At 41.8% G+C, this 144,179-nt stretch overlaps 1 protein-coding gene across 6 annotated transcripts; it reads left to right on the top strand.

Moving 5' to 3' along the window:
• The first annotated feature begins 47,773 nt into the window (after positions 1-47,773).
• On the top strand, positions 47,774-133,271 carry LOC143843704 (heparan sulfate glucosamine 3-O-sulfotransferase 1-like). 6 transcript variants are annotated; one of them, XM_077350211.1, is made up of 6 exons: positions 47,774-48,412; positions 105,413-105,538; positions 120,787-120,940; positions 122,528-122,559; positions 124,923-125,069; positions 131,060-133,271. In XM_077350211.1, the coding sequence occupies exon 6, from the start codon at positions 131,186-131,188 to the stop codon at positions 132,113-132,115; it is 930 nt and encodes a 309-aa protein (XP_077206326.1). In that variant the 5' UTR covers positions 47,774-48,412; positions 105,413-105,538; positions 120,787-120,940; positions 122,528-122,559; positions 124,923-125,069; positions 131,060-131,185; the 3' UTR covers positions 132,116-133,271. The 6 variants fall into 6 exon arrangements, with proteins under 6 accessions (XP_077206326.1, XP_077206325.1, XP_077206327.1 ...); XM_077350210.1 differs by lacking the exon at positions 120,787-120,940; XM_077350212.1 differs by lacking the exons at positions 120,787-120,940; positions 122,528-122,559.
• The last annotated feature ends 10,908 nt before the right edge of the window (positions 133,272-144,179 follow it).

Raw genomic sequence — 144,179 nt, 5'->3', positions numbered from 1 at the left:
AATTTGACCCTTACAAAAATTCAAAAAATGGAACTTTGCCAAAAGTGCATAGGACATGAATTATGGAGACATTCACACACACACAAATAATACTTCAATATAAACAAATGCTCTGCTTATTTCCATTGACTTTAGCATATAAGCAATGGTGATCTGTAGCTCGCACAGCTTGTGACTATTAGCAGTTTTTCAGCTTTAATTGTGCTCACTGTTGTATGAAAAAGCTTCCTATCCTTAGTTAATTGAGAGCAATTAGACAGGACAAACAGCATGTATGTCTGCATAGCACAAAGCTCTGGGTAATGAGTTTACAGGTACACTTCCAAATACTGTAGTCCTGGGCTTTTTTAAATCACACAGCAGAGACATTCTTCTGCAAGTGTTTGCTTTGTTGGAAGCTAGCTATGCTTCAGACACTAAGAATTTTTTTTTCTGTGTGTGGAAAAGATACTAATGCATATTTCAGCCTTTAATGCATTTTCAACTAGTCTGGAGCTTTGAAACTATTTGAAACACCTCTAAGTAATTCACTTTTATGAATCCGAGCCTTTGACTGCTGTGATCCATAATTGGTGCACCTCAGCATGATGTACAGCCTAGAAATATACATAACGCGGAGTCATACCTTCTTTCACAATATGGAATGTCAGAAGGAAGCTCTTAGAGATGTTGGAAGGATGTCAATTTCAGCCAGTTGGCAAGTTCAGCTCAGCCCTTCTAGTCAGTCGAGAATAGCACAATTCAAGGACCACCTGCCATGTTAGAAGCAGATTACAAGTTTGGGCTCCTGTGCTCAACACATGAATTAAAAATGCGCTCCAAAATCTTTTGAGGCATCCCAGAGGATTCTGTGGCATCCTTAATAGTTTTCTCAGGAAGACAGTCTTGCCAAAAGCAGTGGGAGAACTCAGTGGGAGAGGGGAATATCTATGTATGCGGAAGACAGGTTATTAAAATGACCTCAGAAGGCTGTCGGAACCTGGAAAGAGAACTATGCATAGGTTTTTGACATGCTCAGCAATAGTCCATTTACTTGGCATATTATGGGACAGGGAATATTGGAACAGTTCTATGCCACTTGAACTTCTCAGCCCCAGATGGTCCTCGTGACTGAATGCTGTCAGCAAATGCAACTAAAGGAAGCGGGTCAATTCTGGAAATATATATGCCTGTAGTTTTCAACCTGCACTAGTACAAGTTGTCTAGCAACAACAAACTCCACTGAAAGGCAGCTTACCCACATACAGATATTCGACTTTACATAGCCACAAGAAGTGTTGTGTTGGTGTGCTTTAAGGTGTACTTTCTGTCCCATTGGATAATGATGAAGTCAATGGAAGGATTCCTTGGCATGTAAGTCAAGATTATATCCGTTCCGTTTGAACAATATTCAGCGTGGATTCAACAAGCCCCCTTGTGGGTATATCCTCTAAGTTCATGCACTCCAAAGAGGAGCTGTTCCATCCCTTTCAGAGCCAATCCATGTGTGGGGTTCTCACCCTATGTGTCACATGCTCCACCAACAGGTGCCCCCTGCCATCAGTTTTTTCCCCACTGTCACAAGGAAGGAAGCTTCTAGCATGTTCCACTGATTTTCTTCATTGTCATTGTAGATGAAAAAACACACCTTCCTACCCTTCTGCCTGCTGTGAGCTCTCACAATACTTACTGTGCCATGGAAGGGGGCTCATGGTTGCTTAGCAGGAACTGAGGGAAGGAGCACCTATTCACAGCGTGTGATGGATCCTGTGCATGCATTGGCTCCAAAAGGAGTGGGGATCCCTCTCGTTGGAATTTCTGAGTTAGAAAGAAATTGTTCCACGGCCAGCCTTGGCAAGTGCAGTCCCAATGTGCACCAAAGACCTCGATGAACAACAGTTACAGATAAGCAGCTCTGTTTTCAATGCAAAATTCACACCATCCTTAATTACCATGCTATCATTGATGTTATTTTTGAAACAAAACAGGCTTTGTTTCGGAACGAATAATTATATGTAAAAAAATAGGAGGGGATCAAGGATGTTGATGGATATTACAAGTTAATTCCCCATCCACTTTCCCTGTCAATGATGCTTCAGTTTTGCCTCCCCAGACCCCCACCCCAATTTCTGCCTGCTTGAAACTCTGCCAGTGTAAAGCACCGCACATCCACGAATGCTGTTTTTATACTACCAATAATGTTTGGACATTTTCCAGGTTACACTGATGCAAAGAACTCTTGTTTATATAAGCAACATTACCTTACTTACTTGACACTTGGAAAAACGTGTTAGATAAAGTCTGACTCTCATGTTTACTGACAACAATCAGAGAGAGCTAGAAATTTCTTCAGTGTCATTCAGAAAAAAATTGTGTCATATCTTGCAAATTGCTGATTGAGATCTGAAGAGCAGGAATTGAGATCTATTTCCTGTAATTCCCCATATGAAACGTTCAGCAGAATGCATTTTTGCCTCCTATAGTTCATGACAGAGCCTCTTGTGGTGCAGAGTGGTAAGCAGCAGAAATGCTGTCTGAAGTGATGTCCATGAGGTTGGGAGTTCGATCCCAGCAGCCGGCCCAAAGTTGACTCAGCCTTCCATCTTTCCGAGGTTGGTAAAATGAGTACCCAGCTTGCTGGGGGGTAAAACGGCAAGGCCACCCTGTATTGAGGGTGCCATGAATTGGCCACCCTGTATTGAGGGTGCACTGGCAAGGCCACCCTGTATTGAGTCTGCCATGAAAACGCTAGAGGGTGTCACCCCAAGGGTCAGACATGATTTGGTGCTTGCACAGGGGATACCTTTACCTTTATAGTTCATGACATCATTCACATGTTATCTCCTGAGTGGCCTTTTTTAAAACAAGCCCTCCATGATATTATGTCTTTTCTAAGGACAGGTGTCTTCACGTCACCTGTAGAGCAGAGACTCTTCTTGCTCATCCAGTCATGATTTCCATATTCAAGGGTAGAATTCTAGTATTCTGCTTTCCTGATTCTCACTTCAGTGTACTCTTTGGACTGGTTGTCTTTGCTTCTATTTTGGGAATGGCCTAAAATGGAGGATTTTTAAAATATATGTTATTTTTGGCACCCTGATGTTAATAACATTTCAGGTTGCATAGAAAGACAATTCACCTTAGAAATTTGGTATGTTATGCTATTTTTGTTCTTTCTATAATAAAACACTATTGTTCTGATAAAACCATGCTTATTATTTTAAAAGTAGTTCATTGTCGTATCAAACAGTTGTATTGGGATCATACAATAAGGGCCTGCCTGGATTATACTCTTTTGTGTAATGGATTTTTGCCAATATTTACAAAAGTAATTCCAGGCCTTGGGTAGGATGAACAGGGTGGTTCCAGCTTTTACAACTAGCCTTATCCATAACCCGTGTTTGTACTGGAGTGATTATGTTGATGCTAATAAATATGGTTAATGGCTAAAGTGTGAGAGGTCAACAGTGTGATGTAGTGGTTAAGAGCTGTGGTCTCTAATCTGGAGAGCTGGGTTTGCTTCCCCACTCTTCCACATGCAGCCAGCTGGGTGACCTTGGGCCAGCCAGTTCTCTCAGAGCTCTCTCAGTCTCACTTACCTCACAGAGTGTCTGTTATGGGGAGGGGAAGGGAAGGTGCTTTGAGACTGCTTTGGGTAGTGAAAAGCAGGGTGTAAACACCAAACTCTCCTCCTTTTTCTTCTAAATTCTCCTAATTGGTCTGACCACCCTAAATCCCATGTATAACTTAGAAATAAGGAATGAAATTATATTGGTTGATAGAAAGTGCCATCAAGTCACAGCTGACTTACGGTGACCCTCTTTGCTACAGTGTTCAAAGCACAAGACATGAGAGGTAGTTTGCCATTGCCTTGTGTCTGTGTAGCAGCCCTGGGTTTCCTTGGTGGTCACGTGTCCTAGTCCTAACCAGTGGCCACCCTACTTAGCTTCAGAAAATCTGATAATACTGGGCTATCTTGGGCCATCTGGGCAAAACCGTAGCAATAATTATACCCAAATTATACCAACGTACGCATTATGATCCACATTGCTTTGGACAAATGAAATGACTGAAGCAGCTTTCGGTGCAAGTTTCTTCCTCAGGATACCCCTCTGGCAGAACATCACTTACATAGGCCAGCAATTTTTCTTTCCTAAATATTAGGCCATATATTTAATGTATGATTAGATCTGAAGCAGAGGGAAAGGGCATGTCAGAGGATACTGAAAAATGTCTTAATTTCTTATGGTACCCGCCGATCTATCCTGAGGCAGAAGGTGGGAGGATCTTTTGCATCCATCTGTTCTGCAGGGAGGTTATGAATTTGCTCTGCATAACTCATCTAGCACAAGAGAAATCATTGAAAAGAAGCTCCCAGAAATTCTCTGTGACAAACCTCCAGATGACAAAAAGAATATTATTCTTTTCTCTGCTCTAGTATAGCCCCAGTCCTGATGCAGCTGTGAAATACCTGCATCGCCGACTAGTATGAGATAGACTCTGTCATCCAATGTATTCCCAAGAATTAATCCAAAATAAGGCTATAATAAGGCAGGTGTCCAAATCACTAGTTCTTACACAACACACTGGTCTTCGCTAGGAGAAAAGAATAAAGTCCCTCTTCCAATCTGAGGTTTGCTTTATTTTCATAGCTGAATTGTCAATTTATACATGATTTGGGGAAACCCGAAATGATTTTGATCCTTATCAGAGTTCAACATATGTTAACATTAACCTGGCAGCCTAATCTTAATGTTTTAACCAGAATCAAGGGATCTGGTTTTGAAGACAGATGCAAAGCAATGTTTGCTACGTATGAAGCATTCCAGCAACAATGGCTAAGCAGTGCTAATTATGCTGTGTTTTTTGTCTCACTGAGCAAGGAGGAGCACAGAAACTTGCAAGTGCACCTATTGAGGCAGCTGAATTCATAAATTTGGGTATCTGCAGCCAAGCACCAGGGTTATGCTGGCAATTTGGGAACAGTGGAGATTCTTCTCCCCCTGAGTATGGTTGTGCTATAGATCAGGCTTCCCAACCATATTCTGCATGATAGCCCCACTGTTGGGGTTTCTTGAAGGCTGAAGAATGTTTCAGAGGTTTCCCAATAGAAAAAAAAACTGAGAAAGGCTGCTATAGACCATTGCCCAACTGGAAGTGCTGTTTGCTATGTACAGAGACAGTGAAAGAGAGTTGGAGGGATCTGGAGTTGGTTCTTGAAATAAACCAAACACCTTGCATAACTTTCTTCCATGTGGAATTAAGGCTACAGATTAACTCATTGTTGTTTCTATTGGGTTCCAAGGAAAACACGTTACTAAATATAATCTCCTTTTCCCATCCACTTCAGATGGATTTCTGAGTGGTAGCACAGCTGACTCAGAATCCTTTATGATAAATTGCAGGCCGGTAAAGAAAATGCCCCCCATGTTTATGTGGTAAGGAAGATACTCTCTGAAATGTAGGCACAACCCTGACAGCCAGAATTGGCATCAGCAGAATCTCTTGCATTTTACTGTTTGAAGATGGGTGTGGGGTGGAAGAACCTGCTTTGTTACAGCTTCTGAAGCAGTAGACAAAAAGTGCTCAAGATGGCTTTATATATATTGGCAGCATGTAGTAAAGAGGGATTGCCTGTCTCTCCACTCTTTCAGAGAGGAATAGCCTGTCTCTCTCACTTCATTGGTGATCTCCAATCCAAGTACAAAGCTGCTTAGCTTCTAAGGCTGGACAAGATCCAACAAGACTATTATATGGGCACAGGGAGATCTAACTGCACTGGAAGTTGAATGAGGTTTTCTTGACTTCTCAGGAGGTGGTTGGAATGGAGGAATAATTCTGAACATGCCTTACCACTCTGGTGCTAAAAACAGTTTTCTTCCAACCTGGCTCCAATACCAGAAGTCAGCCGAGCCATGTGAAAAATGTTAAAAGAACTAAAGTAATATTTATGGTGGGGCAAAATTTAGCTTTGACACCTGCCTGATTTTTTTGCAAATGAGCTAGAGATTGCATGCTATGGTGACTTTATATGAAATAAACGGATGTCAGTACTGGGAGCTCAGAAATGTGATCGTCATCATTGATCTCTCGCATAAAAATTCTTTCTTGGTCAGAGATCTCTGGTATCTCATCAGATTGGAATGGGTTTTCACGGGCAGGTGAAACTTGCCTCAACCTCTGCTACCAACCTCTTTCCATAATGACAGACCACATGCAAGCATTGTTTCAGCGTCTCCCTGCCTTGAAAATGTTTTGCCATATCTATTTTATGGCCCTGACCTGGATATCCCAGGCTAACCTGATCTCATTGGATCTCAAAAGCTAGGTAGAGTCAGTCCTGGTCAGTATTTGCATGGGAAACCACCAAGGAATTCCAGGGTCACAATGCAGAGGGAGGCAATGGTCAAATCACTTCTGTTAAGCTCTTGCCTTGAAAATCCTAGTAGGTCACCATAAGCTGGCTGTGACTTTATGGCACTTTATACACACATAATTATCACTCAGAGAGACAGATTGGTGTAGTGGTTAGGAGTGCGGACTTCTAATCTGGCATGCCGGGTTCGATTCTGCACTCCCCAACATGCAGCCAGCTAGGAGACCTTGGGCTCCCCACAGCACTGATAAAGCTGTTCTGACTGAGCAATGATATCAGGGCTCTCTCAGCCTCACCCACATCACAGGGTGTCTGTTGAGGGGAGAGGAAAGGAAGGCGACTGTAAGCCGCTTTGAGACTCCTTCGGGTAAAGAAAAGTGGCATATAAGAACCAACTCTTCTTCTTCACAGGAGAGAGTATGCAGTATGGCTAGCTTCTGGATCTGATTTCTCAAGTCTCTAAAATATGTGAGATAATGGGGGTGGGCTATGAGTGCTTTAATTTGTTGCCATCTCTTGCTTGATTTGATTTGGCAGCTATCAGAGATGAAATTTTATAAGCAATCCACCATTACCAAATATTTTTGCACTCTAATTACCAGATATTAATGTGTATCAGTATTGACTAGTATCACATACTGCATGTCAGTTATCAAATGCAGAAAAATCCTAAATACTACTATATGTCTGTATTTCATGGTTGTGGGATTAAACACTATTGAATGTCAAGCTCTGATTTCAAATGTTTGCTGAAGGTGGGAGGCTACTCGGCATCAACATGGGCAAAGAAGAGTTTTTGGAAGGACATTTCTTTCCACGCCCACTGCAATTTTATCTTGTACAGTGTGCACTGTTCTCACCACATGTACCACCCCATAGAATGATGTTTGCAGACTTTATGCACTTATCAGTAATATATCATGGCAGGGAAGAAAACCTGTTAGGACAATATGGTTTATTTATATTCCTGAAGTGCACTGTTGTGAAATTGTACCTTTCTGTGTTTATTTCTGGATAGGTAGGTGAGAAGCTAGAGGTGTTTGCCAGTGACAGCTTTTATCCAGGAACTGGATAAGATCTTGTTAAGGTCTTTCCCTTCAAAGATCTTGAATTGGATTTTTGATAAAAGATCACGCCAGTCAAATGTGCAACAAAGTAAATGAAACGGTGTTATTTATACGCAGCTTCTTAATGCCAGTTGGGTGATGAAGTAGCAGCAGTCATACAAACATGATGTGCTAAATGTCAGTGTTTTAATTTTGCATTCGAACAAGCTGGTATTTCAGCGACATAATGCGACACTGAAATTCATGTCAATTGCCTATAACCAGCATGACTTAACCGGAGGAAAAAATTTGTAATCTTGCTTCACTTTTCCAGCATTTTATTTAGGATGCAGTTCTACTGTCCATTTATGCTTGAATGTATCTTGCTAACAAATTGCACTTTTGTCAGAGCATTTCAGTGCAGGACTACAACTATAGGTATTCTAAAGCAGGGGTAGTCAACCTGCTTTAGGTTGACTACAGGTTGCCTACCCCTGTTCTAAAGTACCCAGTGTGGGCACATCCAAAACATTCTTACATATCCATAGTGATATCAAATGTTTTCATGAAACTTCATTATAAAAAAAAACATTTCTCCCAATTTTGGGGAAACAAATGGGACAAAATATTAGAGGATGGATATGACATTTTTCTCCTAAAAATAAATAAGTCCACAATTTGGAACATTTATGGCCCTAGATTAAGTTTCATTGTGAATCCATCAGCATGCATATAGCTATATTATTCTGCCTCAGAACATTGGTCTGTGAAGATCACCGTTACTCCTGTTCACAAATTACATTGAACTCACATGTAACGTTGCATGTTCATGTGTTTGCCTGCTTGTAAGAAAATCAACACGCTTTCACCGCATATGTGAAACCAAAGAACAGCACCTGGATAAATCTGAAGTTTAAATCACATGATGAGTTGTAGTTGCAAGAACCCGCTATTGCAGGGGTAGCCAAACTGTGGCTCTCCAGATGTCCATGGACTACAATTACCATGAGTGCCTGGCAATGCCATATTGGATATCTGGAGAGCCACCCCTGCACTATTGATATGTGAGAAAGCTTTCTTCTAACTTCCAGAGGAAAAAGAACATTTGCATTTAATATTTACAAATTTTGAATTAATATATCTCTGATTACGTTTCCACAATATTCTAGACAGTAAGCCTACTCAAGTCTACTGAGAAGTACTTCTTATATGAGTCAATAAGTCTTACTCCCTGGAACATGTTCATGGGATAACTATCTAGATCAAGCTGATCAAAGCAGCAATGCATCATTGTTTCCAGGCTAGCAGTCTGGGAAAACTTTAATATTTAACTGGAAATTGCATCTAACACTGACCTTTAAAAACCCCCATAAAGCTAGCTACTTTTTGCTGCAGTTTCGGAATGAATTGGCCTCAAAAATAAGATGTTACAGTGGATTTTGTTCCTGGACAAAGTAATCAAAAGTCAGTCAGACATATGCTCTGTGTAGCTTCTCTGAATCTGTTTAATACAATAGCTGCTCATTTTGTACACTCTGTAGCAAAGGTATGTAATGTGGATGCATCCTCATAACTCTCATCCCCAGCCCTAAATGCACAGGATCATAGAATATGCTTGTATTTACTGTGTTTGCACCCCTGTGTAAACAATGAGAAACATCAAAGCACAAATAGATTCAGCACAACATACCAATCCCAAATAATCCAAACCAATATTTAATAATAAACTCTATTTCAAGTATGACAGATGGTACAAGTGGGAAGAGCCATGGAAAACCTATGGTTATTGTTTCCCTTGCTTCAAATAGCCATTTAAAAAGCACTTTCTGGTTGTGGGTGAAATGTTTGAAAAGTAATTAGTATTTTAAAAGATGATTATTTACACATCAGGGTCGCTTTAAAAAGAAACATTGTTGTCTTAATGATGAAAAACATGTTCCTTTTTTATTTCTTTAAAGAATCCTTCTCCCATCAGGGAACTCAAGCAAGTATGATCAGGGTTACTAGGAGGTCTCACGTTCAGACCCAAGTTCTCAGGTAGACCTGCTTGAATTCATCTAGTTTCTTATGGGCTATCAGGTTATACTCTAGCTCAGAGGAGGATTGACTTTGTATTTCTGGAAGCTATTTATTTTTTTCAATAGCTTTGGAAGTTACCAGTCCCAAAAATGGCAGCTCAGTGGGTGGAACCAGTCTCAAAATGGCAGCTTGTCCAAAAATTACTGTGTTTCATAGCAGGTCTGTAGTACTCAGGGAAGAAAAACTTTCCATTGCTATTTTGTCAAAGCAACACTCATTTTATTCTGCCCTGCAGGGAAATATATACAGCTACCTCTATGATTTCCCTGGAAAAAATAAATAGAAACTTTGGGGAGGGGAAACGAATCAGTAGTACCCTCCTTTCACTTCCAGAACAAGGGAAGATATGTGAGCCACATATAAGATTGCCAGGAGAAAAAATATGTCCTGCTTCTTTACTAGAGACTTAGGCTGAATCTGCACAGAGCTTTTATTGCAACCTCAGGTTGATTCAGTCCTTGCCATCTACACAGAATGCGACTTCCGTTTTGATTTTGGGTGATTTAAATTTTTCATCTGCAACAAGCATATTTGAGCCGGAGTGACCCTACCTTTTCCCTGCAATATCCAGGAGTTGTTTTAACCCTCTATATTTGAAAAATCAGCATGAGTAAAGGTTCAGCTGTCTGTTTCCCATTAAATAACTTGTTGCTAGGCCTGCAATGGTTTTTGTCTCTTTCATAATATTAGTGCAGTAAAGGGAAAGTTTCTTCCAGTTACAGGTGTCCTGTAATCCAGTGGTCCGTCCATGGATCAGTCGGTACTAGGCCGTGGCTTGTCCTCGTCCCCGGCTGCTGCCTTAGGGGCTGCCCTGCCACTCTGCTGCCGGCTCACCTTTGGTGCTCTCCATCAGCTGCCATGGCTGGAGTTTCCCCACGGCGTGGCACTACACAGCTGCTGCTGGCAGCGCCCCCAGCAGGCAGCGGGAAGTCAGGGGCACCAGTGGGAAAGCAAGTGGAGCAGGGGCTCAGGCAGCGGTGGTGACATCCCTCGGAAAAAGACTACCTCCCCCCCCCGGGCCTCAGTAAAATTGTCAAGCGTTGACCCATCCCCGGTGATAAAAAGGTTGGGGACCACTGCTGTAATCCATTGCTTAAAGATTCCTAAAGAGCTCTGCTATTCTGAATTCTCCAAGCGGAAAAATCTTGGCTTGGCAAACTTTTCTGAATTTGCAAAGTGTGTTAGCTGATCGCGTTTTATCTACCTCTGGAGTATATTGTTTCTTTAGCTGGCACTTGTTTGCTTTTGTCAAAAATCTCTATGTTGTGCTTGACTACATTGACAACAACTTTATTTTATAGCCTCAGTATTGACATGGTGTGTGGAACCTTGCTTCTCTGTGTAATCTTGGTGAGTAACAAACAGATTATGGCTACCCTGCAAAGATTTGCCTTGTAAAGCTTTTTGATTTTTGTCCTTATCGTTCATTCCCACTTGAATGTAATGATACACAAGCTGCATGGGGTATGAAACAGTGTGCTTCTGTGAGTGAGTACTTTTCCTTTTGCTAAAATGTGCAAAACAAGAGCAAGTAATTTAGAATAGGAATAGTTAACAAACCCCCCCAAAATACATCTGTAATATTTTATTTTTAGTTGGAGGCAGGCAATCTATTTGAAAGAAAATTGAAGGTGGCATGATAGAAGCATCAGTTTTCCCTTACATACAAACTCAAGTCAACACAACAGACTCTGGTCCTCCCCTAAGATGGGGGAGGGAAGGTTTGACTCAACCACAATTTTTGCTGCCTGCCAAAATGTATGGGTCTTGGATAAAGGCCATCTAGAAAGGCATTTCCTGAAACCTGAGACATGGAACCTAAGAATTTATTTGAAATGTTAGGACTTCTTGTTGGAAGATCCTGAAATGGAAGTTTGTGAAATACAGAGAGAAGAGAGTCTATGAACTTTATCTTTGGCTGAAATTGAAAATTGAAAATAATGATTTAAAATATAGAAGATAGCTAGATAGGATGATGAAGTCCATTCCAGGTTGTTTGCTATGTAAATTTCAAAAGCACTGGAAAATGTCTGCTATTTTTAATGCCAATACTGTATGGCCCTTTGTATTGTATAATTCAGGAGGTGACATAATGCAGATTGCCTGAGATGCAGGTCATTAAAACTATTGTTTATATGTAAAATTTTCAGAGCAGAATTGCTTGGCCTCCGGGAGAAACTTCATTCCATGGAATTATGTAGAAAGGTTTCAGTCTTAAGAACACATTGCGGGGAATAATCCCTCTTGAATAAAATGGAACTTATTTCTAACCAGACCAATGATCAAAAAGCTATGTTATGTGTAGTTCTATGATACTTTCACCAAATGGTTTGTTTTTAATGGAAAGAAGCCAGGAGGCTATTGTTTAAAGGACAAACCTGGGTGTAAACTGCATGGGGCTTTTATTCCAACCCCAGATCGATTCAGTCCCTGCCCTCTACACAGAATGCAATTTCTGTTTGGATTTGGGGCGATTTAAAATTTCCTTCTGCAGCAAAAAGGATTGATCCGGAGTGACCCTACGTTTATTGTGCGATATCTTAGAGTGCTTTTAAACCTCAATATTTAAAGGCTGTTTTGAATCTGGGCTCTCCTCCGTGGTAGAGGACCCATGATTGGCCACAGGTGGTCATGTGACAAGCTCCTCTCCCCCCCCCCCCCCCACTTCAAGAAAAGAAAGAAAGAGGCTTGGCTTTCTCCCCCCTTCTGAACTACCCTAACCACATGCAGGAGACTTTCCTGTTTCAATGGGGGGGGGGGGGGAAGAGAGGAAGATCCGAGTTCAAAGCAATCTGAATTCAACAGGATTGACAATGGAATAAACAAAGTAAGTGCAGACTCTGCCCTGGTGTAGGGTATATTACTATTTCTCCCTTAAACCGTTTCCTATTTCAAATTGCCCTCCTGAAACTCTTTATTTCTACTGGGAAAATATGATGTGTACTTCATACAGTGCCAGCAGAGTTATGGGGGGGGGGGTTAAGTACTTGAAAAGGTGGGGGGGCACACAAGAATGGCAGCAGCAGTTATGAGTTAAGCCTATAGTTGCCAGCACGTCTAGTTTGGCCCTAGTGCCATCTGACCTCAGTGGACTTGCTCTTTGTCATGGAGTGGGGCAGAATTAACCACCGTTTTGTTCCCTGTTTCCCTGTTGCTGCCACTACTTCAGGTTAAATCCAACCCCTCTCTCACACATGGGTTGCCTGAGTACAACCTCACAGGAATGCAGCATACCAAGTAGCCAGGCAGAGGGGGTAAGAACTTGTGCAGACTTTCTCAAGTTAAAAAACCTTTATTTCTGCAAACAAAGGCTACTACAAAAAGGACAGGAACTTGGTGTACTAAGCAAACTAAACCAAAGGGAAGTTACTAAGGCACTTACAAGCCATGGTAGAGAGAAGGAGCTGAGTTTTTATACCCCATTTTTTTTACTGCCCATGAGCGTCTCAAAGTGGCTTACAGGTGTCTTCCCATGGCAGACTTTCTGTGAGAGCTCTAAGAGAACTGTAACTGGCTCAAGATCACCCAGCTGGCTGCTTGTGGAAGAGCGGGAAATCAAACCCCGTTCTTCAGATTAGATGCCACCGCTTTTAACCACAACACCAATCTGGCTCTCTGATCTTTGGTAGTTGTAGGGGCATGTCACCATTTCTGGGGTTCCTTAAAGCCTGATAAATATTTAGGGGGGTCCTCCATGGTCAAAGGGTTGAAAAAGCTGCTCTAAACAGAGGAACAGCTCTCCTTTTCAGACCCTGTCCCATGTGTGCTTGGGGGCATTCATCCAGTCTAGGTGCCAAGCCAGCATCTGGGCTCAAGCCTGCCAAACCTGGACCCTCCAATCAAGAGGCTAGAGTAGGGATAGTCAACCTGTGGTTCTCCAGATGTCCATGGACTACAATTCCCATGAGCCCCTGCCAGCAAACGCTGGCAGGGGCTCATGGGAATTGTAGTCCATGGACATCTGGAGGACCACAGGTTGACTACCCCTGGGCTAGAGCATTTTCTCTCTCAGTTCTTAGGTATAGTGACTTCAACAGGAACATCCCTGTGCTGGTCTCCCATGTAAGTGGCAAACCCAAAGTCTGCATTTTGATAAAAACAACCAGTACAGAAAAAGAATAATAGATCTACTCATAACGTGTCATTCTGGAGAAGTTGTTGTTTTAACTTTCCTTGCTAAGTAGCTTCTGTTTCCTTAATTAACTTAATTACATTGGTGTATACACCAGTGGCTGAATTTATATAGAGTTGACCTTGCTTGGTTCTTAGCAGGAAACAATTCTGTGATTTAAAAATGGGCAAATTGTTTAAGGAAATCGTTTTTTATTGGCAGCCGCAGCTGGTCGTTTTAAAGGCAATCACAGTACCCAACAGATCAAGTAGGTTATTCCCAAAATGGAACTCACCTTAAAATTGGATTCTGGCTCTGTGGTATAAAAGCCTGTTCTCCATTTTAGCCTACAAATTTACACTTTCACGAACACCACCAATGTCCTAACGCAGTATGACTGCATATTTTTAGCGAGGGAGGAAAAAACAAACTTTTCATGGACAGAAAATGTGTGTTTAATTAGGTGCTAATGAATGCTGAAACAGATACATTATTCCCTTACCTGAGGTTAACATTCCTACCTTTTCTCATCTATTTGTTTTAATTTGCTGCAGTTTTAAAATAGATATAACTTTTGTATGATCCTCTTTCAAGTTGTCTGTTTTATAACTATAGATAACCCTTTGGAATATGAGTGGGCTAGAAAGCTCAGAATACCATCAAGGCATGCATTACAGGTAAGGGACAAAAGATACTGCTACCTTGTAGCAATTGAAAAGGGTGAGATTGTGACATTAATGTATTGTTTATATACTGTATATATTATTATTTATGGGAAAGGAAGAGTAGATTTCCCCCAGATGTGTTGTCAAGAAAAGGAGGCTCATCTTAACATCCACATACCCAAGTTGCAAAAGTCATTTACTAAAAAACTTTCTTTGTGCGTAATCTTTTTTTTTAAAGGTGTCATCTTACATTTATCTTATCTTTAGGGTAACTCAGCAGCATAACAGCAATAGAACGTCTACTACAACATATGCACAAGAATTTATAAGTCCTTCCTGGAAAAAAAACTGAAGGTCAAAACTGAAATGTAGAAGGTGGTTTCCTGTGTTGGAAGGCAGTTGGTGTTGTAGGTTTTTGAAGTATCATGTGATCAGGATTTTACTCTGAGTTTTTGAGCGTTTTAACTAGGAGAACCAGTTTGGTGTAGTAGTTAGGAGCAATGGCTTCTAATCTGGAGAGCCTGGTTTGACTCTGCATGCAGCCACCTAGGTGACTTTGGGCTAGTCACAGTGCTGTTAGAGCTGTTCTTCCGTAGCAGTTCTATCAGAGCTCTCTCAGCCCCACCTACTTCACACAGTGTCTGTTATGGGGAGAGGAAGGAAAGGAGATTATAAGCCACTTTGAGACTTCTTTGGGTAGTGAAAAGCAGGGTATAAAAACCAACTGTTCTTCCTTTCCTTTGGGTAATGAAAAGCAAGGTATAAAAATCAACTCTTCTAGGAGAAAATGGCAGAGCTTCCTCAAACTGTTCTTCCTCTATACTGTATCAAATGACAATATTTCTGTGTTGATGTTTCCAAAACATGATAGTGGTTGTATTAGCACAGTGGTTCTCAGCCTGGGAGTTGGGACCCCTTTGAGGGTTGAACAACGCACGTTCACAGGGGTTGTGGCAAGGCAAGCTGCTTGGATGAGGGGGTGCCATCCATACAACAGCCTTGCGGAGTAGGTCGAGATAGAGCGTTCATCTGTCTGGAGCAGTGGAAAAGAGTGAGATCAGCATGGTGGGACAAGAGGCATAAATGAACTGAGAAACCCTGGGGAAAAAAACAATTTATATACAATCATGAACAATGGATCTTCACACCATTAGTCAGTTGCGATTTAATTTCTGTGAAAGAACACTAATCATAGAATCATAGAATCATAGAGTTGGAAGGGCCCATAGAGGCCATCTAGTCCAACCCCCTGCTCAATGCAGGATTAGCCCAAAGCATCCTAAAGCATCCAAGAAAAGTATGTATCCAACCTTTGCTTGAAGACTGCCAGTGAGGGGGAGCTCACCACCTCCTTAGGCAGCCTATTCCACTGCTGAACTATTCTGACTGTGAACATTTTTTTCCTGGTATCTAGCCTATATCGTTGTACTTGTAGTTTAAACCCATTACTGCGTGTCCTCTCCTCTGCAGCCAGCAGAAACAGCATCCTGCCCTCCTCCAAGTGACAACCTTTCAAACTGAAAGAGTATTACATACACTTGCATAATTTTATGGTTGGGGGTCACCACAACATGAGGAACTGTATTAAAGGGTCGCGGCATTAGGGTTGCGGGAGGTTGAGAACCACTGTGTTAACAAGTGTGGGCTCCACTATGCTGATGTAACTTATGATCCAGGAATTTTACTTCCAGGGAGCGGAAAAAAAGCATGCAGGCCTTATAGGCACAATGCATTGAAACTGGGTACTGTTCAGGACCCCTTCTCATTTGACATTATGTGTGAGAAGAAATGAGCTATATGTTTGCTTTCAAACAGTGACAATTTGCAGGCTCATAGGGCACCTCCTTCCAGAATATATTATTTCTCACCTTTTTTCAAAAGAGCTCAGGTTGATGTACATGACTGGAGCAATTCCAGTTTTTCCTTACAACAATTCCATGAGCTATCTTGGGATAACTGGCCACAGTCACAGAGAAAACTTTATGAGCCAGGCAGGGATTTGAACCTAGGTCTTTCTGGATCAGTCCAAAACTATCTAATACAACACACTGACTTTCCTAGGATGTTCACACTTTTATGGCCTAGAGAAGCTGGATACAATAGCCTTCAACCTCTCACTTGAATCTCAAGACAGAAGCTTGGGGAGATTCATGCCCAGTTCCTATGAAATATTCCAGAACAAGAGTTGAATACATATAATCATTGGCCCTGATGAGCATGAAACTGCCCTTCATCATCCTAGTAAAAAAGAAAGTTGGATCTTACTATGTGCTAACCTTGATTTCAAGTACAGAAATCGTGGATTTGATCAAACGTGGTTGTCTGTATTTACCTCAGATGTGCAAACTGCATCCATTTACAGACAAATCCCGGAAACTGCAAGCCCAGTATTAAAACTCTCATTACAATGGTGTGTAGGTTAATAAATTAGTATATTGGGAGATGGGGTTTCACTTCCCAGTTGGAACTAACACTGTCAGAACAGAAATTAATGGAGATAGTTAACTGTGACTGAGTAAAATAATTTTGTTTTATGCAAGCATTCTGGGAATGTACCCTTGATCTCTGAAGTACTGCACAATCTATTCAACCCCATGTAAGAAAATTTCTCTCATACACACAGATGGAGCAGCTGATATATTAAACAAACTGAGGGAACAGTAGCAGTGGAATTATAATGCAAGGCTTAAATAACAGATTACCATATGAAAATGCAGCTACAAAGAACAAGATGGTAATGTATATGACATGTAATTTCTGCTACTTCAGATTGTTAATGAAAAATTAATTAGGAGAATTATTATCACCCCACAGCAAATTTGAGAAAGTCTTCCAATGTGAAAATAGAAGGAGAATGCCCTCTCAAGATTATTCGATATTCCCCAGATTGAAATATAATAGAAGGTAAGAGGGGGGTAGCAAGCAGGAGGGCCTTTTCTGTGGTGGCCCTCAGACTTTGGAACCATCTCCCGCTGATGATTTGCCAGGTGCCTACTTTAGTTTTTGGCACCTGGTGAAAACACACCTCTTCACCCAGGCCTTTGACCTCTAGCTGTCCTGCCAGGATGTGATGGAAGGAGGGTGGGGGTGGGAGAGTTATGTTTTCAAATATTTTAAATTATTTTATTCTGTATTGTTGTGACCCACCCTGGGACCTTTGGATGAAGATGCGAGATATAAATTACTAAATAAATAAAATTTAAAAAATGTAATTTCAGAACTTGGAAACTAATATGAATAGAATGCTCTTAGACAGTCTTTGAAAGAAGTTGATTTCTGGCAATAAGTCCATGTCTTAGTGACCTATGAGACGTCCATGTGGCATGGAGGCTGAGCTGTGAATATGGAAGTCTTTCAGAAAATCTTATTACAATCTCACACAGAGTTACTTCAGCTTAATCAAAGGACAAACTGGAGTAAATGTGCACATGACTGCACAACCCTGTGGTTTAGATACAGTGGTGCACAAACAGAAGTGTAAACAGGCTTAGAGCAGCTCGGCTTCCACAAGATCTTGTGTAACACCGATCACGTTCCCCCCTCTATATTATAGTGCCCCAAAATTAGTCATTCAAGATCTTGCACAAGGAGAAATGTGAATGGGGAATACATAAAATAACAAAAGTCTTTCCTCACCCTTTTTGCATTTTCACGCGCAAGAGCTCTAGTACAAGTGGAAATTTTCCATCAGATCCAACCCAATTTCTCAACTCGATTAACTTTCTAAAGCACTAGATAAATAGCTGAGCCCCGCATTTCCAGTGTAGAAATAAACCTGGGGCTACTAAATGTTTTCTATTTTTTTTCTGAATTGCCACTGGACAGCAAGTAAAATGAAGGCACTGATGCAAAAGACAGAACAGAAGCTAGACAGAACACAGGATAGAGGCTGAAATCTTAGATCTGTAGTAGTAGTCAGGCTTGGTAATTCCAGAAGCACAAATCAGCATAGTCAGGCTAGATGGGTCTAAAAAGGAAGAAAATCTATTTGAAAGGTATAATTAAAGTGAGTACTGTTAGTCACTCCATCTTGCTTTTAAAATCAAAGTATTATTCAGAAATAGCAGAGAACACCCCAATGGAGGGGAGTATAATGTAGTATACAAGATGTTGGACTAGTATCTGGGGCACTCAGGTTTGAATCCCTTGTATGACATGGAGGTACGGTTGCCAAACCCTCCTGTGGAGGCAAGAGTCCTCCAGAGTGAGCTGGAAGTGACCTGAATGGGGGCCACCGGGTGCTAACTTCCTCTGGCAACCCCAATTTCATGGCTATGAGCCCCTTGCATCCCAGCCGAGTATGCCACGCTCGTTTTAGAGCCGGTCTCTTACTGAGACCCCCAGCCTCAGGGAGTCCTGTACACAAACTGGACTCCCTGCCAACAGACTCTTTTCCATGCCCTAAACCAGGGGTAGTCAACCTGTGGTCCTCCAGATGTCCATGGACTACAATTCCCATGAGATCCTGCCAGCGTTTGCTGGCAGGGTCTCATGGGAATTGTAGTCCATGGACATCTGGAGGACCACAGGTTGACTACCCCTGCCCTAAACCACAGCTATGATGATAATAAACCATCAAATAATAACAGAAACATTAAGAATGCAAAACCAAGGTGGGTAGTAGGGAAGCTGTCCTTTTGGCAGCTTGCAAGGAGAGGGTGAGCCTCGCACACATGGCGCCTTAAATAGACGCCCCGTGAACCCACCCTCAATGCATGTAGCCATGTGCCCTGGGCTCCAGGGCGCACATGCCAAAGCCAACATCTTTTAATGAGACGCCCACCCTGGCATCAATTGGTGGCTGTGGCTTAGTCTCGCCTGCTCCTTCTTTAAGCAGTTAATAAAAATACCAATAAAAGAATAATAGGGTATGTGGTACTGTATCTCTTTTCATAGGCCTTGTTATCTTTTGTGCTCAACTGCTATTATCTGCTAACCTACATTTTTTCCATTCATCTGTACCAAAATCTCAGCAACTATTTGCTTATAAGTGGCATATCTTTAATATTTAAGCACTTTCAGCAAATCTTTGAGACAATTATCTCATAATGAGCAGCCTACATGCTAGCAAGCTAGTCTACAGTACTCACAAATGCATGAAAATATTAACCTTTAACAGGTGTGTGGGGGGGGAGGCTACACAATCAACATACCCAGACCACATACAATGACTGAATGCGTTATATTTACAGAAATGTCCTTTATAAAGGGGACTGCTGCTAGAAAAAGTAGCAAGGAATTGCAGCAAGGAACTTGTGATGCTTCTGACAGTAATACAAAAAGCCATGCTTTTTATAATGTGGCTCAGGACACAAATGGGTGTAACCTTAAGTGTAACTAGAAAATTCTGCTACCTGAGCGGTATTTCCAGATTTTCATCCAACAAACCAAGGCATCTTGTGATATTTTGATCCATTTGTATATGAAAAAGGCATTGTGCATGCACACACACACAATTTATGTGGCCTTAAATCCAGAAAATACAGTATTTGAGAGCACTAAGATTTTAAATAAGGAGATCATAGATTGAAGATTGCAGACCTCAAAATATTTTTGAATGTTGGGTTTTCTTCTGATGAAAATAAAAACATCTGGGAGAATTGTAAGATGGTTATGGTAAGTATACCACTGAGTGATATGTGGGAGCTCCTAAAACAATGTGATCTCAGCTGACTGCGAAAGAGCAATTCAAAAAGATCTTGGAAGAAGAACAGCTTTTTTTTGTATCATGCTTTTTACTACCCAAAGGAGTCTTAAAGCGCCCTACAATTGCCTCTCCTTCCTCTCCGCACAACAGACACCCTGTGAGGTAGATGGGGTTGAGAGTGCTCTCAAAGAACTGTGATCGGCCCATGTGGAAGAGTGGAGAATCAAGCCCCATTCTCCAGATTAGAGTCTACCACTCTTAACCACTACACCAAGCTGGCTCTCTGGGGAAATTTATAGGGAAAATGCTGAAGCCTGATCAATTTGCAAGGGGGTGGGTGACCTAGAAATATCATTCTCCTGCTTGTGTTGTCTGGCAATTGATCAGAAGCAGCTTTAGATGATCAGAATTGTGTTTCAGGTCTGTAAGAGTCAATATATTCAGTTCAATGAAATAACTGTCCGTTTTCTAGGAACTGAAGCCACAGTAAAGGTATATAATGGAGAAGCTTAGCTCCATGAATAGATGTATGGGGACTAGTTACAGAAAGGCTTATTGATGTTGTGAGAAAGTTCACAGGTAAGGCTCCTTTGAACTGTTGAGCAGACAGCCATAGCTGTGATCTGATAAATCCTACCCTTTAATGCAGAAATCTCAGAATAAAGCCCAAGGGAAGAGGATACTGGCATAAAAAGTATTTCTGGTTCAGATGTATAAACACAAGTTTAAGAGAGAGAGAGAGAAAAATATTCAAAAATCCTGAGGAAACCTAAAATGATTATTACCGATTTTCCTAGGGCCCGATAGCATTGAATTGCCTGAGAATATCTGAAGCACAAATTGTTGGAAAAAGGAACAGTTTAGTGGCAAACAGGTGTTCAGATGAGATAAAAGTTCCATTCCCTTTAGTACTTATGGTACCTTAGTAGCACCTTTACCACAAGAATACCCTTGAAAGCAGCACTTTCATTGTTGCAGTTAAAGAAATAAAGTTCCTTCACTCATGATTCCTGATTGGATGTGTTTCTGCAACAGTGGGAGCCGAATAGATACCCCAATATTGTAGGTTAACAAGGTAGATGTAAACCACTGACACGAGATGCCAGTTGACCTAAGGTCTAAAAGTTGGGTGGAAATGCAGCTGAAACTACTGGGAACCAAGATAGACTATATAGGAGGAAGATTGTTGGGGTGAGCATGGCAGTCATGACAAAATAATTTTTTATTATATTATAATATAATATTTATTATTATATTATACTAGCAAGAAAGCCCATTGCAACCAGGAATGCAATGGGCGCTAGGACCCAGGGGACACCAGGAGGTGCTTTTTTTTTTCTGCTGCGTGGAGCTGTGAAAGGCTCCTACAGGGTTTTTTTTTCTGCTGCTTGGATCTGCGAAAGGCTCCTACAGGGTTTTTTTTTCTGCTGCTTGGAGCTGTGAAAGGCTCCTGCAGGGTTTTTTTTTTCTGCTAGCTCTCGTGGGCGTGCCGGCTTGGAGCTCCTACAGGGGTTTTTTTTCCTGCTGCTTGGAGCTGGGAAAGGCTCCTTCAGGGTTTTGTTTTCTGCTGCTTGGATCTGCGAAAGGCTCCTACAGGGTTTTTTTTTCTGCTGCTTGGATCTGCGAAAGGCTCCTACAGGGTTTTTTTTTCTGCTGCTTGGAGCTGTGAAAGGCTCCTACAGGGTTTTTTTTTCTGCTGCTTGGAGCTGTGAAAGGCTCCTGCAGGGTTTTTTTTTTCTGCTAGCTCTCGTGGGTGTGCCGGCTTGGAGCTCCTACAGGGGTTTTTTTTCCTGCTGCTTGGAGCTGGGAAAGGCTCCTTCAGGGTTTTGTTTTCTGCTGCTTGGATCTGCGAAAGGCTCCTACAGGGTTTTTTTTTCTGCTGCTTGGAGCTGTGAAAGGCTCCTGCAGGGTTTTTTTTTTCTGCTAGCTCTCGTGGGCGTGCCGGCTTGGAGCTCCTACAGGGGTTTTTTTTCCTGCTGCTTGGAGCTGTGAAAGGCTCCTGCAGGGTTTTTTTTTTCTGCTAGCTCTCGTGGGCGTGCCGGCTTGGAGCTCCTACAGGGGTTTTTTTTTCTGCTGCTTGGAGCTGGGAAAGGCTCCTTCAGGGTTTTTTTTTCTGCTGCTTGGATCTGCGAAAGGCTCCTACAGGGTTAATTTTTTTCTGCTGCCTCTCGTCGGCGCACCGGCTTGGAGCTCCTACAGGGGTTTTTTTTTCTGCTGCCTCTCGTCGCGCTAGCGGCGAAAGGCTCCTCCGGGGGTGTTTCTTTTTTTTCTGCAGCTTCTCGGCGGCTGGAGTCTTGTGTTGTGTTTGCGGCGGGGGCTTCCTTGGGGCCGGCCTGACGCGGTGAGAGACGCTTCGCGCCTCTCACCGCGTCAGGCCGGGAGCAACTGCGAGCCGCGCTGAGCGCGGCTCGCAGTTGCTGGGGCTGGGAATCGGAGGGACCAATCGGCAGGCGCTTCGCGCCTGCCGTTTGGTCCCTCCGGTTGTCTGTCATGAGGAAGGGTCCAATCCGGACCCTTCCTCATCACGGACACATCCCGCCCCAGAACCCCTTACTGTTTTATTTAGTCCGTGGCGCCCGCGGCGCCACGGGCGGTGTACAGATGGCGCCCGCGGCGCCACGGGCGGTGTACAGATATACTGCCCTCTCCTGAGGCTCAGTGCGGTGTACATGGAATTGGAATAAAAACAGTACGGATAACATGATAAATTGACCAGTAATGAAAGATTCATAGCATGAGAACAGTAACATAATGGAACAAACATAGTGAGAACATCCAATTTTAACTGTAACATACTGACGGTCCTGTAGGATGGACATGTCGGTGGTGGTTCTCATAGGAGGGGGGCTCAGGGGCCAATGGGAAGTGATTGAATTCAGGTTGACCTCAACCAAAAGCCTGGCAGAAGAGCTCCCTTTTGCAGGCCCTATGGAACTGTTTAAGCTCTGCTCAGGCTCTGATCTAATCCAGGTGCTCATTACACCAAGTGGGGGCCAGGGTGGAGAAAGGTTTGGCCCTGGTTGAGGTCAAACAAGCTTCCCTGGGGCCGGGGATCACTAGGCAGTTGGTAGTAACAGAGTGTAAGGCTCTCTGAGGGGTGTAGGCAGAGAGGCGATCCATTAGATACACTGGGCCCAGACTGCAGAGGGCCTTAAAGGTAATTACCAGAACCTTAAGCCTGATCCAAAATTCAACTGGAAGCCAGTGTAGATTTTGCAGGATGGGCTGAATGTGGGACCTCCATGGTATTGCTGTGAGAACTCTGGCCGCAGTGTTCTGAACCAGTTGAAGTTTCTGGATCTTTAACGGGTCAAGAAGACAAAAGGCCTGGATGAATAGGCAGAAGCTTGCAGTGTCAGTATTTTTGAGATGCAGTCGGTGGAAAATGGAGAGGACAAGTCCTTTCAGTAATTCATCGGAAGCATCGAAATTCCTAAGGAACATTGGTACGCAGACAAAAATGCAGGGCAAGGTTGGGTTCTATAGTTTTAAGAGCTTGAATCATATACACTGAATGTATTGTTCAAATGAAGTCTGCCGACATTTACATTTATTTATGCCTTCTGAAATAAAAATATCACAGATGAAATATAAAACAAATGTCAAACATATGGATATCAATTCAAAGAACAGGAAGCATATAGGACCACAATCCAACCCAGAGTTAGATACACTTTCATTCTTTGAAATCTATGAGCTTAATAGGGTTCACTCTTGTTGGATGGTGGCCATAAAACCAGGACGGAGTCCCACTAAATCATGTAACTAGTGAAGATGTCCTTATGGATTTGTAATTGGCTAAAAAAGAAGCTGAGAGTAGGAATAAGCTAACAACTCTCTCAGTTGAGGGATGTCAGTACTGGGGGCTTACAATGCTATTTAACCAGTTCTTAAATTATCCCACACGAGTGCATAGTGAAGTAGGGAAATTTCCATATGGCACAACTTTATTCTCCTGGTATTTAATATCTACATGAAATCACCAAGAACCAGCACAGAAGAGTTCAGGAATTAAGTGTCAGTGTCAGAATGCTTATGAAACACAATTTTAGTTTACTATTTCTCCTGAATCAGGTGAGGATTATTTGAACTGGTGTTAATAATTGGGTGGATGATGAAGACTAATAAAATGAATCTCAGTCTGGATGAGACTGAGTTGCTATTGGTCACTAATGGGGCCAATTAAGGAAGGAGGGATCAAATGTAACAAAAGGCATTTCTCCTCCCTTGAATCCAGGGTGGGTTATGCATGTAAGGGTTTTCATTGAAGCCAGCATGCTGACCCTTTTAAATCATCTTTATTTAAAATGGTTGTGTTTTTCTATAAGGATTATGCCTTGAGTAGAGAGTGTGTGAGTATGTGTGTGTGTGAACTTCCTCTATTGTGCTAGATGCTCATTGGCAGGCCATGGTCAGCTGCAATGTCACATGACCACCATTCTGACAGGGCCTCGTGGAAATTGTAGTTCATGGACACAGAGACCTCAACAAGAAATTTCTGTCAAGGTACACAGCTTTTTGAAAACACTATAACCTTGCTTCCTCAGAGGTACGCTGTGCCTTGTAGAGTGGATTGAAATGCTTGCAAATGCCTCTGAAGAAAACACTGAAATTAAGTGCTGAAATTAAGAACGGTGCATAGAGGTATTAAAGAGAAATGCCTCTTTGGAAATAGAAAAAGAAGAATCAATGGCTATATCTAGAAAAATGAATTTCGGAAAAAGAAATCGTATTCGCAATAACAGTGCTAGTTGGGAGTCTGTCCGGCCCAAAGTCACACAGCAAGTTTCCATGGCAGTGTGGGAATTTGAACATGGGTCTTCCGTTTCCTGCTCCAACATTCTAACCACTAGATCAGGCTGGCTCCATGCCACATTCCCACTACTATGTGTGCATAAGTTCCCCTGTAATCAACAGAACGTACATGTCAATACAAGAGCACAGTTTAAGAGAATGTGTTCTAACAAGGAAACTCTCAAGAAAGAGTGCTGCAGTTTTCACAGTAGAAGGGTTAGAAGGTTCACCTGGGAACATTTAAAAGGAAAGTATTCCCCAACAGTGTAATGGGTAGAATAAAGTGAATCAAGTCATTATTTTACATTTCACTAGATTCCTGTGTCTGCCGGCCTCCTATTTGTTTTTGAACAAAAGGCAATTGATTTTGCATATTTTTATATAAAACTTGCATTGACTTCACTGGGAATTCATACACACATACAGAAAAATCTATGCAGCCTTCTAGGTTACATAGATTTCCCCTCCATGCATGAAAGAATGTTGCAGTTTTTCAACCACAAAAAAAAGTACATTCTTTTGTAGAGAATTTTAGGAAGTTATCTGCTGAGGGAAGCTGGGAGCCACCAGCCAAGCAAACAAAACCATAGTATATGCAACCTATTGAGCACATCTGCCTGCTGAAAAAAAACAGGAAATTTTCACACATCATGTTGCCCAATAGATCTTTTAAACACTGGTTATTACCAGCAATAGCAAGGCGATTGATTAGAGCTTTGGGCACTGGAGGTTGTCAGAAGAATTTTGTCTCTTGTTGGGAAAATTCACAGCACCTGCCTCTGGCAACCGTTGTTGCCAGACTCAGAATTGTGAAACATGGAATACTGAATTTGAATATTAAGCAAATTGCATTTGCAGACAGTGGCAAACTTCTCACATGTTTTCAGAAACTTCCCTTCTGCTGATTATCTGTCATATGCTTAATCATAGGATCATAGAATCATAGAGTTGGAAGGTACCTCATGGGTCACCTAGTCCAACCCCCTGCAAATGCAGGACACTCACAACCCTTTCAATCATCCACTGAAACCTGCGACTGCCTTGAGCCTTCACGGAATCAGGCTCTCCGTCAGATGGCTATCCAGCCTCTGTTTAAAAATTTCCAAAGATGGAGAACCCACCACCTCCCGAGGAAGCCTGTTCCATTGAGAAACCACTTTAACTGTCAAGAACTTCTTCTGGATGTTTAGATGGAATCTCTTTTGCTTTAATTTCAACCCATTAGTTCTGGTCCATCCCTCAGGGACAAGAGAGAACAACTCTGCCCCATCCTCTATATGGCAGCCTTTTAAATACTTGAAGATGGTTATCAAATTCCCTCTCAGTCATCTCCTCTCCAGGCTAAACAGACCAAGCTCCCCCAACCTTTCTTCATACATCTTGGTCTCCAAACCCCTTACCGTCTTTGTTGCCCTCCTCTGGACATGCGCCAGTTTGTCTACATGGCTGCATGGTATTGGAACAAACATGAAGCTGAATCAGACCACTGACATATCAAGGTCAATATTGCCTATTCAGATTGGTAGCAGCTCTTCCGGGTCTCAGACAGAGATGTGTCACATCATCTATTTCTTGGTCTTTTTTAACTGTGGGGATGCTGAAGATTGTACCTGTATGTAAAGCAGATGCTCCATCACTAAGCCAAAGCCTCTCCTAATTTGTTTCCTTTATATGTGTTGAACTGATGTGAAGTGAGTAGATATAGATAGCCTCAGATGAAAGGGCCTAAGCCCCTCACATCCAGTTTTTCTTTATTAAGGTCACAAAACAGGCATTTTCCATTCACCACCAGAGTTTTAGACAAGTCCAGGCTATGAGCTGAGGAAGGAAACCTTCTTCCCTCCACTTTAATTTAATAATCATCTCTCTTGTTTTCTTTAGCCTTATTTGACCGCAATGCCGATCCTTTACCCAAGGCTTACCATTTGCCTGGCCATGGGGGATAAATCCCCATCCGTACTCTCTTACAGTTATTTGAGGAATGGGAGGGGAGAAATGGAGGGATTGATGTTCCAGATGTGGTATGTTTTTACTACTGACCCACAGCCTCCTCCTTTACTGGTTGCTTAAAAAGCCAGTGTTGTTAATGAATGGATTATCAAGTGCTTCCTCTTCTCCCAATCTTCAAGGGATCTCTACATTTCTTCTGGTGTAGAAGGTATATGGATTCTTTTGCAACCTAACTACAGTGCCGTTTAAATATATATACCTATTCAGCACTTTACATAGCATGCTAAAAAGACAGGGCCTTAATATCTTGCCCCCCTCCCTCCCTCCCTCCATCCATCCATCTGTTGTTTGAGACTCATTTCAACTATTGTGTGAATTTTGATCTGTTTTTTAAATGTAACCTTGGACTGGCATGGCAGCCTACTACTTCTACTACTGAACTTGGTATTGTATTTTTGTGGATAACACATGATGCCTTGCAAGAAAGGAGCATGACTATGGGGGTATGTGCTTCATTGCTCAATAGGCCCTCCCTGTGTCAAATACTGCCGTGGAATCCGAGCACTTCATAAGGTTGTGCAGCAGACATTTTTGTTAAGTGCTTGACGGGGGCTGTTCAGAGCAAAGGCAAGAGTTACAATGATGATGATATTTCCATCTGTTTCTCCCCCAAAGACTGAAAAGGCCAACGCCTCTTTGCATAAGCAAGTCAATTTCAATATATGCAAATTTCAAAGAGCATTTCTGCATTGCCATTGAGGTAGAATGATAATCATGATGGAGAAAAACAACGCAGGCAGCAAAATAAAAAGGGACATTTTGAAGCCTTTCATGTGGCAACCATAGCTGTGAGATATTTTTTCCCATTATCAACTTTCAAAGGAGAAGCCTGCGTGGTTTCTCGCAGGCAGCTTTGAACTTCATGACCTGTATTAATATATAGTTTGTCTTTCAATCAAAAACTCAGTATAGCTCAGTTAAACAAATCTTGTTCCTTTGATTCAGGCACATCAAAAGACCCATTTATTGTATCCTCCCAAAGCAATGTAAGGTGTTAGTGGTTTAGGCTGACAGCTGGTAGACAGGGTTAAGCCAGTGGGGGATGATTTTAATTTTACTACATGTTGCACAAAGTTGGGCGGGATACCACTGCAAAGAAAGACAGGGCAGTGTGATGTAAATTGGAAAGCTACATGCAATGATTGGTAGATTTAAAATTCCTATGGTAGTCATGTGACACACCGTTTTTAATAGAATATTGGTCCTCCAGGGTATCGAGTTTGGCTGCTGTGTGAAACAGGATGCTGGACTCAATGAACCACTGGTCTGATCCAGCAAAGCTCTTGTGATATTTTCATGTACCATTTGCATTTTAGACAGAGGCGTTGTTTTGCTTTCAAGTAACTCTAGACATTTCATTTTAAATCTATGACCTCCAAGAGTCCAATCCTGTTGCCAGGCCAGTGTCCTCCCCTAAATCGCCAAAGGAGTTCAAGCCTGAAACATGCAGATCAAAACCAAGGCTTTTTTTTCCTTTTTAAAAATTAATTTAAATCACTATTAATCCAACTGCACAGATAAAATGGGAAAATGAAATGCTTTTTTGCGTTTGGGAACTTTCATATACATGCAAAGATAAGTAGGTAGCAAAACATAAAAGATGGAACAAATAAGTGGAAAGTATAGCTTATTAGCCCCATTCAAAAACATAATAATTTATCAGTGAACTTCTGTTTCATTATGCTGATGGTGAACCATCAATTGAAATAACCCACTACCTACAGCCTATGCTGACTGATGAAGCTTCACAATTTCCTTTTGAAAGCAGTAAGGCTAGTGAGGCTTCTTCCTTGTTCTCTGCATTTCTTTCTTCTATATCTATCCCTGTCATCTGTTAAACCATAATGAATATTTTACTTGATAAAAGGGATAATGATCATTCCCCAGAGTCTGGATACATAACATTCCCAGCTCCAATTTTCTCCGTGCCACAATGAATACAGTTGATACAAGCAGCACATTTTATACAAAAGAAGAAAAAAGTATTTTAGGCTTATCCAACTCCACTAAGAAAAAAATTAAAATCTGTATCTTTGTACACATACAAAGCAACGGTAGCCTAAAATTGATCCTCAGGGAAGAAAAATTGTACAGCTAAAATTGACTGCAAAAATAATGGATTTCTGCCCTTCCATACAAAGATTGGATCCCCTACTACCTGTGCACTCCTGTCTGGGGAACCATTAGTGGGCTTAGTGGGGGGTTGGAAAGAGAATAAATAGTAACATAAAAATCCATTAAAATATAACCTATAAACAAGTTTACAATGTTGAAATTACACCAAGTCCAGGCACCCCATTCAGAAAGATATGACTAGATGATTCCATTCAGGAAGCTATGACTATATGACTGCAATAGAAAAATATGACAATCCATACAAGGGAAGTTACTGGGATCACACAGATTATTTATCTAAGGATTCCTTTGGAAATCCTTTTGTGCCTTCTTGATTGGGTGATGAGGAGTTCTATTCTGAGTATGTAAATCGGGATGCGCATGAAGCTGGAAAACAGTTTGGTTTCCGGTCCATGACATGTCCTTTTTGTGAATCATAGACTGTCACAAATTTTTAATTGTCTCATGAACTCATTTGCTAGATTCACCAGCCTCACAGGGGATCTTCAGCTGACTCTCCTCCACTTGTTCTTCACCTTGTTTGGTGAGGATTTGTGGAGTTATGACACACTGCCCCTTCAAAAAAAGCTGGAAAGTGCTTTCTGGGGAAATGACAAATGGTCATTTGTCAGGCACAGGTTCAGGAGAGTATAGGACAGATCCTGTGCAGACTATAAACACCAAACTTGAAGGGCACATAGAGGATCATCTGGGGGAGGTCCCCTGCGAGTTTACCTATTTTGACAGCAACAAAAAACTTGAAATTTCATGGAAATTTTGTGTCAGCCATGAAGTATGAGCCAACTAAAATTCATCATGAACTTTAGTTTATGAGCTGGTTTGTGCCCATCCCTATATGTATATAAACCTGGCTCATCAAGGTCTTCCAGATGGGCTTTCTAGGTCCCCTGTGCCCTTCATAGTTCTTGATTAAAGTCTAGCTATGTTTATAAGCACCTGTGAAGGGAGCTGGTTTCTTGTCTTTGGGACTTCTCATGCCCTGGATACAGCTGGGATAAGATGTGACTGCCGTGAACTTTTTTTTCCCTAAAGATGCACATTTGGTATTGAGTTTTCTGAAGTTCCAAGTCTTCTCAAAAATATGTTGAATAGTAAGAAATAGTGTTTTGTTGTGTTCCTAATATGGAGTAATTTCAACTACCGAATTATTCTTAATCCCATTTTAGCATCTGTGTTTTATGCTTCAGATACACATTTCTGTCACTAGAAACATGGTTTGAAGATAGTTTCAGGTGGGTAGCCATGTTAGTCTCTAGTGCAGAGTTTCTGAACCAGGGTTTCTTGAAACCCTGGAGTTTCTTGATGACCCTGGAAGGATTTCCTAAATGGGTGGGAGTGAATTAATTTTTATATATATTTTTAAAATTTGTTAAACATTTTTTCAGGTTATATGACCATATATATGGTCATCTTAACCTGCCCCACCACCCTCCAATGGCCCGCGATGGGCCCCAGGTGGGTCTGTACACAGCTATGCTTCCCAACCATATTCTGCATGATCATACCACTTCTGGGGTTTCTCAAAGCCTGAAGAATGTTTCATGGGTTTTCAATAGTAAAACATTTGAGAAAGGGTGCTCTAGCAGCAGAACAAAATGCAAGTTCAATAGTAACTTAAAGATCAACACAGTTTTCCAAGTATAAGCAGTCATGAGTTAAAGTTCACTTGATCAGATACTTTGGTTGATATTTGCCATCATCCATTCTTCTGGCAAGGATAATCAGACTATATGGGTTGGATCCAACTAGCTTTATCACTGGTGGAACCGAGAAGAGGGAAGTCCCTTTTACAACATAGGGAACTTGGGGCTGGCCTAGGGTTAACAGGTCCCTCCTGGCTATGGGGAGGATGTGGGGGGTGGCCAGATCCAGGATGGGAAAATTCCTGGAGATTTGGAGATGGAGTCTGGGGAGGGCAAGGGACCTCAGTGGGGTACAATGTCATTAAATCCACTCTTGAGAGCATGCATTTGCTGCAGGAGAACCAGTCTCTGTAGTCTGGAGAAGTTGTAATTTCATGGGATCCCCAGGTCCCACTTGGAGGCTGGCGTCCCTAGGTATGCCTGAACAACAACAACAACAACAACAACAACAACAACAACAACAAAAATGTGAAACAGAAGCTGTAATTTGGAGGGAAATGAGACTGAGTGAAAAATTCTGCTTGATTCAAACTGTATCCAAATGAATTGCTTCTTTATAAGTTGTCGCTATCTAAATTCAGGCATTGTTTTAATTCCGATGAAACTGTTTTTACTCACACCAACTTACAACTGAATGCTGATAATGAAGGAAATGTCCAAATGGGCATCAGAATATAATAGATGAAGAAATATCGGCAGCCTGGCACAAAGATTTTTGCTCTGCCTTCAGGGCACATATTATCATTGTTTTCTAAGGGACTCACATTCCATACAGTATTTCCACAGATGGTAGCTGCTAGTTAATTCTGTATTTATTCAAGACACAAAAGCAGAGGGAGTGAATCTGATAGGTTTAATGACTTGCAGCGATTTAAACTTAACAGTTCAGCTGTGAACCCCAACCTGCCCAACTGTTAGGTTTATATGGCCCCAAACAGCTGAATCAAAATGGACAAAAGTCTGGAAAATGTTTGAGGAAGGCACCTTCCCCAAACATCAGTTCAAGGTCTCTGAACTGGCCCAAATTCATATTGAATTTTGGCTCATGAAATCATAGAATCATAGAGTTGGAAGGGGCCATATAGGCCATCTAGTCCAACCCCCTGCTCAATGCAGGATCAGACCAAAGCATCCTAAAGCATCCAAGAAAAGTGTGTATCCAACCTTTGCTTGAAGACTGCCAGTGAGGGGGAGCTCACCACCTCCTTAGGCAGCCTATTCTACTGCTGAACTACTCTGACTGTGAAATTTTTTCCCCTGATATCTAGCCTATATCGTTGTAATTGAAGTTTAAACCCATTACTGCGTGTCCTCTCCTCTGCAGCCAACGGAAACAGCATCCTGGCCTCTTCCAAATGACAACCTTTCAAATACTTAAAGAGGGCTATCATGTCCCCTCTCAACCTCCTTTTCTCCAGGCTGAACATTCCCAAGTCCCTCAACCTATCTTCATAGGGCTTGGTCCCTTGGCCCCAGATCATCTTCGTCGCTCTCCTCTGTACCCTTTCAATTTTATCTACGTCCTTCTTGAAGTGAGGCCTCCAGAACTGCACACAGTACTCCAGGTATGGTCTGACCAGGGCCGTATACAATGGGACTATGACATCTTGTGATTTTGATGTGATGCGCCTGTTGAAAAGGCATTCGCCTTTTTTACCACTGCATCACACTGCCTGCTCGTTTAGTTTACAATCCACAAGTACTCCAAGGTCTCGTTCACACACAGTGTTACCTAGAGGTGTATCCCCCGTCCAATAGGCATGCTTTTCATTTTTCTGACCCAGATGCAGAACTTTACAATTATCTTTATTAAATTGCATCTTGTTTTCATTTGCCCATTTTTCCATTGTGTTCAGATCTCGTTGAACTCTGTCTCTATCTTCCGGAGTATTTGCCAGTCCTCCCAATTTGGTGTCATCTGCAAACTTGATGAGTAGTCCCTCCACCCCCTCATCTAGATCATTAATAAATGTGTTAAAAAGTACCGGGCCAAGCACCGAGCCCTGACGTACCCCACTACTCACCTCCCTCCAGTCTGATGAAACACCATTGACAACAACTCTTTGAGTGTGGTTATCTAACCAATTCCCTATCCACCTAACTATCTGAAAATCCAGATTGCAGTTCTTCAATTTATCCATCAGAACATCATGGGGAACCTTATCAAAAGCTTAACTAAAATCCAAGTAAACGACATCAGCCGAATTTCCACGATCCAGCAAACCTGTTACTTGGTCAAAAAAGGAAACCAGGTTGGTCTGACAGGACCTGTTGGAGACAAATCCATGCTGACTTCCTTGGTCACCAAATTGTCCTCCAGATGTTTGCAGATCGCTCCCTTTAATATCTGCTCCATTATCTTTCCCACAACAGAGGTCAGACTCACTGGTCTGTAGTTTCCTGGGTCATCCTTTCTCCCTTTTTTGAAGATTGGAATAACATTTGCTCTCTTCCAGTCCTCCGGGACATCTCCAGTCCTTAAAGAGGTTCCGAAAATGATGGACAAGGGTTCTGCAAGTTCTCCGGAAAGTTCTTTGAGTACTCTCGGGTGCATTCCATCCGGCCCAGGGGATTTGAACTCATCCAGTGCAGCTAAATGCCTCTCAACAACCTCTCTATCCATGTCAACCTGCCACCCAGACACTATCCTTTGGCTACTGCCATCTCTAGATGTGCCTAAACCCTTTGACCTGTGGGGGAAAACAGATGTAAAATAGGCGCTAAGCCTAAGAAATAGTGCATGCCAATCCCTAGTGTGAACTAACATCCTCCTTTCATATGGGGCTCTGTCCCATCTATATTCCATGCATGATTTCCATACCTCTTACCTCCTGCAGCCCAAGATATCCCCCAAAATGCTGCTACTGGAACTTTGGAAAGCTGTTGTGGCAGGGTAGAGGCTTGGCCAATATTTTTGATCGAATCCAACCTATGCTTCTTGAACTTGAATAAGTATTCTAGTGAGTAAGCACATGCTCCCTTGTGGAGTTGGAGCTTGGGTACCTGCTAGGCAATCAGACTGGTGTGAGGGCTGTCTTCTCTAAGGCATTACAATATTGTAACAGTTTGGGAGCCATTTGCAGTAAGATTTAAAAGTCTCTGATATCATGAAATTGCCTCAATGAATACAGCATATGTATACCACTGTCAGAGGTTACCATAGTTAGGCAATGGAGCAATTGCATACATTGGAGTAATTATTGTGCTGTCTATTCAGGGGAACTATAAAGCAGTGGAATAAATGTGGAAGCTTCCTTTGTGAGCCAAGTATTTCTCTTTTGCATCTCTGGAGAGCTCTTGATGCATTGTGCACAAACAGAATGATGTGGCTGCTTCTTGAAAAGCTCTTCTAAGTGAGAGAGGACAAAATCTGTTGCTGAACTAGCTTACAACCATTTTCGCCTGACACCAGGGTGAGCAATCCCTGCTGCTCTCAGCCTGTAATGGCTGGCACCCATTTTTGCGGTCCTGTTCAAGTCGCTTGGAAGTGGGGGGCATAATGGACCAGCCACCAGGGGTTTTGGGCTAGGCCTGGTTTGGGTGTTTGGTTTGAGAACACCCTGAACAGAACGCGAATTTTCTGATTCATGCCCATCCCTAATAATATAATACACTAATCAAGAGGAATAAAGGTTGCAGATCAGTACCTCTATTGGTATCTTTCTTCCTTGACAGCCATAGAAAATTAGATTTTTAAAATGCACAGTCATATAGTCTGATCTCATTGTAACAAAATCCTTCTTTTTGGGTTCCTATCCAACAGTGAGTGCTGGCAAGGCAAAGTGAAGCAAAAGTTTGGTAGAAAAGTCAAGCGTATTGAGGGCATGGCAAGTTCCTAGTGAAGGCTGGATACAAGATCTCTGGTAGGAGAAAGCTACACGGCTACTCTGGAGCTTAAAATCTTCTGTCAGAAAGTGTACACCTCCCTGGTAGTTAAAGGGGTCATAATTGATGGTGGAGAGGAGCCCTCTGGAAGACTGGAATCCTTCCCAGTGTCTTGGGGCTTGATGTGGTACTGGTGGTGCTGCAGAAGCTGCCTCATCAGAGTACTATTTCCCCAGGATCTAATGTCCCTGCCTTTTCTTCTAGTGAGGTCTGCAGACTGGTAGAGCTGAACATACTGTTGAGCTGTTTGCTAGAGTTGATTGCTTCTCCTCTACCCGCGTAACCTCCCACTGATAAGGAACTGTCAAAGTCCTGGTCCAAGACACCAGTTCAGTTTTCTCTACTTCTTGAAATGTTAGTTATGAATAGAGAGAAGGAATTAAGCATTGTTCTCTGTCACAAAAAAGGAGCAATTCCTACTGCTGCTTATTTGCATGTGGGTATGTGTTTATATATGACTTTATTCAAAAATAATGAATAACATTATTGTTATTGCACTGTTACCAATTGAACGCAAATCAGGGGGCAACTCAGTGACATAACCCCATTTACTTTTTGACCTTCCTTCTTTCTCCCACCCCCCTCTTCCTTCCTTTTCCTTTCTTGCACTCTCTGCTGTGTTTGTTAGGTAGTTAACTTTTCAAATAACTGTTCTCTTTTGAAGCGCTAATGTCAGCACTGCTGCTTCCAATGCATTTAACTCTGCCTGCCATCAAGTTTCACTATTGCTCTTTGTTTTGTGTTTGTTGTTCTTAATTATCAGGAGAAAAGCAACAAAACAAAAAGAAACTCTAATTAAGATTTGTGAATAAATGTTAAATCCCAGCAGCCCAACCTCCTCAGGCAATGATCTTTTTAGATCTCACAAGTCAGAAAAAGGAGAAGGTAATAGTCTGCAAAATAATTGAATGGGAGGCTTTCCAGGGAAGCAAAGAGAAGTGGAGCTGGAAATATGGAATCTGCTACCCAATGACATTTAGTAACTACAAGTGGGAGATATTCAAGGATTTGTAGGGGGGAATCACATTTTCCCCTTCCTCACTATTTCTTTTGCCCCCTCCCTGAAAGCCCCCATAGAAAGCCCCCCATTTCCTGCTTCCTTCTCTTCTTTCCTCCCAGCAGCTAACCACCCTTATTCATCCCTTGTCTTCAACTTTCCCTCCTTCCTTCCCCCTGGCTAATTTTATTCAGGCCTAGTTGTGCAGTGGAGAATCCACAAGGACTTGAGTACGGCACCTCACTCTCCTCTGTATCTCCCTTTCCACACTATCACTTCTTTCCTTCCTCTGGCATCTCCCGTAGGTGAGGAGGTTGATTCCTGCTCTCCTCCTCACCCACCTGCCAGCTACCTTTTATCTGCCTCACCCATCTTCAGCTCTATTTATTATTTATTTTATTTATACCCCACCACTGTAGCCACACTATTTCTTTTTGCCACCTGCCATAGCTCTGAAGGCAGGAGCAGAGAGTCTTTGTAGAAGAGTTTGTTCTTATATGCCACTTTTCTCTACCCGAAGGAGTCTCAAAGTGGCTTATGATCACCTTCCCTTTCCTCTCCCCACAACAGACACCCTGTGAGGTAGGTGAGGCTGAGAGAGCCCTGATATTACTGTTCCCTCCTAACAGCTTTATCAGTGTTGTGGCAAGCCCAAGGTCACCCAACTGGCTGCATGTGTGGGAGCAGGGAGTCAAACCCGGATCACAAAATTAGAAGTTGGCACTCCTAACCACTACACCAAGTAGTTGGATCTTGTGCCTAAGTGGCAGGTTTAGATTCTGGCCTTCATCAGCAGTGTATAAGCAAGTACAGAGTTGTTTGGAAGATTAGTGTGATAATGTATGAGAATCGTTTTGCGCTTTCTAATATGCTGATTGTGCTCCTTTTGCCCATTTTAAGCTGGAGCTCTGTGAGGATGAAAACACAAATTGACATTTTAGTGCACTGACCAGTCTAGAAATCAATGCAGAGATTGACTCCCCACTCACTAAACTCACAAATGAAGCGGGAAGGAATTGACACACTAAGATAGGTGAAAATAAGGCACAGCTTTAATTCTGGTTGAATATTTCCAGTGGTTCAACTTAAAGGTTCCACGGACTCAGACATGCAAGCACTAGTATGCCACCAACATGTAACTTTTGGGGAGTGTCATCTGAAGCAGAGATGGCTAGTGGCCTTAGTTGTCTTCTGGGGCAGATGCAGCTGATAACCCGTGTCATGCTAAAAGACTCTTATCTCCTCTGTGCTTGAGTCCATGTCTGAGAGTAAAGAGTGTCAATGACATCTTCAAGATTCCGTATGCCCTTCATAACAGAGGAAAACTATAAGAAAGGAGAAAATAAAGCACACCAAGGCCAAGCAGATGTCCTGTCAAAAATACCTCCCAGTACTCTGCACAAATTCTTGGACCATGATGAGCATTCTGGAAGGATAGGAAGAAGAAGAAGACTTGGTTTTTATGCCCCACTTTTCACTACTCAAAGGAATCTCAAATCAGTTTACATGCCTTCCCTTCCTCTCTCCGCACCCTGTGAGGTAGGGTGAGGCTGAGAGACTCTGAGACAGAACTAGCCCGAGATCACCCAGCTGGCTCCATGCGGAGGAGTAAGGAATCAAACCTGCTTCTTCAAATTGAAGCTCACCACTCTTAACAGTGGAGATGGTTGAGGGAATTGAGGCATGTTGCAACCAAAGCCCAGCTACTGGCTTTCTCTGTTTAGATACACCAGGCCTGTACCTGAAAAGTAGGTTCTCTATGATTTACCCAGTGCCATCAATGACTATGACCTGGATGGCCCAAGCAAATCCAGTCTCAAAAGATCTCAGCCATAATGCAAAAATAATGTTAGCCATAATGCTAACAATAACAGTAATAATAATGCCCCCACTATTCCTGCAATGGAAGCGAATCTTCCTCTTTGTGCTGTGTTGAAGGACACTTATAGGGGAGCCCAGTGAGCCTCCGTTGCTATAAATTTCGATAGCTTTACTTCTGCTGCAGCACCAAAAGCAAGTATGCTACAGTGTTCATGTAGCTAAACATCACCCGCACTTCTCAATAATGATTGGTCATTGCCTTGGCCCCTAGTCCAGCCGGCGCTTCAACTTAATTACGCTATTGTGGCGGAGCATTCATATTCTCACTAAACAACAGCATAACTCTCGAATGAGCTATTCTTCTAGTGGAAAGAGTGTACAATAGTTATTTATATGTTAATGCACACAGCACTTTTGGGACTTATGGATTAACTATAAACATGTGGTATTATTAAAGCAACTATCATGATATAAAGTTACTACATTAATCCCCATTGGCAGGGGGCGCAAAGGTGATGGTGGCAGCGGCATTCGAGTGAGGCAAGAAGCGTAATTCATGAATGTGTTCGCTGGCTAATTTCAGACCCTTTCAGCGGCACGGAAGAATCTGCTCGGTAAAATGGAAAGCTGGTGATTGTGCTGTGGTCAATTTATCAGGGAGCTGCTACAGCTCTCATTTGTTAATATTGTATGCCTTTCAGCTCCACAGTAATCATATTGCAGAACTTAAGCATTTTCCAATCTCTTCAAATTTTAATTTATTATGGAAGTTTAATCAGTTAGCTTGATGCAGTGATTGCAGAAAAGCGAAGGAAAGGAACAGAGAAACTAGATGAAAAGTCAAAAAGATACTTTCAGGCACTGCAGAATTTGGGGCCAGATTATGGTGTCAAAGAGAGAAGCCACATGGGGACCATCCAGAGAGTAGTTTGTTCATTTTTTAAAGTTATAATTGGGGGTCCAGGGCTTTTCATGGGACTGCAGGATTTTTTTGCAGCAGGAATGGTTGCTGGGCTGAAGATCAGCAAACTGTAGCTTGGAGTGCAATCGGGATTAGGGATCAAGTGACAAACAATAAAAAGTGCTTCCCTTTCCCCCCTCGTCCCGGGCTTAAAAAGCTGTGCAGAGGACCCATTTCCAACAGAGAAAATAGCATAGGGGAAAGTATTACTCTTTCTTCTTTAGTACTATGGCTCTGATCTACGATCCCTATACAATTCTTCACATCTGAAATATGCAGCCATTCGTGGTCCATTCATGGATCCCCAGTATCTTGGCTTGGCACAAAAGGGTAATTTAGTTGTACACTGAGTACAATCCTAAACAGCATAATCCAATACCTTTCTAAATGAATTGAAGTCAATCGGCTTCAGAGGGCATTATTTAGGAAGAGAGATGGGAAAGTATAACTTCCAGGTTTGTGTTCTGAGTTTATCCCTAGTTTCCAGCTTGTGCCACCATTAAAAGAGACACGTTAAATGTTGGTGATACTTGAAAAGAAACCTTGGCATAAACAAAAGTGGATTTTTACAGAATTTGGCTTTTGGCTAAGATCATGTGCAGCAGTAGCTCAATAGTCCTAATGTACATGCGACGTTTTAAAATATACATCCTGTTTGTATGCCATGTGCTTAAAGGGTGAGGTACAACAAGAAAGAAATATTAAGCTAAATATTAAACTTGGGGATGGACCTCATCAGAGTATAATGCTATACAATCTACCCTCCAAATGACCAATTTTCTCCAAGGGAACCAATCTGTATAATCTAGAGCAGGGGTAGTCAAACTGCGGCCCTCCAGATGTCCATGGACTACAATTCCCAGGAGCCACTGCTAGCATTTGCTGGCAGGGGCTCCTGGGCATTGTAGTCCATGGACATCTGGAGGGCCGCACTTTGACTACCCCTGATCTAGAGAGCAGTTGTAGCACCAGGAAGAAGCAGAGTTGGTTTTTAGAGCATGCTTTTCACAACCTGAAGGAGTCTCAAAGAGGCTTACAATCGCCTTCCTCTCGGCACCCCATGAAGTAGGTGGGGCTGAGAGGACTGCCTGGTCAGGAAAGCACTATCAGTTCTTCTGTGACTGGCTCAAGGTCACCTAGCTTGCTGCATGTAGGGAATCAAATTAGACCCTCTGGATTAGAGGCTGCCACTCTTAACCACTACACCACCCTGGCTCTCTCCCGGAGGTTGGCAATCCTGTTGTACCACTGTCAGGATACAATGGAAAGCAAGAGAATGATGTAAACTACTTAGAATCCCCCTTGGGAAGAATTGCCGGGCTTAAACTAAGTACATTAATAAGGTCCTTTTAATTGGCTAGCTTTGTATCACCCAATCAGATTTCCTTTAGGGGAAATTCCTCCTGAATGTGAACTGAAGCATTATAAAGCGAATGAAAACAGATTCCTCTTTGTTTTTATTGTAAAATGTACACAGAGCTACGAAGGGGACACTCTCCAAAGCACTTGCTGAACTCATCCCAGTCCCACACAACCATGTATTTAGTGCATGCCTTTCCTCGTGTGTGAACTGGTCCTGGATTTTTAAAATCACAGGAGATTCTTTTTTAAAACAAATGGACTACATAATAAATCAATCAAAATAAATAAATAAAAGAAATTATTGAAGAACTCTGAGACAATTTTGCAAGTGTCCTAATTTTACAGAAACTGTTGAACTAATAACAATTAACCATTCAATCACCTCATGCAATTGGCGTGCCCCGACACATTCCCAGGACCTCCAGTTTGCCATTTGAGTACTAATATGCCCTTTTCACTCACCCGCATGTCTCTTTGGGAGGTGTCGTTTCATGACAATTAAGAGGTCAAAGATCATGGTGCTTAATTACTAAATGAACATGAAGTGAAATGTAGTTCTATGCAATATCTCAAAGGTTAGATTTTTATAAATACCAGGCAGAGCGGAATTCAAACACTAAGGCCATGAACCTCCTTGGCCTTGGGAAAACTCCAACCAAAATTAGATATCTGTTATAAGTTACAAAGTCATATTTAAGAAACATGGGTCAGCTCTATCTAATTCTACCAGCTTCAGCCAGATGTCATCTGAAGTTAATTCCAGAACAACTGTATGAAGTTTCTTACAAGATATAGTGTGGCTTTTGGGGAGAAATCCCTTTTCCCATCACACTTAGCACTTAGCTTGGGCAGTTTGGTCTTAAACCCTGACCACCAGCAACTTTCAGCAACTCATGCAGAGGAAGAACTACCCCAAGGAGCTGAAAGCAAAGCAACTGCACCAGCTGTCATAGCCACACTCCGATTTTTTTCACACTTGGCTAACACTTCAATGAATTGTTAAGAGAACCATGCTGGTTTGTTATAGGGAAACTCAACAGGATTATTGTGGCATCTTGAAGAAAAGCTGTTTTTTTGTACCCCACTTTTTACTACCCAAAGGAGTCTCAGAGTGACTTACAATCACCTACCCTTTCTCTCCCCACAACATGAGGTAGGTCAGCCTGAGAGAGCTCTGAAAAAACTGTGATTGGCCCAAGGTTACCCAGTTGGCTGCATGCAGATGAGTGGGGAATCAAACCTACGCTCTTAATCACTACATCAAACTGGCTCTCAAGGACAATAGATTGAGAGCATTTGAAGACAAAGGGGTTTCCATAGATTAGAGCTCACTTTGTCAGATATGTGATGTCCTTAACAGCCCCCTTTGTACTTTACTGGTCTATAGCCTCACATTTTGCATATTTTATGCAATCATTCACAACAGCAGTAATTGATAAAAACACAAACATCCTGGCTTTGCTGAGGTTTTGATAATCATCTTCAAGGCCATACGCAGTCTGGGCCCAGTGTACCTGAGAGACCATCTCTCTCTGCCTATACCCCTACAAAGAGCCCTATGCTCCACCACTGCCAATTGGCTGGTGATCCCTGGCCCCAAAGAAGCATGCCAGACCTCAACCAGGGCCAGAGCCTTCTCGGTCCTGGCCTCCACCTGGTGGAATGAGCTCCCGGAAGAGATCAGGACCTTTCCTGAACTACCACTATTCCGAAGGAGCTGTAAAATGGAGGTCTTCCACCAGACATTTGGTTGAGATCAGCCAACTCAACAACATCTGCTGGTCCCCCCAAACACCCCCTCCATGATCTGAGCCATATTGACCTCCCACAGGTTCATGTTAAAAGTTGAGAGTTGTTGCACTGTGAATCTGTTGTAGTATTATGTTATAATCTGTTATGATCAGTTTTGGAACCACTGTTATGCTTGCTGTCACTAGATTATGATGTATACACATGACATTTTATGTAAACTGCCCTGAGCCTTATGGGAGGGCGGTATAGAAATTCAAGAAAATAAAATAAAAATTAGTTAATTAAAAACCTGTAGCTAGTGGGATGTTCCTTAGCATTCCAGACTATATGAATACAGTGATACTTCCAGATAAATTTGTATACAGCTGTTTCACACTGGATGTTCCCTTGAAGTTTAGTTGAGTAAACTGAGGCATTCTGTCATGAGGGAGTGGTACAGAAGTCACAAAATATAATCAACAGCAGAATATCCCTGGAATCTGAAATGTTCTCTCACTGGCTTCTGGATGTTGAAGGTCACTAAAGTCAGGTTTGTGACCATTTAGACACTCAATGGTTTGTCCAGTGCAGATAGCATGAGGTCATTCTTGGCATGTGATGGCATATTTTATTAATGTAACAGTTGGAATATGGGAGATCTATACCGTGCATGATTCAGCAGCATACAACAAAAAAAATCTTACAGTGGGCATCAGAGATGTGTTTTTAGCCCAGTTAGAATTGGAACTTCCTGTTATTGTTCAAATAGTCTCCTCCTGTGTCCTGATTGGTTCATTTGGAAACTTCCTGTTCCTTTCAGCATACTTCCAGCTTGCCTCCAGAACAGAGTGAATGAACAGAACAGTTAGGAATCTCTCCTTCCTTCTTACACAAGTTGCTTCCCTTCTAAATAAACCTATTTTATTCTTTAAAACAGCTTGGTGCTTTGCCCCTCTCTTGCATATTTAACTCTGCCAACAGTGACCAGTGCATATGACCTCATTGATGTTATCTGGTCCTGTAAGGGTTATGCCTGAATGAAAATGGCAGCACATGTGTTCTGTTCTGAAGCCACTGTACATATCATTTGTACATAGGAGCTTTGCATAAAAATATTATAGTCTGCATCTCTTGCATTTCATTGCCTTTTTTACTCTGCCATTAGAGTTTCTAGACTTAGTTCACACATTTGGTATACATCTCAGGATGTTCAATAACTTTATTCTCCATTATATGTGCACAGCAGTCTGGAGTTGAGGTTTTGTGGAACATTGGTTGTGGCACTCAGAGGACATTAAAACAAAAATAAGGAAACCTGCAAAAACAGATTAATATTTTAGAAGCGGAAAGTTTAAACTTATTCCTTCTACATCAATGAGAATGTAATCGTCCTCAGAATAATTGTTTTCTTGAACTGAGATTAAGTTTAACCACTCAGGTATGAAATACAGAGTTCTGAGTTTTGCTTTAACGGGACAAATAAAAGTGAAACTCCAGCTAATGGGTTTCTACAACGACTCTCCTTTATATGGGCTATAAGACAGGAGTAACGCTGCTTGGGCTAGCACTGTAAATGTTGAAAAAGAAGAACACAAATCATTAATAACTGTTGTGCAAGCAAAAACCCTATGATAGCAGTTTTCTGCTTGCATCTTACTTTCTGCTGATTTCCCACCCCATTATAATAGTGATCATGTATGCAACTGTAAAAATATTTATTTATTTATTTATTTAACGCTTTAATGACTGTTCTCTTGCAAAAACAAAGCATGTGATGCAGAGGTCAACACAGAAAAAACAATCAAAACATTCCAGTAAGAGTCAAACTTAACCGGCACAACAGACCCAAAAATCCACATTAAAATGCTGAGATACCACCTTCAACTGACATTAACCAGCAAGGTATGTTTTCGGGGAGGGCCATGCCTTAACCAAACACCTAGAGGAATAGGGGTATAGTCAGCTGATTTTCACTCAACATAACATTCCACAGTGCACAGCTCCAGCTTCCTGCAACTTTTTTACTTCTTTAAAGGATGAGAAATGTACAATCCCCTGCAGATATGAGAACAAAGAAAGCACATATTGGAGTAGGTAGTCCTTAGGGTTTAAAGGTTATCAGCAGGGCTTTGAATTGCTTGGGAAGTTTATAGAAAGTCAAGGCAGCTGCTGACCCAGAATAAGAACAATGTGCTTTTTTTATGGCTCATTCCTATCAAAAGGCAAACGACATTCTGTTCTAGCTGAAGTTTCCAAACCATCTCCAACCTCATGTTCAGCACATTGAAGTAATCAGGAGGCTCCATCCTTCTCTGAAACACCCAGAACTAGCTCACCAGAATAAACTGGTGAAAGCCACATCGAGCCATTGCTGCCACCTGATATAACAGCAGCAGTGCAGGGAATTGGCATGCCTATAGGCTATGCTCCTTGGCCTTGAGGGTGACACATTGTCCAAGGAACATTGAACTGGCAATCCCCAAGTCCTAGGATGGCCCACACCATTATCTCTGTCAGGTCTGGGTTAAGTTTTTAATAGGCTAAACCTCCTTCCACAATTATATTCCAGCTTTCATTTCTAGAGGGAACCGCTTCTCCTAGATTTGGTGCTGGCGTTTGCGTTGGGGAAACTGAATGTCCTATCATACTGAAACCATCAAAATGCCTAATTTCTCTGATTGATAGCTTACAGATGTTTAAATATATATTTTGTTGCATCCGGAGAGTTCCGCTGAACTTTCTAATAGGCGTGACAATGGCTGATTGACACCATTATTATGATGCGTGGCCAAGCTGTGTGCCAGATACATCTAGTGGTACAGAAGTAGGAGGGACCATGGGTCTGGCTGTATCATAATTCTGGCTTGTATTTCTGCCTACCTGCTTCCTGAATACTGAACAGAGGCTAGCTCCTTAGTTTCAGTAGCTTAGATAGGGTTGCCAGCTCTGGCTTGGGAAATACTTGGAGATTTTGAGGGTGAAGCCTGGGTCAAGAACTCAGCAGGCTATAATGCCATAAAGAACACCTTCCAAAGCATCCATTTCTTCCAAAAAAACTGACCTCGGTCACCTGGAGATCAATAGTAATAGCAGACCTCCAGCTGCCTCTTGGAGGTTGGTAACCCTAAGTTTAGAGGTTCTCCCCTCCAAGAGTACTCCACTCTGCAAACACCAACCACTTGGTAGTCCCTGGCCCTAGGTAAGTACATTGGGCCTCAAGCAGCAGTAGGATGTTTTCTGTCCTGGCCCCCACCTGGTAGAATGAGCTCCCAGGGCAGATCTGGCGCAGTTCCACAGGGCCTACAAGACAGTGCTTTTTCAACAAGCTTTGGTTGGGGCCAGTGGGAGGAATATTAATAACATTTACTGGGCCCTCCCAATTGACAGATTGTTTTAATGATCTTGTTGCATATATGAAACGATGTACCCCACCCTAAGCCAGCTCACTGGGAGGGCGGCATAAAAATCAAATAAATCAATTTTAAAAATTGTACAACGGCTAGCTGCATAGGCAGTTTTCCTACACTGGTTTTGAGTAGTGCTCCCCAAAGGAATTGCTTCCACTGACATATACGAATGTAGCCTAAAAAGTCTTAGAAGTGATGACACAATGGCACATTGCAACATAAGGGGAACGAAAGTGAGACATCGATAGGGGAAAAGATGGACAAATGGAGATACTCAGTGCTGTGTATCCCTTATTACTATTTATATGTTTAATATCCTTTTAGAAATGTGTGGAGCTAATAGTTCAATGGTTCTTTAAAAACAACATAGCTATACTTCTATAGAATGCCTTGCATTTTCCTGTGATTGCTTCAGGTCCTCACCGGAGATGGACTCTATAAATATACCACCATTATTTGTCCTATTTCTCATATGTTAATAGCCAAACAAAATAACCAGTGCCCTTCAGAATATCACATTTTCCCACTCTGCCAGTTTATGGATATAGTTCCCACTTATACGGATTTCTTTCCTAAAGCTTGTGGAACCTGCGTTTGAACAGATGATTTACTTGATGAATGCATATGTAGAACAGCAGAGCCAAAATAGAACCATAACAGGATGCACAAAGACAAAGGGAACATGGTAAAAGAAAAGATAAAAATAGAATATACTGCCTTCAAAAAGAAAGGCTAGTTTATTGGAGGATCGTCACAGGCAAAAAAGGAGGAACGGAGAAGAATAGAAGTAGAAAGATATGGGAGACAGGAGATTGAATGCTGCATATGCTTATTACCAATTTAGCAATGAGCATGACTTGGTATGCGAGGAATCAGAATTCTCCTAAAGCTTCCATTGCAGGAAGTGACCCTATGGGATACCCTTTTAAAAGTCTCCAGTCCCCTTTTAAGATGGCAGTCCTGCATGAACGTATTTGAGCTCTGTAAAATGTATTCCTGCCCATGACTGAGCAAAAACCTTTTAAAAACAACTGTTACCCCACTGCGTAAAGTTGGTTTTCTGCAATTAGGTTTTAACTCTTATTATACTCTTTTGGGTCCTTTAAAAATAAAAGTAATTATAAAACACATCATTTTTGTAGACAGGTGGTATATGAATTATGGAAATAAAAAGAAAGTTACAGCTTACTAGTTGTAGACAAAAGGATGCAATAAGGGTGATCTGTCACTCAGTACGTTCCATTGCCCTGACATGGATGACGTATGGGGGTCAGATCTCATCAGATCTCAGAAGCTAATCAGGGTTGGTCCTGGTTAGTAAGATACGATCACCAAGGAAGTCCAGGATTACTGTGCAGAGCCAGGCAATGGCAAACCACCTCTGGTTGTGTCTTGCCTTGAAAACTCTATGGGGGCCATCAGTTGGCTGCTATTTGACAGTACTTCCTATTTCCAGCTCCATCAATGGTGGCTGATGTAAGGGTAGAAACCTTGTAAATAAATATGTTCACACTATTTTTTCTTGCCACTAGAATTTTGCTTTCTTAAGGGGGAATTGATGATGAAGAACATGGAATTCTGCAGCACTGGACATCGCCATTTATCTTTCTCCTACTGACTCTTGTCTCTGTATCAGGTGTCAATATACCATATTCCACTGTATCTATATACATTTCTTCCAAGTCAGCCTGGCCAGGGATTCTTGGTTGGGGAGGCATCATCTGGGCATGGAATTGGGGTAACTGTGGGTGGATAGACAGGTAGTTGTGAATTTCCTGCATTCTTCAGGGGGTTGGACTAGATAACCCTGGAGATACCTTCCAACACTATAATTCTACATCAGTGGGAAACATTCCTTTTGAGAACCTTTTCTCTCCTGTGTTAATTTCATGCATGACCCACCTGAAGTCCAAGATCCTGTTTAGTGTAGGGGTAAGTCATCAGCCTCCTTATTTCCCAGGCTCATTTCAAAAGTTCATTGTGTCAACGGAAAATAGCATTCACTTCTGGGAGCCATCAATGATAGCAGATAGTTTAACTGAGATGGTGGAGAACTCAGTTAAAATTCTGCTTAACCATGAAACTAGGCTACTGACTAGACTGAGGCAGGCAGGAATTTGTCCCTGAACTCATGTTGGGTTTCCTTTGCACTTGGGAAAGCATTAAGGTCTCAGAGTTCTTCCAACATCCAGTCTGAGATCAGAGTTCCTGACCTTTGGCAGAATCAGGACAAGAGGGGCTCCATGCCATGTCAAACTGTTGTCTGGCTGAGCAGCAAAATGAAAACTTTCTTGGAGGAAGAGTAATTATTACTATATATAAATGCAATAAATTCAAACCGGTAGCCATGTCGGTCTGATGTAGCACAACAAAATCATAGTCCAGTAGCAACTTTAAGACCAACAAAGATTTATTCAAGACGTGAGCTTTCGAGTGCAATCTCTATAAATGCAATAAATTGGTGTTGTGGAAATCCCTGCTCAGGGTCCCCATCCCTCATAGACTCCCTTCCCCCTTTCTCTAACTCTGTTGCTTACCAGTTTTAGACAGATGTGAGAATGGGTTTCCCCACAAAGAAGTGGTGCTTGGGCACATATACCCATCCACTGTATTTTAAAACCATTTTACAGATCAGCTCAAAGGCTACATTGATAAAGATTAGATTTTTTTAAAAAACCGCTGGTGTTTGCTGTCTAGATTTAAGAACATTACTTAGGCCTGCAGTTCCTGCTACACAGGCTAATTCAAGAGTAGGTGCCACATGAGGACTCTGCAGCGGTGAAAAAGCAGAGGAAGGGCAAAACGGCAGAAGAACCCTGCCCAATCCGATCTCAGGAAAATCAGGAATCAGTCAACAGTGTGGAAAAGCTCTCTGGCCTCCTAGTCGCTTCTTGTGGCGACCCTATAAATTAACGCCTTCAAAAAAGGTCTGGAATTGGTGCCTTCATTTTCCAAGGAGTAAGCCTTCCTGGAGTAGATGGGCCTGCTTTCAGAGCAAATCCCCATAGGATCGAGACCTTTGCTTGACTTGCTCCGAAGGTGTTGGCCACTCCTGCCCCGGCCACGCGCACTCCGGCGTTCTGAAAGCAGCTCCGGCGGCGTGTTCACGGGCCAGGATGCCCGCGCAGGATTCGCTTCCATCCCGGGCTCTGCGCCCGCCCCTTAGGACCGGCGTGTGGCGCGGAGGGCTCCGGAGAGCGCGAGCCGTCGAGGAAGTCACCTGCTCCCCAAGCTCCTCCCCGCTCCGCACGCCCAGCCGGCCGGCCCGGCAGTGCGGGGCAAAGGCGGGTCGAGACGCCCTCTGGCACGCGAGGGGCGCCTGGCCGAGGCGGCGCGCTCCAGCTGGCTTGCTCCGGGCAGCCGCGCGAGGAGCCCGGGCGTCATGAAGCCATTAATGAAGTCCGCGCGCGGGAGTTGCAGCGGGGACTGGGCTGGTCGCACCGAGCCCTCGCTCGCCTCCTCCGCCCGCCTTCTCTCCCCCACCCCGCCCCGGGCTCCCTTCGCGCGCGGCGGTTCTGGTCACTGGGACTGATGAATGAATCATGAGGTGGCTGCTGCTAATGCATTTATCTGGGGCAGACTGTACCGCAGCCTTCAGCCGGAACGTCGTGGGGTGAAGCGAGAGAGCAGTCCGCCTGCCCGCCTTGGGTACTCCCGGCACCTGCGAGCCCACCCGATCGCCTGCCTGCCTGCCTGCCTGCCTGCTGGAGGGGTGCACCGCCTGCTGCTGGAGAACCGCCGCTCTCCATGGCTCCTAAAGAGGCAAGAAGAACGCTTGACGGTTTTGCATAGCTTTTCGTCGGGGGGGGGGCAGCACTTTTGGGGAACGGGAGGGGGCGTGCTAATATATGATGCCCGGACTGAGGTACTTGGCATGGGGCGGCAGCGACTGCTTTTGGTTGCTTCAGGGCAGGGAGTGTGCACTGAGTCCCCCTAAAAATGGGTCAGGTGGGTTCAGCTTCTGCCCTCAGAATCGTATGGAACACAGTTTTAAGACTGCCTCTATTGCTCAGGTAAAGGGGGGGGGCATTGTGTCTTTAAAAATAACCGACTCGCACTTTGCAGGTCACTCGAGGTGGGGGAAAGAAAACTGTTCAGCATTGGGCATCGCTAGTGGGCAGACTTCGTCATGTCTTTCTTACACACGAGTAATGAAGGGTTGCAAATGAATTTACATATATTTAGAAGAGAAAGAGGTAATGCCGGTACAGCCCTCCCCTTTGCACATTCTCTGTAGAGTTCTGGCATCCCTATCTCCGAAATGCATCTTATATTGATTCTTGGCTCTGTTGTATTGTTGTGTTGCCAAAATGCTAAATTTCAATTTCCCACTTGGGAAAAGCTGATGCCCTTTTAAACTGGTGTCAGTTGCAGGGTAGGCTAATTTGGCTTACCGTAAACTGCAGTCATGTTTTGCAATCCTGGAGAGATCTTTGGAATCCACAGGCAGATCACTGACTTTTCAGCAGCTTAATTTTTGTTAAGGCAGCTGCTTCAGGGGTTCAGATGCTGACCTTCAAGATAAGCTCTGGACTCCCTGAAGTCTGGGGGCTGTATGTGCTGGTCATGTGGTATGGGAAAGGCACTTTGCATATTATACACAGACGCTCTGAACTCCCCGTTATTACCTCTCCCTTTTCAGGATGAATCCTTGGCATTGAAAACCATCCTTGTAACCCAGCAATGGCTCTCATTAAGCTGTCATTTTCACACAAAGGCTAGTGTTAAATAGACTTTTCCTTTCACAGTGAAATCTCCTGATTTAAATTATAGAATGATTGTCACTGTTTAGGCGATGAGTACTGAACTTCTCTTAGATCTTTGAAGAGTAATCATGCACATTCAAGGTCTCAAGCAAGTATGACAACGACAGGGAGAACTTGCAGACACTAAGTTCTTCTAGCAGTCCTTGCATATAAATCTGCCGTTTACCCATGCAGCTCAACTTCGTACTTCATTCCTTTACATTTTTTATGCATTGCTCCTGTATTTTTGTCATGTGCTGCTAGTTTAGTTGGTGATGGAGGCAAACTACATGAAGTTGACCATGCAGTGTATTTATTTTTTAAAAAATAAAAACGAAGGTTGAATGACTTATGGGCCAGGCCATTCCATTTAAAACTAACGGATCTAGTTTTGCATTGTAGAGATATGTAAAATACTGAGTGATGGGAATGACATTGTCCATCATCATAGCTGTTGCATTGCCAGTGGTGCATTTGACAGGGTGCTTTGCCAAATATTTAAGGCATTCTGCTTGCACTTAAGCCATTTTAAAACCAATGGCACCGGGCAATGTCAGTTTAAGCAGTTTATGCAGCTGAGTATAATGTGCAATATGAATGGCAGGACCTGGGGAAAGGGAGACCAAAAGTGCCTTGGAATCAGCCTCATCCTGGGTCAAATCCTTGGTGTAGCAGCAAAGCTCCTTCTCCGTTTTCTTAAGAAAACATTCCCGGCATCCATCTGATATGTCAGTTTTCATTGCAGGCTTTTTTGAGATGTGAAAGAGAAACAGGATAGACTAAAGTAGTTCAGTATTATGGGCAATTTAAGCCTACTTTCCCTGGAAGCAAGTCCCTTGGAAATGAATGGAACTGGTGCCCAAGTAAATAAGGATAGGAACAGGGGGCATAATTTAACACAAGACTAAACTGAAATAGAAGTTTTGTCTGCCTAGTCAGTTTGCCAGCTGTTTACATTGAGATTTCAGTCAGAGGCTAAATTACAACTAGTTTCTCCCCAAGGCCCTTTTTCAGGTAGTGCATTAAATAGGAAGTTATTACCTATTCATTGAGGGCAGAATCTCTCTCCAGGGGATGTACTTCTGAAGGAAGGACATCATGTTTTTTCAACAGTGGATGTTCTGCATTTTGTACCTGGGGAATGCAGTTGTCTGTGTGCTCATCTATTGTACTAGTGTGTTGTAATGATTAGAGGGTCAGTGTGGGATCAGAGAGACCTCAGCTCGAATCCTAGTTCAACATGGAATTAACTGGGTGACTTTGAGCCAGTCACACACTCTCAGTCCAATGTATCTCAGAAAAAAGTTGTTGTTGTTGTTGTGTGTGTGTGTGGGGGGGGATATGTTTGCTCCCCCAAATTCCTTGGAGGAAGGATGGGAAAATAATAAATAATATATAAAATCTTATCCTCCTGGATTCTTACTTTCCTGCCCCGTCTTGATTTGCATGAACAAACAAAACTATTTTGCCTTGAGTCAGACCTTTTTTTTTGCCTGGATTGAGATCTTTTCATATCACTTGCCACCTGATCCTTTCAATAGGAGATGCTAAGGGTTGAACTCATTTATTTATTAAGTTAGAGTTTTACACTGCCCCTCTCTGCAAGTGGACTTGGAGCAGCAGCCTTCTGCATGTAAAGCAGATGCTCTGTGCCTGAGCTACAGACCCGTCTCCCAACTTTGCCAGAGGCCCTGTGCTTTCCCATAGTCCTATGAAGTGAAATGGATGGATGGCTACCAGTAGCTTTTGCTGCTACCTTCCCAGAAGAATTTTCTGGCCTGCATCCATTTGTGCGATGCATGCTCTTATAAATTAGGTGCTTGATGGCAATATTTTTATAGGTTCTGTTGCTTGCCTTTCCCCCATCTGTGATTGCAGTTGTTGATATTTATTCATTTTTATTGATGAAATTTTATTGCTGATAGATCTATATTTTAATGGCTGTTGTAAATTATATTGGATATATTGTATTTTTTGTGAGCCATTAACTTTTGCTGAGATGTAGGATTTAAATGCTTTGAAAAGATAAATCCCTTTTATTCTCAACTTTAAATCATCAAAGATTTAGGAATGCCCTTTGCAGTGTGCTGATGATTACTGTTAGTCCTGGATTCCATTACTCTTTGTTCCAGTTCGTGTATTAAAAATTCAGCATGTGGTATAGTCCTATCATATCAGGAGTGTTTACAGGGCAATCCAAAAGAGAATTACACCTTTCTAATCCCAATTGATTTCAATGGATATAACATGAAAGGGGGTAACTTAGTTTAGGATTGTGCAGTTGGTGAAGTAGGAAGCAGAATTCCTCCAAGGCACCAAGAATTTCCTAGTTTTCTAGCATGTTTCCTCACATTAAGTCCCTCTCAAAGGAGACAGAAGAATTGTGAGTGCTTGGGCTTCACAAGAATGTATGGACATAAGACTAGCCCTGCCGGATTAGTTCAATGGTTCATCTAATCTGGAATTCTTTCTCACAGTGGCAAACCAGAACAGTTGCATATTGGAAGCAGGGTGGTTGCCCTGGGCACTACATGGAGGGGGGCGCCACTGGGCCATTCATGCCTCCACATCCATGGTGGCCTCTGTGGGCACACCCATCAGTCCCAGCGCCCATTCAGATTCTCCTTCCTCCTCCTCTGCACCCACTCCTTGCCACTCAGGGTAACCAAGCACACCAAGACTTGCCTTTCTTAAACATGATTGTTGAAAAAGTTGGCTATGGGGAGAAACTCTGGATTTGTTCCCTGGGAGGTAGATTTTCCAGGTCTGCCTCACAAGGTCACCTGCCCACTGTGCCTCCATACAATGGCCACAGCTCCTTACTTGCCCCCACATCACCAAGCTTTGACCCCCATCCTGCATCACCACGCTCTGCCCACTTACCTACTCTGGACACCAGATAGGCTAGGTATGGCACTGAACCAGAATGCTTATAGGCAGGGCAAAGATGCCAAGGATTCCAGCATTGCTTCTTCTCAAGATTAGGGATGGTGAAGCTATTCATCCAAGGTAGGGTTTTTGATTTTCATGCAGAAAGTGTCATTTCCTGTGCCTACCACCTCCAGCTAAAAAGATTAGGTAGCAGATGATGGGGAGGGAAGGCAGCATGGCACAGCCTGATCTCATCAGATCTCAAAAGCTAAGCAGGGCTGGTACATGCATGGGAGACAAAGGAAGTCTCTGCAGAGGAAGGGAATGGCAAATCACCCCTGCTCCTCACTTCTCCTATTGAGGTCACTATAAGTTGCTTGCGACTTGATGAGGTGTATGTAAATAGTAGGTGCCAGACTGAGAAGATGACTCTGACCTTGATGGACCAAGGGTCTGATTCAGCATACAGCAACTTCATGTGTTCAAGATGGGAGCGAGTTTTCAAAGATAGGGTGGAATATCAATCCTAATATATAAAAATGAATAAAATATTATGACCAATATTCATTGATAATTAATGGATTTGTCTGACTCTTAATTAAAGCATGTTATCTCATGGCCCTCACTGCATCTTGTGTGTGTAAATTCTAGAATTTCTCATTGAGTGAAGTAATACTCGTTTTTGAGTGTTCAGAATCTAAATATATAAGAAATGGAATAAACAAATCTACTGTACATCATGTCTGATGTGCTCTAATCTTATGGGAGAAGGATAAAAAGTGTCTGCATCTAATATATAATTTTACAAGCAACTATCATATTCTCTCCATGGTCATCTTTTTTCCGAAGTGAAAAATCACCAAGCTCTTCCTCATAGTGAAAATGTTCTTTCAAAGGTCATTTTGGTTACCTTTTTCTAGACCCTTTCCTGCTTTTAAGGTACCAATTTAGAGATGCAGCAACCAGAACTATAATCCTTCTGTAGATCATGCCCATTTTTTCCTTTTCTCATGTTGGTGTTTCCTTGCCTTTCATGGTTTCTGCCCAACATTTTATTTTGCACTATTCATAGTTTCAAAAGGATTGTGTGTTTACATTTTTGTTGTCCTCAAGTGAAGTTTGCGATGAAAAAAGTTGAGAACTTTGGAACCACTGATGCCTGCAAAACACTGAAACTTAGTCTGGTTGGATATGATTGGCACTTACTGTACTACCAAGATGGAAGGAGAATAACAGTGGGCCTCAAATTGCACCATAAAAAAAGGATGGCCATCAAATTTGACTTTTTTTTTGGTGCATTGTTTCTTTAATTTACTAGCTGCCTGAATTATGTCAATAGCAATGAGCTACAAAACCAATAGTAGAAAACACAGATGCCAGCAGAAATTTGAAGATGTTTGTTACATCTGGCTACTAAGTCATAGTTCCCATTTATCCATACTGTCTCTCCTGATGATAGCAAACCACTGGTCAACCCACATTCTTGAATGCATTATTTTTCCTTTTCATGTTCAAACCATTCTAATGTCAGTTGGCATAGTGCTTAATGATGGGCATCAAAGACATCTCCAACTGGTTTTTCCAGCTCTTGCAACAGGATACCATGCAATGTTTTGGTTTTTTTCCTCCTAAAAATGTGTTTCTTGATGATACATGGTTTAAAAGTCGCTGAGCAGGGTAGAAGTGTCTGCTGCATTGTTCACCATACTGTAAATGACATATAATTCACTCTGTGCCTACCAGTCTATATCGAAAACGACGTGAGCATTTTCATCTTTGCTTGTTCTTGCAATGAATGTTATTCACTGGTGCTTGGCTTCATAAATTCTGCATCAGTATGTTTAGAGATTAACGTGTCAGAAAGATGTTTCTGAGGGGTCAATTTCAGGCAAACATTAAAAAAAAAGAATTATTCACACAGAACCTTATTTGATGGCATCATCTGTCTTCAGACTGCAAACCTGACAGTTCAGGCTTGCTTAGCTGAGCCATTTACTCCTTGATAGCCTTTCTTTTTCCATCTTACAAGTTGGAGCAAGTGTTTTGACTCATGATGCAAAATGAAGTTGTCCGCTACAGCAAACATGATTTAGGAAATACATGGAGTCTCTGAGTGTCGCGGGCCAGCAGGTTCCCAGAAGCGTTCAAGAGAAAATGCTTTTGAAACATGCCGTACAAGTGAATGAACATCCACAATCGATTGCAACTATTGATATCTAATAGTAAAAGCAGAAAATCTCCTTGCTTCTACTAAGTAGAACATTCCCATGCATAAGTGACTAGTGTTCTGCCAAATACAGCTCCAGATCTGACTGCAGGATATAGTAATTTTACAAAGGAGGGGGATAATCTGCCATTGCACTTGTTGTTTTGTGAAGTGAAATGCTGTGCTGATCACATTTGTGCCAGAAGAATCAATGTGAATCAAACTAACATCATAGTCTTGAAGCGTCTTGAAAGTGGGATTGGAATAGGCTTCCAGCAGACAGAAAACTTAAGGCCTTAACTATGCAATATGGAGGGAACTTGTGTCAGAAATTTGCAGGGTTTTTTAAAAAGTCTCTTACCAGGCATGCGGTGGCATAATGGCATAATCAGGCTGGCAACAAGAGGAGAGCAAGTCTTCCCTTTTGCAGTTTTTATGATGGAGATTTTTCTTTATAAAAACCTTGTGCTGTGATCCTGAACTGAATCTGGTTTACACACACTTAATAAGAAACATTTTTAAAATTGCTGGGTATTTTTTGTTGGAATATATGCAAGATCTATTGTGCATATGTACAGAGAAATGACTGGGAAATCTTGCAGGGGCAGTAAAGGGGATAGCTCACTAAAATGCTGGCAGGGGCTCATGGGGATTGTAGTTTGTGAACATCTGAAGGACCACAGATTGACTACCCCTGCTCTAGGATATCCATTAGGATGCAAGGGATACAGAATTCTCCATCTGAAAACATCAGCTGTGAAAATCTGCAACGTTGTCTACATTGACAAGAGAGAGAAACCTCAAAGTGCAGGAAGAACGGTTGTCAGAGAATCCAGGCAAGCAGAAGAAGACAAAGCACAGCAGCCAGAAGCAGTGTTCCTATGCACTTTTGAACACAGTTATGAGCTATCTGCAAAACCTCAGGAACCAGAAGGGTTGCAGAGCCAGACATTACACCAGGCTTTCTCAACAGGAGTTTCATGAAACCTGAAGGTTTCTTGAAGGCCCCAGAAGGGTCTTGTCGATTGGGTGGGACTTAACTAAAATGTAATGTATTTTAAATTTTTTGAAAAATTATTGTGATATGACCATATTTGGTTGTGTCAACCTGCCCACCTCAGTGGTCAGTGATGGGCCTGGAGGAGTGGAAAGGGAAGGGGCCCAGTCATAAAACTCCTTGCTGTCTGAGGCTCATCGCACATGGAAGTGACTGGAGTCCAGAGAAGGTAAGTAATCTCACTTTAACTTAACTGCATTGGAGGGAAGTGGTGAGGGGCAGCAGCTCTGCCCCAGCTCTGTTCCTGGCCCAGTGGAGAAGGCTGCTGGGTCATTTCTGGCATTGGTGGGGGGGGGCGATGGAGAGTGAAATCACATCCAGTGGGAAAGTCTGGGTAATGTCACTTCTGATTACATGTGACTTTTGCGGGTGTGGCAGGGAGGTGTGGCCTGCTGATACCACTTCCAGGATTTCTTGAAGCCTGAAGAATGTTTCATGGTTTTGTCAATGGTCAAAAGTTTGAGAAAGACTGTTAGACAATCAGCAAGATCAAACAAGAGAACACCACTAAGGAGACTGTCTTATCTGACAAAAACAGAAACTGCGATAGAACCTTCTACATGGAAAGAAAGAATGTCCTGTAATGAAGCAGAAAATCGGAGAAAGGCAGCAGGAGGTTGAATCTCTAATCAAAAAGCAGACATGGACACTCACTGAACTCCCTCCAGGGAAGGCGGTGGTAGAGTGCAGATGGATCTTAGAAGAAAAGTTGGATATTCGATGGGAGAAGATGAATCTTGTGGACTCTACTCACTAGATCTTGAGAAGTGGTATTGGAATATGCAAGATCTGTTGTGCATATATTCAAAGAAATTACTGGAAAATCCTGGAGGGGCAGTAAAGGGGACAGCTAGCTCGAATAGCAAGATTAGGGACCTCTGTCTATTTCAAATGGCTGCAAAACCAAAAAGGGAATGAAAACCCAACCTTAACAAAGTCAGGAAGTCAAAAGTTGAGCTATAAAACAATATAAAATTTTAACAATTATTTATTGAAGTGAACCAATACTAGGTTAAAAACAAAGTTAAAACTGTATAAAAACTATACAGATCTAACTGCACATGAACAGACCAAGTGTGTTTTGACCCTACTGGTACTCTTATCCAAAACCAAGTATGAAGTAAAGCTGGGTGGTCAAGGGAAATCTGTTAGGTGTAACCCCAACAAATACTGGTATAGTGTTTTGTTTTGTTTTTTGGAGCCCCACCTTCTAAGATATGTAATATCTAAGAACACCACTCTCAGCTATTGTTTTACTCTGCATAGAGAGTGCAAAAGCTCATCCAGTATTTCCCAGTGTTAGTTCTCTTCCTCTCAACAGCTAGAGCAGAGAGATAGGCTTCTGTCTTCCTTCCTATTCTGTTTCTTCTCTTATTCAATAAATTGACTTTGTCCTTTATCAGTGCTTAGTCTGCTTTTATGCCTGTTTAGATTCTGCCAACACTTTTGCCATACTAGAGTTTTTATATAAAAGATTCAAATCCATTTTTAAAAAATTTAATCTGTAAATCCATCCAGAAGTTCCCAACTTGCAGAGTTGAGTACAGAAGGTGGATTCTCTGTAAACTGCTTTTGAGATCTGGTTATTACCACGGGACATATTTTGAAGGCATATGTTTTGTTCATATGCAAGTAACATATTGCATATAGGAATGGTGTTTACAGCTCTAGATTTAATCAAACAGTCATTCTTCTCCAGAGGCAGATGACTTTAAAATTCAAGCTACTTTAGAAGTGCCATAACAAATACTTACTTATAGTGGAGTTAAAATAATAACCCCCTGCTGTTACAATTATCACTTCCAAATATTTAACTTCTTAACTCAGCCATTCGTAAGGAAATTACCCATATTTTTTTCATGAAGAACTACCTATGAAACATTTCTGAACTGTCAGGCTTTGTAACAAAACTCAGGAACTTTAAGGGTTTTTCCACACATTGGGCATTGTAGCGTGAAGCCTGATGTACGAAAGCAAAGCACGAAAAATAATCACAACTCCACACATCTCAAGCTGTCTCTCATGTTTCTGGCTGCTTTTCCTGTTTTAGTCTTGTTGTGCTTTGGCCTGCCTACCAGTGTCAATCACTTTGACCAGCCAATCCCCTCCCAGTATGGCTGATTGACAGATGAACCTCCGGCAATTGCTGTTTTTTTTAATAGACTTATTTGTTTAAATGCCTACCCAAATCTTCATAGAGGTACAGACAATCTCAGCTGAGGCTCATGTCCACCTATTTGTTGCTCCAGGTTGCTCCCCATTCTTAAAAAGCACTTCCTGTTCCTCAGAAGAAGAGAGAAGGAGGCAAGTGCTAGGGCGGGACATTGGAGGCAGATGTAGTGCCTCTTCACCTCCATACCTTTCTTTTGCTGGTGGCCTCCTGGTGGAAAGTGCTTTTAGTTTGTTGAATCCACATTATGTCATTTCCTTACTAGCGCTTTAAAATGGTGGCTGTAGCTAGCAGTTTGCTGGCCAAATGCGGGTTGGCAACATCATGAGGCCAGAATATAGTGTCTTGACAAGGCAAGTATTTCCCTATATTTATCATGTGCAGAAAAGCCCTAATTCTCTGTGTCTGTTTTCAAAAGCTAAGCACTGAATTCCCATTGCCTCCCAGTTACTGCACTGTGTAGGCCAGTATTTCTCAATGTTAGTGGCTTGGATTGAAAGATCCTACCCTGTGACTCAGATATGCTTCCTCTTTCACAATTGGAGAGATTGCTCTTTTCTGTTCCCTAACATCTGCTGTCCACTATGGCCCCAGAAATATGTCTCTAAGGAGCCCCTGACAGTCTGGAATCAGTTCTCATGGCACATAGGCAATGTCTGATGGGCATTCCACTCTGTGAAATGGTTTGAATGTAGGTGAAGGTTTTACAAGATATAATTTTTAGGACAATACTGAGTGGTGAAGTGAAATCGTTTGAATGTAGGTGAAGGTTTTACAAGATATAATTTTTAGGACAATACTGAGTGGTGGAGTGAAAGAGAACAAAATAGTAATCCTAGACATTCCTGGAATTTTATGCTATGCACCCTTTTTAAGCAGTCTCAATAGTTAGAAGCTTGCTAATGCATGTTTTGGAAGATGTGCTTTTACAGTATGTACCCTATTGTAAAATATGTTCTGTTGACTTTCATGAGATTGTTATAGGAAGAAGAGTTTGGGGGCTTGCAAGAATGACTCTTATCTCCATTGCTGCTTTGAAGTTTCAGCTACAGCTGCACCTGGTCTCAGCCTTCTCTTTGCAGTGTGATACTGAAAGCGGTTCGCTACTTTGATAGATTTTTGTGTGACAGCAGGTGAAACGGAATCGTCTCTCCCAGATCTTATTTTGTTGGGGGGGGGGGGGAGGGAGGGGAAGCAGTGAACTTTGAACAGAGGTGAAAGTATCCTTGTTCGGCAAACCTAGGAAAGCAGTGCTATCTCTGTATTTGCAAGATTAACTTTACAGCTGTCACTTCACCTTTCATAAATTGTATATCCCGTGGAAACAAGTCAATTAAGTTTATTACTACTGGCAAATGAGTGAGCTTTTAAATAGACAAATGTCACCTGGATGGCAGTCCTAAACTTAATTAGAAGCAAGTCTAACTGAAATAAATGTAAACCTGTTGTTTTTCATTTGTTTTATTGCATTGTCTACATTTTTAATTTTTGACCAATTACGTCTGCAGTGTTTAGTTTACCAGTTCAATGAAATTAGGAGCTCCTTGGTTTGATTTGGCATAATTGGCTAGCAGGATTTTAAAAAAAGAACAGTTATTTTCCATGCAGGTACTTACAGAAATCACAGGTGACTAGAGGTGCAAGCTCTGGATTGGGAGACTTTAGAGGTGGAGCTGGGAGTGGGTAGGATTTGGGACAGGGAGTGATCTCAGTGGAGTATAATGCTATTGAGTCTACCCTCCAAAGCAGCCATTTTCTCCAGGGGAACTGATGTCTTTAGTCTGGAGATGAATTCCAGGGGATCCCCAGATCTCACCTGGGGATTTGCATGCCTACATGACAGATGCCAATTTAGAAGAGATATTCTCTCCCCTCTTGTGCTTAGGAAGCATTCTCTAAGAGGACACTTACTGCCACATTATCATCTAATATGGCAGTAAGTGTCCCTCTGACTTGGTTCATGTGCAAATTTGTGCAAATATGGAGAGTAATTCTAAACAGATCTACTGGTCTGTTCAGTAGGGTTCACTCCTAATAACATGTTCTTAGGATGGCATAGTAATAGATAAATTCATACGTTTAATCAACTAAAATATCAGTTATGGAGACAAGCCCTATAAACAGTAATGTGTAGTAACTCACAGATTAACCTCTCTACTAAAAATGAGAAGAGTTGTAGGGAGGGAGGCAATATATGGAGAGACCAAGAATATCAAGGCAAAGGGTGGTAGAGGAGTATTGGGTGCAGCAGGCAAAACTTTCAAGTACAGTATTTGCTGGCGTATAAGACTACTTTTTCCGCCTGAAAAACATGCCTCCAAGTGGGGGGGGGGGGGTCGTCTTATATGCCGGGTGCACTTCAGTTGGGATAGACATAGCTGCCCATAGTGGCCCATAGTACTGTATTTTGAGTGGAAATGTTGGGGGGTCGTCTTATACGCTCAGTCGTCTTATACGCCGGCAAATATGGTAACTGACTTCTTATGTATTTAAGGCTTGTACTAAAGAAAGGCTATTTCTATTTGTTCATAAACTTCACACTGTTTTAAGGGATATAACGCTTAAATACCAAGTTGTATTGTTGGTTAAAGCATTCTCGTGATATCAGACTGATTAAAATATGTATATGTCCACCTTTCTTCTTGTTTATCAGGAATGCAAACTAGTGCTGACTAGGCATGCTTGTTTATAGGTTGTGTGGCTGTTCAAACTGTTCAGATGTGCCTGAAGGATTCTGGACATGCCTGTCTGCTTGATAATAGTACTTACTTTTTCCACCCCCACCTATTTGCTGCTTTCTGCCATTTTTTAAATATACAGTAAAATGCAGCAAAAATCCACTGTGATATTTTTGGACAAGGACTTCGCATTTATTTAGTTTTCATGCCTTTCTGCCCTCCCAGAAATTATATTTAATAGGTTGGTGTCCGTTCATGACTTCTGCTAATATGGAGATTAGGTCTTCTGATCACTTTTCAAAGAATTGCAGCTGACTGCACATGCACTGAAAGCAAGCAGTGCATTTATCCAGTGTCAGACAGTCTGAGGATGCATCTTACTGTGCAGGTGCAAAGAACAAATTATCAGTGAGGGGCTCTGCATATGAGTCAGCCGTTTAATTACGTAAGCTGCTGTGATTCTTGGAAATGCCACCTCTTCTCTGGTAAATGAGATGGTTTAGGACTTGAAGTAGGCAAAAACAACGGCAGTGACCAAATAATAGCGTATAATGTAGAGATACTTCTTTATGTTGCTGGTGAATAAGAAAACAAGTTATTAAGGCTACAGATGGAAGACAAACAGCCCATAGCAAATTTAACGAATGAATAAGGCACAGGGTGTGTGTGTATGCAGGGCAATTAACTGTTGGAGATGCCCCAGGAAGGAAATCTGGAAATAATTTAATCTAATTTTATTATGAAATCCAAAAGAGAAACAGGAGGGTGGAGTCTGTAGCCATTAATTATAAAGAGGGAACACTGATTAAGAAAATCACTTTAAAATTGACCTTTTTAATCTGATGTTTTCTTTATTGCTGTTGGGTGTTTAACATATTGGATTTTTCCACCAGTCCAATCTCAAGCATGTCTATTTGAAAGTAAGTAACATTGAGAAAAATCCAGCCTATCTTAAAGTAAGGCTGCCTCTACACATAGATTTTTCTCCCACATGAATGACAGGAAGCTCCCACAGCAAAGGGGGACCATCCAAATGACAAGGTGCCCAGCCTGAGCACGGCTCATGCAGCTACTGATTTTTCTTCCCTTTACTCTGAAAAAAGTGTAAACCTCATTTTCCCTGAAGGTGAAATGTAAAACTACAGGTAGCTATGTATCTAATGTTCATCTTGGGGCTCCCCTGTAGGCACTATGGGGAGGCAAAACTATACTGCATCATCTCACACCCCCCCCCCCCCATATTTTAAGCCTTTTAAAGAGCATTTTGCATTTTTTTTAATTGATGCATGCATTAGCACTATGCCACAGCTGGGGAGAAGTCAGAAAATTCTTTAAAGTGCTTTTATGATCTGCGGCAGATTGCTGTTGGTCCCTGCACATTATGCTGGTATCACAGGAACTACTGCAGCATGGGAACAATGCAGGTTGCTTGTTCCTGCCAACTTGGGTGGGGCTGCGGTTTTGTACTTCACTAGCCAGAAGCAGTCAAAATATGATTAGCCTCAAGATAAAAGATAAACAAAATGAATGCCAGTGAATGCTACAGGGTTGAATAGGCCTCAAAAGAGCAAAACAATCAGTATAAATTTAAGCCAAGTCAAAAGAAGTTACATGGAGTAAGGAAAGCCACTTGGGAATACAGAAATGTCCGCACTGGCTGTTCATCCATTTCTGAGCATAATCCAAAGTACTGTTTCTTACTTTTAATGTCCTGAATAGGTTGGGTCTGTAGTGTTTGAAGGACCATTCCAGATTGTATAGCCCAGGGGTAGTCAAACTGCGGCCCTCCAGATGTCCATGGACTACAATTCCCAGGAGCCCCCTGCCAGCGTTCGCTGGCAGGGGGCTCCTGGGAATTGTAGTCCATGGACATCTGGAGGGCCGCAGTTTGACTACCCCTGGTATAGCCTATCAGTTAAGATTCCTTTTCCAAGTCCTTCTTCCCGTGTCTCTTCCTGACTTGGAGAGAATAAAGCAGGTAGTGAGTCTTATTCAGTGGAAAACGCCTTACCTTCTAGCTTGCTTTTAATTCATTAATTGGTTGGTTGGTACATGCCTGCCTTTCCATCCCAAGCATTTCAGGACCCAAGGCTGCTGAATGCTGTTTTCTGCTGCTTTTATGTCCCTGGCTTGTTCAGGGTTTTTTTGTGTGTGTGATAGTCCTATGTTGTTTTATTGTATTAACTTTTTTTGTGAGCTGCCTCAAGCAAAGTCTCTGCTGAGAAGACTTTTAATTTTTATAAAATATAAATATACATATTTTTAAAATAAAACTTAGATTTGTATCCTATACTGCTTGATCTTAAAAAGCTTTTATATAATTGGAAAAACTAACATATGGTCTTAAATTAAGAATTATGTTTGGAGGAGCTTCTGTTTTAATATTTGGGTGAAAGTGCCAAGGCCCTGCTCCCAGCTGCCTCCCTCACTACAAATCAGGTGGGAGGCTAGGGGATTTAACGTAGTTATTATTATTAACGAATCCTGCTGGTGATGCAGGATTCTCTGGTGTTTGGGCAAAATGGCTTCAACTGTAAGAGTTCTTGCCAAATACCGGTGTCCTGCCTCACTGGAACACCATGGTGTAGCATGTTGCCAGTGACATTGCTGCAGTGCTGGGCTAAGCCTCCACCCATTGCCAGTAAGTCCACTATCCCCAGTTGTGGGGGGGAAGGTAATTCAGAAATTCTAAAGGGCCCTAGACCTACTTGTATTATACATAATTATTACAAATCAGCTGCTGAAGTATAAGATCATTAGCCTGTTGAATGCTATGCTAATTAAGACTAAAATTCCACATTTTTACTAAAAAAGACTAAAAGAAACAACATATATGGTTGGATCATATTGACCAATTTTCTTATAACTTTTATAGTTTTTCCTGAGTAGTACATATCATTTTTGAATCAAAGGAAAATGATTGTTTATTTTATGCTCATCCTTTTGTATTTTCCTGCCTCTGTTTATTACAAACTAGTAAAAAAGCCCATTGTATCCAGAAGACAATGGGCGCTAGCAGGCAGGGACCAGAGCGAGGGGCAGGCGAGGGACAGAGCAAGGGACAGGCTACCTGAAAGAGGAGGCGGGTGGCGGCTCCTCGGCGTCTCCTGGTTTTTGGTGGGGAGTCCCAGGCGTGGTGCGCTGGGCTGCGGCGGGTCCTGTGCGTTTATTTGATCTTCTGCGGCTGGGGGGGGTGGGTTCTTTCCGCTGCTTCCAGGAGGCCACGGCCGCGGATCAGGCCGCGCCCGGCCGCGCCCGCGGGGCCGCGCCCGGCCGCGCCCGCGGGGCCGCGCCCGGCCGCGCCCGCGGGGCCGCGCCCGGCCACGCCCGCGGATCGGGCCGCACCCGCGAGCCGCGGCCGCGGATCGGGCTGTGTGGGCGCGGCCCGGCCGTGGTTCCCTCTCGGCGGCTGGAGTCTCGGCGGCTGGAGTCTTGCCGGGGGCTCCCTCAGGGGCCGGCCTGACGCGTCAGGCCGGGAGCAACTGTGAGCCGCGCTGTGCGCGGCTCGCAGTTACTGAGGCTGGGAATCAGAGGGACCAATCGGCAGGCGCTTCGCGCCTGCCGATTGGTCCCTCTGATTGTCTGTCATGAGGAAGGGTCCAATCCGGACCCTTCCTCATCCCGGACACATCCCGCCCCAGAACCCCTTACTATTTTATTTAGTCCGTGGCGCCCGCGGCGCCACGGGCGGTGTACAGATTAAATAGAATATATATATATTTTATTGTTCCCTAGGTCTGAATAGCTGTGTCCATATGTAATTAAAAATTGAGTCCCCAAAATACCACAGATGAATTCATTCACATTGCACTATTTATCCATGGATCCCTTGATGGCAAGCCTAAATAGAGTTATACCACTACACTATTAAACTGATGAATACTATTTAAGAAAATCTATGAATCAGAATATTTTCCAGTGAAGAGGTTTCATACAATCTTAGACACTGTACTAAAGGGGCAGTGGCCTTTCCATTATGGTTAGTAATGATCACTTCTTCTTTTCACACCTGAAATATACGGTGAAGCAGTTTTGACACACATTTATCAAACTGCCTGTAACTAAACTGATTATACTAGCTTGAAGAACAGTGAGTTCTTAATACATAAACACATACAGTGTATTCTAACAGCACTCTGGATGAACCTTCTCACATTTGTGAGTTATATAGTGCTGCTTATTTTTGTTCAGTGGACATTCCTCAATTTAGTTTTTTTCCATTTGGTTGTTCCTTTTTCCTTAATTGCCACCCCCTCCCCAAATAAATACAAGAGCCACCAGTAAAAAATGTACATGAAGAAAATGGGCAGAAAAACTTGTTCCGTTAGTTTATTTTTTTAACTTTAAACAATGGTTACACTCCAGGTGTGTATACAGATGTGTATGTGGGGGGAAAGAAAAGAGTACTCCAATGGTCAGCTGCAGGACAGATAAGCTCAGCGATTGGCTCTCACTGGAAGCGCTCTCTCCCTATTGTGGCACACCACTGGGGAGGGCCAATCAAGTAAGGAGTGAGTTGTCTGCATGCAATTTGAATGGATTGGCCCTTATTGACAGAGTGCAGTTTGAACTTATTGGCCCTCATTGGCAGAGTGTTCTCTCCCTATTGGTGGCAAACTCCCAATAAGTTCAAATTGCATGCAGACAACTCACTCCTAACAATGAGGGCCAGTTCTGGGGTTATCTGTCCTCTTCTTCCTCTTCCTGCTAGCTGCCAGGTGGAAGAGGTGCTGACCTCTCTGAAAGGCCCTGTTGCTGGTAAACTACACCATCCAAAGCCTCTTGTTGCCCTTCATCTCACTCAGGCAAGGGAGGGAAGTCAGGTGCTTCCTTTGCCTCCTGTGTTGGTCTCAGGTTTCAGCTCTCTTCTGGAAGGAAGCAAATATAAGCTTCCAGGAAAGCAGAGTTAATCAGTATTTCAAAAACAGAATGCCAAGGAACAGACAGAATGCAGTGAATGTCTTAACTCAGCCCAAGGAGTCAAAGGTTCATTCAGGCAGTCCAAGGGCATCAACAGAAGGAGAAGGTGGTTGGGTCCACAGCCCAGGCCTCTCAGCCTTAAGTTAATATAAGCTGTCAGCAGCCTCTCAGTCCTCACTCTGTGATGACTCAGTCTTCTGTAGTCAGCAACTGTCTTGCTAATATCGTGTGGTGCCTTTTAGACTAGAGCTCTCTTCCAGCACATAGCTGGCATTGCTTAATTGGCTCAGGTGAGCTGACAAGGCAGAGAGCTACAGCTGGAGGTTAGGCAGAGGAATGAGGAGCTCCTGCAACAACTTTGGAATCTAAGCCCTGGTATGTTTGCAGCTCCATTTCCTCCTGCTGGCCAGAGCTCTCTGCTTGTTGAACATCTGGCTGGGCTAAGCTGTTATCCAGCTGAGGCTAGGATAAAGCTGTGAAAGCTCCTGGCAAGGCTTTTCCTCTGAGGAGTCCTCCCTTAGAAGACCTGGGTTCATAACATTTCTCCATGGCCCTGTAGCTGGCCATTGGAGTGCATTTTTCTTTCCCTCAACTTCTCTCTCCTCAGAGGGGTTGGGGGGAATCAAACAAACTTCCCCACCCAGCATGCGGGGATGGGAAAGAGGCAGCCCCCCACAGCCTTACCTGATGAGTCTGTCCTTAGGGAGATGGGTATGGGTAGGAAAGAGGCAGCCCATCCCCCATGTCCCTCAGCAGTCTGGACTTTGAGAGATCTGGGGGTGGGCGGGAAATAGGCAGCACACACCCTTGTGGCTTTTTCCACCAGGTTTGCCCTTTGGAAGATCTGGGGGGAAGGGGGGAAGGAGGCAGCCCCCCCCCCCCACAGCCTTCCCTGCCTGGCCTGCCCTTTGGGAGACAGGGATGTGTAGGAAGTAGGCAGCCCATCCTCTGTGGTCTTCCCCAATCAGCCTGACCTTTGGGAGAGGTGGGGGTGGGTGGGAAAGAGGCAGCCCACTCACTGTGACCTTCCCCACCCAGCCTAGCCTTTGGGAGATGTGGAGGAAGGGGCAGGAAGGAGGCAGCCCCCCTGCCCCTTCCCTTTGGGAAATGTGAGGCCAGTAAAGTGACAGCCTGCCCCAACTATGGTCTTCCCTGCCTGGCCTTTGGAAGGTGTGGGGGCAGCAGCCCACCCCTCCACAGCCTGCCTGGTCTGGAAGATGTGAGATTGGATGGGAAGGTGGGAACAGTTGTGACCTACGTAGGCACTGTTGTATGGGGGTAGGGGTAGGAGGGCCCCTGCAAAGTAGCTGTTTTCCCTAGGAAAACTGATGCCTTCCTCTCTCCTCCATCTTTCTTTCTCTCTCTTACATCCTTTCTTCTTTTTTATCTTTCTGAGGGTTTCCAGGCCCCCACCTGAAAGTTGGCAACTCAGCTGGCTGCATATGGAGGAGGCGTCAATAATCAAACCCAACATTTGAGAGTCTGCTACTCTTTAACCACTTCACCACACTGGATCTCAAGATCCAGCAGGAAGGTCTCAGTATTGATGTATATGCTAGCGCCTGTTGCATTCCTGGGTACAACGAGCTTTGCTTCTACTAGCCAGACATAAAATGGGGGGAGGTTTCTGTGTACTGGAAATAAAACATCTCTTCTAGTTATCCAAAAATTCACTGTTGACCTCCATATAGAGTGGTTAGCCCCCACCCCAATCAATTTGGGTGGGAGTGAGGGGAAAACTTGCAGTAGAGGGAAGCCCAGACCAGCATTGCAGCAATGCCCCATCAGTCATGCTCTGGAAATTACATCATTGTGTTGCCAGACAAGTGGGACTCGCTGGTATTTAAGCAAAATCTCTGTGGTAGAAACCATTTTATCCAAATACCAGAATGTCGAATGCCACTCTGGACACAGTGATGTTACTGCTGGTGTAATCTGCAAGTGGTATCACTGTATTGCTAGTGATGTTGCTGCTGCACTGTACATGGTCTTCTCTGCTGCCCATGTTCTCGTGCAGATCAGCAACACTGGATGGGGGAGTAGCATCCCCCTTCCCCAACCAGGGGGTTTAGCAGCCCTATGCCATACAGGGGAAGGAAATATTTGAAGGAAGGGTAAATGTGAACAAGCAGATAGCTGACGTGCTGCCATAGAAACCTGGCAGTATGAAAGAAAAATGCAAGCAGACGCTTCTGGAGGGGCTGCACTTGTCAGGTTTTCCTTGTTGGGCTCTCTACTTCTCTTGATTTTCATTCAGCCGATATCAGCGTTCTGAGGAAATGCCACTCTAAAACCGTTGAACCAGAGATCACTGAGACTTCTGAAAGTTGTTGCCCCCAGAAATACCATATTCACTCTAGTAGTCTTAACATTTCATCAGAAGGCTGTGTTAAGCCCCTAAGAGCTTGTATCATTTTGGAGGGGGTGATTCAGGTCTAGTGGTTAATTTCCAAGTTGAGTTTGTTTCTAAAAGTGCCTTCTATAATTACATCTGGTACATAGATTAATTCCTTTCTTAGACTCGGCTGCCCTGGTCAGGCTGATCCACATTGCCATAGCTTTGAGGCTGGATTACTATAATGTGATTACTTGCTGCCTTTAAAGACAGGAAGTTCAGGAGTTCACATTACAGAGGGTCACCTTTAAGTTAAGACTCATCATGTGTGTCATATTATGCCTCAATATGGCTGCATTGGATTCTGCCCTGTGAGAACCATGTATTCCTTTTCCACCATCTATGGTTTTCACACCACACCTTCCTCACCATCTCTTCTCAGAGTGCATTTTGGTCAGCGGTAGCCCGTTCCATAATGGTGAAAGTAAAATTGTCTTTTCTTTGTGGAAACCTTCTTGAGTGGAACTTTCTGTTTACTTTATATTGTTGATCTTAATTCTGCAGCTTGTTAATAGTGCATATGTTTTAAATTGTTGTCAGGTGTTTTATGTGTTATTTTGTTTTGTTGTTTATGCTCTGTGCACACTGTAAGCTGCTCTGGGCCTGTTCAGTGGAAGAAGTTGCTCTAAAAATATTTTTTAGCAGATTGTTTTAGAGTCGAAGCTTGGTGGTGAATTTTGGGGCATGCACGCAAAGACATCCGTTTGGATATCTGGAGAAGTAAAAAGAGCTGAGCAATTCTCTGCTTTGATTTCTTGTAAGGGTCCAAGACATGGAAACTGCTGAAGTAGAAATGTGGAGTCTTCAAGATTATGATGTAAACAGCGATTATTGAACAATTTGTTTTTTTCTTCACCTCTACACTTTATTTTTGAAGAGATAAGTGGACATATTAAGGCCCAAGTATCATTGCTTGGAAATTAATTTCTTTGAGTCGGTGAAATTTTGTAGTGAATAACCTGGCACAGTGTATTGGATTCTTCATATCAAGATAATTTTGATTGTCTGAAAACATGGGGTGGGTTATCCAAGGGGGAAGCAAAAGGCTTGTGTGTTTTTTGTTCTTAACTAGAGAGATAAGAAGCTGGGAGGGGGGGAATTTTTCTTTGTGGTACCTCATCTTTGGAATAGCTTGTACCTTGAGACTTGCCTGGTACCTGCCATCAAATTTTTTGGGGTACCAGGCCCAAGCACTTTTTTTAACCTATGTTTTTGAGAGGTTTCATCTTTTTACCTGGTTTTAACTACTTCTGTTCTGAATTCTGTTTACATGCCCCTGACTTGTTTTAGTTTTATATGGATAATTTATGATGATTTTGTGTTGTAAGCCGCCCTAAGCAGGATTCTGGGCTGGTGGTGCACACACAGATAAAATTTAAGCCTGGTCACTCAGTTCATTTCAGTGAGACTTTACTAGTCTACTCCTTTCCGTATGATAGACTAGTCTCTGTGTTTTGTTTTTTATCTATTATTACCATTCATGGGTAGAATGGAACAGAATAGAATTTTTGCTTATGTATATATCCAGCCATAAGATGGAGTCACTGAAGCAGTCGGTGTGAGCTTTAATGGACTCCAGGGAATGGTAGGGGACAGGAAGGCCATTGTCCATGGGGTTGTGATGGGTCACACACGACTTCTCAACTAACAACAATATGCAGAGCTCTGACCTGGATGGCCTAGGCTAGCATCATCTCTTATCAAATCTTGGAAGCTATGTAGAGTTAACTCTGGTTCTTGGATGAGAGACCACCAAGGAAGGCCATGGCTGCCAATGCAAAGGCAGGCAATGTCAAACCACCTCTAAACTTATTTTGGCCTGGAAGCCTTTCAGGGTTGCTATGAGTTGGCTGTAAGTTGACAGCACTTTCCACCATGACCATAATTACACATTGTCAAATTGGGTGTAGCTGAAACAGTATTAGGACAGTATTGTTGGTTCTCTGCTGTCTCCCTGCAGGTCAGCTTGCTTGTCCTGGCTGGCCTGGTTAACATAGGTGTGATCATCTCTTGGACTGCTGAACTCTTAATGCAGGCTTTCTCGACAAGGGTTTCATGAAACCCTGGAGTTTCTTGACAAGCCTGGATGGAAGGGTTTCCTAAATTAGTTGCTGTTAATTAATTTTAATATATTGTTAAATTTGTTCAATATTTATTAGGTGATATGACCATGTATGATCATGTTGACCAACCCACCTCTCCCAAAATGGCCAGTGACAGGCCTGGAGGGAGTGGGAAGAGGAGGGGCACTGGGTGAGCATGTACATAGCCATGCCTCCCAACCATATTCGGCATGATCGCACCACTTCTGGGGGTTCTTGAAGCCTGAAGAACGTTTCAGGGGTTTCTCAACAGTAAAGTTGAGTAAGACTGACAGTAATGCTGCTCCAAGCCTGGCTGTGGTGGCAGAGCCTGGGAGCCACTCTGAGCCTAGCCATAGTGGTAGCAGAGTCTGGGAGCTGCCAGTAAAGTTGAGAAAGGCTAACAATGACTGGCAACTGAAGGGATGAACTGACTTGATCAAAAGCATTTTTTTTAAAGTAATGCAAGATTATATTGGAGCAATAGGGGCCCATATTTCACATGTGTAAATTGTTACTTGGGATTGCATTGATCAGATGGTTGAATTTGCATGAATGCTCTGACTCTTCCTGACAGCTGACTTCCTTTTAAACCAGGTAACATAGTATTTGTATTTGTAGCTTCTCCTTGCTTTTTAAGATATCTGCTCAGATAGTTTAGACATCTTCCATTTTCACATAGCTTGCAACAACACAAGCATACATACTCTAGGAAGGAAATGTGAGTTTCCATTCTCCTTCATAAATAAATGTCCCAATCACTGTGTGATCTTCTGGCCATTACACTGTTATTTACATTGAACATTACAGAATTTGGCATCTAAAATTCTTTTTCCTCTTCAATCTCCCTGAACATTAATAAAATCTCTCTTAATTATGAGGTTTATATTTTATTTTTTAGTGGTGGTTCAATTCATTTATATTTATGTTGACCTGGTTCAATTAGGTTCATTATTAAAGCTACATTTTGGTAATTGGAACCTTTGGCACCCCAAGAAATGTGGGTTATGTGGCAAAACCAGGTGCAAACAATCTTTATATATTTCCCAGCTTTGCCCCCCCATCTGCAGATAACTAAACCCAAAGAAATTTTTCTGCAAACTTTGAGGACCCCCTGAAAAGTTTTAAAAACTCATTAGAGATTTTAAATTCCTCTGAAATAAATAAAGCATTGAATGCATATGCATGGGCAATGCACCACATTTTGTTGTTGGAGACGGATCTGGTGCTTGTTGCTGCAGTGGCAACAGATCTGGTCTGGCCATGGCCACTCTGGAGTCCCAGAGCAGCTCCAAGCCTGGCTGCAGTGGTAGAGCCTGGGAGCCATTCTGAGCCTAGCCATACTGGTAGCAGAGTCTGGTAGCAAGAGTTCAGTTACCTTGAGGAAAATTGCTTCCTTGGAAGGTGGACTCAATGGCATTGTACCCTGCTGAGGTCCGTCCCCTCCCCAGACTCCACCCCCCAAATCTCCAGGTATTTCCAAATCCAGAGCTGTCAACCCTAATATACCCCCAAGGCTCTATACAAGCAAAACATTTATCCCTATTGCTAGCAGCCAAGTGTTAGAATAATTTGAACAAGTAAGAGCCAGTATTTATATAGAATCAAAGACCTCACCAAGTCAGTGAGCCAACAGTGTGATTCCTATCACTTTGGAAAGACTGAAGTATATTGCAATTATATATCTGCTACCTTGAGGTTTTGGAAATACAGAGGATCATGCATGGGACTTTCTGAATGAATGTACATCCCTGTATAATGAATAGCCTTGTGCACTTTAAAAAATATCTGTGTTCAGAGTTTGACATGCAGTGAAAGAGTTATTATTTCAGTTTTCTACTGTGCCTTCATTTAACTTCTAAATCAAGAAACTTGCCTTTGAGGCTTAGTACTGTTTGCACTCGAGAAACTCTGAAATCTGAGTGTCATTTTAGAGATGCCACAGCCAATACAATCAAATTACTGAAAAAAATCTAATACAGTCATTTGAATTATTGCTTTTTGTATTCATGTCTGTTCAGCACATTGTATAGTGATAATTTAATACTGTGATAATTTAATACTATGTCATTGGTACTAAAAAGGAAATTTCAAAGTTTTATATGCTTGCCTTGAGGATAACCAAGAAAGAAAAAATGCTAAGAATTCAAGATTGTCTTTTTTGTTGGTAAGTGGTCCCTGGAATCTGCATATTCTTAGATAATGAGACAATCATTCTAAGTCTCATCAAAATATCAGTAAAATCAGTAAAATAAAAATAGCAATAAGAATGGTGACTATTTAGAAAATGATAGTGTACATTTCTCATACTTGCATGGCAATGCGCTAAGAAAATTGTCCTTCAATCCTGGAGGGAATTGCTCTGCTTTGCTCCTATAATGAAGCAGTTTCCTTTAATCAAATGAAAGCCAATGGGGATACGAGAACATCTAACATGGTTTTATTTTCCCATGGAATATATGTGGATTAATTCTGCCAGGAATTAATGTGCTACCAGGAAATTCAGTAAAAGCACTTTTTTTAAAATCAAAGATATGTAATATATGTGAAATGTTATCTCCCAGAAATTCAACCACAATAGGTGGCAAATATTTGTGCAGAATGTTTTTAAGGATAATTTGTCCTGGGAATTCTAAACTGAAAAATACTTGTGAATTTCTGAAAACAGTAGATGTGCATGCCATTCAGTATTAAAGGCTACTTTCATATTATGGAAAACTGCAGAATGCAAAAATTATATGTATTAGTTTTTGTTTTTTTTATATAGACTGACTTTTCCCTATTGAGGCCAAGACAGTTCATGCTAAGCAGTTTCTCTGGACTTCAAAAAATCAAAACAAAAACAAAATTAACAAACGAGGCTTAAAATCCTCCAGATTCCTATCCCATTGCTGTCTTGCTACATGTTTACATATCATAATGGATAAGCATAGGTTGGAATAGTTCCTGTATACCTTGTAATATATTTAATTATTTGAGGGGAAAAGATGTATCAATTGTTCTGCACAAAGGAGTTATGAGTCTTGAAAGAATTGCATCTTTCCTTGTTTGTGTTCAGTTGCTTTTGCAAAAAAGCAGTAAATTTCTATTAAATATTTTGGGCTACCACCTCAGCAGTACTACTGTTCATTAAAAAACCCTACACATTGGGAATAAAGGCTCACCTGCTGCTGATATGACACTTAGGAAGAAATAGGATCTGTTTGTACCAGAGACTTGAATTTCCTTGACCTGAGTCATTGCTCTGGTTGCATTCTGATGTGTGTGTATTAGGAGACCTTCTTGCATCAAGGACTTCTATTTTTCTTGCTCTTTGTTGCTTCCAGATTTTGCTCATGGTTGCATTTGAAAGTTTCCTTCCTCTCCGGCTGGATTGTAAATGACAATGCAGTTCTATATGGAACTATTTCAGTAAACATACATAGGATTGCACTGCTATTCTTTTTGCTATAGTATTTTCATAAACTCTGGGCATATCTGAGATTTTTAATGATTATTCCAGTCATGGTATTTCTCTGACTTTCTGCTCTTTAACTTGCTGTGCCTGTTTTGCAAGTAGTCATATGATTTCTGTGGGATGACCTTTTGGATTGACTCTCTCACTTCTGACATGATTTCTGTGGATTGCTCTGGCTTGCTCCTGTGCCTTGCAGGTCCCTTTCCCAGTTGACATATCTAGAGTCATTGACATAGAATTTGCTTAATGTGTCCAGACACGAGATTTGAGTATTTTGATGGATATTTTTTTGTATGCAGACCTCCTGGTTAAAGTATAAAGCAGATAATCCAAGAGAGGCTTTAAAGAGGTGGTGTGGATGCATCAAAATTAAACAGAGAACTTAGTGACTGAAAATAATGACATTTTTTAGGTAGGGAGGAAGAAACCACAGAATTTGCACAGGGAGAACTTCTTATCATTTGTATGGTGTTGGCTTCTGGCATTGAAAGGAAGACTTCCAGGTTGGCAAATTATACTAAATTAGAAATAAGAGGGTAGTCATATTTTGTGTTAAAGAACTCCGATTCAGGTTAATAATTGTCAGGTTTAGTTTACAGTGTCATAAGTCTCAGAGCAAAGATTAAAAATGAAATGCATCCTAAATGGTATACTATTATATTTGAACAGGAGAGGCATATAAGGGGTTGTAAAAATATCTCTGTTGAACAATTTCCCTGTTAGTATCGGCAATTAGGGAAAACAAGTCATCACAGCCTGTTAGGATCCACAATCTGTTAGGTATGCTGCTATTAAATATCTGCACAAAATAGCTGATATTGCACTAAGCTTGAAATGTGTCTGATTTATGTAACATGTTTCATTTATACATATATGAATGACTCCACCCACAAATCTCCAAGCATTGGCCATCAATAATTTGACAACCCTATATAAAATAGTACAATAAGATCTAAATCCCCCTTCAAGGATCGCTGCCTTGTTGTGGCAAGGGGGCTTGCGTAGTTCAGTGAAGCTATGAGCTATGCCGTGCAGGGCCACCCAAGACGGACAGGTCATAGCTGAGAGCTCTGACAAAAGGTGATCCACTGGAGAAGGCAATGGCAAACCACTCCAGTATCTTTGCCATGAAAACTCTATGGACAGTTCCAATAGGCATAACGATATGACGCTGGAAGATGAGCCCCTCAGGTCGGAAGGTGTCCAATATGCTACTGGGGATGAGCAGACGGCTAGTACGAGTAGCGCCAGAATGAATGAAGCGGCTGGGCCAAAGCCGAAAGGACGCTCAGTTGTGGAAGTAACTGGTGGCGAAAAGACAGTCCGATGCTGTAAAGATTTTTATTCCATAGGAACCTGGAACGTCAGATCCATGAATCAAGGCAAGCTGGACGTGGTTAAACAAGAAATGAGAAGACTGAACATCGACATTTTAGGAATCAGTGAACTAAAATGGACAGGAATGGGTGAATTTAATTCAGATGACCATCAGGTATACTACTGTGGACAAGAATCTCGCAGAAGAAATGGAGTAGCATTCATAATCAATAAGAGAGTAGGAAAAGCAGTCTTGGGATACAATCCCCAAAATGACAGAATGATCTCAGTTCGAATCCAAGGCAAACCATTCAACATCACAGTGATCCAGGTCTACGCCCCAACCACTGCTGCTGAAGAGGATGAAGTTGATCAGTTCTATGAAGCCCTACAACACCTTCTAGAAGCAACGCCCAAAAATGATGTGCTTATCATCATGGGGGATTGGAATGCTAAAGTAGGAAGCCAAAAGATAACCGGGATAACAGGCCAGTTTGGCCTTGGAGTACAAAATGAAGCAGGGCACAGGCTGGTAGAATTTTGTCAAGAGAATACAATGGTCATAGCAAACACTCTTTTCCAGCAACCCAAGAGACGACTCTACACATGGACATCACCAGACGGTCAACACAGAAATCAGATTGACTATGTGCTCTGCAGCCAAAGATGGAAAAGTTCTATCCAGTCAATAAAAACAAGACCAGGAGCTGATTGTGGTTCAGATCATGAGCTTCTTGTTGCAAAATTTAGGCTTAAATTGAAGAAAGTAGGGAAAAGCACTAGGCCACTCAGGTATGAACTAAATCATATCCCTGACGAATACACAGTGGAGGTGACAAATAGATTTAAGGAATTAGATCTGATAGACAGAGTGCCTGAAGAACTATGGACGGAGGTTCGCAACATTGTACAAGAGGTAGCAACTAAAACCATCCCAAAGAAAAAGAAATGCAAGAAATCAAAATGGCTGTCTGAGGAAGCTTTACAAATAGCTAAGGAGAGAAGGGAAGTGAAAGGCAAGGGAGAAAGAGAAAGATACACCCAATTGAATGCAGAATTCCAGAGAAAAGCTAGAAGAGATAAGAATGCCTTCTTAAATGAACAGTGCAAACAAATAGAAGAAAACAATAGAATGGGGAGGACCAGAGATCTTTTCAAGAAAATTGGAGATATGAAGAGAACGTTTCATGCAAAGATGGGTATGATAAGGGACCAAAATGGTAGGGACCTCACAGAAGCAGAAGAGATCAAACAAAGGTGGCAAAATTATACAGAAGAACTATACAAGAGCGAGCTTAACATCCCTGATGACCACAATGGGGTAGTTACTGACCTGGAGCCAGACATCCTGGAATGTGAAGTCAAATGGGCCTTAGGAAGTCTGAGCAACAATAAAGCTAGTGGTAGTGACAGCATTCCAGTTGAACTATTCAAAATCTTAAAGGACGATGCAGTAAAAGTGCTACACTCAATATGCCAGCAAATTTGGAAAACTCAACAATGGCCACAGGATTGGAAAAGGTCAGTTTACATTCCAATCCCAAAGAAGGGCAATGCCAAAGAATGTTCAAACTACCGCACCATCGCACTAATTTCTCATGCTAGCAAAGTTATGCTCAAAATCCTACAAGCTAGGCTCCAGCAATATGTGGACCGAGAACTTCCAGAAGTACAGGCAGGATTTCGAAGAGGCAGAGGAACTAGAGATCAAATTGCCAACATACGCTGGATCATGGAGAAAGCTAGGGAGTACCAGAAGAACGTCTACTTCTGCTTCATTGACTATGCTAAAGCCTTTGATTGTGTGGAGCACAACAAATTGTGGCAAGTTCTTAAAGAGATGGGAATACCAGAGCATCTTATTTGTCTCTTGAGAAATTTATATGCAGGTCAAGAAGCAACAGTGAGAACTGAACATGGAATCACTGACTGGTTCAAAATTGAGAAAGGAGTTCGGCAAGGCTGTATACTGTCGCCTTGCCTATTTAACTTGTATGCAGAGCACATCATGAGAAATGCGGGATTAGAGGAGTCACAAATTGGGATCAAGATTGCAGGGAGAAATATCAACAACCTCAGATATGCAGATGATACCACTCTAATGGCAGAAAGTGAAGAGGAACTAAAGAGCCTGTTGATGCGGGTGAAGGAGGAGAGTGCCAAAGTTGGCTTGAAACTCAACATCAAGAAAACAAAGATCATGGCATCCGGCCCTCTCAATTCCTGGCAAATAGAAGGGGAAGAAATGGAGATAGTGACAGATTTTATTTTCCTGGGCTCCAAGATCACTGCAGATGGGCACTGCAGCAAAGAAATTAAAAGACGCTTGCTCCTGGGGAGGAAAGCTATGGCAAATCTAGACAGCATCCTAAAAAGCAGAGACATCACCCTGCCAACAAAAGTGCGTTTAGTCAAGGCTATGGTCTTCCCAGTTGCAATGTATGGCTGCGAAAGTTGGACCATAAGGAAGGCCGAGCGTCAAAGAATTGAGGCTTTTGAACTCTGGTGCTGGAGAAGACTCTTGCGAGTCCCTTGGACTGCAAGGCGAACAAACCAGTCAGTCCTAGAGGAGATCAGCCCTGACTGCTCTTTAGAAGGCCAGATCCTGAAGATGAAACTCAAATATTTTGGCCACCTCATGAGAAGGAAGGACTCCCTGGAGAAGAGCCTAATGCTGGGAGAGATCGAGGGCAAAAGAAGAAGGGGACGACAGAGAATGAGGTGGATGGATGGAGTCACTGAAGCAGTAGGTGCAAACTTAAATGGACTCCGGGGAATGGTAGAGGACAGGAAGGCCTGGAGGATCATTGTCCATGGGGTCACGATGGGTCGGACACGACTTCGCACATAACAACAACAAAGATCTAAATCCAGTTGGAGGAAAGTCTTATAGAGTCATTACTAGGGATGGGTGATTTGGCTTGGTTAAGGCCAAAAATACTCGAATTAGTGCTGATTCAAGTACTTTTCCAGCTTATCCAAGCTGAATCGAACATCCCATCAGTTTTTATCAGGCAAATCAGAGAAGCCAGAATCGATTTGGGCTTGATATGGCTGATACAGAGATCAGCTATTTTGTGGGCTATTTAAATTCCTCTCTCTCAGGCTGTGGAGAAGGGGGCCTCTGCAACCTGAAAAGGATAGGGGAATATCTTGCCAAACAGTTGATCCTCAGAGTCAGTCAGCTGTTTGGTGGGCTCCTTATATGCCTCCCCCACCCCCTTCCAGACTCCGTAGAACCCACTCTCCACAGCCTAGGAAGGGTTGTGGAGGGGAAAGAGCTCACCAAATAGCTGATCCTGAGAATCAGCTCTTTGGTAGTTTCTTTAAATGCTTTCCTCCAGACCCCTGTCAAGCTTGGGGGGGGGGGGGAGAGAAGCTTACCAAACAACTAATCCTGAGAATCAGCTGTTTGACAGGCTCTTTAAATCCTTCCCCCCAGACTCTTGCCTAATCTGCCGACAGCAGAAATAATTTCCCCTTGGAGAAAATGGATGCTTTGGAGGGTGGACTCTATAGCATTGTAGTCCTCAGGCTCCATACCCCCCAAATCTCCAAGAGTTTAACAATCCTCCCCCCTCCTGCTGGGAGTTGGGGAGGGAGAACCTAACAACCCTAACTTTATCAGCTGGAATTTTTTTCCCTTATGGTTTATAGATTAAATCACTACCCAAAGAAGTATCCTGTCCAATCACACCAAAATTTCATATTTGTACTCATTTAGTATCAGTAAGCTCTGACAAAAAGCTGTATCGTCAATTCTAAAATTGGTTTTAGAAATCCTCCAAGTGGAAGCAGATAGAATGGCAGAAGGACCTGACTAGGGGGAATCAATTCATTCCTAATGTAGAATTTTTGTGGTTTAAACTGAAATGAAGGCAGAGGTTAAGATAAGCTTTGAGGCGCTGCATCATACTGTTGTGTGTGTGTGTGTGTGATACATGTCAAGATTAAGACTGTACCTGCCCTCTTCTCCTCACTGACTGAACCAGTGTCATTAAAATATTATGCATCACTAGTATACTCTTCTCAAAGGGAAATTGACCCCATGGTAAAGAATAAACATTGTTACTATGACATTTTCTATTGTTCAGGGAAATGGGGAGAGCATAATATTTTTACTACCTTTTATACAAGCCTTTTCTTTGGAAAATAAGCAGAATTGACACATAGTACCTTTATAAAACTGTGCACATTAACAGGCTAAGGATTTGATTGCATGCAACAGGAGGCATAGGCAATTAAGTCCTATTGCAGAAATAGTACAAATATGAGAAGCCAGTAGGTTCAGAATACAATAGTCCAAAAATATAACCATAGATTCAGGTGCCGCTGGACTCAAACTCTGTTCTAATATAACCATATAATTTCTGCTAGGGACCTTTCTGAGTTTTAGGAATTCCTTTTGCTTTTTTACATTTCTATCCTAGCAAAGGCTAACAGATCTAAGAGCCAGCCCAATTCAGTCGTAATTTAATAAGCTTCAATTGATCCCATTCATCTGTGTGGCCCAGCCTGAATAGATAGGGCTCCACTGGGAAAGGAAACCTTTTAGCCCATATATTTGGTGGCCTTGGAAAGAGATTTTTTTTTTTTTTTGCTGACCCAGATTCAAGGGAGTAATACAATTCATACATTAAAATTATTCATGATAAAAAAATAAAAGCTCCTTCTATAAATTTAGCACTGCAAAATAAGCCATCCATTCCTTTTCCTTCATAATATGAAGTATACTAAGTTTGTAGAGAGCTAAAAGCTCTTTGTTTTTCATCAGAAGAGCAGTGTAATGGCATTAACTTGTTTATGAGATAATGATGAATCGCCCATTAAAGTAATGTTGTTTGAGTATAAAGGGTGAGAGGGAAATTAAATAAAATTAAACATGAACAAGAGATGTTTTTGAAATCCATCTTAGAAGCATTTCGATCTTCCCACACATATGCAGTGTGTGCAGAATAAAAATTGACAGGGATCATAGCTCAGTTCTTGCAGCTCCTTTTTTAAAATCTTGCTTCAATAGTACCACCTACATTACCAGATTTGAGACTATCCTGTTATGTAAGAGCAGCCTGAATTCTTCTGACATTTGTCTTCAACATTAGCTGTTTTGACCCCAAATTTATAGTTTGACATGTTGAAATACTAGGTGGACATCTGTTTTGCAGACAGAAGGTCCAAAGTTTAATTCTTGGCATGTCCAATTAAAAGAATCAGGAAGTAAGTGATGTGAAAGACCTCTGTCTGGGATCCTAAAGAGCTGCTGCCATTCCAGGTAGACAATATGAACTTTTTAAATCCTAATTCAGTATAAGACTATGGACCCTCGATTGCACTATGGACCTTCAATTGCACAGGACCCTCGATTGCTGCAAACCAGAGGTTTGCAGAAGTTCCCAAAAACCGACCTGAGAGATCTGGGTTTACTTACAAAGAGGGCTTAGCTCATCAGAAGTATCAAAGCAGATGCAGGCTAGCTTCAATCAGCTGGCATTGAGTTGTGTGACACACACACACAGTGAGGCTTATCCCAGACCTTCAGACAAAGAGCTAAACTAGGCATCTTCCAACCTAAATGCTGGCTGGGAGCCCAAAAAAATGATTAATTAAGCTATTCCAAACACTTGGATGAGCCAGGCTATCCTGCACCTGGTTTTCAGTGGAGAGAAGAAACAACCCTTTAAGATAAATGCAAGTAATGAGCAAGAGAGTGGGGAAATTCTCCTGAGAGCAGCTAATACTTTCTTTTCCCAGGACAACAGAGCAAAGATGGAGTGATTTGGGCTAACATAGACAGCTTCACATGTTTGTGTGTTTCTTACAGATTGGAAGCTAAAAGGGCAAAGGGGCTGTCTGGTAATGAACCTCTTTTCCTCTATACTGGGATTTCCTTCACTCAGAGATGATGACAGTAGCCTACCCATGGCATGAACCTCACCTTACTTCAGAGTCTGTGCTCAGCCACAGTATCATTCAAATAGAACTTTCCTGCCCATTTGTAGAGCACTGTCCTTTCAGGTGCCAGTTGACTATCTACATAGTTCCCTCCTTAAGAAGGAAATGCTGACAATATTAAAATATGTATCACAAATAGCAATACTGGTGATGCCATTTAGGCTTAAAAAAAAAAGCTGTGACTTCCACTGCAGCAATTTCAGACATAATTTTAAGATATGTATAATGTTCACAGGAATAAGAAGATTAAAGTGCCAAATTTACTAAATGTACTGTGCACTTAGTCTGCATTACCTGTTCCTCATTCCCTTGCGGCTGTTGTTGGCAATGGGTGGACATAGTCTGATAGAATTATTCTGTGCATACCTTTAGTGAAAGTGCCTTTTCTGTAAAACAGGCATAATACATGTGAAGTCAGTTGTGCAGACACAGCTCCTGTTGCACAGCCATATAATCAACCTGCTCTGTTTAAAAAAAAATAAAAACAAGTATATACATAAAGTTCATTAGATTTTGGCCAAGCATAATAGAATCCTGTCCAATAACAGCTACAGAAAGTAAGGAATTGAATTATTTATCTAATATTTGTTTGGGGTGCTGTGCATAATACAAATTATGCAGAGTTACTCCAGCATGGTTTTGTGGTTGAGAGCAGCAGACTCTAACCTGGAGAACTGGATTTGATTCCACACTCCTCCAGATTAAGCCAGCTGAGTGATCTTAGGTCAGCTACAGTTTTCTCAGAGCTGTCTCAGCCTCACCTACCTCTCAGGGTACCTGTGGGGGAGAGAGGAAGAATAGGCTATTGTAAGCTGCTTTGAGACCAACTCTCCTACGCCTGTAGTTTTGCACTATAAATAATTCAGATCCTGTGGGTCCCTGAAACAACTCCTCTTTGTCCAGTGTCAAAACCTGTAATTGACCAGTGCCCACAACGTCAAGAATGTGTAGGGGTTAGAGCAGGGGGGTTCCCAAACTATTTGAGCCTCCAGGTATCTTTGGGATTACAACACAGCCAACCATAAAATGTCAAGTGGTCATGCTCTGGTAGTAACCCCAGTAGTAACTCTTCAATGTTTCAGGCAGAAGCTGTGTTTGACAGGATGCCTTTTAAAATTAACAAATGGCTTCAAAATGTTTTCTTGCTTACCTTCAGTTGCACAGTGAAGAGTCTTGTACAGATCAGATCTCCCATGACCAATCTGAACCCCTGCTGAGCAATAGCCCCACCTGGCCCCACCCACTTAAAAAAATCCTGATGCACACCAGGAAAGGTGTCAGCTGGCACCATGGCATCCATGGAGGCCACATGTGCTATCCAGGTTGGAGTGTAATCTCTGAGAGTCAAGTTTGACTCCATACTCTACCATGTAAGCACTCTGGGTGAACTTTGGTTGTGCCAAGAGTGACTGGACTACCTAATAGTGTTGTTGTTGGAAGGAATGAAGAATGATGTTGCATGCCTCTTTGGGGAGTGATACAAAATATAAATATTTATTATTTATTTTGTGTCTCGCCTCTCACAGTGTCTCAGGGCAGCTAACAAGAATAAGATATACAATAACCTGTAAATTAAAAAATAAAATTAAGAATAACATGCTCATTAAAGTATGGTATCAGCATCACTACTGCTCCATAAAATAATAACCTGAACCCAACCTCATTGGTCCCACCATGGATATAATTGGGCAAGCCAGCAAGATGGTGAAACTTTTCCCAGTGGTAGATGGGCAAATATATGTCCATATACATAGATGTATATATGTATAAACATATACGTTAATACACAAAGATGCACAGAAACCTTTTCAACACCTACATGGTTGTAAATTTAAGCATTGCATATAACTATGACTGTTGCAACCCCACTTGCTATTCTGGGTGGCACCAATGTTTCCTTCTGTAAAAGGAGCATGGTCAGCATAGTATAAGAGTTGCCTAAGACAGGGGTAGTCAACCTGTGATCCTCCAGAGGTCCATGGACTACAATTCCCATGAGACCCTGCCAGTGTTTGCTGGCAGGGGCTCATGGGAATTGTAGTCTGTGAACATCTGGAGGACCACAGGTTGACTACCCCTGGCCTAAGACACTCTTGAGCTATCCCAGGTGGGAGTGTGATCTATCAGTGAAGCCAGTTTGTTTAGCCAAAGAGCTAAACATTGTTGGCTAGTAATGAGAATGGATTAAGACTGCCAGTTATCCTCAGATAAGAATAGTTGCTCACGTCTTTACATGTTGTAAAGACCTAATGTTTTAACAGAAAATATTTTATACAGTTAGCTTCTGCCTTTCTCAACTTTTTTCCCATTGAGAACCCCCTGAAACATTCTTAAGGCTTCGAGAAACCCCAGAAGTGGTGCAATTGTGCAAAACATGGATGGGAAGCAGAGCTGTGCACATGCCCACCCAGGGCTGCTCCCCTTCCCCTCCCCATTCCAGGGCCTTCATTGGATATTTTGGGAGGGGTGAGTGGGTTGACCTGGCCATATATGGTCATATTGCCCAATAAATGTTTAACAAATTTAAAAAATACATTAAAAGATTAATGAACTTCTACCCATTTAGAAAACCCTTCCAGGGCTCTCAAGAAACCCTAGGGTTTCACAAAACCCTGGTTGAGAAAGCCTAATCTAAAGACATGAGCAACTACATTAGTTAGGAATTATTGAAATGACTTCATTGTGTTTTCAATAAATATCCCTTGCATTTTGTAAATGCCTCTTTCACTGTACTGTTACCCATATCCAAACTATAAAATTGTCATGTATATTCAGTATAATTCCTGTTTCATGAGAATGTGTGAGAATTTTTTCTATTTTTTTCATTTATCACTCCTAGACAGACCTAAGCCTGACTTAGTGTTAATCCTCCTTCATATAAAAGCATTAGGCCTATTTGAGCAATCTGGCTATGAGTCAGCCTCATTCATCTAAATGACCTTGAGGACATTCAGCTCATAGGTACATTGAGGGTTCCTTTTCTTCTCTACTATCCAGCTGTGTAAGATGAATTTTCCACAGCTCTGATTTCTACATTTGGTTTATCTGCACAGTCCATAATCAACAATTGGCTGAACTTTTGCTTTGAATAATTCTGCTCAAGTGGACGAGCAACAAACCCATTTTAAACAGGAATGATGTAACATGCAATATGTGTACCATTATATATTTCTGGCAAGGGCCAGGAGGAGGAGCTGGTCTCATAGCTTAAGTGCTACTCATTGCTTAACAACCATTCAGGGTACCTGTTCTGTCTGAGTACCTCCTCTTCCAACCGGCTTGCCTGTCTGTCCAGCTGCCAGCCAATTGCCTTCTGTCCCCCACCACTAACCACCCCCTCCTCCTTCTATTTTCCTCCGAGGCTCAGAGGCTGCAGATCCCTGCTGTGTGAGAGCTGCCCCTGCTGGTAAGCTCCCTTCCCAGTAGCCTCCAGCCTGCAGCCTTTTCAGGTCCTGGGGGGAAGGGAGAGGCCATCCACAGAGTTCTCCCCCCCCCCAATCCTAGTGCCCATTGTATTCCTGAATGCAATAGGCTTTGTCCCTAGTAGAAGAATAATATCTTAATAGCTTCTTACATTTGTAGGAACGATCTATGGATATGTCTACATTATAAACAGGCATCAGATGCACCATGAATAACAGCATCTTGTTTCTGCTAAGATGCTTTTGATTGATTGAATTGATTAATTAAATACTAATTTCAGTGATTTGCTGGGGCTTCCATTAGTAACTTTGCTAGGATCATGCCTTGAACTTGCCCTTAGCGAAAGTGGATAAACATCAGAGCTAACTGTGTCTTTCCTTACTTCCAGATGATCAGACTGGCCTTCACCTTATTCAAATATAATGGATGGCTTTCCCTTTTTGATATTCTTACTTTCTTTCAGGCTTCAAATGTTATATCACAACTTTCTTAATGGTCCATAAATTCACTTTCCTGCTCTTGGTACAGGTGTCACCTCGCTATGACACTTGCAAAAGAAAATGCTTGGGTAGCAGCCAGACATTTAAAGTTATGCTCTGGAAATCTTCCTCCACTTCCTGTAACTCCCTACAGCCTTAATTTTTAACTACCCCCACATCTATGGATGCATATATTTCTAGATGTCCCCTGGCAATCTTGCTGTATGTAATGGTTTTTGAAACAACCTTCATGTTAATGACTGTCAAATCTGTTTTTCTGCCTCTGACTTCATCTGCTGATCAGTCCTGCCACAGTGAGTGCCCTTATGTTTCCTGTGTTAAACGCTACTGTAAAAGCCCATATTTTAATCAAAGGTTTTTTCATTACCCTAATTTGTCTTAAGAGGCATTTCTACTATTGCCTGCCTCCCCATCCCATCTTTGCTGCTCATTTTGTCAGTCCCTTGAAAGGTGTTTTTTTTTTAGGAATAGATTGTAATTCCTCTTAATAGGGCTTGTATTACTTCTGAGAATATTGCACTTTTAAATGTTTTCTGTTTAAATAAATATCAAATAGGAGTAATGTCTCCCCTCATTCTTCTGGTAACTAGAATGAATTCTCTAGAGTTCTTTTATCGATCAAGCTACACCTTTGAGAAAAGTCACACATAACCACAGAAAAGTTCTTGTTCTGGAGAGCTGTTGCTGGTTGCCATAGATTCGCATTCTTGGCTTAAAGGATAAGAAATAAAATTGAGGGACATCCCAGTGTTGAGTCTCCATGCTAAAATCAGGTTAGCAGAGGCTTTCATTCATGTAACAAGGTATGAAAAGATATATTCTGGCCCAGCACAGCTTTGGCAGGACTTTTGGATGATAGTGTGTCTGCTGGCAAGGATTCATTCCAAAATGCAGGTTTTTGAAAATGGATTGTCAAAACTCCCTGCTTCCAGGGGAATGTGCCTACATTGGAGCTAAGAAGGCCCATGTTCTGTGGGCAGGGAATCAGAGAATCAATGGGGGGAAATCCCCTTTTGGAAAAGAAATGTCTAATCCTTGATTAGTTGGCCAGCAAAGTTGCAGACAGTTAATCTTCTCCCACCATTAAGAATTACGCTAGCTCCAACCTTTAGTTTTCCTTTAGGCTAACTAAAACCATGAAATTTGGCCTGTTCACAGAGCTGTCTCTGTGAATAGTGCCAGGCACTGTTTCCTTTAGAAGCTACGAATTTTTTTTCAGGGCATGGAATAGTAGGGTACATTTGTGCCGTGCCCTTCCCTACAGTACTTTTAAGGTCACAATTTGCTTTTACTGATATATACAGTTTATTTACATGGGCTGCAATGTATTCATGATAAGTCCTAAAGAAAAATAATAGTTGTTGAGTTGTACTGGTTTGCATCATGTGCAAATCACTGTTCCCCCTCCGATAATGAGCATCTACTTGGAAACCCAGCACACCGCTGAGCCAATTAAGTTTAGAGGACTAGGGAGAAAATTTTGTCCTCAGTCTCCTTAAAATATCATACTAACTGGAAAACTTGATTTTAAAAGTTAAGCTGATTCACTAGTGTATCTGGATTGCCTGTCTGAAAGCCAAGTAATCTGCTGCTGAAATGAAGTCTAGTATGCCATAAAATTCTACTTTTCCTTTCATATTTTTTAAAAGCTTAATCTCAGATTGTACCTTGCTTTATTGCAATTTGTTGCAATTTGTTATGCACATGAGTATATAAACAAGCCATGTGCTTTCGTAGCTTGATAATACACATGAAACTGCCATATACTGAGGCTAGACCATTGGTCTATCAATGTCAGTATTGTCTATGCCAACCTTTCTCAACCATTTTACCACTGAGAGCCCCCTGAAACATTCTTCAGGCTTTGAGAAACCCCAGAAGTGATATATGCAGACCACACCCCTGGAAGTTACATGTCACCAGAAGTGACTTCACCCTGATACTCCCACCAGATGTGACATCATGCTTTGTCACCCCCTCATGCCAGAAATGGCCCAGTATCCTACTTTGCTGGGCTGGGGAGGCATCTGCTGTTCCGTTGACCGCTGCCATCCCCCCATGACAGGTTGACATAACCATATATATATATATATATATATATATATATATATATATATATATATATATATATATATATATATATATATATATATATATATATATATATATATATATATATATAAACTAAATAAAATATATAAGAAATTAACTAACTCCCTTCCTAGGGAAACCCTTCCTGAGTCATCAAGAAACCCCCTGTTGAGAAAGCCTGTTCTACACTGATCAACAGTATTTCTTCAAGGTCTCTGGAATGGTTTTTCCTGTCATGGCTACTTGATGCTTTTAACAGAAAAGACAGCAAAATGGCAGAGTGATATAACTGTTGTAAAAGCGGAGGGGATGATATTATCGTCTAGCTCTTATTCTGTATATATTCACACACTGAACAAGACTAAAGCTTGACTTTATTCATCATTAAGAATCATTCTGTGTCTGTAGTTGACTAAGCCCTAAAAGGAATGTTCAGCCTGGAGAAGAGGAGGTTGAGAGGAGATATGATCGCTGTTTTCAAGTATCTGAAAAGTTGTCAATTGGAGGAGGGCAGGGAGCAGTTCCCATTGGCAGCATAGGCTAGGACGCACAGCAATAGGTCTAAGCTATGTGTAGAATAGTACCAGCTAAATATTAGGGGGAAACTTCAGTTAGAGTAGTTCAGTAGTGAAATCGACTGCCTAAGGAGGTTGTGAGCTCCCCCTCACTGGCGGTCTTGAAGCAGAAGTTGGACAGATACTTATCATGGCTTCATTAGGTTGATCTTGCACTGAACAAATGGTTGGACTTTATATCCTGTTTGGCCCATTCCAACTCTATGATTCTGCCTGTAGGTTGCTGCTACAGTGATGGAATCTTCACATGTACAAATTAAAATGTGCTTAACATTGATTTATCTCTGGAAAAAGCAAGTATTAGAGGTACTTAAGATACCCAGGATTCTTAGTTATATTACTAACATTGGCTTTTGCAAACCACTGTTTGAATAAGAAATTGTGCCCTACATTTTTTTTCTACTTTTGCTAGTTATTTCACTATAAGCAGGATATTATTACAAATGATATTAACAAAATCATATTTCTTGCAAGACTGCATCCAATGTAATGATCATTCCAATGTAGGGTTTCTTGAGGACTGAAACTTCAGTTAGTTTGGCATGCATGTGTGAATCAGTCCTATCAAGCACTGCAGGCTGAACTTTCATACTAAATGCAAATACAATGGAGTCTTTTCATATATTAGTTGCCTCAAGTGTTGAATAGCATAGTGATGAGGTTGTGATATGAATGTAAACCAGCAATAAGTTAATGTTCACTGTTAGAAGGCAACTATTTTGGTCCTGAACTATTCTGAGACCTTTAAGAATTGTCAATGAAGTTAGGGATCAAAAGCAATGAGTTGAACAGGAGAAGTCTGTAGTTTCTGACTCAATTGTCCAACACAATCCATAATGTAGCATGCCAAAACAGCATGACTGCATCTTGCCAAGAGACTTCTAGAGAGACAAAAAAGCTCCGGGACACAGTAACAAAACCTCTTTCACAGAAATCGTAGCATCTGAAAGAAAAAGCCTATGAGCACATTAAAAGCCTGTAACTAGGAACTTAAACTGTAAAGTAACTGATTTGTCTGAAAAACTTGATTCCTCATTCCAACTACCCCTTCCCTCTTTGTAAAATTAAATATGTTATTGGTTGTTCAAAATGCTTCAGTGCCATTCTAACAAAAGTATTATAAGAAAAAGTATTCTACCAGAGGTGGTTTGTCATAGTCACACATGCTGTAGGTCCTGTGGCTCCAGGAACCCTGCAGTGCTTTACAGTTAGGGAGCCTTATTTATTCCATTTGTATACCACCCTCCTGGCAGCATGGTTTGGGGCAGTGTACAACATATAATTAATAAATATAAATTAAACAGTTAAAGCATTAAAACACTCTAGAGCATCATCTTCAACTAGCAGCAATAGCAGTTGCAGGCATGATTTCTTAGAGACTCACTACTAAGGGATCTTTCCAGATAAAGGTCCCTTAGTGGGAGTGTTTTCTGTACAGGGGGGGGCATTAAATGGTATAGAATCACTGACCCCAACCAAATGCTTGGTAGAGAAGTTCCATCTTGCAGGCCATGTAGAATGCAATCAGCTCCATCAGGGCCTGGATCTGCTCAGGGAGTTAATTCCACCAAGTGGTGGCCAAGACTGAAAGTATCTTGGCCCTGATTGACACACTTCTTTGGGACCAGGGAACACCAACTGATTGGTGTTTGCGGAGTGGAGCACTCTTTGGGGGACTTAGACAGAGATGGTACCTCAAGTACACCAGGCCCAGATCCTGTGATTGTTAAGGGTCTTCATACTTGCAGCTTGTGGACTACAAGAATGAAACAAGCTGTCATGTGGTTCCAGAGTTCTGGTAAGGGTACCCTGCTGTTACAGCACAAATAACAGTGCCAGTTGTGTTCTGCTAAGACCTGCTAAGACCTTGTGAATCCTTAATGGTTCTGGTGCTGTGGAACCCATGAATCCTTAAACCAAGTTCCATTGCTGAAGCATAGTTTTGTACATGCCCCTCCCCTTCCCATCCCATCATTGGCCATTTTGGGAGGAGTTGATATGACCATATATCACCATATACATATCATTTGATAAACGTTTAACACATTTTAAAAATATATAAAAAATTAATTAACTCCCACCCATTCAGAAAATCCTTGCAGGGCTATCAATAAACCACAGGGTTTCACGAAATCCTGGTTGAGAAACCCTGGTTTTCAGAAATTACCAAGTTGTTACTGCATTAAAAGGTGATTTAGAATTTAAATCAGAAGACATATTTAGTGCATAAGAGAAGTGCAAATAGTAAGTATAAATAAGAATATAAAAATATTACTTGGATAGTTATCCTGGCCAACAGTGGGAATTGCATCAAACACTGTATCTAGTCTAGGAAACTGAAAATGCAGCTTCTGATATTGTTTTCAGTTCATTCCACATTTGGTTGTAATAAAGTGAGTCAATTAAACTTGGTCTGTGTTTTCTTTGAATGATTCATTAAAGTATCATTAGAGAACAAGGTAAGTATTTAGTATTTCAGAGATAAGACTACTTCTCCCTTAAGATAACTGGGCTGAGGAGGTGTTTGAGGCAGCATTATAGATAAACAATTCAAGGAGACATTCCTCAGATTAACTAAGCAACTCATTGTTTTAGGGCTCGGTCATCTCAGCCCTGATAATTGCAAAATCTAATGATGGTCATTTGTCAAAGACAATACTATCTACTCTTTGTTCTTCCATCTCATAGGACTGCTATGACTCTTGCCATCTCAATTCTACCTCCCTCAGTAGTACAAAAGTTCTTGTTCTGTTTTTTTTTCCTTTTTCTGCCCCTTATACTTTGAACTCTATGTGGAATCCTCTATATGAGCCAGGCTATAGGCATATTGGATCCCTGAGTCTGTCTTGGGGATATGACACCATTGCATAGCTTCTTCTTTAACTTTTGAAAATGTTTAGGCCTGATCCTGCCCGGAGATCCTGTCATCAGAGCATGAGGGACTCCTTTCTCCTCACCCATGTTGTTTTCAAGAGCCGACTTGAAATATATATATTAATAAATTACACAGGTCTCAGATTGCGGGTTCACAATCTGGAATAATATGGAAAAGCAACTTAAAGGGAGAAGTAAACTAATATTGCATGACCATTGTGTATGGAAAGTCAGAAAAACTGTAAGTGGGAACTACTTTTGTCAGTATACACTTCCAGTACGTAACTTCTGTAACTTGAGAGTTCCTCCTTTGGATTTTACTAACATTGGAATGTACTGCCACTTACCTACATTGAATGATATTCTTGAGTTGAGCATTTATAAGCTTCAGGAGAGCAGTGTTGAACAACAATACTCAAATAATGGGATTTTGTTCTCTAGGAAAACTGGGCATCTGTTCAAAATGTTGAAACTAATATTTGAAGTTGAAATATCTTGGGGTTCTTTTTGCATCACATCATGTTATAAAACACTATAAGGTTTATTTCAGACTAGTAAATAAGCCCGCTGTCCCCGAAATACAGCGGGCACTAGCGGGGCTGGGGATGTGGGCGGCGCGGCTCTCTGGGGCCAGGCCCCGGGCTGAAGGGCAGGCTGTGAGGGGGCGTGAGTGGTCGAGTGGGCACCGCGCTCCGCGGCCTACCTGAATCAGCGGGGTAGTGGCGGCCAGTGGCAGCGGGCAGGCTGAAGGTCAGGAGCCAGCTGCCGGGGCAAGTATGGAGCGTGCGGCTGGGCCGGCTGCGCAGCAGGCGCCGCCACTGGTGCTAGCGTGTCCGACAGTGCTCCGCAACGTTCAGCGGCACTCAGGGGTGGCTGCTTGTGGCAGGCTGGGGCGTGGCTGCGGCCTCTGCTCCTAGACGATGCGCTGCCGGCTGCGTGGGTCTTTGGCGGAGCTGTGGTGGGTGCGGGCAGGGCGAGCGGCAGCCACGGTGATGGCAGCGTTTCTGGCAGCGGCGGGTGGCGGCACGGGCTGCTCTCGGGTGCGGGTGCGGGTGCCGGCGCCGAGGTGTCACGGTGGTGACCGCAGCTGCGGTGGCACTGCCTCCACAGCCACGGCTGCTTAGCCCTCCTGGTCGCACGGAAAGCGAGGTAATGGCGGCTGCATGCGGGTGAACTGGGAGGCTGCGCGCAGCTCGCAACTGGTCCCTTGCCGCTGGACTGACAATTGGAGGGCCCAATCAACAGACGCTTTGCGCCTGCCGATTGGGTCCTCCGATTGTCAGTCCGGGGGAAGGGGCCTATCGGCACCCTTCCTCATCCCGGACAGGGCCCACCAACTGAGCCCTTACTGTTTCATTTTATCCGCTCCGCAAGGAGCGGTTAAAGATAAGTACGTATTTGGCAAAGACGACCATCCATTAGATAACTAGAAAAAAGGCAATGCAAAATAGAATTCAAATAGCGGAGTCTAAGCGTGACCTCATTTAACATTTCTTTCACTATTGGATTGTAATGAATAGAGAAATGATTAGCAATTGCTGTCCTCAAGAAGTGTCTTGACTTGCCACTGTGTATGTCAGCAACCTATTTTGGAAGATTCAGGTCTGTCACCAGTTTGCATATTCTCATTGTAGTCTTCCAGTTAGTTGCTGATCAGAGTTCTAGAATGTCTCTGTTGAGCCTCACATTATACATATGCTTTTGAAGCACAATCATTTTCCTGCCTATATTCCTCATCCTTGTACTGTAACAGGTGCTCTAGGTTGATGTGGGGGAGGGAGGTGCTAGTTTTGAAAACATTTAGGCTGTTTCACACATTACCATTTGTAACGCCTACATACAACTTAATATGTGTACATATAAAAAATGATACGAGCATGTGCAAGAGAGAGATTTATCTAGAGATGTGCCATACAGGTATGCACCTGGGAACAAAAATAGACTGTACCATATAAAACACAAAGCTACATTGCCCAGTCTCCAGAAAAGTCTAACATTCTGTTCATTTAATGCCTGGGGAAAAATATTCTTCATTGCTGGCAACAAGCATCAATACTGTTGTCAGATGTCCTGTATACAATATTGTTCTTTGCAGGGTATCAAATTCTGTAAATTGCAACCTAAATTGAAATGGACTGAGAAGAGTAGCTACCTTGTTCATGGAGGCAAAACTGTATCCAAGATTATGGAAAGGAGACCCAGTAAGATTTAAGGATGTTTTTAGAATGTTTCCAGAAAATAACATTTTCCCCTATAAGATTGCTTTTGGAATTAATCTTGTATAAGATTAAATGAGCCTCTTGTGGCGCAGAGTGGTAAGGCAGCCGTCTGAAAGCTTTGCCCATGAGGCTGGGAGTTCGATCCCAGCAGCCGGCTCAAGGTTGACTCAGCCTTCCATCCTTCCGAGGTCGGTAAAATGAGTACCCAGCTTGCTGGGGGGTAAATGGTCATGACTGGGGAAGGCACTGGCAAACCACCCCGTATTGAGTCTGCCATGAAAACGCTAGAGGGCGTCACCCCAAGGGTCAGACATGACTCGGTGCTTGCACAGGGGATACCTTTACCTTTACCTTTAAGATTAAATGTGAAAAATGTTTATATTAAATTGGTCAACCATGTGTGAATTTTTCAGGAAAGACCCATGCATATGTCATTCCGATTTTTGTCAACTGCTGTTTTTCTTTAAAATAAAATCCAGTCTGATTTTGCCCCATTCCTATATAACACCTTCTATGAGAATTCCCCCATGGAGTAAGAACCTTCTATGAGAATTCCCCCATGGAGTAAGAACTTAATTTCCATAAATGCTAAAAGTATTTCAGCCTGACATATTTTTGATTACAAGCTGGAGTTAAGAGCCTAACTAAACATTATATACAAATGTGTGCAGCAGCTGCTTCTTTTTAATATAGGATTTTATAGCAGAAAAGCAGGATAAGGATCCTTATACCTTCATCTGTCTCCTGCTTTTCCACACAGTCACCTGACCAGTTGCTGAGTCAGCATGAGTCCACATGATACAGAAGGACATCATTTAGCTTGCAATTCCTTCAACAGATTTCTGAGGGCACTGGAGCTTGGTTACCTGGTTTAACAACTCTTCTACTATAATATTCATTCGATGTTAATGGTGTCCTTGTTTCCTGCTAGGGTTTTGCTTGCATCTTTTAAGGCACAAGACAAGTACTGTTTTCATCCACTGAAATCACATCCTTAATTGACTGCTGATGGAATTCTGGATCAGGTTCACAGTTTTAGTTGTAACTCTTAAGGCCATTCACAGTCTGGGCCTTTAATATCTGAGGGACTGTTGAACATAGCGGTTCTCCCTCTGGGTCAGGAGGACAACTTGATGGGTGTTTCCCAGCTTTCTTTGAGGGAGGCAGGTAATTTAAATATTCCATCTTCCTGTGGGAAACACCCCTCTCAGCCAGTCTTCTTCCTGCCTCGTTGGGAGCAGCTAGAGTCTAAGCGTCTCTGAGCTTTTTGAAGAAGATAGCTTGTTTTTTTCCTGGTCCCCTCATTTTTCATCCCTCCTTCCACTCACCCCTGTTCTTCCCGGCTATCTGCCCTCTTTTGGCCCTTTTTCTCCCCTTGGCTGCGCCGGATCGGGCAGCAGGGGAACGCTGGCAATGGCCGCATGCTCAGCAGCAGCCATTTTCTTTTTTCGGTGGGAAATGGTGGCGGAGCGGAGAGACAGCGGCTTTTCCTCTGAGGAAGACACCGAGCCATGGATTGGGATCGCCGGGGTTGGAGCAATGAAGGAGGCAGTCGGATCGACTGTGCCCGACCCCGCAACAGCTGCAGCGGCCGCGGCAGAGCAAGGACAGCGCTCAAAAGCCGTGAGGGCCTCTAAGCAGCCTAGACGCCCCCCCCCCAAGCCGGCTGACACAGCAGCTATGGGTGAGGGGCAGGATCCAGGTGCAGGCCACAGAGGAAGAGATTCAGAAGGACCCTCAGCCGGGCAGAGGAACACCGCAGAGCGCCTGGAGGAGGGTACTGTAGAGGCCACACCAGGCCAATTTATTTTACCTACTGATTTTATAAGACTCATGCAGAGCACTGTTCAAGCTGAAATTGCAAAGGTGTGCCAGCAGCTTCTGCCCCCAGTTCCAGAACCTCCGTGTCTCGTTCCCGCTCATCCTCCCCAGACTCCAGGGCATCCAGAAGGAGTTATTCCCGCAGGAGGTCTCCTCAGGCCTCTGGCTCCAGGCCCCGCTGGCCTACCAAGGCTGCCCAAAAGAGACCACGCTGTACCCAACAGAGATCTCATTCTTCAGAGGAGGAGATAGCTATCAGAGAACGAGAGGAGGGTGATTTGGGATTTATTACAGATGAGGAAGAAATAGAGCTGATCCAGGTACCTCAGCAAACTGAGAGATTTTTCAATGCGGAAGACTTTAAGTTTTTGCTTAATGAATCCATTTCTATTCTGGATTTGAAGCAATCTGGCTCTGAGGAACCCCCATGCAAACAGGCCAGGAAGTTTTATGGCCCTAAGGGTAGTGGAGAATTTTTTCTTAAACCTGAAACTAATTTGAAGAACTTTCCTATGCCAGAGTCTTTTGAGAGAAAAATTCAGGCAGAATGGGGAAAGCCATTGGTCACTAAGTAATTCCTTTATTCGTAAAATGTATGCTTTACCAGCATATGCAGAGTCTTTCTTACAGGTGCCTGTCATAGATGGTCCAGTAGCAGCACTCCAGACGTTGGGCTTGGTGTCTGAGGATGGAGAGGGCCCTCTTCGACACCCTCATCCCGGCTGGTAGAATTTGACCACCTAGCTACTGAGAGGGCAGCCCTGAGACGGAAGGGATACAGCTTAGCTGTTACATATAGTATTATGGCTTCCAGACGGTCCTCTACGGTTAGAATTTATAACTGTTCCTGGAAGGCCTTCGTGTGGTGGTGCCGGAGGAAGGCCGTGTCAGCGTCCTCTCCTAAGATTAGCAGCATCCTGGAGTTTTTGCAGTATGGTCTTAAGTCAGGTTTACGTTCTGGGACACTACGCAGGCAGGTAGCTGCATTGTCCATGGTGCTAGGATTGTAAGGTGCTAGGTCCATGGTGCTAGGATTCCACTGTCCAAGCATCCACATATTGTCAGATTTTTAAAAGAGGCTGCCAAACTGGAGCCGTTTGAGCCGATTAGGTAGGTGTCCCTTTCCAGGCTTAGTCTGAAAACACTTTTCTTGGTGGCTATTATATCTGCTAGGAGAGTTTCAGAATTAGGGGCACTGTCCATAGCCAAGAATCTCTGTACATTCTGTGAATCCAGGGTGGTGCTTCGGGTGAATCGTTTGTTCAGGGCCAAGGTGGATTCTAGTTTTCACCTTTCGCAGGAAATCAGCTTGCCCTCATTCTTTCCTCATCCTAGCTTGGATCAGGAGCGGGTCTGGCATAAGCCGGACGTCAGAAGAGCCCTTAAGGTGTACATTGCTAGGACTAGTGACTTCAGACAGTTGGAGACCATGTTCATAGCGGTCTCAGGGGACAAGAGGGGACAGCCCTTAACCAAGGCTGCAATCAGCAGGACAGTGCGGGCATGCATAGTAGAGGCTTACAGGGCCGCGGGTAAGGTGGTGCCGGAAGGCATCACCACTCATTCTCTGCGGAGTGCTGCCACCTCAGCAGCGTTTGCCAAGCGAGCATCAGTGGAGGAGGTATGCAAGGCCACTACCTAGGCCACACCCTCCACGTATGTCAAGCATTATAAGATTCAGCAAGGGGAGATGGAACAAGCTGCCTTCGGGCGTAGAGTTGTCTCACGTGATGGACCTGGTTTAATGGACCCACCCTGGGCTCTTTAAGGTCCCATCAAGCTGTCCTCCTGACCCAGAGGGAGAACGACCCCTGATTACTCACCAAGAGGGGTCCTTCTCCTCAGTGGTCAGGAGGACAGCTTGTCCCACCCAGTAGGGAGGTCCGTCACGCCTTGGTTTTTTTCTAGAATTGATTCAGTTGAGTTCTCCAGGCTGGAGGTCTGTTGTTTACAAAAAAAAAAAAAAAACATGTATATATAGACGCCTGACAGTTTAGATTGTTGGCATGGGTTTGTTCTGTGTCTAGTCTTCCTTGTCCTCCTTCCTCAGTGAAGTGTCTGCTGTTTAACAAGCTTACATTATAGCAGTGATGACACAGGATGTGAAGGACACTCCGGAAATACCGACTGGCTGAGAGGGGCATTTCCCACAGGAACACGGAATATTTAAATTACCTGCCTCCCTCAAAGAGAGCTGGGAAACACCCATCAAGCTGTCCTCCTGACTCCTGAGGAGAAGGACCCCTCTCGGTGAGTAATCAGGGGTCGTTCTCAACTGCCCTAATACCGCGACCCCTACAGGGGCAGCGGTGCACATGCATATGCGTGTGCACACTCCACCAGCAGTCCTGCTTACTGTGGCACTGGCCTCCTCCGCACCTCCTTGGTGAGCTCTGAGGTGGCGCAAAGGATGCTGCTGCCCCTGTTGTTGCACCCCAGGAAAGAGCCAATTGACCCCTCAAGGGGTCATGACCCCTTCTTGAGAACCACTGGTCTAACTCCTTATGTTCCCCACAGAGCTCTCTGCTCTGCAAATTCAAATAAGTTGCTCATCCCTGGCCCACATTCCCTACCTGGCGGAATGAGGTCCTAGAAGAGCTGAGGGTTCTGCCGGAACTAATTCAGTTCTGCAGAGCATGCAAGACAGAGCTCTCCTGCCAAGCGTTTGGTTGAGGTCAGAGCTTGGAATATCTTGTTGGGCCCCTCCTCCAAGCACCTATCTTGAGATATTAGATTGAGATGGGCTGGGAAGCCAGAAATGTTGGGGGGGGGGGGGTTGTTACTAGAAGCTTTTTTTCTGTTGGACTATTGCTATTAGTCTATTTCATTGTACTTGCTATGAACCGCTGCGAGCCAGCTGGCCTGTGAGCAGCGGTTAATAAATGTGATAAATAAAGTGTATGTATCAAAAGCAAGCTACTGATGTTCTTTACTTAACACACATTTCTAAAGAAACCTTATTTTTGTCCTTAATACTTCCACACTAGATAAATAAATAAGGGTACACACTGTATATGCAGGTTGTGTGGGTGTGTGTTTGGCTTTGTTCCTTGCCCCATCTTTTTTTTTTTTTGCAGCACACTGACATCTTCACAGATAAATATTGCATTTTTGACACTTGAGGCCAAATAGGTTCCCCCCCCCCCATTTAACATTTCAATAGCTGCTGCTGCTTTTAAAACTGTCACTTGTTGGTTTTGCAGTCAGCTGCTATTTGACCATTCATATGGAACATATACCTAAAAGATGGGACCCTCCTATCCTCATGGGGGATTGATACAGTGATCTGACAGACTAATTACTTTCCACTGGCCTGAGAGTATGGAAACAACATGGAGAATGTGTACTCTATTGTCTTAAAACAACATTTGAACCATTTTTTTTTAAAGAAAGCAAAGCAAACAGCCTGGACACTCAATTCCTTTGGCCAAATTCTCCTCACAAACTATTATTCATTTCCATATATTCATCATTGCATGTTGTGTGATAGTCTTGGATCTATGGGAGCATTCCCACGGACAGGATTTTATTCCAGGAAACACAGCTTTCTTGCTGCCTCCCTTCTTCTGCAGCCTAAAAGAGAGCAGGCTGGAAATAATGAGAACAGTGAATGCTGCCATTGGCTATAGATGCGCTTTTAATTGATTTTATTATTTTATTAACTTTTAATCTTGCTTTGCTATCGGTTGTATGATGTACAACGCCCTGTGCAGGCCTGCCTAGAGGGTGGTATATAAATTGAATAAATAAATACATTTAAAATGCCCCCTCCCCCTGAATGGTGCTCCTCTGGGGGGTGGGGGAGGCAAGACAGGTTTGCATCTGCAGAAGCGTCCTGGTAGATCCACACCATAGTATTTAATTGGTTTTCATTATTTCTGCAGGACAATTGCTAATGGTTCCAGTGCATTCCTATTGAGGCGGAGCCTAGTCAAATCATTCTCACATTCAACTCATGACGATATTGGTAATCTTCATATAATGTGAATGCAAATAGGGATAAAATGCAATATTTTTGTTTGTTCCTACTTAGTTTCTGATGCATGTTCTTCAAAGAGCAACAATAGTAATCAACAGAATAGTATCCCAATTGAGATGCAATCAAGGGACGTTGTGAGTGCCCATTCACTAAGTACATTTCACAGGCGGAATGGCATATATTATCCATTATAACTTGACATTCTTGTCTAGATTAACTATACTTAAACTAATTAACTAACAACAGTTTGCAACATCATGTGCTTTCAAGCTCAGTGTTTAACACCTTCATTATCACAAATGTTTCATATCAATATAAAAACCCTTTGTTAGCACTTTGTCAGTTCCCATTTATCTAGAATGTGAATTCGAAATTCTCTAACCCAAATCTCTCTGAAGGGAAAATCTTGTTTTCTTAAATGATGTGAAATATATGAATCTGTCCTTTCAATTCAAGCAGTGTAATGCAATAGCTGGAAAAACTCTAGTTCAATTCTTTGCTTCTCCTTTAAGTGGTGTTGAGGTGCCTTTATCTGCTCTCCTCACTATATTCCTGTACTGTGGTGATAATAATATACTACTGACCTCACTGTATTAGGATTTCTGACAGTGTGTGTGGGGTATAGTGCTAAATATTTGAATTTCAAGCTGTTTGGGAAGAGAATGAGCTCACTGTTGGAATTTTGCTAATGGAATATGCTACCCTCCTAACAGCTACAAAATACTGAGGAAAAAGAGCTTTGACTCCTGAAGTCAGTCTGAAACTCTTGTTGGCCTCAACTTGCTAGACTCGAGTCTAACATGTAATAGGTAATTGTCATCCTTTTAGCAAACTGCAGCATATGTTTATGTTAAAGATTCCAAATCCCATCTGTTGTTTCCCACCTTTGTAGTAACCTGTTCAGTCAGGAACTTCTACAATTAGGGCAGCTATTAGCTGTTGAGCATTTTGCATTTGATTTTTCATATTTGTCTGCCTATGCTTCTGTCTTACTGAAAAGAGGTCTCTTTCCTTTGTTTAAGGACATTGAATTTTTTTTCTGGTATTTAGCATTAAGCCTTCTGCCAGCTGTTTTCATCTGTTTTAGAAAATGGACTGTGTGGATATGGAAGTTTAGAAAATGTGTGGATATGGAAGTTTAAACTCTCTGCTCAGCATAGAAGAAGGCATGACTGTGAGACTGTTTGGCTACAGAATACATTTGATTTCTTTTCTGCACTTCCTATCCTGCTGTAACATTCACGTTTAGCTAAGTGGGTAGAGAGAGGATTTTAGTTGGTTTTCAACATCTGAGTATAAGTTCAAACATGGAATTTAGAAAGCTGTTCAAATCCCTGTGCCTGCAAATAATCCCAAATTTTGGGCAAAGTGAATGTAGTGTTTTGGCTTTGCTAGTCTCACCTCTGATTCTGGCAACTGTGCATTAATTCCATTATATTTTTTTAATTGCCTGGAACAGTACTAAAGGTAAAGGTATCCCCTGTGCAAGCACCGAGTCATGTCTGACCCTTGGGGTGATGCCCTCCAGCGTTTTCATGGCAGACTCAATACGGGATGGTTTGCCAGTGCCTTCCCCAGTCATTACCGTTTACCCTCCAGCAAGCTGGGTACTCATTTTACCGACCTCAGAGGGATGGAAGGCTGAGTCAACCTTGAGCCGGCTGCTGGGATTGAACTCCCAGCCCCATGGGCAGAGCTTTCAGACTGCATGTCTGCTGCCTTACCACTCTGCGCCACAAGAGGCTCATACGGAACAGTACTACTGAGATCCTATTAATTCAGACGTTATGATTATGAAATCTCCTGCTGTATTGAGCAAAGCTTCATAAACAGAAAAATTACATTATTTATTTTTTTAAAATATTTTAACCTACACACACACACATTCAAATCAACAAGCAGGATCTCACAAGGAGTTATGCAAGGTTTCTCATTTCCCTCTATTTTCTCTTTCATTTTCCTGAAAGCACTCATAGCCTCTCCCCTTCTCCTCTGTCTTCTCTCCTTCTAGGGCTACCAACCTCCAGGTGGAGCGCTGAGAGCTGGAATCACAACAGATCTCTCAGCTACAGAAAAGGAAAACCCTAACCCTCCTTAGGGTTGTCAGCTCCATGTTGTACAATTTCTGGAGACTTGGGAGGACAAGGTTTGGGATGGGAAGCAACCTTAGGAGAGTATAATGCTATGGAGCCCACCCTCCAAAGTAACCATTTTCTTCAGGGGATCTGTCAGCTAGAGAGCGGTTGTAATTCCAGGTAATCTCCAGCCTACACATGAAGGCTGGCAACTGTAGTTCCCCTGGAATAAATGGCTTCTTGAAAGGAAGGATTCAATGGTGTTATACCCCTTTGAAGTCCCACCCTCTCCAGGCTTCACAGTGAGGCCATCCTCTGTGATAGATGGATAGTAGCTGGAAGTGCCATTATGCAATATAGGGTCATATCCAGCATAAACATGGACAACATTCTAAATGGGCATCATCACCTTCAGTGACTTGGAAATTCAGGAATTCACATCATGAATTACTTTTTAATTTTCACACCAGAAGCAGATTGTCATGCTCTGGAACTGATCTGCCTACAGATGTGCTACTTCCGTTATTGGGGGGTGGGGAGAGACTCTAGGAATGTAAAATCTCTGACAGTTCCTTCACTGACCCATTTCTGCTTTGCATCACTGCTGTGTGCACCAGCCTGTACCAGCCACTGCATTGGAACATACTTACAGGTCAGCATCAGCTAAGATGTCTGATCTCCAGAACAAGACCGTATTAAAGCAGTTCAAAAAATTATCACACTTTTTCAAGTCTGCCTTCATGGAACCTGACAGTCAAATACTGGTGTATGAGACCACCAATCCTTACATGGCATTTGAGAGTTACCCAAAGGGGGAAAAAATCCTCCCTGACATTACTAGCCATCATATGAAATTTGGGATACTTGTAGCTGCCAGAGTGTAATTTTTTTCTTGCCTCCCATGAGGCAAGATTTGTTATTACTATGCCTGATTCAAAAACATCAATTTTCATAAATTTATCTGCTTCAAAAAATTTCAGTTTTTACAACTCATTTGGCAATTTTAGTTCCTCTCATTATCCACCCTAGTTTGCTTGTATTATCCACCCTATTATGCTTGTATTTGTGCTGCTAAGAGCTGTGGATAAGGGACATAACAAACAAACCAAAAAGACCCAAACAATCAGCTTTTCTACAGTCGTTGTTTGCTAATCTGCTTGGAACTTTTGGTAACATTTTGCAGCATTGCAAGTATAGGTATCAGAGCAGCAGTTTATTTCTAACTCATAAACACTTAGAGCCAGTATAAATATTTTTGGTCATATTGTGTTTTGGTCTCTTCCATCTTTTGGAAGAGCTTTTGAGAGCTTGCTAGTTGAAAAAATACCAATTTCTATTAGCCTAAATGCAGAAAAGTGTAAATCATGGATAAAACTTCAGAGTCGGTAGTCTGAGGAATTATTTCTTTATTTGTATTAATTAAATTTATATCCTGCCACTCCCGGTAACCGGCTCATGGCAGGTAACGGTTAATAAAACCTTGTAACAATAAAATCCCATTAAAATACTAATAAAATGTCCCAAAAACAATTACGTAAGAACACATGGTGGTAAAATTCTCAGCCTCCTCATACCGGTACACCTGCTCCTGGGATAGCAAGGGGCTATTCAATAAAGACACATCCTAGGGGGGAGCCCATTAGATCTTCCTGCACTGGCCTCAACCATAAACCCAGCAGAAGAGCTCCGTCTTACAGCCCCTACAGAAAGCTGACAATTCCCGCAGGGCCCGCAGCTCTTCCGGGAGCTCATTCCACCAGATAGGGGCCAGGACTGAAAAGGCCTTTATAGTCCTATAAAATAATTCTGCAATTCCATTTAATGCTGCTATCACCCCTTGAGAATTTTGTGAGAACCTCAAATTTGCATTTACATGTTTGGCACTTAGATGTGACTCTCTGTATGAAAATGAATAGAACATAAGACTTGTAGCAAGGGTTCAAAATAAACTTGAAACGAAATTGACCTGTTGCAGGAATCCAGTAGTGCAGGCTCTGCAGTACCATGGACAGCTTCCATCAAAGGCCATCATTGCTCAGAGTTAAGAGTTATGCTAAAGGCAGCATTTCCGGTGGAGAAACAAGTTAATGCAGATGCAAAATAAAAGTAAAAAGCCACTTTCTTCTAACTTTGTTTAGTTTGGAAGTTGACTCAGCTGATCTGTCCACATGGATCCATGTCATGGTAACATCAAAAATAGACTGTTGAAATACACTCTGCATAGGTCTGCCCTTGAAGGCAACTTGGGCGTTTCAGTTGGTACAGGCTACCCCAGCTGGGTTATTAACTGCAGCTAGGTGGAACATTCTTCAGTCACTCCATTGGTTGTCCATCAGTTTCTAGGTTCAATTCAAGTACTGGCTATCTATACAAATCCCTTCAAGGTCTTAGACTCTAAAATCTGGCTCCTATTTTTTGTCATCACAGCTTTGCTTAAAGGGACCAGGACTATGAACTATACTATTGTGTACAGCATGTATTATCCTGCTCCCACTGCCTTCTTATCTCCTTACGTAATAAAATTTTGTGTATTGTTTAATATATCTTACTTAATCCTTCTCCTTGGTCATCCGATTTCTGTAATTCTAGGTATATATTACTTACTAGATGTCTCATCCTGTTGAGTCTGTTGTCCTATACTGTTTATTATGCTTTGAGCCTCAGCACAAACTATAAATAACAAATTTGGAACATCACGGGCATACTGAAAGTTCCCATGGATGCTCCAGCATGGCACAACATGTACCCTATAGTAGCGATCCCCAACCTGTGGGCCGCGGACCACATGTGGTCCTTCAACTAATTAGAGGTGGGCCCCGAAGGACGCCTTCTCCCCCCCCCCCCGACCCTTTACTTCATCCCCCCCCCCGGCCCTTTACAACACACTTTGGGTGTCATTGTCTCCCATCACTTCCAGATGGGACTATCTCGTTGCAGAGAAACAAGCTCAGGGTTCCCATTGATTTGTCATTGTCATGAGTTAAAATTTCCATGAAAATAAAATGTTCCTTATGTTCATTGTTGTGGCGTGTCTGTATCTTATTTTGAAGGGATGTTTAAACAGTACCATAGCTATCAGAGAGCGTTAGGGCAGTGGTTGAGAGCAGAGGAGTAAACTCCCCCCCCCCGGGGCTCAGTAAAAGGCATTGAGTGGTCCCCGGCGTTGAGTGGTCCCCGGTGATAAAAAGGTTGGGGACCACTGCCCTATAGGAATTGTTGACTTTGAATAGCAGGCAAGATGACACATTTGAGATGACCTGAACAATTTTCTTTAAGTACTAAAGGAATTTACCCTGTAGTGCAAGAAGAAGAAAGGGTGCTGTTCAAAACAAGCACGTATGTGCTCTGCTGGTCACACATAATCCCATGTTTATTTATACTGTGCTGCCTGTGTGTGGCAAAATTGTAAATGTATTTCCTGTTATTTAAATGGGTCCAATTACACTATAAACCATTCTGTACATGGATACAAAGAAGATAGCTGGGTTATAAAGTGCTTAATAGTCTGATTATACTGGAGCACATTTTTGTAATCATCCAGGAGATAGGTTGTCAGAGGCTATATTAGGCAAGAATCTGAGTGTGGGTTATGGGCTGCCTTAAGGCCTACTTGAACATTCCTAGTAAATTATGTATGAAATACTCTGGGGGTGAAAAGCTTTACATGTTAATAGCTTCAGCTAAACTTTACAAATGGGGCAGCCAGTGTAGGTTTGTTTACAAAACTTTAGGGGTTTGTTCCCACAATCTTTCTTTCCCATGAATGTCACTGAAAAGCATTTAATTCATTTGTTGCATATAAATAAGTGTGCAAATGTTGTGGAACAATGTTTCAGTGGTGAAAAGCTGCCTTTGATAGCTTTTGAAACCTTTGAAATGTTCCTGCTTTTCAATTCTTTGGACTTTGTCCTTCTAAGAAAAGCCCAGCCATGTTCCAACTCACCAACAAAGTCATTCATTTTGTGCATTATGCTTGTTAACGTTTTCTTTTAAGTTTCAACAAGGATAGAAAACAGGTCTCCTCTCAAAGAATAGATACTTTTCTGAGGATATACTTGATCTTCCTGTTTCCTGATAGGGTTTTTTTCCCCTGCATGGAGGTATTGAATTTTGCTTCCTGAATACCTATGACTATCCCCATGCTTAATTACCAGCCACATCATAAGAGAATCTGCTTCTCCACCAACTGTGACCAGCAGGTATTGACAAGAAAGCCATGTAAACTCTTCAGATTACTACTGGTGTGCTTAAAGCAGCAGAAAGAAATATGTTATCTTCTACATCCTAGGAGGATTTCAGCTTTGTATATTAGACTGCAACTTTTTCTGGAGGTACAGATAGAGAATTGCTGGGATCTATTATAATTGCTCCAGCTGTTTTTGTAAAAATATCCTTTCAACCCCATGGTGTCAGTACTTCAAAACTGCTAGTATTTAAAAAGCAGTAATTTCCAGGAAACTCCCTAGAAGGATAAAAAGAAATGTCCATTGAACAATTCTGGGAAAATATATATATTTATAATCTTGCTATTGTGCATGTGATACTTCATGCATTACAGGCATACCCTTGAAGCCATCATTCTCCTATAACAGGACGAATCTTTCCTGCCTTCCTCAGTTAAAGTCTTAGTTGACCTACTAAAACTCTCCCATGGACAGCAGGGAGAACCCCCCCCTATTTTAGCCACAGTACTTCCAGCTGACTAGGAACTATAATAAAATATGTTAATAATGTGACCTGGATGGCCCAGGCTAGCCTGGTATCATCTTGGAAGCAGGTTTAATATTTGGATAAAATATCAAGAGATTCCAGGATTGCAGAGGCAGGCAATACCAAACCCTTTCTGTATGTCCCTTGGCTAGGAAACCTACAGAGTTGCCATAAATCAGCTGTGACTTCACAGCACTTTTCTCCTTCTCCTCCTCCTCCACCACCACATAACATTAATATATAATCTGAAAATATATTACAATGCATGGCCATATTTGCCATTATATAATAATAAAATAATGTAATTATCCTATAATACAAACTTATGTGTACTTTTGAAAACATCATATGCTAAAAGCAAAGAGCGACTTTTTGAGCATTGGTCAGAGAAGAACCTTTTCACAATGCAAATTTTTATTCTGGTTCTGTTTCTATGGCATATTTTAGTATAATTTCTGTTGATTATAAGTCAGTCTGTGATTAAGTCTTTATGTCTTGTTCCCTGAAATCCAAATCCAGACATCCCTTAACACACTGCTCTGAGGGCTTCTTGCACCCATTCTGACTCAGGTTTCAATTAGAACTCACTTGGAAGATCAGGGCTGTTTTCATTATACATTTTTAAATGAGTATGTTTTTATTACAGGTTTTACTACACATAAAAAGAAACCTTACTGCAAGAGACAATGTAAACACTTGTAACAGTACTGCTGCTAGGAAAGCTGCCTGTCATTTCGATGTGATTCTGACAACAGCTGTTCTCTAAGTCCAGGTAAGTGTAGCTTATATCCCATTTCCTGGTTTGCTTATATTTTGTGGAATCATAGTAGTTAACAAGATCACCCTAATAAAAGAAAGATAAAAAGGGTATCAAACTACACATGGCTTCTTACTCTTACCTTATTTTTCAATAGGATCCCATTTTCAGTTTACAGTATTCATCAAAATTAATTTGAAGCTTCTGTGGTGAAAACTATTTGTTGTTGACATTTTTGTCATATTGGCTAGTTGTATCTCATTTTCAGTAACCCAGCTGTTTCTAGGGTACTATGTAAAATTGTTTGGTAATGAAATATTGTATGATTTGTTTTTATATTTTGATCTTCTGTCCATTTATTTAGTCCATGGTGGTCAAAAAGTATTCTCTGGAGGGCTATTGAAAGATTGTATTTTCCTCAGGAAATTTGTGTTGTCACATACATAACTAGGAGCATTAATGGCGTAGAGTCCTAGAATTCTTATTTTGGCTACCATGGATGTGGAATCTTGGTATCCCAACAGTCCACACAAGATGGATCACAAGTCATAAGAAACATCATTTCTGCCAACACCACAGCTGACCTTGCCACCAAACTCTACCATTTTGTTCTCACCCATAACTACTTCAAATTTGATTAACAATTTGTACATTCAGATTAATAGTTCAGCCATGGATACTTGGAGCAACATCTCCTAAGTTCCTGCCCACTCTCACCTCTCTTATTCCTGTGTTACATTGATTAAATCTTTATTGTTTGGACATATGGTACCATATGATGGTTAACTGAGATAGAGGAACAGGTTAGGTTAAACTCACTTTTGGAATTTTCTGCTCATGCAGTGAAAGGAAGGTGAACCAAAACAGTTCTTAACAAATAAATGCTGAAAACACTTAGATAGTCAATATATGCTAAACTTACTGCAGGCAAGATCAGCTGCTATGATGTAAAGTTTGCACCGTCTAAACACAAAATTGATGCTTTAACTACTGCTGATTCTGCATTTTTCTATACTAGTTTAGCTTTATTACTTCCATGTGCTCAGGTATCTGCTACTGACCTATTTTTTAGACAAATCCCTTTTCATCACTTGTAAATTTCAAATGTAAATAAATGTGTTCCATTTATAGTATACTCATTAAAAGTGAAATGGCAATGCACTAGTTCTGTTAAAAGGAAAAAAAACTAGTTTGCAGTTCCAGCAACCAGGTCTCAGCATATTTTGTCAAAAAACATGTAGTTAGTATATGAAAGTTGTGCACAGTAGTGGTCATTAGAGATACCCAATTACAGTTATCCTTAAGTGTTCAGAATAACTATTAGAACTGAGATTGCTGTCTAGGAACATAATCAAAACTTTTGGCCATACTAAGCAAGTTTGCAAAAGGCTTGCAGCCTTTAAACATCCCAGAAAGCCTCTCCTAAGGGCCAGGGGAACCCTCAGAAATGAGATGGAGGGAATGAAGAAGGGATTGGCAGAATCTGAACTCCCTCTTTGCACTCTGCTTCTGATGGTACTTGGTACTCAGGAACATTTTTAGGGGTATGCAGAAAGCTGCAGTCAAGCGGTGGATGGCGGAGAAGTCCCTTGGCCAACTCATTTCATTCATGGCCCTGTACATTGTTTCCATTTTTGTTTAAGGCTAATATATTTAAAAGTACTGGATTATCCTTCTATTCATTCCTCTTATTATCCATATCTGCAGTATTTTTATTTTTCTCATTTGAGTCATCACATAAGATATATCAACAATATTATTTTGCTATATGCAGTTTCTGCTAGGATAGTTCCAGCACCAAATGTATGTATTGTGTTGGTACCTCTAGAATAGCAACTCCGAACAATGCACTTATTCCTTCAGGGGGGGGGCTGCACTCCCTTTCTCCATCTCTTGGTTCAGGCCCTTCAGCAGAGCAATAAAGGGTGTGTCAGCCCAATAACCAGGACTGAAACCAATCCATAACCCAAGTAAGCTATTATGCAGTCTCAAAAGTGGTTTGCATTGCCTCTTTGCTTGGTTAGCTGCAGCAATGAGAAATACAAAGAAATCCCAGCCTGAGCAAACAGTTCTCTTTGATGCATGTAAATGGATCTTCTGGGTCATAGCCTCTGACCCCCATCAATGCTATAATGCCCATAAACATTCTTTGTGTGGTACACTGTTGAGTTGATTATATGGCTCATGATATAATTTATATATACTAAAGAATGTTTTGTTGCCTTTTCTAAAGATAGCACCCACACTTTTGCAGTCTCCTTATAGCTAATATTCAAAGAATTAAATAAGGCAGGTATGGATGTGACTGCCTACACAGTAATATAAAGAGACTTGCTCTCAAACTCACAGCTAAGAAAACACTCAACTGTAATTAGAATAATTATTATTGTGAAATTCCTATAATTCTGGTTTCTGATGCAGACTTATTATTAAGGGACCTTAATAGAAACTCAAGATAAAGATGCCTTTAATTTTATATTATTGTAAATGTTGTATACTAAAAATTTCAGTCCCTTTCTTTGCTAAAGTATGCAATAAATATGTAGTTAAAGAGATCCTATGCACAACTTGCAGCACAATCCAGTCTCTAACTTAGATTTTTACATTGTGCATTGCCGTAGGTGGAGCAAGTGGTAGAATGAGGAGGCAAGTACCCACCGGCCAAAGTTTACTTAAAGAGAAGGCATATTTTTCATATACATTATTTCAGCTCTCTGTGATCTCATTCTGGTGTCTGGCACAGAACTGGGTGAGGGAAAGAAGGAGCTGGGAGGGAGATGATAGGTTTCCTCCCAAGCTCCACATTCTGCTGTCCCTTTGAACTCCTCCTCCTTCTCCTCCCCCATCTTTATTTTTGCCTCTCACTTTTTCCCTCCTGTCTTAAGAAGACGAGCCTTAAGAAGACGAGTCCTGTCTTAAGAAGACGAGTCTGCTCCATCTATATCTGGTGAATTCCTAGTAAGCCATCTGAAAAAATGGGAGAAGCAAAAGAGAGTGGTAGGCAAAGCCTAGAACCAGGTAGCCCTCCTGATTCTCAAGTAAAGACTTGAAGACCTACAGCCATTTTCCAGGTCTGTGTTGGAAGAGTCTTGCACTAAGGCTGGAAACCTCTTGTTCTTCCTTGACACTGCATTTCCTCCTTGTGGCTTTTTTACCATTCATTAGTAGAGTCTTTAAAGGTTAGGATTGCCAGGTCAGCCAGAAAAACATTTACAAAATTGCTGCTAATGTGACAGACATGACATCCCTTCCAGGGAAAAGCCAGGAGTATTGTTATGCCTCTCTGGGACCGTTTATTCACTGGGAACTTCACTGCCCCACCCCCCTGTCAGGAGCACAGATCGGGGGGTGATGAGGTGCACCAGGCCAAATGCTCCCCCATGTGGGTGCAGGAAGAGGTGAGGCAACCTGCCATGACTAAAACTCCAGCCTGCAGGCCAACATGAAACCTCCAGTGCATAAACGGTCTAGGAATCACCAGAAGCATAAATTCTTTCATATAGTGCACTGTATTCATACTGACTGAGTCAGTCTTTTGTTGTCAGGTGCTCATATAAATAGATTTCCACTCAGAGACAATTTTGGCATTTGGACTTGCAACTATGGTGATGGATGCCAACTGCCCATGTGTACATGTCCCAGTACATGTCTGCATACATCTGGGAGAATTTGTTCCTGTAACACATAAAGATATCTTATAGTGATTCAGACACTTGGTCTATCAAACTTGGTCTATCAAATTGTCTGCTCCAACTTGCTGTGGCTCTTTAAAAATCGTCCTTTGAACTGGAGATCTGAGGGAATGAACCTGGGACCTTCTGCATGCCAAGGAAACACTCTTCCACTGAGCCATGACTCCTCCCCATAGTCCAGTTGTTCAACTCCTATCACAGTTACTTATCAAGGATTCAGAGTTCATTTGAGGTGTTTTCTGCTACATGCATAAATGCCAAGATAATTGAGAGACTGGAAAAGCTCGTTTCCCAGACACCAAGAGTTGCATAAGTGGAAATGCTGATCTGTCAAATGCACAGTTTCATTCCTTACTTCAATGTTCAGGTATATCAGTGTCAGCAGAATTATTCATCATATCTAAAACTTTTCAAACTTTAATTATATAGCACCCCATAGATTTCATACTGCTGGAGGTCTTCCTTGTTACGTTCTCCATTATGAAATCAATTTGTGAATGTGCTAAAATTCTAGGCTATTAATTCCAATTGGAATGAAATTCAGCATAAAACATTATTCAGCTCTTAGTGTTGTGTATGTGAGTGGGTGTTAATATATGTGATCTTACTATTATATTTCAGTCCTTAGTTCTAGTTTAGATTTAAAGTTCACAGGGCTCTTTACAAAATTCTTAGAGTTTGACTTTACTCCATCTTGTTTTGCAGAGACATTAGGGGGGGAAAGCCTCCATGTAATTGTATTCTACAGGAGTTCATTGCAGGGCCTAAATACAACCAAGGTAGACAATCTATTTTGGGGCCATGCTGAGTGTTGCTTTACATCATTAAATTAATAACATAACCTTTGATATCCCAAAGCACTACACTGTATAATGTTCCAGATCAATTCCTGCATTCAGCATCATTAAGTGTGAGATATTGAAGATTTGGCCTTTTCCTGCATAGCACAACCCAGTTGAACTGAAGTCATGAGATTTGAGATAATTTACTCCTAATCGGTACAATTCAGAATGTCAGCAGTCTTAACGACATCCAGAATCAATGGGAGTGAAGTATGTGCTGGACTGGTTCTGGATTGTATCTGTGGCTTTAGGAACTGAATTGAGGAATTAAATTTATTGTTCTTGATACTTTGGAAGAATCTGTTACCCATCAAGCAACAAGTATATGTGCTTGTGAAGCACTGTGTTCATTAATTTTATGAAATTAATTTATATCCCATCTTTTTACTGAATCAGTCCACAAGGCAGTTAACAGCAAGAAATAAATAACATAAAATTCATAATGATCAGACAAATGAACTTAGAAATAGCAGAGATGTAACTAGTAAAAATTGGTCTGGGTCTCCTGTCAAAAATTTAGGCTTCATCCAGTACCAGAATATCATCAAAGAAGGCCTCTAAACGGGAGAGCCTGATTTGATTTCCCATTCTTCCCCATGCAGCCAGCTGGGTGACCTTGGGCCAGTTACAATTCTCTCAGAGCTCTCTCAGCCTCACCTACTTCACAGGTTGTCTGTTGTGGGGTGAGGAAGGGAAGGCGATCTTACGCCACTTTGAGTCTCTTTCATGTAGGGAAAAGCAGGCTACAAAACCCCAAGATCTCCTTGTTGCTGTTTCTCACGGTAGAGATTTCTGGAATATAATACAGAGTCAGAAACATTGATTTCAGATTTTTAAAATAAAGTCCTATGTATTCTCTTGTCTGTTCACTTGTTCGCAGTGTGGATATGTATCAGCAACTACTTAATCTTAGTCCGTTAAAACTGACAGCTGACTGATAGGCAAGAGCTCTGTTTAGAGAAAAATCCAATCAACCCAGCCTCTGTGGAGGCATCAAGCCTAGTTGAGGAGCCAAATGATATTCCATAGCAATTCCATGGAGCACAAATTTAAAGTTTGTCGATAGTGCATGGATCTGATTAGAGGAAGAAGTAAAGCATCCATCAGTTGGCATGAACTAAAGACAGGGCAAGCCAAAATTATTATTCTGGCTCAACCTCTGTTGGGCTAAAAGAAATATTAAGAAATAATATTGATAAGGAAATTGCCACAGCAGCATTTCTGAACTGAATGAATGCAAGGATTGGGGACTTCTATTGGATATTATGCCTGAGAGGAAATAAATAATGAGAGAGGAGAAGAGGGTTGTTACCTATGGTTTGGGAGATACTTTGAGACTTTGGGGGTAGAGCCAGGAAGGGTGATATTTGGGTTGGGGACCTCAGTAGAGTCCACCCTCCTAAGCAGCCATTTTCTCCAGGGGAACTCATCTCTCCAGTCTGGAGATGAGCTCTAATTCCCCAGAGGTTAATGATGTAAGCTATTTTGAGCCCCTATTGGAGAGAAAAGCAGGGTATAAATGAAGTAAATAAACAATACTATTTTTGGTTTCTTTGTAAAGATGATTTGAAAGTGTAATAACGCACAGGAGAGAAAGGTTAAGAAAACATTGTATTATTTGTGAGAAACAGAAATGTTTTTTCCTTGAATTTGATTCTCCAAAATTTCTTCTATATTTTGTAAAGGTTCCCAATTATGTGTTATCGTTTTGCAATGTATATCTAGCTCCGTACACACCAGAAGGAACTACTACATCCCTGATGATCCTACTACTCTCCCCCACCTTTCCATCACAAAATCTTTTTTTTAAGGTTTAGATGGAACTGGTAGAAATAATGTTTCTTATGATCTATGGCAACTTTCCCCAAATCCATAGAATATGTAACTCATCATAAATTTGCAGTTAATGAATCTGCATCAGGTGCATTTCTCCTTAGATGTTATGGTTCTCTTACCAGAAATACATACCATAGCATAGGTCAGAATATTAGGATCCAATGTTCTTCTGGAGTTGTCTTTCTGAAAAGCATAAAGGGGAAAAATGGAATAAAAATTATTTCAAATGTAGCCTTTTGTGTGCTGAAAAACATTTTTCGATGCACAACACTTTGGAATTCATGTCTGTTTTTACTGGTGCATTGCAGAAGAGCACTATTGCATTTTTCTGCAGCATAAAGAGTTTGCTGGAAATATAAAAACAGAACCTGGCATGCATAACCTTCTTTTCCAATGAGTTTCCATAAGCTTTTTTGTGGTAAGTTGCAGAAATAAAATGCATTCCTTTATTTAGCCTATACAATATGTCCAGAGTAATCATGTAGCCGCAGATGGGAATGATTACAAGAATTTTTTTGGGGGGGGGATGTTTTGGGGAAAGAGGAGCTGCAATACCTTTCATTTAAATATTACCTTTCTCAGCACCAGTCTGTCATCTTGACTCCTGTGCACCTGAGAAGCCTGGGAAAGGTTTCAGGAAAGAGTCTATAAAATGCCCAGACCACCCTATTATGTGCTGAAATATTTTCAGCTTGTATTTTACATAGTGTTTTTTTAACTACTCATGTTTTATGATAATGTGCATATTTTTAAACTATAGAGTGGTCATTTTCACAAATGCAGAAAATGAAAGGATCAGGTAAGAGGAACTGAGCACTGTGGCTCCAGCATATAGGAATTGGAGTTACCTGTTAGGAAGGAAAGCTCTTCATAAACTAAGGTTTTATTTATATAGTCCCTCTGGGTTGTGCAACTGTGGTAGCTGTCATTTGGGCTTACTTACTTATTCCTATCTGGAATTCTCAGCATACTCCACTATTCAAAGGTATATCATCACACCTGAGCAAGGCTTCAACTTTGGTTACTAGACTACTGTGTTTCTGGGCTAGGTTTTTATTCCAGAGTACATTGTCTATCCACCTTTGTTTGCAAATTAAGGCTGAAACTAGAATGGAGATTTCAGTTGGTTTAACTCTGCTTAGAATTTCACTATTAATAGTGTATCTGACATGCTGAATTGGCTGATTAAGTGCATTTCCAAATATATGACAGCTGTCATACTTCTGGAGAACCCAGATTCTTCTGGGTTCACTTATATGGACTAATGGAATGAGGGCTGGCTTAACACAGTTTTTAAATAAAGAGCACCTGAAGCATACTATTCAAAAGTAGGGATGTATAATTGAAAAAAAATCAACATTTTTGGGATTTGGGCAACAGTTCCCTTATCAGTATTCTAGGTTACTTTGGTCCACAATACTATTATTGAATTCAGATTTGAAGTGTTTCCTAGAATTCGAAGGTTTCGGTCATTTATTATTTACAACTAGTTTCAAAGCCAATGAAGGAGGTAGGCCACGTAATAAAAGCACTTCAAGCCTCCAGCCTGTGCTGCGGACCTATGATTTATAGCCCATGGAGACATCCAGGTCTCTATGCTTCATGACCACCGTATGCACCCTGTCCAATACTTCCATGTGGAGGAAAGCCCGCCAATAGCAGACCTGGAGGCACCTCAAAACTTGCCCGGTACTGTTGGGGTGGGGTTAAAACCTACTCCTAGACTTCTTCATTTGAATTTTAAAAAACCTGCTTTCCTGGCTTTAGTTTCTTCATAGCCTAAAAGCTGACTGATTTTTTAAACCCTATACTCCAGTTGAATGGGAAAAACTAGCTTATCTTTTGAAGCCCAACCAAACCCTTCTTATTCTATTTAAAAACACTAAACCCTAAAATGGCATTTTTAAAAATAGGTAAATCCGCACTGACAGTTAAGTGTTATTAAAAACGAACCAACATTTTTCTTCAGAACATGCTGCAGGTTGCGACAATATTTTAAAAACTAATAGGAACGTCCCACAACTCTACCCTACCATTTTCCCCAAAATCACAACACAGAAAGATTGTTAAAGCAACTATAGAAGAATGACCAGAATAAACCAGAAAAATGTAAAAGGAAACATCTTTAAAACAGTAGAATCTAAGAAAATTTCCAGTCAAAAGTTCAAACCTTTAAAAAAAAAAAAAAACTTTTTCAGAAACAGAAAATGCAAAGCAGTTAAAACATTAGAACAAGTCAAGATTAGAGAATTTCATAGCATAAACCTTTAAAAAAAACCCACCCAAAACCAAGGAACACTTAAAAAAAAACCAACCAGAAAAAAGCAAACAAGGAAAAACTTGAAATAATGTTTTAGGATAAGATCCACTCTGGACAAAACAGTCCTGAAAACTGCAGAAGAACATGAACATCAAAGTCTTTCCATGTAAGCAGCAGAACTCTAAGATGTAAACTGCAGCCGCAACAAGCTTCACCAGGACTAAAAAAGATAAATAAATCTAGCCCTGAAATGGAGTCAGACTGCAGGCCTGTTCTTTATCCACTTTGTCAGTGCTCAGAGAGGTATGGAAGGCTGTGAGAGAATCATCGTGACTGGCCAGTTTTAGTGCTCCCCCTCATGCCAAGTCCCATTGCCCTAAAGAGTTGCCTCCCTCCCTATCTCCAGCCACCTCCCTGAAAGAAAGTATTTCCTCTTCAGTAGGGTTTCTTCATCATTGAGATTGACACTAGGCACTGCTTTTAACTCTTGCGGCTGATATTATAATTTTAGAGTTGATCCTCTCCCCTCCCAGCCTCCAATTATATATTTAAATATCTGCATTAAAGTTACTTGTACTAAATATGGTGCACGCATGGAAGACTCCACTTTCACGAGGCTAGGATGGTGTTCTTCTAATTTGCTTTCATCAGATTGTTTGGAAACATAAAGATTGATGGTTTGATGTATAAGCATCTTATGACGTTGATACACATATCTGCCAGTGTATGTGGGAGAAAGAGGGCAGAGTGAAAGAGAATTTTTTTGAAACCTCACTCTCATCAGGGACTCCCCCCTCCCCCCTCGAGTTATCAGAAATAGGAATTTAAAAAAAAAGTAATTCCAGCCTTGGGAAAATAAATCTTTTTAAAATGCCTATCTGGAAACATCACCTGCTAACCATTTAATGTACTTATAGTTTATGCTAACTTTCCATAGCATTACTTTTTAATCTGTGCTAGAATTTGTACCTGGTAAGAAGGAAGCCTGGAGCCAATTGCAATTGCTTTGCAGCTCATACCTCTATCCACCAAGTAGCTGCCTTTTTCTTTTCTGTTTGTTCCTCAAGCTTCGTGACTATAAGCTTTTAATGGAAATGGAAATGTTGCCTCTTTAATGTTAACATCAGAAATAAGTTCACTGCAGATATGAAGTGCTTCTGTTTATCATTTTGCCAGAGTCTGTGACTCTATCTATTTTATGTCTTGTATATCTCCAAAACCTCATTGGCATCTTGTAGCACCTTGTGTCCCTTTGCTTTGGTGTACGTTGAGAGACCTTTGCTGAGGTTTTAAAAAAAGATATTTATAGTGGGATGTCTTTGTTTCTTTGAAAAGTAGAGTCCCTTATAATATATCTCAAATGTATTTTGAAAATTCCCTTCAAAAATTTGCCTAGGGCCGCTGCAGAGACAGGTAACTCTCATAAGCCCTAAGCCCCCTTAATTCCTGATAAAATGTGTAGAATACTGGAGATGCCTATTAATTATTATGGTTTCCTTTTGAAGTGTTCATACATTATCCTGGTTCAGGGATGTGGAATTCATCATAGGACACCTTTATGTTCCAGAAAGAAACTCTGCTAGCAGTGTTACTTTTCTCTGGGGCCGATTCTAATAAAACAATTGGTGTGTAGTCTGAGAATTAGGTGGGAGATTCGTGCCGGAATGGGTAAGCAGGGTTCAGTAAGTTTATTCAAACGTTCATCAAGGTCAAATAGGACAATTTCTGAAAGTTTCCTGTAGGGCAGCTGCCATTCTGTTAGGTAAATATAACTACTTAGAAGGGTCTGTTTAACAAGCTGACCAGCTTGATCTTGTCAGAACTTGGAAGCTAAGCAAACTCAGCCATGGTTAGTACTTGGATGGGAGACTACCAAGGAAAACTAGGGTTGCTACCCAGAGAAAGACAATGTCAAACTTTTCATCTCTTACCTTGAAAGCCTCATGATATTGGGGCTACAATGAGTCACCTGTGACTTGGCGGCAAGTAAATAAACCTCAAATGTTTGTGGATTGTCCCGGATTTCTTCACATTTGGTGAACAGTGTTAGAAGCAGATGTGGAGGCAGCAGCTGTGGTTGCAAAGACATGGTGCAAAGAACCTTTTGTCTTTGCACTGAATCCTTTTCTGCGTGTAATTTTTGTTCCAGCAGAAAGAAGCAAAAGAGAGTCAAATAGGAACATGATTTTTGGTAGTTCACAGCCATTTTATTTGGCTTATAATTGATGCTATCTTATGTTCCCCAGGGGCCTGCAGAGCAACTAGCTGGGCCCTCCATCTTCTGGCGCACTTCATGGGCAGGACAATGGATGTCACGTCCATCTACATTTCCGTTTGAGGAGGTGCATCAGAAGATGTGTCCCACATCAAAAAGAAAACATAATTGATGACAACAGACATCAGCTGAAGCACAATAAAAAAGAGTGTGAAAAAACAGGCAACCAGAGCAGAGAGCAGTAAAGAGATCGAGTGGCTGCATCGGTCTCCTTTTATGCCCGCTGCCACACACTGGCCTGCCTCCACATTGCATGGCTTCTTGCGAGGAGCTGCTGCCTGCAGGTAGAGAAGCCAGGCTGGTTCTTTGCTTCCCAGCACTTCCCCACCTGCAGTAATGGCCGCCACAGCGGCTGCACTTCTTGTAGCGAGAGCTGGCTTGCTGCAGTGGTTAAAGGCAGCAGCCTCTAATCTGGAGAGCTAGGTTTGATGCTCTGCTCCTCCACGTGCAGCCAGCTGGGTGGCATTTGGTTAGTCAGAGTCCTGTTAAAACTGTTCTCACAGAGCAGTTCTGTCGAGCTCTTTCAGACCCAACTACATCACAGGGTGTCTGTTGTGGGGAGAGAAAGGGAAGGCGATTGTAAACTACTGTGGGCCTCCTTCGGGTAGTGAAAAGCAGGGTATAAAAACCAACTCTTCCTGTTCTTCCTCCTCTGTCTTTCCATGGTCTGTGTTACATTGTTTAGACTTCTTTATGAATACTCAATTATCTGTTGAAATGACAAAGTGTGAGAATCCATCTGGCTCTGCAACACATGTGTCAGCAAAAACATTTATTAGACACTAATAAAAATTGCTCTGGAATAAAAATTGCTCTGGATTATGAAATTTAGCAAAACTACAGACTCTGTAATACAATTTAAAGAGATACATCTGATCACTTCGTAAATGTCTTTCTTGTAAATATTGTGACTAAAATTTTAACTGCTGTTCCTAATATTCCTTATCCGGGAGCCTCAGTTTCTTAATAAGTCTTGCCTTTTCTTTTTAGCCTAAGACATACCGTATCATTTTGTTACTAAGCAACAACATTACCAAATAATAGAACAACATAACATGCAATAAGGTGGTATAATTTTGCTGCTGTATGGGGGAGTAGGGAGAAAGACTCGGAACTAATTTCTTAATTATGCACCATGAAGCTGTTGCAAATGGAAAATGTACTGTGTTGCAGTTTCATGTCATTGTTTTCATTATACAAATCCCTTCATATTCCCTTCTAAAACTATGCATTTAATTCCACAAAGATGGCAAAATACCGAAATTATCTAGCTAACATATCCCAATTACTTACTCTAAATCCAGTTTAAACCCTCTTTACATTTATGTACCAATTATAGTATAACCACAGGAACTAACATCTCTGAGCTTCATCAAAATCAATCAATTCTCTTAGGCTGAATTTGGAATGTTGTTCTGATGGAATTGCTCCCCAAGGCAATTTTGATCCATTTAGGCTTCAGTTCTGTAATGCATTCTGAATCAGATTATCCCTCATAATATATTCCTAGATAATGTTTTGTTTTGGCAGAAGCGTCTGCTATGTAAAATAATCAATGAATTTTCAAACCGGCTGAACTATTTGAGCTCTTGAAATGAGGCCTCTATGGATCCAGTCCTTCCATGGTTGCATAAGTGTGCAGACTGAAAATTTCAGTTTCCCTTTAAAAGCAACTGTATAATCCTTATGACTGTGGTGGTAAATTGAAAATGTGTGGTTAGCAAATTCTGAAAATGTATACTGGAGAGGAACTGAGCAGGACTTTTCAGTAGTAAGACTGCAGGGCTCTACATACACCTTATTCCACTATACAAGTAGCAGAATAGGCTTTACAAATATGAGCACGGTTTCCTCAGATAAACTGAATTAATTCTTTGCATCCATTTTTTCCTGCAGAATATGTGAGGCAGTTTTGCTGTGCTAGAACTCCTGTGATAGAATAGCTGAGTCCAATGCTGGTTAAGAGATGAAGTTTTAGAGCTGATGGGGGACACATTACAATCTCCAGGCCTTAGTGTATTGGGCCTTTGTTGCCAACTGCTGTTTTCTACTGGCCTGCTCTAAAATCTAATCTCACCACAATATTACCTGTAACAATAAACAACTCCTAGATTGATCAGTCCTTATATTTTATTGTCGTTGTTGTTGTTAGTTGCAAAGCCGTGTCTGACCCATTGCAACCTCATGGACAATGATCCTCCAGGCCTTCCTGTCCTCTACCATTCTCCTGAGTCTATTTAAGCTCGCACCGACTGCTTCAGTGACTCCATCCAGCCACTTCATTCTCTGTTGTCTCCTTCTTCTTTTACCCTCAATCGCTCCCAGCATTTGGCTCTTCTCCAGGGAGGTGGCCGAATTTGAGTTTCATCTTCAGGATCTGGTCTTCTAAAGAGCTGTCAGAGCTGATCTCCTCAAGGACTGACCGGTTTGTTCGCCTTGCAGTCCAAGGGACTCGCAAGAGTCTTCTTCAGCACCAGAGTTCAAAAGCCTCAATTCTTTGACGCTTGGCCTTCCTTATGGTCCAACTTTCACAGCCATACATTGCAACTGGGAAGACCATAGCCTTGACTAGATGCACTTTTGTTGGCAGGGTGATGTCTCTGCTTTTTAGGATTCTGTCTAGATTTGCCATAGCTTTCCTCCCCTGGAGCAATTGTCTTAATTTCTTTGCTGCAGTCCCCATCTGCAGTGATCTTGGAGCCCAGGAAAATAAAATCTGTCACTTTCCTCCTTATACTAACTGTGTATGAATAAAGCATTGAGTGCCCACCATCTTCAGGCTTATCTTGTAACATTTATTTGTAATTTCTGGTCTGTTTACTCCTTATATTTTTAATTAAAAAGATCTATTTTACAGTTTTTTATCTCTTTGCCCTTTAAAAAATTTAATTTATTTTGCCTGAAAATATGTAATTTTACAATGTGATAGAATGCTGTACAACATGCATATTTTCTAATCAAAGAAATTTTATTTACATAATGGAATGAGATCTGAGCCAGTCCATAATTTTATATGTATCTGATATTTATTCATTTGTACCCCAACTTTCACCTTAGTGGAGAACCTAGACAGCTTACATCACTCATAATTACCCTGTGCAATCACTTAGGCCAGCCTTTCTCAACTTTTTTATAAGAAGAAGAAGAGTTGGTTCTTATATGCCGCTTTTCCCTACCCGAAGGAGGCTCAAAGCGGCTTACAGTTGCCTTCCCATTCCTCTCCCCATAACAGACACCTTGTGAGATAGGTGAGGCTGAGAGAGCCCTGATATCACTGCTCGGTCAGAACAGCTTTATCAGTGCCATGGCAAGCCCAAGGTCACCCAGCTGGCTGCATGTGGGGGAGCGCAGAATCGAACCCAGCATGCCAGATTAGAAGTCCGCACTCCTAACCACTACACCAAACTGGCTCTCATTAGCATTGGGAAACCCTTGAAACAGACTTCAGGGTTCACAAAGCCTCCGAAGTGACAGAATCGTGAAGAATATGGTTGGGATGCATAGTTGTGTACATTCCCACTCAGAGCCTCTCCCCTTTCCATCCCCTGCAGGCCCATCATTGGCCATTTGGGGGCCATTTTGGGAGGGATGGTTGGGTCAGTATGGTCATATCACCCTATGAATGTTTATCAAATTTAAAATATACATAATATACATAATATTATATGTATAATATATATATAATAATAAAATATACATAATATTCCAGGGCTATCAGGAAAGGCTGAGAGTATAACTAGCTTCCATGGCTGAATGGGGCCTGAAATCTGGGTCTCCCTGATCCTAGCCTGACATTGTAACTATTACCTCATGTTGGCATTTGGTTCACAAATTTTTCACATTGTACATTATTTGAACTTCAAAGTGGACTTATGCAGATAATTTTTTTCTCCAAGTAAAGAATGGGGACAGAGCTTGCAGTGAAAAGTTCTTCCCATACAGACCCCTCCCCCAAAGTTCATTTTATTGTCCAGATCTTTGGTATTGCAGCTAGAATGACCAATTGTTGAAACCCTGAAATCCATTGCTGGTCTGCTCAGATGATGTTGGACTGGCGAAACCAATAGCTTAGACCCAATATAAGGCAATTTCATACTTCAAGTTTGCCATCCCAGACACACCTGCCTGAGAGTGAAGCCCATTAAACCCTTTAGGACTTGAGGAAATATAAATATAAGACAAAAAATAACTGAAACTCCTAGAATGGGTATGGAACTTTTTTTTAAAGTACAAATCAATGGCAAATTTCAGTATTCAAAAGAACCTCACTATTCTTACTGGTAGATAGCCCAACTCTACATTTGTTCTTGGCTCTTTTTATAGTAGTGCTGTGTTGTCTCTCTTTTCTTCTGGCTGAGCTGGGAAAGGGAAGCAGAAGGGACAGCCCAATAAAGCCTTCCTGAAATGAAAGTAAAAGTCAGCTGCAAGCCTCATGCTGTGAAGTTCTTCAAGGCAAAGGGCGCCTTTTGCCTTAAAAGGCACTCACCTGGATGAAAAACATCCTCAACAATGGTGAATACAAATGTAATTTTTGTGAAATATGCCTCAGTGTTCTGAAAGAACTCAGATGTAAAACGATTAACCTCCTGGCAAACATATCGTGCTTATAAGTAAAATTTGCCTCCCTCGTACAGTTTTCAAATGTAATGAATGTGTCACATATCTTTTAAAAGGAAATCCAGAGAAGATCCAGGAAATTACAAGCCTTACCCGGTAAATTGGTGTGAACTGTTATTAAAAATAGAATTGTTAATCACATGGGAGAATGAGTCTTACTGATTTCTGTAAAGGGAAGTCCTTTTTTTGCCAATTTTGGCACACTTGGAGAGGTTAGCAACTCATAGACAAAGAGAACTCCAAAAAGCTTCTTAAGTTCTCAGAGGCTCCTGAGTAAACTTAGCAGTAATAGGAGAAGGTGATGGGTCTTCTCAAGGATTTGGAACCTGCTAAACAGCAATAAGTAGAAAGCATGAAGAAATGGACTCTCCTTGTTATGAAGAGAAGTGAGGTTCCAGAAGAATCAGTATTGGGACTGGTGCCATTCAGTTTGTCCACACATGATTGGAATGGGGGGGGGGGGTGAGCAGCAAACTGGGTAAGTTATACCAAGTTATTTAGAACAGCAAAAAACAAAACAAACTGAGGACTTAAGAACAAATCTCTCCAAACTGGATGAGTGGGCAACAACATGACAAGGGAGAATCAATATTTAGCGGACTGATGCACACTTGAGTGAAAAGTGCTAATTTTAAATATATGCTGATGGCATTTGAATAGACAGAAACTGATCAGGAAAGGGACCTTGAGGCAGTGGTGGACAGCTTGATGAAAATGTCAACTCAGTATGTGACAGCAGTGAAAAAGGCAAATTCGGTTTAAAGATTATTATGTATGGAAAGGACTGAAAACAAAATGGCCAATACCATAGTATCCTTGGGCAGCTGCCTCTGAAATGATGGATGCAGTTCTGGTTCCTACAAATTGGACACTTGCCCTATAAAGAAAGTTTAAAGGAATTTGTGTGTGTGTGTTCTTTTGTCTAATTTAAAGGTGACTAAGTAAAAACATAGAAAATTATAAAATGGATATACATAGAATCTCCCATAGTACTAGAATACGCAATCACCCAGTGAAGTTGACAAAATAAAATACTTCTTAGTTCATCGCATAATTAACTTGTAGAATTCACTGCCTGAAAATGTACTGGTGGCCACTAGTTTAATATAAGGCATCCCAGAACATCTGCCTGGCTGCTGTATAAAACAAGGCGCTGGACTAGATGGACTAGTCTGATCCCTCAGATCTAGTGTTATATTCTGGATCTGACGTTTCTTTACATAAAAACTGGGGTACCTTGCTGCATATTTGGCATTTTCACAAGGCCTTGTCAATGGAGATAGGGGACCTAAAAGCATTTGAATAGTAAAAAAGTGTGGTTTGGCTTTTAGGTGCCATAAATGTGACCTTAAATGGATGGGGTTGTCTCTGATGAAGTGTCAAGGAAAGGAAATGTAACTCAAAAGGATTGCACAAGGGAGCAATGTGTTTCTGGCCACTAGGTAATTGTGGAGAGGAATAAAGATTCATGTTTTTCTTTAGGCCTTACAGTCTAATCTTCAAAGGACAGACAAGTGAGTACAATGTTCTTTAAATGCCTGCTTCCAAATACTGCTGATTCTATTATTTATATTCTAGAGTACTGCTAAAGTATATAATGGCCACAGTCTTTGATACCCTTTTATATGTATGGTAGATCCTGACAGCCATGTATCAGATCAAAAGCAAAGAATGATTTAAAGAGGAACATTCTTAATGTAGACATGTGGAATTTAAATTCTAGTTTGATCCAATTTGTTTAATAAAGCATGGCTGCAGCCCTTTGAAAAATAGAGATAGAAACTCTTGAGTAAATTCTCAGGGTCTTTCCTCACCTGGAAAATAGAGTGTAATGGTAACCTTTGTCAGACGCCATATTTTTGGCATTTTCCATGTCTTTGCCAACATCCAGGGCCATTCCACACAGTGCTAATGTTGCTGAAGTCTTACCATTGTGTAACGCTATTTTTTAAATGTTACATACAACATTGTACACAATCTGCGACACTCCTGCAAAAATCACTTTGTTGTAGCGCTTTTTGGGGAATCCAACAAAAGTGGATTCCCCCTAAAAAAAAAAATGCTAGACTCTTGAGAACAACCTGCAACACATCTAAAAAAGACATGTGCATTCTCAGTGTAATGGTAGCAAGCATGTCCCTCCCTGGTCTTGCACCCGAGCTTCCGACATCACAATCACCATTTCCCCCCCCCTTAAACCAGCAAAAGCAATGAATAAGTGATGCTTCTGTGGCTGAAATCCCTCCACAAGCAATTGTCTGTAAAGTTTCCAGGCACAATACAGCCCTTTGTTTGACACTGCCCATAATTTCGGCCAGAAATTGCACGGGGGGGGGGTTAACTTTAAGAGCATGTAAATGATTAAGCGCCAGCTCCCACGCCAGTGAAAAAGGTCTTTCTGATACATCGAATGAACAAATATGCATTGCTACAGGTGTTTTCAGTTTTTAAAAACAGTTTTTAAAGGGAAGCACGAACACAACAGTCAATTGGCTGTTCTGTTTGATTGACGGAAAAACATCGCCTCCTTTGTTGCGATTTTGGAAATTTGTGCGTTAAGAGAACATCGCTAGTGGGAGAGCATTTTTTTCTATAGAAATGGCTGTGTGTGTTAACGAGACCTGCCACTTTTGTTTGCAGTGCTTTTCAATAGTGCACAGATCTAGCAACGCTGCCCGTTGTGCAGAATGGCCCCCAGTGTCCCAGCAGCAAACCGCCAGCCACATCTTCCAATTTAAAGCAATAGTTGGGGAATCCCCAAAAGTGGATTCCCCCAACTGTGTAGCACGAGCAATAGGAGACCACTCAGCAAGCCATACGCCAAGGGAATGTGTGGAGGTGAAGAAGTGCTATCTCCACCTCCAGTACCCACCTCCCTCTCCCTCTCCCTTCTCCTGGTGATGGGGATTTTCTTTTTTTTAAGGTTCTTCCCTCGCCTTGCAGTTGTTTGCTAAATCCTTGTTGGTGCACTTGTTTTTTAGACAGCCCAGAAAAGGATGCATGGTACAAACACAGCAGCTAGTCCGGTGCAACGTACCTTTGCCCTCAGCTGCAGTTGCTAAGAGACCAAATAACAAGCTTGAAGCGAGAGGAGGAGGAGAGCAAGTGAGCAAGAGTAGGGAGTGGGCTGCTGAGGCTGGAGCAAGAGCAGCAGTGGGGAGCGAGTGTGCTGCTGCTATGTTAAGCCACTGCTGTTGCTTTAGAAGGGAGTGAGAGGAAGTGACGCAGTGGCTCAGAAGGGGGCTCCAAGTGCAGCCATGTTGAATTACAGGCAATGATTAATTCTCCCAGGTTGCTGGCGGTGGAAGGGCTGCTTGTGTTTCCGTGGAGGGGATGGCAGGGTATTCTGAGTTTTTCATTCTCTCTTTTTAAGCAAACTGCCGGCAGCAACAAATATGGATTAAATTGCCAAGGCAAACAAACAAACAAAAATTCCCCTCACCAGTTAACTCACAGAGCATGCCTCTCTAACCCCCCCCCCCCAAAAAAAAATTGGGAACAAGATTAATTTTTAAAAGCTCCTTGGCTAATTATTCCAAAAGGAGTGGTATTTAAAAAAGCATTATGCATCTATGATTAGATGCATAGGCATCTCAATGGAGAAGTTTACTTTTTAAAAAATTAGCTTGCATCGCAGGCCCTTTAAAACAGGGAGAAAGGTGATTGGCTGCCTCGCTTGATTGACAGGTGGAGGAGAGTCATGAGTATAGTGCGTTCTTCTCTTCCACCATTTTAAGCAGGCATGCAGAGTGCCAAGAAGTGTGAGAAGGCGGCAGAGGGAAGGGAGAGAGCCAGGAGGTGAGGAATGGCCGGAGGCGCATTATTTAATAACATTATGCCATTGCGCTGGTGTGACGCTATTTTTTTCAATGTGCAGAGATGCCCACAGAGATTCACAGAGTACCACATGCCCATACAGTGAAGGAGTTTCAACATGTGAACAAGAAATAGAGTCAAAAGATTTTTCCAAGGATAGAAGGAAATGTGATCAAGGAGGGAATTTCATAGCATGGAATGGCATCAGGTAAACTTCCATTCTCTGTATTGCTAATTTGGATTGGTATAATCTTGACTGGGTGGATTTGCCAGAATAAGGTCAGCCATGGACAGCTCACCCTCACATATTGGCATAATTAATTGATGGCATAGATCAGCAGATTTAAATAAACCTATGATGCTGTCTTGTGTCTCCATTTGGGATACTTGGACAATAAGCAGGTGGGGCTGGTTGTGTGGGCCTTCTGCTCCTGACTGTTGACAGGAGGTGCAATGATTACTGAGTGGGAGAGACCCTCACACACGGTTAACATGCAAACTGCACTAGTCACAGCATGGCAGGAGGAAGCATCTTCCATGCCTCTGTGGGCAGACCTGAAAGGATCTCATAAGGCTACTAAAATGGTTTTTTAAATGGCATAGTATTTATAGATAGTGTATGAATCAGCAAGTGCTAACACAATGTGATGTTGATAAAATGGGTTTGAATGTTTCCAAAATGTGGTATAGGACTATAACATTCTTTAATGCAGTGAAAATACTAATTCGAGTAAGAGTCATTTTGTTCCCTTACTGCCTGGTATTGAAAGGGAACTGGTTTCCCATGTGTAATAATTTCTTTTCATATTCGTAATTAGGACTTTGTGAATCAATCCGAGCATAGATCTTGTTTACACTTAAGATCAATGAGTGAATGTTATTTCTGTGGCATGTCCAGCTTTCCTTCGGCAAATTACCGTTTTTTAAAATAACATTTATTTCCATTTCAAAGAAATGCCTTTCTTCATTTTTACATACATATACAAATTTTCAAGCTGCACGGACAAAGGATCCTCTGCTTGACAGGCTGGCATTATCTTTCGGCTATTGTTCAGGTGGTTGAAACCAAGTTAGCTTTTACCTATTGCTATTTTATCATTTGCTTCACACCTTCAACAGAGTTACAGTCTCAACCTGACCTACTGAAATTGAAAATGTAACCTTCCCAAAATAACAGATGAGGGATTCTTTGTGTTGACATTTTGTGTGGGTCTCATTCTATGAGCCTGTGACCTACCACATGGAGAAACTTCTGAAAACTACCAACTTGCAATACTGAAGACAGTTATATTCTCCTGCGGGCCCAGATCCATTGAACTTCACATGCAGTGTTAACTCTAATGATCACAGAGGTTCAGAATAATAGGAGAAACGGACAATGGAACATAACTAACTTTCCGAAAGGGAGTTACCTTGACAGTTCAAGGTGCTTGTAACTTTATTTTTACACTTCATGTCAAGATTACAAGACCAAAGAACAGAAGAATGCCGTTGGGATTCCAGTGTGGTAGGAAACTACTGAAGAACTGTACACATTTGTAAAACGGGAACTAAGACTTCCATAATGTACTATTTATGGTGTCACAGTATTAAACAAATGACCCTGTGAAAAGGCTTGAATGCTAAGGGTTTGATCAGATGGTGAACATAGAATTTGGGCCTCATGTCACATGCTCATTTAGGGAGGGATAAACAGTAAGCACCCTAAGCTACTGGGCATGATTTGAGGACATATACTGAATGGACCATCAGTGACTTAACAGCTAGCTTGTTAAGAGCAACAGCCTCTAATGTGGACAACTGGGTTTGCTTCCCCACTCCTCCACATGCAGCCAACTGGGTGACCTTGGGCCAGTCACAGTTCTCGCAGAGCTCTCTTAGCCCCACTTACCCCACAGGGTGTCTGTTGTGGGGAGAGGAAAGCTAGGTCTGTTGTGGGGAGAGGAAATTGTAAACCACTTGGAGACCCTTTCAGGTAGTAAAAAGTGGGGTACAAAAAAGCTTAGATCTGGAAATTCTCATTTTAAGTTGTCAATTGTCTGGTTTTAATGGTCTGTCTTTTGATGCTGGATGCTGAATTTTAATTTCTTTTTATGTTTTGATTTTATTTGTTTTATTTTGAGGGCTGCCTTGGGCAAGTTTCTGGAAAGGCAGCATAACAGTTTTCTAAATTAATGATGAATAAATCCCATACTGCCTTATACCATATCTAATCACTGCTCAGTTTAGTTCAATACTAACCAAGGGTTTCAGGATCAGGTGTTTTTTAGCTGTTTTGTGGTCATCAACACCATGGTGTAAACTGCACGGAGATTTTATTCCAACCCCAGATCGATTCAGTCCCTGCCCTCTACACAGAATGCGATTTCCGTTTGGATTTGGGGCGATTTAAAATTACCTTCTGCAGCAAGAAGGATTGATCCAGAGTGACCCTACCTTTATTGTGCGATATCTTAGAGTGCTTTTATTCCTCAATATTTAAAGGCTGTTTTGAATCTGGGCTCTCCCCCGTGGTAGAGGACCTGTGATTGGCCAAAGGTGGTCATGTGACAAACTTGCCTTAAAGGAGAAGCCCCTAATTTCTCTCAACTTCTGTCAGTCCTGGATTTTGTCTCCCTTCTCTGCCTTTTTCGATCCTCTCCCCGCCCCCTCCAAGAAAAGAAAGAGGCTCCCTGCTTGGCTCCTCTCCCCCCCCCCTCAAAAGAAAGAAAGAGGCCTGACTCCCCCCCCCACAGAGAGAGTTATCTCTGATTATATCCAAGTCTACTACAATAGACTAGAAAGCCACAAGCCTTTGCAGCTCTTTGAAGACATTGTTATTAAAAGCTTCCCTAACCATGTGCAGAACACTTTCCTGTTTCAATGGGGGGGGGGGGGAGAGGAAGATCCGAGTTCAAAGCGTTCTGAATTCAACAGGATTGACAATGGAATAAACAAAGTAAGTGCAGACTCTGCCCATGTCAAAGTACTGAGTTTGATGTGCTTGTATTGGCTGTTTTTATTTCTATTTATTGGTATGGCTTGCTCTTATTGCTTTTACTACTATTTGCTTAGTTTTGTTTTACTGTTTTGGTTATGAGCTGCTTCAAGCAGGTCTGGATAGATAGCGCACAAATATTCTAAATAGTGTATTCTTCCTGGGAGAGAAAGAGGTCCTTGTTGTCCTTTAACTGGAAATGTAGGTGACAGAACGCTAGGACCTCCTGCTTCCAAAGTATGTGCTTTACTAAATTGTACAGCAGTAAAGTGGTGATTGAATTTGCAACCTACAGCTAGACTTCTAAGAAATGTTCAGTTATGTGCTGAAAGTTGCTTTGTTTTACAGCTGATTTACTATCAAAAGTACTTTGTGTTGTGATATAGTGCAGGGGTAGTCAACCTGTGGTCCTCCAGATGTTCATGGACTACAATTCCCATGAGCCCCTGCCAGAAAATGCTGGCAGGGGATCATGGTAATTGTAGTCCATGGGCATCTGGAGGACCACAAGTTGACTACCCCTGATATAGTGGTCTAGTACTAGAAGAAACAGTTCAAAAATCCAACTCATGTACAGTGTACACAATTTACAGTGCATGCATGTGCAGTCCATGTATAGTGTATACTTGATTTTTCTTTTCAGATGCATTGACTAAGTCTCATGTTCAACACAAGTGCAGCCATAGGGTACTGATTCCTAGTTTCATGCTAACTTTCTTACAAATGTAAATGTTTACACACAGGATATACATGTGTTCATTGTATTGTGTACACAGGGCTGTTGAATCCTACAATTGTGCTATCAAGGTGAGTATTGGCCTTCTCAGACCTGGCAACCTCTCTAGGCTGTCAGGCAGGACTCTTCCATACCATGTATTTTCACACCATGTACTTTTAACTGGAGATGCTGGGGACTGGATCTAGGGCCTTGTGCATGCAAAGCAGAGACTGAACAGCTGAGTCACAGCCCGCTTGGTATGCCCAACCTCAGCCTCAGAAGTTCTCACAAGTCTTCTTTTGGTTCTTGTTGAGGACCAGTACATTGCAGTAAGAGAACCAGTGTGGTGTAGGTAGAGCATCAGACGTATTTGGAACGTTTACTTGGATACCCAGGCAACCAGATCTCATCTGTTCTCAGAAGCCTAAGCAGGGTTGACCGTGGCTAGTATTTGGACCCTCAAGGAATGCTAGGGTCACAATACAGGCAGGTAATGGTGAAACACCTCTGAATATCTCTTGCCTGGCTGCCTGACAATCCTAGGATCTCCTGGCTACACTCTACATGCCATACAATAAATAAATAGTATCTGGGAGAGCCAGGTTTGAATCCCCATTCTGCCATGGAAGCTTGCTGGGTGACCTTAGGCCAGTCATACTCTTTCAGCCTAACCTACCTCACAGGGTTGTTGTGGGGATGACATGGAGTTGAGGAGAAGGATGTAAGCTGCTTTGGATCCCCGTTGGGGAGTAAGGCAGATTATAAATGAATAAAATGAATTTATTCTGCACTGTGCATTGTAGCATGGAAACATACACTAACATATTGGCAGCTCTTGCCAACTACCAGCTTATGCCACTGAGTGCCATTGAATGGAAGAGCTTGCTTCTCTAGGATGAGGTTTAGGGGGTGGGAACCTGGGTTGGAGTCCCCACACTGGCATGTAGTTCACAGGGTGACTCTGGGCCCATTGCCAGAGTTGCTATGAAGATAAAACTGTTCTATGGTTAGGACCGCATATGCTAGTCTGAATTTATGGGAGAAGGTTGGAATAGAAATAAAATAAGCCTTCATTTGTTCATAGATTGTCAAAAGAGACTCTATATCTGGGGTCGCTTGTATGTCTGTTCGAAGACTCGGGGGGAAATCATGAAAAGATCTGTGGAAGGTTTTTTATTCTTTTTCTTTTCTTTTTTTTAAGCATCATGGGTTTTTTCTCTGTACTGCTTAGCTGATAAATGAAGGTTCATTTCAGATGACTGCTAACATGCTGAGATGGAGGGAGTAGCTCAGGACAATTTTTCATTACTCAGAAGGAGCTCTCATTAAATAAAAGGCTGGCTACCCTTGTTCTACATGGATATGAGTATGGCCATACCAGTAGGGAACTTTTCAAACATTTTGCCGTTCAGATCTTCTCAATTTACATATATTCAGTGCCATGGAGAGGAGAACAGGCTCATAGAAAGCTGCTGCCTCCATTGTGCAAGCGATTCATACATTTTGTACCAGTGTTTCACGACCATTCTTGATATAAGGGTGATGCTTATTCCCAAACTCCAGGATTTTTTTTAATTATTAAAAGAGACTGGGTACATAGAAGGAAAACAATGCCCGTTCAAAGCCCTTGGAGGTTCTAAAGCAAGCATCTGTTCTTCTGATCTCTTCTGGCAAGAGGTTTGTTGGTATGACTGGATCTTGATATGTATGCATTGGTTGCTTGTTACCTCCCTTATAACAATCCTCTTATGTTAGTGTGCTCCAAACCAGTGCACATTTTCTGTGGTTAAACTGGTGGAGCTAAGTGTGCTCAGAAGTACATTTTATGCTTCCTACCATATAATGTTTAAACTCATTTTGGAAACAGTAGAAATATCTTTTTTTAATGGGAAGGCTAAAAATTTGCACATCATCAAGTGTATGTGTGCACATGTGTGAACAATAGGATAAAGAAATTGCAGATGCTGTTATTGGAAAATCAAGTGCCCTACACGTTTCGAGCTAAATTATTCATTGGAAGCTCAAGTACTCTTTTTACATTTTGAGTGGGGGCTCTTCATCACAAGAGTGATCTATATAAAAGGATTTCTTTCAAGGATTTCTTAGAAGACTTCAGGTAAAATAAAGACGACTATATAGATTCTGTCCCCTATGAACAGTTTCAGCTGAAAATGCTTACTTGGTTTCCCAATAAATGTTAGTACCTGAATCGGTAATGCCTCTGTGAGAATTGCCCTGCCATTTGGAGGGACATTTGTGAATTCCATATTCCTTTGGGGTACAATGAGTTGCTACAGCAGCTGTCTATTTGCCAAAAAGTAATTCTATTTCTAAACATCTAGAATCCCAAAAATCTCACTTGCTGAGGGATATACAGTCCCAGTAATTTTGCATGGGGCATTGGTTGCATGTTATATAGAGATGTCAGACTTCATATTTATATAGTTTTGTTATTATGTACAGGCAACATGATACTGATTGCTGTATTTTCTTTAACTTACAGATGCTTGAGAAATCAATTGCTGCTTTGGCCCCTGTCCCATCAGCCACCTCTTCAAGAGGTTATGTGCTCATAGTTCCATCGGCCAAGCACAACGGCATTTTGCACTGATCATTCCTTCATCTCCACATGGCCTTTCTACTAGTGTCATCATACCTTCTCTTGACTCATGTTCATGGTGCTCCATCTGAGAATGGGGCTCTCATGGAGACACTGAAGGCCCAAGTCATGTTATTCAGCAATAAAAGTGAACACTATTCGGCACAAGTGAGACCTCCTGGAACAAACAGGCGAATACCTCAGACAATCATCATTGGAGTTCGTAAAGGAGGGACCAGGGCATTACTTGAAATGTTGGATGTTCACCCAAACATTGTGGTAGCAGCTACTGAAGTTCACTTTTTTGACTGGGATGAGAATTATGTGAAAGGAATAGACTGGTATAGAAGCCTGATGCCATTTTCATATGAAAATCAAATAACCATTGAGAAAACACCAGGCTATTTTACTTCGCCACAGGCTCCCGAAAGGATTCATGATATGAATAGCTCTATTAAGCTGCTGCTTATTCTGAGAGACCCCACAGAGAGAGTTATCTCTGATTATACCCAAGTCTACTACAATAGACTAGAAAGCCACAAGCCTGTGCAGCTCTTTGAAGACATTGTTATTAAAAATGGAGCACTTAATACCAAATACAAGGCGATCCAGAGAAGCTTGTATGACATCCATATGGAGAAGTGGCTTAAACACTTCAATTTGGATCAGATTCACATCGTAGATGGCAATACTTTAATCAAGGACCCTCTTCCTGAATTACAGAAAGTGGAAAGATTTCTTAATCTGCCTTCCAGAATCATGTCTTCAAATTTTTACTTTAATCAGACCAAGGGTTTCTACTGCATTCGGAGTGATGGAAGAGAGAGATGTTTACATGAATCAAAAGGACGTCCACATCCTGTGGTGAACAGTACTGTTCTAGAGCAACTTTACTCCTATTTCAGAGAGCACAATGCAAAATTTTACAAGATGATTAATCATTCTTTTGATTGGCATTAGTAACTTTTTTTTGGAAGATAGGATTTTTTTAACGTCCTGCACTTCCTGACATACTCTGGGTTTCATTCACCTTGACATGAAGACCACAGTTTACTTTTCTGTGGTTTGCCACTAGGAGTCCATTGCATTAATGGAAGGTACTCATTAGTGTAAGGGGGAAATAGCAATGGGTTTTAATGACTGTATCCATGCAAGTCTACCAACTTCAGTGGATTTGTTCCAGATTTCAGATTGTATAGCTCAGCTGACTTGTTTGTCTCTTTTTATTCAAATGTATGAACAAATGAAATTTCACAAATGGAGTTCCGTTACGCTAACTGATGTTTTAACAAAAAAAAAAATGTAGATGAAATGGTGGTATTCTACCTTTTGGGTTTTGTTGTTTGCTTTTTATTTTTCTATCCAACTCAATTCACAGTGGGATTGATCTCTAGACATTTCATATAGTAAAATAATTATATATTAGAAGAAGAAAAAAGAAGTATTGAAGTGGTTCCGTTAAATAATTTTAAATCTTTTTTTTTTGCGGAACAATGCTTGTAAAATGTTACCACACTTCAGTGAGTTTCAGGTCTGATTACAATTTAACGTTAGGTTTCTCTTAAAGCTCCCTCTCTATACAGGTTCTTTGTAGTAAATGACACACATGTATTACCCAAATGGGCATTAAGCCACTTAACCCATTAGAACAAATGTTAAACGTGTCATATTCCCAAGGCAAACATACAAGGGCTCTAAGAATAATCCCCTTTTATGCAGTAGACATCAGCAATGAGACTCGTGCCCATTTAATCACATAATCTATGTGCTACTTATTTAAGGAATACCCTTTGTCAATAGGCAATTCTTAGTCTTGTTTGTATTTTGTAACCAGTTGTTCCATTGTTTATATATTTAATTTGGCATAAGGTTTTGCGGCAAAGAATGAAAAAAGGGAAATTTAATTGCCTGCTCTCCAAAGTGTGGAGTAACTTTTGTAATATCTATTTGCAGATCATAAGGTGTACTCAGAGTGCAAAGTCATGTGGTATTGTATACTATACACACAATATTCAAAATATCACGTATAGGTTTCCGATTTATTTATAAAACTGTAAATCTAAATGGATGCTTTAGAGTTTGTTTATTTATAATATATTTTTACTGGACAATGTAATGGTGGTATTTCTTCTCAAAATGTTTTAGCTTTCCTATGGATATTTTTAAATTAATTGTCTGCCCTCCCCCCCAATACTAGTTTCTTCTCTGAATAAGTTGTGATGGGTTTTATATATATATATATATATAAAGAATGCTATTGACAAAGCATCTTCTTACTTGAGACTTCAACTTGTCCAAATTGCAGTTCCTTATTCTGACAGGACAATTTTATGAAGAATGGCCCAAGGAGGGAAACTATGCAGATAATAATTATTTACAGCTTGGACATGTATAAATAAGCAGGGTAACTAGTAAAACCTTTATGCACATTTGCAGGGTTTGTTCTGTTGTTGTTGTTTCGCAAGGCTGGGAAGTGTATTCCATTGATTCCAATGGAACTGGTATCATTGCAATTGCAATTAGGGTCACCATCAGTTAGATGCACAAAGTCATCTTTACACAATCCGTTCTAGCTGAGATTGTAATTGACCAACTTCTAGACAGAGCTTAAGGGTGAATTCATTTTTTTCCTTTAGAAAAAGGAGATGACATATATATATAAAGATTTCAAACAGTGAAAAATAAAACAGGAGTCCAATGGCAGCTTCATTTATTCTAGTACAAGTTTTCAGGAGTCAGATTGCTGATCTCTGAATCTCTTACAGACTTGTGTTGGAATAAATTTGGGTTGCCGATAGGGTTCCACTGGACTCATTTTGCTGCTATAGACCATTCCATCTGGAATGAATAGGCAGAGTATCACCAAGATTGGATAAAGCAGATTTTGATCAGCTATCCATCCTTTTCCTTGAAGATCTAAATTTCTTGTATTTTTGGCAAGTCTACACTTTTTCCACACAATTATTTATTATATCAATTATTTATTATATATATTTCTTTTTAGACATTCCCCATTCCTTGATCACTTTAGTTGCATTTTTCTGCCTCTTTCCATCTCTTTAGTATACTTTTTGAGATTATGACAAGTATAATCCTGCATAATTTGGTATCATCATTTGGCCTTTTCACTGCTCACTCCTGACTCCAGTTCTTTTATGTACATCATATAGTACCTGCTCTTAGTACAGATCTCTAGGGGACACTGCGGCCTACATTCTTATATTCTGGAGCTATCTGTTTGCCAGCTCTCTGCTCCCAGTAACCAGTTATTAACCTATAAAAGGACATGTTTACTTAAGCCACGACAGTAACATTTATTCAGGAGTCTTTGGTGCAATTTAACTAGCATTTGTTTTTGTTTTTTTTAAAAGGATGCAGGATTGATCTGGGAAATCATCAGTTTAACATCAGTTCCAGGTAAATTGATGGGTAGTTAAGGCAAAAATGGATTGCAGAAAGCTCCAAAGGTAGCTTTCAAATGGGGGAATGGGGATTAAAATGGCAAATGAAATTCAATGTCAGCAAGTGAAAATTGATGCATATTGGGGCAAATAATCCCAACTTCACATATACACTGATGTAATCTGAGCTGCCAACAAAAGACCAAGAAAGGTATCTTGGGGTGGTAGTGGACACGTCAACCCAGTGTGTTACTGCTGTGAAAAGGGCAAATTCCACCCAGGCCCTAAGTAGAGCAGGAATAGAGAATAAAACATACTGCTCTTATACAAATCTGTGATGAAATCACACTTGGTCACTGTACTTGAAAAAGATATTGTAGAGTTTGAAGAGGTATAACCAAAATGATCCCGGGCATAGAGTAGCTGCCCTATGAAGATCAGTTAAGAACCTTAGGGCAGTTTAGTCTAGCAAAAAGTAAGTGGTAGAGGTTTATAAAATTTTGCATGCCATGGATAGAGTGGACAGGAAGAAACTCTTCTGTCTTTTCCATATTACTAAAATTTGGGGTCATCCACTGAAGATGAAGGGTGGGGGATTCAGGACAGACAAAAAGAAAGGCAATTTCTGTACATCAGTAAAAATAGCATTACACCAGCTGACTAAATCATATCACACCTCCCAGCCATTCCTCACCTTTTTGCTATCTTGCCTTTGCCTTCTTTTCACACATCTTACCCTCCACTTCTGCTTCTGGAAATGCCCGAAGAGAGCAAAGTGCCTTATACACATTGCACTTCCACCTGTCAATCAGTCTGGGCAACCAATCCCCTTTCTCCATGTTTTAAAGGTCCAGCGATGCCTGCTAATTTGTTTTTAATTATACTTCTCAGTTGAAATGCCTATGCATAGAATCATAGATTCATAGAGCTTTTTGAATTCTACTCCTTATAGGATCATGAGTCCTTTGATACTTTTAAAAATTAATCTCATTCAGAGGCATGCTTTGTGTTACAACTTTGGGGGAAAAAATCTTTTTTTTGTTTCTGGCATCACCTGAACAGTTGTCCGGCTATTCGTTGTTTCAGGAAGTTAGATATTTAAAAAAATGAATTTGTGTCTCCGGAAACAAGGGAGAGGGATGTGGGTGCAAGGGTGGGGCAAGGCAGGTGCCTTTAGCATGTTTGAGCCTCCATACCTTTCCTCTGCTGGTTGCCTGCTAGTTGCTCTCCCTTAGCTAGAGCTAAATAGGTTGGGGAATCTACTTTCTGCGATTCCCCAACTCGCGCTTTAAAATGGAGAATGTACCAAGCTGCCCAGATGCTGGATGTTGACGATGTCATATGGAGGGGCTGGAATATAACGACTACATCAGGTAAGCATTTCACTACTTTAATGGGTGTGGGAATGCCCAAAGTATTTCTTCATACACAGTATATAGTTAATTTGTGGAACACACTGCTACAGGATGTGATTATGGCCATCAACTTGGAAGGCTTGAAAAGGGGAGTGGACAAATTCATGGATGAGTGGGATATCAGTGGCTCTAAATCATAATGGATATCTGCTCCCTCTAAATCAGTTGCTATAAAACATAGGCAAGATAATCTGCATATAGGCTTCTTGGAGGTAGTTGGTTGGCTACTGTAGGAACAGAATGCTGGGACTGGTGGGCCTTTAGGGCCTTAGGTTAAGTAAAAGTAATGAATTTGTAGGGTTTTTTTTTTTAACCTTAGGTTAAGTAGAAGTAATTTTGATAATTTCCACACCAAAAAACCCTCATTTTTCAGCAATGGTAGGGGGCTACAAATAGTGTAGCCATAATGCACTCACAATTTCAACATTCAGTATAAAGGCTTTTGAGCATCAAATTGAAACAGCATAAGTTGCTGCTGACTTTATAAATATCCATTCCTCATGAGCTGTACATAACAGAATTGGCAGTCCTTTTCTTTCTCCTTTGGGTAGTTGACAAGATTGTTCTTCCCCCAGTCTGATCTCTTTGACAGCTGCAGATACACTTTCCCACAAGGGACTCAAGCTACCTGCATACAACCTTAACAAATTAAACACTGAAATAATCATAAACAAGTTGGAGGTGGGAGAGATGTCATAGGAAAACCACCAGGCTCAAGGGCCATTATTCACCCCAGAACTGATTTATAAACGAAAACAGATAACCTGACCCTCCCCATAATTCAACAGAATGATGGCATAGCACACTAGGGCAACACTATTTTAACTGACTTAAACAAAGTTCAAGAAATATTTCAGCTGGGAGAGTATTTTGCATCTGATACCCCCTATATGCAGTCCTGAAACAGTGCTGCCCAAAAAGACCTCTATCACAGGATTTTGCTGAATACAAAATGTGTTTGGAACGGATACAATCAATCAATCAAATACCTTTATTGGCATAAATCATCATAATAATAAAACATTTATACAAAAGACAAGGCGGTTCAGATCCCAGGTCACTTGGAGAAAATCTCATGAAGGAATTTTGCAATGCCTTCAGTTATTTGATGGTTATGATCAGATAAGACAAAGTGCACTATTGTTGCAGGACTGTGAGTCTTGCTTGCCCCCACAAGGGGAAATATGTACAGGAACAGATACATTTGGTAAAGGAATTGCTGAGTGATAGCACAGACGTTTGCATACCAGAAGTCCCTGCATCAATCCCCAGCATGTCCCTCTCCTACCCACCCACCCAAAGTATCAGGTTGCATGAGCAATCTGCAAGACCTCCAGTTTGGCCTGATAACCAAACCACCTTATCTGTTATTCCATTTGCGACATGGCTGCCTAACCTGATTTATGGACACATTTATGAGCTGTGATCTGGCCTTGAGAGTGCTATATTGTGCTGTTCAGCTGTGAAAAACTCCATGGGGGAGGCTTCTGGTTTCCCTTTCACACCAGTTTTGCCAGAGGAAACTGTGGCAGGGAAGAGGCAAACAGGAGGTGACCAGCGCAACAGAGGACTTTCAAAATAAGTGCCCCAGTTTGGGTACCTGTGTGTCATCTTGTGTCCCATACACTGTCTACTCTGGCTTTGAATTCCTGGAATGCTAGTGTCCCTCAGTGAATCAAGCACCAAGGAATTAGATGAGCCATTGGCCTGGTGGAGTGTGTGGGAGCTTCCTGCATTCTCATGTTGACAGCGTCCAAAGTACTTACACAGAAGTCAGAAAGAAGAGGGTGAACAATATTTTACCATATTCAGTATTAGATACTAAGTGTTGGTTTTGAGGTGGAAGAAAACAGAACCCGGGGTAAGCCTTGTGGACAACACCTCTTCTATAAAGTCTGCAATGTGATGATCTGCCTGGGGAGTTTGTGGGATCTCCTTCCTTGAGGGCTGGTAAAGAAAAGGCACCTGTGTGTAGAAACGCTGCTGCTGTAGGTTTTTCAGCTCAGAATGGAAGCTTGCCCTCAGTCACCCATGGGCTCCCTTTCAGCTTAAGCTCCTACAAAAAACATCTCTGAGCTCATGCCTTCAAGAACTCCCCAGCAATCTGAAAATTTAAGCTGTTGCTTATTAAAAATTAATTTGATCCCCATTTCTGTTGCTAAGATACAGCCATCAAGATGCTGCTTGCCAGTTTCACTCCGTTCGCAGAAAACTGGCAGTGGTGAGGATAAAATGAACTCTTTCCCCTGCGTCCGGGCCCATTTGCCTAAATGACAGCTGCCTGATTTAACACTGACAGGACCATTCACACCATGTCGAGTTCCTCTAATTCGGTTTATCCCTGTGGGCTTCTATAGAGTTGGTTGTGGGTTCTTCCTGCAACCACATTAGCTTTGGCAATTCCTTGATCAGTTTTGTTGTGTGTACATTATGGTAAGCTTTGTGCTAGTGGTTGTGGGTTTTTTTATTATTAAAATTCCTCTGAGTAATAGAATAAGTCCATAATCATATAATAATTGTAGCAGAAATCTTTTCTGTTCATTAGGGAAATATGGAGAGAAGCTTTGCAAGTTTTCCAGTCTTCCTCTATGGAGTTCCTGCGTGATCATCATATTAAGGTTTGGTCTGTTCCTGCTATTTGTTGCAATTAGTATTGGGGCAGAAGCTGTATTCCCTCTTTTCCTTTAGGGTTAGTGTGACTGGCTGTTGCACCCTGTTTCCTAGTACAGGGTGTCCTTGGCAATTCTTTGCATGATCCAAATGGTGCAGTCATCAGAGTCTTGGAACAATCTCTGTATCCCCATTTTCTCAAGACACCTACTGGATGATGTTGATTGAGTCACACACTCTCTCTCAAACTAAACCTTCTTCACAGGTTGGTGTAAGGCAAAGAGTGAAGAACATTATCTATCAGCTGACCTCCTTGGGGGAAAGGGCTGGTTAGGCACATGAGAAAATGCTGTCACCTTCTGTATTTATGCAATATTCTCATAAGACTTTTTTTTAAGTTTGCACATCATGGATTGGAGAGTTTGTCCCCCTCCCTCCCCCCTCTCTCATACACACAGACATACACAAACACATACATGCAGACTTCTTCCTTCCCACTTCCCTCTCCCTCCTTCCCTCTTCCTTCCCCAACATCCCCCCTGATCCTTCCTCCCTCTCTCTGACATACACACACAAATCACGCATACACAGACTCCTATCCACCCTCCTTACCTCCTGTGGCCTCAGGAGTGCTGCCTCAGCCTGCATTGGCTTCACAGGTGGCCCCCTGGCCCCTAGAGGCTTCACAGGTGTTACCTCACCTGCACTGGCTTTGCAGGCAGCACCCCATTCCTCAAAGGCCTCATGGGCAGTGGCCTGGCCCCCAGAGGCCTCATAGGTGCCACCTTGAGCTCCTCCACTGGCCACCTGCCTGCCTTATCTGGCATGCTCCCTGGGGCAGGACTACAGATGTCATGTCTGTACCCATTTCCATCCCTGGGGTCATGTCAGAAGATTTGTTCCACATCAAAAATGGCTTGGATTGTGCAGTATATTTCCTCTAGCAGAAGACTGGTCCCTCCTCTCCCCCCCCCCCCACACACACACCAAATCACTTCTCCCACTCTAAGACTGGGACTTGCCTGTTTTGGGTGGGCCTGTCCCCCAGGAGTAGCATTTGTGGCCACAACAATCTGTGGGAACTAAAGCAGTTCCATTCCACTGGAGGAAGTACTTTCCACTAGTGAACTAAGAGATACCAAATGATTTCACAAAGAACAGTCATACATCAAACCCATTAGGCTACATTTCCTTTTCTGAGGGATTTTGAACCAAACCATGATGATCTTCATTTCAGGAGAGGAAACAGGAACATGAGGAGGAGGCAAAATTTGGACTCTTCCACGTGGCCTACATCTTCTCACATAGCCCCAGCAGTACTAAAGAAGACCCAATTGCCATCACATGCCTCCCTCCACCAGCCACAGATCATGCAAGAAAAACATATATTTTATTTCCAAAATAACATGGTGGTAATGGACTGGCAGCCCTGGTCCCCGGGAAAATGCAACCATTTCTGGTTTTGTAATGCTCGGGAGCTGGTGCTGTAGCGCTTCTTACACCACTAGATCAACATGAGATGGCAAGGAGGGGTTGTGTCTTAGCCTCTCTTGAAAAATGCTAGATCTTGGCTTTTTGTAGCTATGGTACCCAATCTGGATAGCCTGGGCCATTCTGATCCCATCAGATCTTGGAAGCTAAAGCAGGGTTGGCCCTGGCTAGCACATGCAAGGGTGTCTTCCAAGGAATACCATGGTCATTATGTGGGAGCAGACAATAGCAACCCACCTCTGAACATCTCTTGCCTGGCAGCCAGACAATGTTAGGCTCTCCTGGCCTCATTACACACATGCCATGCAGTCAGTCAATCAATGCAGCTACAGTTTGGACTCCCTTGTTATTTCTTTCCTCTGCAGATAAATGTCAGTCCCCCATGAACTGTATTTTTATCATGTAAAAATGCATTCAGTTGCAGCTTAAAATCAATATGCAACCCATTAAACGAATCATTTCTGGTGGCTAGTAGCCAGCATCTGAGTGGCTGGTCAAACACTTTGCCTCTGAGTTATCAGGGACAGTAATGCAATTGATTTTCATTTTATTTTTTCCATAAACCAATTCCAAGTTTAGCTGAATGATAACTGGGAAACCGGGAAAATCTATAATATCCAAATGGGGTCGGCTATAAGCTGCTAATTCCAGGGTTGTGAATGATACTATTTCACATCTCTTTAGGTTATGTCAAACCATTTTTAGATGGCAATATTAAGTATAAATTATAACAATCACACATTGTTCCTGAAGTTTCATAAGCATTTGACTTGCGAAACTTAAGTAGGTGATTATTTCCTAGCATGAATATGAATCTGTGGTTCCCGATCAGTGCACTACAGCAAGCCTTGTAATGCAAAATTAAGAAGTTATTGTTTCCTGTGATCCCCCCCCCCCATCCAGGTACCCACCCACAAAAGTCTACCGGCTGCATCTTTGAATAATTACTTGTTCTAAAAGTCGTCACTTAGGCTGGATAACTGCCACCTCAGGTGTGGTTACATTATTAAGAATGCAGTTCCCAAAAAGAAATCCATTATGGTTCAGTGGATTCAGAAGGGTATAATTGCTTAGGATTGCTCTGTCTTCATGCAGAAGTGGCCACCTTTAAAAGCAGTTGCTCTTTGCTTCTCTATATGAATGACTACCGTGGACTTCCATTCTGTTGGCATGTGCAGAACACGACAGCATGCAGAAATGCAGAATCAGAGAACTGTAAGGCTGGACATTTGCATGCACTCCACGTAAACCTCAAATGTTAAGAGGACAATGTGTTCCTGATTTCATTTCAAAAAAGAAGCATGCCTTGGCTATCAGGAGATTGCAAGCGGTGAGTTGCGAAAAGCATTACCAGCTAAATTTCTACCTGCTTTAATCCCACCCAGTGCAGCAGCATGAAAACTTCAGGCAAAAAGGTAACATCACAGTGATGTCAGGATGCTCTAGCAATTCCCCCCAACTCTATGGTAGAAATCTTTGGTCAAATAATTTGTGATAGAAATGAAAAGGGGATATATATGGAAGGTGGAGTTAATGACTTTTCTCTGGCTTTGGTGCTGTGCCTTTGACATAAGCCTCGGGCATCACTGGGATGCCTTGTGTGAAGTTACTTCCTAAATCTCCTTACCCTGCCAGCCCCTGGCTGGCAAACCTATGTTAAAGGCATAACAATAGGGTCAGAGAAAAATGAACAACTGTACCTTCAACATATATTTCATTTTCATTTCTGCCACAAATGATTTTCAACAGCTTCAGGGAGACAAGGCAAACATGTCATCTTGTTAGCAGAAGTCAGATTTCTTGCAAAGACACTGAGACTTTTTCTACAAGTTCTGCTGGAGTTGCAACTGAACTCCAAGCTATGGAGATGAGTTTTCCTGGAGGAAATGGCAGCTTTGGGGATGGACTGTATGGCATTACACCTCTACTGTTTTCCTCTCCCTCTCCAAACGGCTATCCCCAGACAGGGCTGGTTTATCCATGCAGCATGTGCTAGGGGTCCTGTGCTTCTAGGAGCCCTGTGTGGTGCCTTCCCCCCATGGATCACTGCCATAGACTCTCTCTCTTCCCCCCTTTCTTTAAGGACACTCAGAGTGACATCCCTGTCCACTGTGGAGGGGCCCCTCTGCTCCATGTCTGGTGCTCCTGCAACAATTGTACTTTGCTCGGGCCTCGTGAATCCTTAAACCACTCCTGACCCAGACACTACCCCAAAGTTTCCCAAGGCAGAATTGGCAACTGGCTATAGTTGCCATTGCTTAGATTTGTAGAAAAATACAGACGCACTGGGAAACCAATATGGCAATAAAATATCCAAATTGGACTTATATAGAGTCATCTCTCTTCAGTAATTCTTTTATTCTTATTTCACACAAGTCCCGATGCGTTTCACCTTATAGCGTCTGAAGCGCCACAAGCTAAGTTTAGCTATTGTATGACCTTGTCATCTGTCAAGATATTCCTTAATAAGTTGAAGTTGATCCTTAAATATAAAAACCGTCCCTTGAAAAAGTTGTAAGGCGAAACGCATCGGGACTTGTGTGAAATAAGAATAAAAGAATTACTGAAGAGAGACGACTCTATATAAGTCCAATTTGGATATTTTATTGCCATATTGGTTTCACAATGCCTCTGTATTTTTCTATATTTGTTTCTTCACTGGGACCCACCCCTCCCAGTTCATTATTTTTGCTATTGCTTAAGTTTGGGCATATGCATATTTCTTTGTATCTTCCTGCTGTATCATTTTTATGACATGTTCTCCAATGATTATGGATAAAAGTTGGGATGGGCTTGTTCTTACAGCAAGAATTTCTGCTAATGCTCGCCCCATGATATATTAAAGAATGTTCTGCACCATCTGATATTTTCTGTGTCTCTTCACTCTGCAATACTCTGACTTAGGATGCTTTAAATTCCAAGAGGGGGTTGTATTGTAGGTTAAAGGTAGTCTCAAAAACAGAATTGTCCAACCATCTGTTCTTTGCAATGATTCTAAATGAGACTTGCCAGCATATGAAACAGCAGACACGGTGATGCATATTCATTTACTTATGTTTTTTACAGACATGTGACAAAATATATCTCCTGTCCATTCCAAAGCGGCACTTCCAGAAATCTTGGGAAGGAGCTGAATGCTGAAGAATGAGTGCTGTGGCAATATGCACTTAATGAAAATGTTAAGGCATAATTTTTAGAGGCAGAAATTTGGAGCAAATGATTTACTGGGAACAAAGAGCAAAATATATGGACTGTCCCTTGCAGCTAGAAACAACTGGAGAGTTTATTAGCAACAACAGTGTTATCACAAAACTTCATTAAACAACAAATATCTTTCCTTGGCACCAACGGAACACAAAAAATAAGAAATATTCCCTTTCTAGGCGTCCTGAGATAATTGAAACTTGCTGGGTGACCTTGGGCCAATTATTCTCTCACATCTCACCGAATCGTTGTGAGAATACAATGGAAGAGAGGAAAACAATGCAAGCCACTTTAGGTCCTCCCCACTGGGGAGGAAAGTAGAGTGTAAATATCTAAATGAAACGTTTGAAAGCCTCTCTTGTAAGCTGTCTTTCAGAATGCCAGGCCTTAATAGCCTGTAATGGCTGACTTAACTCAGAAACCAGGCCTTGGATTACTAAGAATGTTTTCCCCCCAGTTTTCTGTCTAGTAACCCTTGCATGCATTGTGATCAAAGGGAGCAAGATTCCCCTCCTCTGCTTTAATACTGAAACCCAAGGTGTTTATTTTACATAAACACAGCTTCAACTGTCACTCAATGGTTGGCTTTGATTTACTTCCCTTTACTGGGTCTTTTTTTGAAACTCTGAATTAATTCTGACTTTACTAATTCATCAAATGAAGATATTTGACCTTAAAATGCTTCTCCCAAAGCCAAAAAGAACAAAAACAGCAGCAGCTGGGACCCCCGGAGGGATGTTACAAGCAAATTCTCCCCACTGCCAGCATCACAACAACAGCACTATACACAGGGAAACTATTGTACAGTGGTTAGAATAGGGTTGCCATCTTTGTCTTGCCAGATTCCTAGAGATTTTGGGACATGGCCTGGAAAGGCCAAAGTCTGGGGAGGGAGCTCAGCAG

The sequence above is a fragment of the Paroedura picta genome, chromosome 8 (genome assembly GCF_049243985.1).
Source record: "Paroedura picta isolate Pp20150507F chromosome 8, Ppicta_v3.0, whole genome shotgun sequence".
NCBI classification, from domain to species: domain Eukaryota; kingdom Metazoa; phylum Chordata; class Lepidosauria; order Squamata; family Gekkonidae; genus Paroedura; species Paroedura picta.
This window is presented reverse-complemented; position numbering and strand designations above follow the sequence as displayed.

Excerpts from the sequence above, each read along its gene's own strand:
- LOC143843704 (XM_077350207.1), top strand. The coding sequence starts at position 131,186 with ATGGCCTTTCTACTAGTGTCATCATACCTTCTCTTGACTCATGTTCAT.